This window comes from Muntiacus reevesi, chromosome 19 (assembly GCF_963930625.1).
Source record: "Muntiacus reevesi chromosome 19, mMunRee1.1, whole genome shotgun sequence".
Lineage (NCBI taxonomy): Eukaryota > Metazoa > Chordata > Mammalia > Artiodactyla > Cervidae > Muntiacus > Muntiacus reevesi.
In genome coordinates this window covers 29,238,613-29,382,791 of record NC_089267.1, presented here as the reverse complement: position 1 = coordinate 29,382,791, position 144,179 = coordinate 29,238,613, and positions in this window count along the sequence as shown.

Genomic DNA, 144,179 nt, shown 5'->3' with positions numbered 1-144,179 from the left:
TGACATTTCTGTTTGTTTGTTTGTTTGTTTGTTTGTTTTGCAATGGACTCTAATCATGTGGGACCTGCTGGCCAGCATCCTTTTTAAGATAAGACTTAATTCCCCTTGAGTCCCTTAGACTCCTTCAGAGGTATTTTTGCAAAGACATGTTTTGCTGATTGACTTTACTATTTAGCCTATAATCTGGGAATTTCAGACACATTTTTTTCACAACTAATAGAGGACATTTTAAGCATTTAATCTGGAAAAGACAATGCCACCAACAGCAGCAGCAGTAGCATCAACATATCTAACAGTTATTGAATGTATTCTATATGAGAGCACCATATTGAGTGCTTTACATTCATTATCTTTTTCTCCTGTTCACAATAATCTTATTAGATGAAGCAAGTAGAGTTCAGAGAAATCATGACATTTGTTTAAGGTGACATAGCCATCAAGTGTTGGTATCCTGTCAGTCCCACCCTCTGAGGATTGCTTGCTTCTCTGGGTCTATTACTACAGAAATCTTCCAAATTCATGATAATTTTCAAACAATTATCTGTGTCTCCATCTGACTGCCCTGGTTCTCACTTGATCTGCAGCAACAGTTCTGATTGCAAATGTGTGTGCCACTGAGGTATTTCATGATGGTCATTGCATTTTTCTACATAGATATTTCCATGCCATTTGGTAGACTATAATTTCTTCATAGAGAATTTTGTCTTAGAATTATAGAGGGAAAATATGATTACATTCATCTTGGCAATGATTCACCTTGAAGAAAGACAGCATTCCTTACACAAAATGACAGTTGTAACAGAATAACCTATTGGGTCTCTGGAATCTTCAAGAAATTCTTTTTTAAAAAATCCTCATTGGTTTTCTTACTGTAAGATTTTGGGTTTGAGTATAAAGCTTATCTTCTTCCTTTTTTTTTCTGTGATGTTGGCAATTTGTATAGTACCTTACTCGACATGGTTTCGTAAAACTGGACTTTAGGGTCTATACTTACAGGAGAAAAAAGGAAGGAAGAAAGCAACAGGTCTTACAGATAAACATTATTCTAACTTTCCAACAAAGAAGCAAGGGTATTCAAATTGAATCTGAAACATATCTAAATCCATTAGGGGGTCTCTGCTTTAAGTCTTAAGAGACACTCAAGGATTTCTGAAGCAGAGCAGCGACTTTGTAAATCTGATGTTTCTATTAGTTGTAATTTTCTTTAAATAATTGCCCATTTAATTTTCTGTCTGCTGCATGGGCAGTAATTTAGCAACAACTTTTTCAAACCACGCAGGTATATTTAGGCACACTGAGGAATAAAGCTGTTTTTGATTTACACTGTAGGTTTCTGTCCAGTGTTGAGATCTGATTTCAGAATTTTCTTTTTCATTAATAAGTTCTTTCACACCAGGACAATTATGCAGGGGGTTTGTACAGAAGTGTTTTTTTTTTTTTTTTTTTCTTGCAAGAAAAAACTAAGTCTTGAACAGTTATGGAGGATTAGATAAATGGAGTGAATCTAGTAGCTACATGAGACGTTTGGTAAAATAAATGAACACAGTGGGAGGTCTGACTTTTTAATGGATTCAAAACTTGTTTGAACATTTTTTTTTATACATCAACATTTTATCAAATATATTTTTCAGTGTTGCTCTCTGTTCACAATACAAAGCTCATTTACTAAATTGTTTATTTTCCCTCTTTGTGTCATGCACACTGACTCAGGAGAAGGCCGGAGAGCACAAAGGCAAAGGCATAATGATAGAGAGTCTTCTAGTCGAAGTTAGGCACAGAATAAGGATAAAATTAGAACGTCTAGGGCTGAGAATCAGGATATCCATGTTTTCTCCTGCTTTCCGTCATCCATTTATTCATTCTTTCATTTTATCAGACATTGAATGAGTCAGTCTGCATGTGTTTATTTAGCTGGGGCCTATGATGCGTCAAGAACTCTTTAGGGTACAAAGGATGCAGAGATTAAAGAGGCAGAACTGGTCACTGCCCCTGAGAAGCTTGAAGTTTGCCTTCAGTGCTAACTGATTGGCTGCCTTTGAAAGAAATAATCAGTTAAATGATCTGTTTTCTGTGATTCCAAGTCTTGATTGGATATTACACCCTGGTTTGACCAACTCAAAACTGAAATCTGATTTTTTTTAAAAAAAGATAAGCTTCTCCCATCCAAGTACTAACCAGGCCCTGACCCTGCTTAGCTTCTGAGATCAGATGAGATTGGGGCATGTTCAGGGTGGTTCGGCTGTAGACTAAAAAAAAAATAGCCTTTCTTCCTGCAACAATCCGTCACTCACAGTCCTTGCATTTTCAAAAAGAATTTGACTTCTGTTAATGATGTATTCAGGCTTTACAATAGGGATATTGTTCACATATTTAAATTCCATACATTTTCTATGTTATTTACTTTGATTTCTTTAGAGGTTGGTCGTGATTATTTAAGGTTTAAGCACAGGAGTAGCCTTAACTTTCTTATGAAAAGAAGTGATGTCCCTGAAACACATAGTAAAAATAGCTAACATTTCTTGAGCACTTACTCTGTGCCATGCCTGAGGCCTGGCATCTATAATCAGTTTGTCGTTTGATCCCAGGGACAAAGTAATTTACCCATGTCATTTAATGAACAAAGGATGAAGTCAATATTCAAATAGAGAATATTTCCTCTAAATCCAAAACCTATGCTTTTAACCACAGTTGTATAATCAGGTGGAGAAGATACCCAGAGGAGATAATATTTTGGGAGTGAGTGACCATTCATTTTCATTTGCCCAGGGCTGCCCCTGTATTGGCATTGGCAGTCTTATGTTCTGGAATATCACTCAGTTCTGGATAAATTCGGAAAAAAAAACTCTTAGTTATTTAGAGTGATAATGACTGAGTAGATTGAAGTGGGTCTGTCTTTTGTGGCTGAGAAAGTATTTAATGACCACTATAAAATTTCTGCATTGGGGTATCTTGACATAAAATTGTTTTAGAAGTAAAGAAATATGTCATTCATCTTTTAAGTAAAAGACATACATCATGGAACAGCAGAATTTTAGGAGTTAATAAAATGATAAAATCAACAAAACTGTCCTGCGCTGACCCTCCATTTCAGTCTTTAAAAAGAACTATTACATTCTTAAAGAAAAAATTTTCACAGAATATAATGATAAAGGAACCCTGGAGGAGCCTAATTAAAAAATGTTTTAAAAATACAAATTTATTCAAAAGAAATTGAATAAAAAAGGTACATTAAGAAAGAGAAAATGAGTTTCAGAGGGAGATTTTTGAATTACGGCTTTGTGATGCTGAACATCTGGATAGTATTTGAGAAATTCTGTCAAATATTTTAATGAATAATTAGCATCATAAAGTTATGCCTATGATATTGATAATTGCTTTGAAGCTATCGGTTTTATAGTAATGTTTGGTATTTTTAAGTTTTAGCTTTTGATTTAGAAAATTGTTTTTAATATTAATAATTGGTTGCTGAGGACATTATTGATCTCCTGGTGACTAAATTGGCGCTTGTCTTACTGGACTTAGAGCAGTATTTTTCATGGTTGATCACTCCCTCCATGTTGAAACATAGCCTTCTCAGAGATCCCAGGACACCTAGATTTTCTAGTTATCCTTTTACCTCAAAGCTACACCTTTCCTTCCTTTTAGCTTCCTCTTTTCTTAGTTCAATTCAGTCTCTCAGTCATGTCCAACTCTTTGCAACCCCATGGACTGCAGCACGCCAGGCCTCCCTGTCCATCACCAACTCCTAGAGTTTGCTCAGACTCATGTCCATCGAGTCAGTGATGCCATCCAACCATCTCATCCTCTGTCATCCCCTTCTCCTCTGCCTTTGATCTTTCCCAGCATCAGGGTCTTTTCCAATGAGTCAGTTCTTTACCTCAGGTGGCCAAAGTATTAGAGTTTCAGCTTCAGCATCAGTCCTTCCAATGAATATTAAGGACTGATTTCCTTTAGGATTGACTGGTTTGATTTCCTCACAGTTCAAGGGACTCTTTTCTTATCTACACAATTCTAAGCACTGAATGCCCCATGGCTTGTCCCTCTGGATTTCTTTTCTATTTACACTCACTGTCTTGTTCTCCTCTAGTTTCTTGGCTTTAAGAAACATCCCTGTACTGAAGACCCCCACATTTCTTCTTCCAGTCTAAACTTCCCTGACACCAGTTTTGTGTGTCTAATTCCTTAGTCAACATCTCCACTTGCATGTCCAAAAAAAATGTCCTTAAATCTTATATGTACACAACTGAGCCCAGATTTCCATCCTTAATCTTCCAGCAGGGTTGTCCCTTGCAGTCCTGGGAGTGGCAGCTCCATCCTTCTAGTTCTTGTGGCCAAATTCCTTGAAGTTACCTTGACTCCTTTCTGCTTCATGCATTCAGATCACCTCTGTCAGCAAATCCTCTCTGCTTATCTTTGCTATCTAACAATTTACCTCTACCTCTTCCACTATCACACTAGTCCAAACTATTTGTCCACACTCTCCAAATATTGAGGTCTTTAGTGGCTCAGATGGTAAAGCGTCTGTCTGCAATGTTGGAGACCCGGGTTCGATCCCTGGGTTGGGATGATCCCCTGGAGAAGGGGATGGCAACCACTCCAGTACTCTTGTCTGGAACATCCCATGGACAGAGGAGCCTGGTGGGCTGCAGTCCACGGGGTCACAAAGAGTCGGAGATGACTGAGCGACTTCACTACTTACTACTATCCAAATATTTCTCACTTGAATTATGGTGATAACCTCATAGCTGGCCTCCCTGTTTGCTCCTGAGAACAGCAACCAGAGTAATTCTTTATGGATATGTGAGATTATATCACTCCCTTGTTCAAAATCCTCATCATACTCAGAGTAAAAACCAAGGGTATCATAGTAGCCTCTGTGTACACACAATCTGAATTTTCACCATATTCGCTCCTGCAACTCTTCCCCTAGCTCTGCCCTTGAACCACCTAAGTCAAGTTGATGCCTCAGGGATTTTACATTTCTTATTGTCTGTACCTGAAATGGTCCTCTCCCAGACAGCTTCACATCTCCCTCTCCTACTTTATTTAGGTTTCCACTTTAAAGCCATATTCTCAATTAGGCCTTTCTTGAACTCTATTTAAATATACTCACATACTTTGTCACCACCAGCACTGGCAATATGCTTTCCCTGATTTTTCTCATAGCATTGTAATCATAGTTAGTCCAAACATTTAAAAAATTAATTTTTATTGGAGTGTAGTTGCTTTGCTGTTAGTCCAAACCTGCCCATCAATATAAATATTATAATTTTACCAACAAGGTCAGAATTCTACTATCAGGCAGTATGGTAGATGTAACCTGAAAAACAAGAGTCAAAGATACAGGCACATTACCAGAGTCCTAGTCTGTCTCTGGCTATTAGTCCACTCCATCATCATGTCATAAAACCAAACTATCTCCCAGGATAAGGCCACTAAGGTTTGTAGGTTTCTATTGATCTTGCCAGGTTCTGAAAGCAGGACTGGACTCTGGAACATTTTTAGCATATAACTGAGCTAAGAGACTTATGTCTATCGCTTGTTGTATGACTCTTTGTTACATTGGATTGCCCTATTGCATCATTCATTCATTCATTCTTCAAGTACTATCCCTCCTTCTTTCAATTTAAAACAAAATTTTCCCCTTTGGAAAGAATAATAGTCTTGGCCATCCTGGTGTAGATTAGCGACATCAATGATAGTCTAGCAAGTGCCTTTCCCTCTATTCATTTCCATTCATATCAGGTAGGATTAGTCAGGTAGAGAACTTGTGGACTATCTCAACCATTAGGCTTATAGCTGCATTCACTGGCAACCCTCATTTTTCCAGATGGGGAAAAGGCATCATTGAGCCTATCAGGACCTTAGGAATTCAATACAAAACTTTAAGTATAGTTCAAACTGTACTTTTACAGTCACAGTTTCTTGCTTTTATCAAGGATTGTCCTTGCTTCTGATACCTGCAGTTGAAGTCCTAGTCTTGTCACCACTGCATCAGATGTGTGCATAGGTGACAAAGTGGAGATGATATGAAGAAAAAAAAATAATTTGGGAATAATTGTAGTGTTATACCAGAATCCTCCTCAATCCCTTCTCCTCTCAATTCATCAGAAAAGCAAGTTTTCTTTTCTGAAAAAGTAACAGTAGAGGAATCTATCTAACGGGGAGACTCCCTTGTCCCTGAATATGCTGAGTTTAAGCACACACTTGTTATGGTGTGTAAGCTAGCCCCCATGCTGATACAGTGCCCTGTTTTAGGCAACCCATGTTTCAGTGTCCTATTTCAATTCTATAAAACCATTACTCTGTGTATATTACATCTCTGCCCATTGTCAGACATTATGGGCTATAAAACAGTTCTTGGTCTGAAGAAATGTGACTCTGTTTTCTAAATTGGTATAGTATCTTCTGTGCTAGTTCTTTTATGATACTCTGAGTATTTACATCGACCACAGGGTTCAGTCTAGAGTAAAAATCTGTTCCTCTTAATGCTCTTTTGTAGCCTCTTGGGACTAATGGCATCAGTTCAACTTGCCAGTTATTTGCAAGTTTGCCTTACCTCCAGGAAATCGTCCCCACTGCCATCTGCAGTTTCCTTTCTCATAACTGGCCAGGACAGTTATGGCCAGCATTTTATGCCTCAGGGTATAAGAGGAATGTGTCTAGCTCTGCATTGCTGTAGTATCCCATGTCCACCTTTTTCATGAACCCAGGTAGCTACCTCAGTTGAGTATATCAGAAGATCTGCTCATCAATTCTGATCACCTTCTAATCCTGAAAGGGGATTCTTCTGATGGACATCAACACATCCTACTTTTTAATGCATTCCTCGGATTCTCATAAGAGATTTCCATGGGGCCATGCAGCAAGTTGGTGTTCCCTAACAGGCTAATATTTCATTGTGCTTTTGCATGACCATGTGGCAAAAGCATTGACTATTGCCCATTAGTGGTAAAAAAAAAAAAAAAAAAAAACCACAGACACTGACAAAAAGCATGCAGTTCACTCCATTGATCTGTTTTGATCTACCTTTTTCAGACTGGTGGCCTTCAGAACATGAGGCTATCCATTTCCATCAGGACTGCTATTCATAAACCAAACGGCTCTTTTTTAGTCTATCAAGAGCAGTTTATGGGCATTACCCAAGCAGCAATAGGGTCAGGCATTTCCAAAGTTGACTCTAGGAGAAGAGAGGTTTCCTGCTCATTAATATCTTTACATTCCCCTGGTAGCATGTTCTTGTAAAAACCATTTCAGTTTTCTTTTGGAACTCTTCTGGGCATTGCCTTCCTATTAGAGCATCTGTCAGACATCACTCAAGATATTAGAGGTATTTCAGTTTTCAAGATTATTTTATGTCTTTCAGCCATAGGGACAGTCTCAATAAAAACCCAATATCTAGCTAACTGTTTCTCAAAAGGAAATTTTCTGGTCTGAAATCCCAGTATTTATTGCTGGATGATTTTCACAGGCTTTGTAATAAGACCCCATCTTTGTTCAGCAAAGACAATTACACAGATAATTTGTTCACACCAGCACTCCGGTTCTACTCTGTTTCAAATTAATAATTCGCATGGGTTTGGGCTATCTTATTGGTTGCCTTTCAATGTATCTAATGAATATTGCCTGAAGGGTAGATTTATATTCTCCGTAGGAGAAATGTTCCCCAGTTAGACACAATCTAATACGTTCATCTCATTTCTATAATGCATTCAGGGAGGTGCTACTGTTTCACATAAAGTTTGTTCAGATATTACAGTTTTCATCCAAATTTTCACCTTAATCTCTCCTAAATTTCTGTATTTTTTCAGTTTAACTGTCATCCCTGTTTGGGTTTCATCAATGGGTTTTGATACCAAAATGCATAGGGCTCCTTTACCAAAATGTAAAGGAGTCCTGGAAATGTCTTCACCACTCCTTGATCCTTTTACCCATTAATGTATTTGAGTCTCCAGTAGATGAGTCAACCATCATAATGATTAGATTGCTTGTGGAATCACTGCCCAAACTAGGGTGAGTAAAGCAGATTTATTGAGGGTCCCTTAATGTTGGGGGACCACTAAGGACCCCACTGGTACACCCACCCTCTTAGAGTGCTGCTTTAAGATCTTTGTTTTGACCCCGTCAATGTCTGCTTTGTTTGTCCTATTTTTACATAACTGCTTTCTCTTCTGTTGGAATGAGTCTCTTGGTTTCCCTCTTTCTCTTTCCCCTTTGTTCTACCATATTGATGCTTATGTATTCACTACATTTCTTAATAAGCATTTAAAAACTTCCACTCTGCTGGGATGAATCCATTGACTTTTCTCTTTGCTTCTTCCTATTGTCTTGGCAACCGGTCTAGCCTATGCTGTCCTTCTTTCAGTATAACTTTTCTCTTTAACAGTGGCTCTCATGCTAGTAGTTCAACCTCAGGCTATCAAGAATCTAAACTGGACCTGGTGTTGGCTTCTACTCCAGTATATTCCTTTGGTAGGGTGCCTGAGATACAGGCTGTCATGTGTACCAGAGTCTGAACTTCATCTGTCTCTTACTTTCATTTTAACTATTATAATAGTGAAGAATAATAACAATCAGGAAATTGCATATTTTAATTTTTTTGTTACTTTGTATTTTCTTATGCACCTAGTAAGCCAAGTCCCCAGGAGTTAGATCCATCATTTCTAAATTCCATCAGTAAATTTACCTCCAGTAACTAACATGATATCATGGAATGGGTATCCCCTTGACTACTCAGCCCCTACCTGACAAGAGCATAGCCTTTCACCCTCCCTCATCCTGCCAGAGTCACTGAATTTGCCTGTTCTGAAGAAGGAGAGCTCTGCACTCCTTTGCCAGTGTTATTATTGTGGTGATCACTGTCGAAAACCACACTGGAAATGACATTCTTATTGTATAACATATATGTTAAATATTTTTTAAAACGAAATACTTAGTTTATTCTGAAAAAGGAAATGTGGTTCCTAGAAATATTTATAATTTCAGCCCATACTTTAATGTAAATATTTTGCTCATTTTACTCCGAGTATCCAAAAATTCTCATAAACTCTAAAGTTTCAAGTAATCTTGATTTGTCTATAATCTAAGAACAAATCTCTTTGACAAAAATAAAATAATCAATTATTGAACACTAATCTTGTATCCTGGTATCAACAGTATATCAATCATCATTCCAGTTTGAAGAATTTCAGTCTTGTTCTTGGATTATGTAATTCTTTCATATCTACCAAGTCTAACAGTAAAATTCAATTACTGTTTAGCACTTATATTACTTCACATATTTTTCTAATTTTTACATAAAAAAATTATAATTCCTAAGTCTTGGATTGAGACTATGAGAGAGCACAGCCTTGGAAAACAGTCCATAGTAAAAAGATAAAGAAAACATCGAACTTATTTTATTGATGCAAAAAAATGAACTCTGGTGATTTTATTTTATTTCATTGGATGAATTTTTCAGTTATTTAGATGCACATAAGGCTTCCCTGTTGGCCTAGGGAATCCACCTTCCAATGCAGGATATGCAGGTTCTATCCCTGGTCAGGAAGATCCCCTGGAGAAGGAAGTGGCAACTCACTCCAGTATTCTTGCCTGGGAAACCCATGGATAGAGGAACCTGGTGGGCTACTGTTCATGATGTCACACAGAGTCAGAGAGGACTTAGTGACTATAATGGCAGCAGCAGCAAACATTTAGAGGAAACAGTAAGTGTAAAAACCACTCATACTAGAAATGAAAATAAAAAGTAAAAAATCTCCATACTTAAAGTGCAAAAGTAGCCATTTGTTTTTTTTCCCACAATTTCACAGATTTTATGGCACACATTCTCAAAGTTTTTCAGATAGGGATGAATGTTTAAAAATGTTTCAAAATGTCTCAGATAAGGATGAGCAGAAAGGCAAACTCTCAGGCCCACCCCAAACCCACTGAATCAAAAACTTCCTGTGGCCCAGTGATCAGTGCTGTAATAACCTCTGGGTGATTCTGAGGAGTATTGAAGTTGGCAAGCCATGCTTCAAAGTGATCCTCTTACAGGATGCTCATAGAGACAACTTGTGCTTTTTTCCTTGGAGTACTTCACCAGGAGGTCCACTCTTCCTTGTCAGTTTTAAAGCATTCCCTACAGAGAGGGTATAGATCCTGTTCCTTCATTAAATAGTTCCTGTCAATGTGTTTTATAAAGTCACATTCTGACAACCTGGATGGTGAGTGCGGGGACACTGGGTATGCACAGATTGAGTCACATATGGGAAATATCCAAAGGACTTGCAGAAAATCCTCTGTGAATGGACAGTGCAGACAGTGTAAACACAGCGACTGCTGGGGAAGTATGTACTGTGCCGTGGGAGCTCAGCCCCATAGTAATAAGACGCCAAGGCCAGCAGTGGGCTGCCGTCTATGGGGTCGCACAGAGTTGGACACGACTGAAGCGACTTAGCAGCAGCAGCAAGGCCAGCATGGTGAGCCCAGTTAATGAAGGAAGTACTAGCAGCCCAGACAAACTTCACATTAGTTCTGTGAAAGCTGGGATGTCTGTCTTGAACTTTGTAGCCCCACTGCCTAGTACAGTGGCTGGTATATAGTATCCAGTATATAGTACAGTATATAGCTAAGTAAACACTTATGAACTCAAAGGAAAAAGACAGGCATGGGGTTAAAAAAAATGCAGAAAAAAGAATTTAAGTACACACAGCAAGGAAAGAATGTAATACATGTCTCAGAACTAGGAATGTAATAACTAGACATGGTTGATGCTGTTCAATCACTAAGTCGGGTTTGACTCTTTGAGACCCCACAGACTGTAGAAAGCCAGTCTCTTTTGTCCTCCACTATCTTCTGGGGTTTGCTGGATTCATGTCTATTGGGTCAATAATGCTATCTGTCTCCTCCTTTGTTAACTCCTGCTCCCTTTGCCTTCGGTCTTTCCCAGCATCCGGGTCTTTTCCAATGAGTCAGCTCTTTGCATCAGGTAGCCAAAATACTGGAGCTCTGGCTTCAGCATCAGTCCTTCCAATGAATATTCAGGATTGATTTCCTTTAGGATTAACTGGTTTGATCTCCTTGGAGTCGAAGGGACACTCAAGAGTCTTCTTCAGCACCATAATTCGAAAACATCAATTCTTCAGCACTCAGCCTTTTTTAATGATCCAATTCTCACATCTGTACATGACTACTGGAAAAACCATAGCTTTGACTATATGGACCTTTGTCAGCAAAGTGACGTCTCTGCTTTTTAATACACTGTCTAGGTTTGCCATAGCTTTTCTTCCAAGGAGCACACATCTTTTAATTTCATGGCTGCAGTTATCATCAGCAGTAGTAGAAAATAAAATCTGTCACTGTTTCCCCATCTATTTGCCATGAAGTGATGGGACCAGATGCCATGATCTAAGATTTTTTAATGTTGAGTTTCAAGCCAGCTTTTTCACTCTCCTCTTTCACCTTCATCAACAGGCTCTTTAGTTCCTCTTCAGTTTCTGCCATTTGAGTGGTATCATTTGCCTAGCTGAGGTTGTTGATATTTCTCCCAGCAATCTGGATTCCAATGCGTGCTTCATCCAACCTGGCATTTGCATGATGTACTCTGCATATAAGTTAAACAAGAAGAGTGACAATATGTGACCTTGTCATACTTACTTCCCAATTTTGAACCAGTCCATTGTTTCATGTCCGGTCCTCATGGGTGCTTCTTGACATGTCTACAGATTTCTCAGGAGACAGATAAGGTGGTCTGGTATGCCCATCTCTTTTTTCCAGTTTGTTGTGATCTACACAGTTAAAGGCTTTACTGCAGTCAGTGAAGAAAAAGTAAATGTTTTTCTGGAATTCCTTGTTTTATCCATAAATCCAATGAATGTTGTCTATTTGATCTCTAACTCCTCTGCCTTTTATAAACCCAGGATATACATCTGGAAATTCTTGGCTCATGTACTACTGAAGCTTAGTTTGAAAGATTTTGAACATAACCTTGTTAGCATGTGAAATGAACATAATTGCATAGTAATTTGAACATTCTTTGGCATTGTCATTCTTTGGGATCGGAATGAAAACTGACCTTTTCTAGTCCTGTGGCCACTGCTGAGTTTTCCAAATTTGCTAACATATTGAGTGCAGCACTTTAACAGCATCATCTTCTATGATTTTAATAGTTCAGCTGGAATTCTATCACCTCCTCTAGCTTTGTTCGTAGTAATGCTTCCTAAAGCTCGCTTGACTTTACAGGATGTCTGGCTTTAGGAGAGTGACCACATTATCATGGTTGTCTGGGTCATTAAGACATTTTTAGTATAGTTCTTCTGTGTATTCTTGCCACCTCTTCTAAATATCTTCTGCTTCTGTTAAGTCCTTACCATTTCTGTCCTTTATTGTGCGTACCCTTGCATGAAATTTTCCCTTGATAACTCTAATTTTCTTGAGGACATCTCTGATCTTTCTCATTCTATTGTTTTCCTCTATTTCTTAAAAAGGCCCTCTTGTCTCACCTTGCTATTTTTTATAACTCTGCATTTAGTTGGGTATATCTTTCCCTTTCCTCCTTGCCTATCACAGCTCTTCTTTCTTCAGCTATTTGGAAAGCCTCCTCAGACAACCACTTTGTCTTCTTGCATTTCTTTTTCTCTGGGATGATTTTGGTCATTGACTCCTGTACAGTGTTGCAAACCTCCATCCATACCTCTTCAGGCACTCTCTCTACCAGATCTAATCCCTTGAATCTGTTCATCACCTCCACACTATAATCATAAGGGATTTGTTTTAGGTCATACCTGAATGGCCTAGTGGTTTCCCCTACTTTCTTCGATTTAAGACTGAATTTTACAATAAGAAGCTCATGCATAATCTTAGCCACAATCCTCTCCAGGTCTTGTTTCTGCTGACTGTGTAGAACTTCTCCATTTTCTGCTATGAAGAATATAATCAATATGATTTTGGTACTGACCATTTGGTGAAGACCATGCCATCTCTTGGGTTGTTGGAAAAGAGTGTTTGCTATGACCAGTATGTTCTCTTGACAAAACTCTTTTAGCATTTACCTTACTTCTTTTTGTATTCCAAGGTCAAACTTCCTTGTTATTCTGGGTATCTCTTGGCTTCCTGGGCTTCCCAGGTGGCACAGTGGTGAAGAATCCACCTTGCAATGTAGAAGTCACAGGAGAGGCAGATTCGATGCCTGGGTCTGGAAGATCCCCTGAATTAGGAAATGGCAACCCACTCCAGAATTCTTCCCTGGAAAATTCCATGGACAGAGCCTAGTGGACTGCAGCCCATGGAGTCACAGAGAGTCAAACATGACTGCAGCACAGCTGAGCATGCATGACTTTCTGCTTTTGCATTCTAATCCCCTGTGATGAAAAGGACATCTTTTCTGGTGTTAGTTCTAGAAGGTGTTGTAGGTCTTCATAGAATGCGTCAACTTCAGCTTCTTAGGCGTCAGTGATTGGTGTATAAACTTGGATTACACTGATATTGAATGGTTGGCCTTGGAAATGAACCGAGATAATTCTGTTGTTCTTGAGATTGCACTACCCAAGTAGTGTATTTCGGATTCTTGTGTTGACTATGAGGGCTACACTATGTCTTCTAAGAGATTCTTGGCCATGTTAGTAGATATAATGGTCATCTGAATTAAATTCATCCATTCCTGTCCATTTTAGTTCACAGTTCCTAAGATGTTCTTGTTCAACCTTGCTGTCTCCTGCTTGACCATGTCCACAATTTACCTTCCTTCATGGACCTAACATTCCAGGTTCCTATGCAGTATTGTTCTTCATGGCATCAGACTTTACTTTCACTACCAGACACATCCACAGCTGAGCATCATTTCTGCTTTGCCCCAGTCATTTTATTCATTCTGGAAAGTGAAAAGTGAAAGTGAAGTTGTTCAGTCATGTCTGACTCTTTGAGACCTCATGGACTGTAGCCTACTAGGCTCCTCCGTCCATGGGATTTTCCAGGCAAGAGTACTGGAGTGGGCTGCCATTTCCTTCTGGAGCTCTTAGTAATTACCCTCTGCTCTTCTTCAGTAGCATATTGGACACCTTCTGACTTATGGGGCTCATCTTCCAGTGTCATATCTTTTTGCCTTTTCATACCGTTAATAGGGTTCATAGCAAGAATACTGGAGTGGGTTGCCATTTCCTCCTCCAGGGAGCCACATTTTGTCAGAACTCTTCACTACCACCCATCCATCTTGGGTGACTCTACACAGGATGGCTCATAGATTCATTGAGTTATGCAAGCCCCTTTGCCATGACAAGGCTGTGATCCATGAAGGGAATTAAGACATTAAAGAATGTTAAAATTCTATTATTTGTAATACATGGATGGGAAATTAAATAGCACCAATCAAGCTTATAGCATTGAGACTTTGAGCCATAGATCTCTATCCAGACAATATTTGCCCATTCGCTGTATAGGGAAAATATGTCTTGAGGGTTAAATGAAAATTGTACCCTGTATTAACATTAAGTTGTAATATTTGTTTAGATATTAAGTTTAGTGCAAGGTTGGATATCTCCAACCTTGGATATCTCCATGTTTAAGTGGATTTCAAGCAAATCCTTTTTGCTTTGTTTCAAGCCTAGATTAGGAAGATATTAAGTACATAGGATATCAGGAAATTTTACTGGCTAGGGTGAATTTTTTTCTCTCACTGTATATACTGGGTCGAACCACATGAAATTGCTGTTTTTGTAGTTCCAAAATGATCAATTCCTGGCAATTTCATACAGTTTCACTTAATAAAATGAGGTTTTAGTAACTGCTGGTTTTTAACAATTGTTTCAAAAAATAGAGAAAGTAATGTAACTATGTAATATTATTGTATACACCACACATATTTTGCTAGTGTTCCTTCATGTAAGTAATAAGGACCATGGAGCATACAGCTCTGGGCTTGGGTGGGAGGGTAGGGGGTGGCTACCATCCATCAGTTCAGTTCAGTTCAGTTCAATCACAGTCATGTCTGACTCTTTGCGACCCCATGGACTGCAGCACTCCAGGCCTCCCTGTCCGTCACCAACTCCTGGAGTTTACTCAAACTCATGTCCATTGAGTCGGTGATACCATCCAACCATCTCAACTTCTGTCGGCCCCTTCTCCTCCCACCTTCAATCTTTCTGGTACCATCCATATACACACCTTATGTGGTGGTGCTCCCTGGAGTAAGCACTAGACAGAGTTATACTTACAATGTTCTCAACACTTGGTTCTTTTTTTTTTTTTTTTTTTTTTTTTTTTTTTTTTTTTTAATATTATTTTATTAGTTGGAGGCCAATCACTTTACAACATTTCAGTGGGTTTTGTCATACATTGACATGAATCAGCCATATAGTTACATGTATTCACCATCCCGATCCCCCCTCCCACCTCCCTCCCCACCCGACTCCCCAGGGTCCTCCCAGTGCACCAGGCCCGAGCACCTGACTCATGTATCCCACCTGGGCTGGTGGTCCGCTTCACCATAGATAATATACATGCTGTTCTTTCAAAACATCCCACCCTCACGTTCTCCCCCAGAGTTCAAAAGTCTGTTCTGTATTTCTGTGTCTCTTTTTCTGTTTTGCATATAGGGTTATCGCCACCATCTATCTAAATTCCGTATATATGTGTTAGTATACTGTAATGTTCTTTATCTTTCTGACTTACTTCACTCTGTATAATGGGCTCCAGTTTCATCCATCTCATTAGAACTGATTCAAATGAATTCTTTTTAACGGCTGAGTAATATTCCATGGTGTATATGTACCACAGCTTCCTTATCCATTCATCTGCTGATGGGCATCTAGGTTGCTTCCATGTCCTGGCTATTATAAACAGTGCTGCGATGAACATTGGGGTGCACGTGTCTCTTTCAGATCTGGATTCCTCAGTGTGTATGCCCAGAAGTGGTATTGTTGGGTCATATGGCAGTTCTATTTCCAGTTTTTTAAGAAATCTCCACACTGTTTTCCATAGTGGCTGTACTAGTTTGCATTCCCACCAACAGTGTAAGAGGGTTCCCTTTTCTCCACACCCTCTCCAGCATTTATTGCTTGTAGACTTTTGGATAGCAGCCATCCTGACTGGCGTGTAATGGTACCTCATTGTGGTTTTGATTTGCATTTCTCTGATGATGAGTGATGTTGAGCATCTTTTCATGTGTTTGTTAGCCATCTGTATGTCTTCTTTGGAGAAATGTCTGTTTAGTTCTTTGGCCCATTTTTTGATTGGGTCGTTTATTTTTCTGGAATTGAGCTTCAGGAGTTGCTTGTATATTTTTGAGATTAATCCTTTGTCTGTTTCCTCATTTGTTATTATTTTCTCCCAATCTGAGGGCTGTCTTTTCACCTTACTTATAGTTTCCTTTGTTGTGCAAAAGCTTTTAATTTTCATTAAGTCCCATTTGTTTATTTTTGCTTTTATTTCCAATATTCTGGGAGGTGGGTCATAGAAGATCTTGCTGTGATTTATGTCGGAGAGTGTTTTGCCTATGTTCTCCTCTAGGAGTTTTATAGTTTCTGGTCTTACATTTAGATCTTTAATCCATTTTGAGTTTATTTTTGTGTATGGTGTTAGGAAGTGTTCTAGTTTCATTCTTTTACAAGTGGTTAACCAGTTTTCCCAGCACCACTTGTTAAAGAGATTGTCTTTTTTCCATTGTATATCCTTGCCTCCTTTGTCAAAGATAAGCTGTCCATAGGTTCGTGGATTTATCTCTGGGCTTTCTATTCTGTTCCATTGATCTATATTTCTGTCTTTGTGCCAGTACCATACTGTCTTGATGACTGTGGCTTTGTAGTAGAGTCTGAAGTCAGGCAGGTTGATTCCTCCAGTTCCATTCTTCTTTCTCAAGATTACTTTGGCTATTCGAGGTTTTTTGTATTTCCATACAAATTGTGAAATTATTTGTTCTAATTCTGTGAAAAATACCGTTGGTAGCTTGATAGGGATTGCATTGAATCTATAGATTGCTTTGGGTAGAATAGCCATTTTGACAATATTGATTCTTCCAATCCATGAACACGGTATGTTTCTCCAACTGTTTGTGTCCTCTTTGATTTCTTTCATCAGTGTTTTATAGTTTTCTATGTATAGGTCTTTTGTTTCTTTAGGTAGATATACTCCTAAGTATTTTATTCTTTTTGTTGCAATGGTGAATGGTATTGTTTCCTTAATTTCTCTTTCTGTTTTTTCATTGTTAGTGTATAGGAATGCAAGGGATTTCTGTGTGTTAATTTTATATCCTGCAACTTTACTATATTCATTAATTAGCTCTAGTAATTTTCTGGTAGAGTCTTTAGGGTTTTCTATGTAGAGGATCATGTCATCTGCAAACAGCGAGAGTTTCACTTCTTCTTTTCCTATCTGGATTCCTTTTATGTCTTTTTCTGCTCTGATTGCTGTGGCCAAAACTTCCAACACTATGTTGAATAGTAGTGGTGAGAGTGGGCATCCTTGTCTTGTTCCTGATTTCAGAGGAAATGCTTTCAATTTTTCACCATTGAGGGTGATGCTTGCTGTGGGTTTGTCATATATAGCTTTTATTATGTTGAGGTATGTTCCTTCTATTCCTGCTTTCTGGAGAGTTTTAATCATAAATGAGTGTTGAATTTTGTCAAAGGCTTTCTCTGCATCTATTGAGATAATCATATGTTTTTTATCTTTCAATTTGTTAATGTGGTGTATTACGTTGATCGATTGGCTGAATGGATACAAAAACAAGACCCCTATATATGCTGTCTACAAGAGACCCACCTCAAAACAAGGGACACATACAGACTCAAAGTGAAGGGCTGGAAAAAAATATTTCACGCAAACGGAGACCAAAAGAAAGCAGGAGTCGCAATACTCATATCAGATAAAATAGACTTTCAAATAAAGGATGTGAAAAGAGACAAAGAAGGTCACTACATAATGATCAAAGGATCAATCCAAGAAGAAGATATAACAATTATAAATATATATGCACCCAACATAGGAGCACCGCAATATGTACGGCAAACACTAACGAGTATGAAAGAGGAAATTAATAGTAACACAATAATAGTGGGAGACTTTAATACCCCACTCACAACCATGGATAGATCAACTAAACAGAAAATCAACAAGGAAACACAAACCTTAAATGATACAATGGACCAGCTAGACCTAATTGATATCTATAGGACATTTCACCCCAAAACAATCAACTTCACCTTTTTCTCAAGTGCACACGGAACCTTCTCCAGAATAGATCACATCCTGGGCCATAAATCTGGTCTTGGAAAATTCAAAAAAATTGAAATCATTCCAGTCATCTTTTCTGACCACAGTGCAGTAAGATTAGATCTCAATTACAGGAAAAAAATTGTTAAAAATTCCAACATATGGAGGCTAAATAACACGCTTCTGAATAACCAACAAATCATAGAAGAAATCAAAAAAGAAATCAAAGTATGTATAGAAATAAATGAAAATGAAAACACAACAACCCAAAACCTATGGGACACTGTAAAAGCAGTGCTAAGGGGAAGGTTCATAGCATTACAGGCACACATCAAGAAACAAGAAAAAAGCCAAATAAATAACCTAACTCTACACCTAAAACAATTAGAGAAGGAAGAAATGAAGAACCCCAGGGTTAGCAGAAGGAAAGAAATCTTAAAAATTAGGGCAGAAATAAATGCAAAAGAAACTAAAGAGACCATAGCAAAAATCAACAAAGCTAAAAGCTGGTTTTTTGAAAAAATAAACAAAATTGACAAACCATTAGCGAGACTCATTAAGAAACAAAGAGAGAAGAACCAAATTAACAAAATAAGAAATGAAAAGGGTGAGATCACAACAGACAACACTGAAATACAAAGGATCATAAGAGACTACTACCAGCAGCTCTATGCCAATAAAATGGACAACTTGGATGAAATGGACAAATTCTTAGAAAAGTATAACTTTCCAAAACTGAACCAGGAAGAAATAGAAGATCTTAACAGAATCATCACAAGCAAGGAAATCGAAACTGTAATCAGAAATCTTCCAGCAAACAAAAGCCCAGGACCAGATGGCTTCACAGCTGAATTCTACCAAAAATTTAGAGAAGAGCTAACACCTATCTTACTCAAACTCTTCCAGAAAATTGCAGAAGAAGGTAAACTTCCAAACTCATTCTATGAGGCCACCATCACCCTAATTCCAAAACCAGACAAAGATGCCACAAAAAAAGAAAACTACAGGCCAATATCACTGATGAACATAGATGCAAAAATCCTTAACAAAATTCTAGCAAACAGAATCCAACAACATATTAAAAAAATCATACACCATGACCAAGTGGGCTTTATCCCAGGAATGCAAGGATTCTTTAATATCCGCAAATCGATCAACGTAATACACCACTTGGTTCTTTTAAAAGCAATAAAACATCACAGAGTTGAAACATCTCTTACTTTTCCTAAATCCTATCCCTCCTTCTCCAAAGTGGAAAATAATTCTAAAATTGATATATATCTTCCCTGTTACTGTTTTATACCTTTTTAAAAAGACAATGTAGAGAAATAACTTGTTATTTATATTAATTATTGTTAATAACTCTAGTGTTTGTAACTCTTATTATCACGTGATCATTATTAAAACATTATGACCCACCTAAGTTAACAGAAAATTTAAGATGAAGTGTTAAGCGCAAACTTTCCCAAGTGTGATTCCTGGCACACCAGTGTGACTTGGGTACCTAATTCAAAATGTAAATTGCTATATTCCACTTCCCATCTCCCAGAAACTAAAGACCCAATGCCATAGAAGCTCTCCAGGTGATTCTCACATTCACTAAAGTTTAGGAATCCATGAGATTAAATAGGCAAGTGAATGTAAGCTATCTTCCATATTTAGGTATATTCCATACCTAAAACTTCTTTTATGGCTTGAATGTGTGATAAATATATCCACAATCATGGTTAGGATGAAACAGATGAATAATTTTAGTTTTATTTTCCTCCCAAGAGAATCTAGTATGTTGCTCATTGAAATATATGTCATCAATTTATGTACCACTTTAAAAAAGAAAAAATACCAATGAAATATTGCAAATTTTTAAAATATTTACTTTTATATTAAAATTTTTTATAGTTGTCGGAACAGCACTTCTAGACATCCTGACATAGAAAACATGTAATCCATTCTCATGATCTTTAACCCTTTAGCACTTTTACCATTAATGGAATAATTTTGACCCATGTCAGAATTTGTCAGAATTTCCTATGGGATAAGACTTCACCTTCATATTTGCATCACTTAAATCATTTGCTATCAAACATCATGTAGGTTCAGCTCAAAGTTGGAAGTCTCACAAATCAATATTTGATAATTTAATAACAGTCATATTTAATACCAGAATCACAGAACTTAGTCATTCTAAAATCTCAGGATTTTGAAATTTCTTTCATTTATTCAAGGGTTTTTCCAGGCAGCTTGTTTTTGTTTTTTTTGCACTTGTTTGTGAAAGTGGCTTGTAATACTGAGTAGGCTCCTTGTAAATTAGCCCCAATCCTCCACTACCCCCATATACACAATCCTGACTGTCTGATGTTGCGCCTCCTGCCTCCAAGAGAAAGAGTCTCCTTTCTCCCCTGTACCTGCCGTGGCCTTGGGCTAACAGAAGGTGGTGGAAGTGCCACAGATCCACCTGGGAGTCTCCCTTTCAAGAGGGTGTATGCATTTCTCCCTTTTCTCTTTGGAGAGTTGCTACTACCACGTGAACAAGCCCCACCCAGTCTGCTCAAGAAGAGGGACTCATGTGCACCAGAAGATTTCATTCCTCCAGTGACAAATATTGGCTTCACATTTATGTCCTGCTTGTTTCATTTCTGAGCATTTCTAGGTGAAAAGATGATTTCATTTTAAAGTAGAAACAGAGTGTAATTTTTTTGAAGCTATTGGAAAGGCAATTAAGTTCAATACATGAGCCATTAACAGTACACATAACTCAAAATGGTGACAACATGAACACCTATGATGAGGCTGAGAATGTTTCCAAGATACTTCAGATTTCAGAGATAGAAAAATAGATGCAAAAAGTTCACTCTAGGTAAATCTGAATATAAAGAATAAAATACTTAAAAAAAATTTGGCATCTGGTTTGAAAGTGCTGAAGACATTGGATTTTATGGAAGCTTTCCTTTCACAAGGATTGAATAGTAAGCCTGATTTTGACTAGAACATTTAAGTATAAACCATTTCAAAAAACTAAGCTGAAAAAGGATTGACAAGAAATAGACTAGATTTGGAAGCTGGGCAGAGGTACTAGCCTGAAGAAATCAAATCTTTGCTCATTTGTCATCTCCTTGGAAAGGGCATCAGTGACCTTTTAACCCAAATAGTAACCTCTATCCTCTTATTCTTCATAACGCTCACTGTCATTGAAATTTTATTATACACACAGGTTTATTTCCTTTCTTCCATTAACTTTTCTGCTGTATCCCTACAACCTTGAAAAGTGACATATAGTAGTCACTCATAAGTTTACTGAATAATTAATGATTGAGAAGCATGTCTAGTTTGAGAAGCTCTGTCTAGTTTACACTGTACACGCATTGGCCTCAAGTGGTTATAATAAAATAGTTAATGTTTGTGCCTTAAAAAACTTGCATGGGACTTTGTAACTATTGGGATCACTCACACTGAAGGAAGAAATTAGCAAGAACTTTGGGGGAGGGTCCCGTGGGCAGAGGCGGTGTGTGTGTCTTGTGTGTATGTGTGAGAGGGAGAAAAGCACATTTCCAAAGCAGATGCCACTGAAATGCATCCACATGCTGAGAGAGGCAGTAAAGACAAGAGTCTAAGTGTGCTGGCACCCTCGGCCTCAAGGAGGGGATGACATTTGAGCTGACGCTTGAAGATGAGATTGCACATTTTAGAGAAGGATTTTCATCAAGAATTATGTGCAAAAGCAAAGGAAGCACTATTAGAGAGCATCAGACATGTTCTTAATCATGGTGCATGATTCTTTAACTCTATTGTTAGATATTTGGTTGAGGATTTTTTTATTTGAATTTTGGCTGTTGCGGAATTCCAGCAGCACACAGGCTTTCTCTAGATGCAGTGTGGTTGAGGATTTTTGCATCTATGTTTATAATCACTGCAGATGGTGACTGCAGCCATGAGATTAAAAGATGCTTACTCCTTGGAAGGAAAGCTATGATCAACCTAGACAGCATATTAAAAAGCAGAGACATTACTTTGTCAACAAAGGTCCGTCTAGTCAAGGCTATTGTTTTTCCAGTGGTCATGTATGGGTGTGAGAGTTGGACTATAAAGACAGCTGAGTGCCGAAGAATTAATGCTTTTGAACTGTGATGTTGGAGAAGACTCTTGAGAGTCCCTTGGACTGCAAGGAGGTCCAACCAGTCCATCCTAAAGGAGATCAGTCCTGGGTGTTCATTGGAAGGACTGATGTTGAAGCTGAAACTCCAGTACTTTGGCCACCTGATGTGAAGAACTGACTCATTTGAAAAGACCCTGATGCTGGGAAAGATTGAGGGCAGGAGGAGAAGGGGACAACAGAGGATGAGATGATTAGAGGCATCACTGACTCAATGGACATGGGTTTGGGTGGATTCTGGGAGTTGGCGATGGACAGGGAGGCCTGGCGTGCTGCAGTTCATGGAGTTGCAAAGAGTCAGACATGACTGAGTGACTGAACTGAACTGATCTGAGATATTGGCTTTTAATTTTCTTTTCTTGTAGTGTTCTTGTATGATGGTGTTATCAAGCTAATGCTGGACATGTAAAATAAGTTTGGAAATGTTCCTTTCTCTTTTTTAGAGGAGAGTTTGAAAAGGATTAATATTGATTTTTTTAATAATTGGTAGAATGATATTCACCAGTAAAGCCATCTGTTCCTAGATTCATTTTTTGTTTTTAACATGGGAGGTTTTGATTACTGATTCAAAGTCTTTTGTTGTTGTTCAGTCACTCAGTCGTGTCCAACTCTTTGCGACCCCATGGACTGCAGCATGCCAGGCCTCCCTGTCCTTCACCATCTCCCAGAGCTTGCCCAAACTCGTGTCCAGTGAGTTGGTGATGCCATCCAACCATCTCACCTGTCATCCCCTTCTCCTCCTGCCTTCGATCTTTCCCAGCATCAGGATTTTTTCTAATGAGTCAGTACTTCACATCAGGTGGCCAGAGAATTGGAGCGTCAGCATTAGTCCTTCCAATGAATATTCAGGATTGATTTCCTTTAGGACTGACTAGTTTGATCTCCTTGCACTCCAAAGGAATCTCAAGAGTCTTCTCCAGCAACACAGTTCAGCTTTCTTTATGGTTCAACTCTCATATCCATACGTGACCACTGAAAAAACCATAGCTTTAACTATATGGACATTTGTTGGCAAAGTAATGTTTCTGTTTTTTTTTTTTAATACACTGTCTAGTTTGTGATAGCTTTTCTTCTAAGGAGCAAGTGTCTTTTAATTTCATGACTGCAGTCACCATCTACATTGATTTTGGAGTCCAAGAAAATAAAGTCTCTTGCTGTTTCCATTGTCTTTTTATCTATTTACCATGAAATGATGGGACTGGGTGCCATGATCTGTTTTTTTTGAATGCTGAGTTTTAAGCCAGCTTTTTCACTCTCCTCTTTCACACTCAAGAGGATCTTTAGTTCCTCTTCTCTTTTTGCCATAATGGTGGTGTCAGCTGCATATCTGAGGTTATTGATATTTTATCTGGCAATCTTGATTCCAGCTTGTGCTTCATCCAGTCCAGCATTTCTCATGATATATTCTGCATATAAATTAAATAAGCAGGGTGACAATATACAGCTTTGATGTACTCCTTTCCCAATTTGGAACCAGTCCGTTATTCCATGTCAGGTTCTAACTGTTGCTTCCTGATGTTCATACAGGTTATAAGGGAGGCAGATGAGGTGGTCTGCTATCCCATCTCTTGTAGAATTTTTCACAGTTTGTTGTGATCCACACAGTCAAAGGTTTTAGCATAGTCAGTGAAGCAGAAGTAGATGTTTTTCTGGAATTCTCTTGCTTTTTCTATCATCCAAAGGATGTTGGCAATTTGGTCTTTGGTTCCTCTGCCTTTTCTAAATCCAACTTGGATATCTGGAAGTTCTTGGTTCATGTACTGTTGAAGCCTGGCTTGGAGAATTTTGAGCATTACTTTACTCACATGTGAAATGAGTGCAACTGTGCAGTAGTTTAAACGTCCTTTCACTGCCTTTCTTTGGGATTGGGATGAAAACTGACCTTTTCCAGTCCTGTGGCCATTGTTGAATTTTCCAGATTTGCTGGCATATTGAGTGCAGCACTTTCAGAGCATAATCTTTTAAGGTTTGAAATAGCTCAACTGAAATTACATCACTCCCTAGTTTTGCTCACAGTGATGTTTCCTAAGGCCCACTTGACTTCACACTCCAGGATGCCTGTCTAGGTGAGTGATCACGCCATTGTGGTTATCTGGGTCATTAAGATCTTTTTTGGATAGTCCTTCTGTGTATTTTTGCCACCTCTTCTTAATATCTTCTGCTTCTCTTAGGTCCATACATTTTCTACCCTTTATTGTGCACATTGTTGCATGAAATGTTTCCTTGATATCTCTAATTTTCTTGAATAGATCTCTTGTCTTTTCCATTCTATTGTTTTCCTCTGTATCTTTGCATTGTTCAGTTAGGAAGGCTTTCTTATCTCTCTTTGCTATTCTTTGCAGTATCTGCTCTCTGCATTCAGATAGGTATATCTTTCCTTTTCTCCTTTGCCTTTAACTTCTCTTCTTTTCTCAGCTATTTATAAGGCTTCTTCTGGCAACGATTTTGCCTTTTTGCATTTCTTTTTCTGGGGATGGTTTTGATCACCACTTCCTATACAATGTTATGAACTTCCATCCACAGTTCTTCAGGCACTCTGTCAGATCTAATCCCATGCATCTGTTTCTCACTTCCACTGTATAAGTGTAAGCGAAATGATTTAGATCATACCTGAATGGCCCAGTAGTTTTCCCTACTTCTTTCGATTTAAGTCTGACTTTGGCAATAGGGATTTCATGATCTGAGCCATAGTCAGCTCCCAGTCTTGTTTTTGCTGACGTCATGGCTTCTCCATCTCCTGCTACAAAGAATACAATCAGTCTGATTTTGACATTGGCCATCTGGCGATGTCCACGTGTCGTCTTTCTTGTGTTGTTGGTAGAGGGTATCTGCTGTGACTGGTACATTCTCTTGGCAAAACCGTGTTTGTTATACTTTGCCCTGCTTCATGTTGTACTCCAAGGCTGATTTGCCTGTTACTGTTCCTTTCTCCTGAGTCCTGGTGCACAAAATATTTTATTGTGGCCTCCAAGAGTCTGTCTCTCCTGTCCTGTGTAGGTGCTGTAATCAAATCCCACCGGCTTCAAAGTCAAATTCCCTGGGGGTTCTCAGTTCCTTTCCCAAATCCCCAGATTGGGAAATCTGTGGTGTAGCCTAGAACTTTTGCAGCAGTGTGAGAACTTCTTTCATTTAATTGTTCTCCAGTTTGTGGGTTGTTTGCTGGGCTGCTCTAAGGTGTGGCTAATGGTGACCTCCTCTAAGAGGACTTACACCACACACCACACCTCCCAGTTGTTGCCGCCAGAACCCCTGTCCTCAGACTCTTTACTAGTAATTAATGTGTTCAGATTTTCTCATTGCTATGGTCTGAAATTCCAAAACCATATTAAATAACTTACAGTTTTATATCATGAAAAGGATATTATTTTTTATAATTTGTGTTTTTATTTATTGAGGTGAAATTTACTAAGATGAAATTAACCATTTCAGAGTGTAAAATTTAGTGTTATTTAGTATATTTGTAATGTTGTGCAACTAACACCTCCTATCTAGTTCCATACGTTTTCATTACCCTAAAAAAATGTACCTCTTATAGCCTCTCCTTTCCTTCCCCTGTTGAGTGCCTGGCAATTACCAACTTGCTTTCTGCCTCTATGGATTTACCTCTAAAACCTGTTTTATATAACATAATCATGAAATAATTGTCTTTTGTGTCTAGCCTTTTTTTCTTAGCCTGATGCTTTTGAGGTTCATACGTGTTATAGTATATATGTTAGTACTTCACAAACTTTTATGCTCAAAAATATTCCATTGCATAAATATATCACATTTTATTTTTCTCTTCATCCATTGATGAACATTTGACTAGTTTCCAGTTTTGGGCTACCATGAATATTTCTGCTGTGATTCTTTGTGTACAAGTGTCTTTTTGCATACCTGTTTTATACTCATATTTTAAAATCCTTTCCAACTCTAGATTCATAAGCGTATTGTCTGATAATATATTCCAGTATATTTATGGTATACAGAGTTCTTGTAATAAGTCGATTTTTCATTCAACTGAAATTATTTTTGTTCTAAATGATGGCACAGGGATTTAATTTTAATTTTTAAAGAAATTGATAGGCAGTTATCTAAACTCTGTTTTTGAATACTTGTCCTTTTCTACTGATTATTTCTCACATTCTGATATAGCGGTCTATTCTGCTCTATCATTTTTTTCAAATGCAAAACTATTATCCTTTTACTTGGGGAAATTGTGTATTTTATTTTTCTTCACTTTGAATAATTTTTCAATATTTAATGCACATGCTAAATTTTACATTTGTATCAAGATGATGGAAAATTTGACTACATTCTTTTTCAAACATATGAAGAACTGTTTGTTTCCTTAGTGTCTGTCAATCTCATTTTAAGTACTAGATTGTGATTAAAATAAATTTTCTTTTTAAAATAAATTCTTACACATCAAATTATTGGTTACAAATCTACACCAAATTCTTTTACCATCCTTCTATGATTCACTTCTTTCTCTTCTTGAAAAATATCCACAAGCTTTGCTGTTCAGAATTAATACATTTATGGTAAATTTTCTATGTCCTCTTACCTAAAAATAATGCTTTTTCTGGGTATACAATTCTACTTTAAAAGCTGTTTTCTCTTAGAATTTTAAGCTTTGGGTCTTTGTCTTCCTGTTTCCAGTGTTGTCAGTAGCAGCTTTGTGGTCCATATAATTGTAATTTTAAAAATGTAATATTTTATTTCCCCATTCTTTCTGGAAGCTTTTTAGTATTTTGTCTTCATACTTGTTCTGTTTTTAAGTGTGAGTTTTGTTTTTGTATTGTTTGTCTTTTTGCTCCTAAAATGCAGGCCCTTCTAGTTTTAAGAATTGTATTTTTCTTCACTACTAAGAAATTGTCTGCTGTTTTTATTTTTTTTCTTTTCCTGAAGGTTGTCTCTCCCATCTTCTCTCTACTTTCTTGTCCTGTAAACCTTATCAGGTAGATATTGGAACTTTTAAGGAAGACATCACAAATTAGTGACAAAGAAAATAAACACAGCTTACAGACCTAATTGGTCTAATCTGAACCGTGTTTTGAAAATAATTGATTCAGATATTTTTTAATTGGTAGATTTCACCTAAGTATACAAATCTCTTGCATTTTTGGCAATTTGGAAGATCTGACAAACTGAACTTTCATTCCTAAGATAGTAATTGCCAAGAAATAACAGCCTCCACTCTTAGAGGGGATGCACACGCTCCAGATTGTCCTTACCATTTCTGTTCCACTTTGTCCTCCTGATTTCAAGCTCAAGTATCAGCTGCTGTGCATCACCATCCTTCTGGCTTCTTTTATTTACGTGGAGAAAGAGAGAGACTCTCTATTCGTCCATCTTTAAAAGTAGGCATAAGAAATTGCAATGAGTTTCAAGAAAATGAAAGATCATTTCTTAGTAGAAGTAAAGAGATTTCCTATATATTTATAGTGTTAACAAATGTCTGTTGAACAAATACAATACAAAGTTCTATTCTATATATATGTATACATATATGTATGTATATAAACTAAGTTATGACAGACATGTGGAAGGATTCATGATGAAAAACTTGATGAACTGAAATATGGACTAAACTTTCTACAGGCTTATTTCTGAATACAAATACATAGATATAAAGCAAGTGATTTTTCCATAGTATGTTACCATGAATTAGGTTAAAAATTGCCCAAATGGCATTTTTATTGCAGCTGGTTTTTTTAAAAAGGTTTTTAAAAAGCTGTTTTTTTTTTTTTTTTTTAAAGAGTATCTGTTGAAGGCAATAGAAATTATATGTCCTGGATCGAAACAAGCATTGAAAACATAAGACAAACTGGAGATATGGCTAAAAATTACAGTCTATGTTGAAGGAAAAAAAGTTAAGTCATTTATGGATTTGTTTCTTCTAGCTTATGATATCACAACTATATATAATGTCAATTATTTAGATGTATTTATTCATCACCAGTAAAAATTTTTTGTATGATTGAATAGCATTTGGAGATGATGCCTGTGAGGGTCACAGAATTACTGTGTTGAGAAAAATTAAATGTAAATTGGTCAAATAAGCGTATATATGAATGGTGCTTGAGTGGTGGTCTGTGCTAGATTTTTAAATAAACTTAATTAAAAACACTAACATTTGCAGAGACATAGAACTTACATCTTTGGATTCCTTTATTATTCAGAAATGGTTTTGTCCAAAAAAAAAGAACTGAACATATGATATGCATAAATTCCTCTTCTTAAAAATTTTAAAAATCCTTTTTATCTCGGAATAAAAGCCAAGCTCTCACCATGGCCACAGGCTTCACAATTGGTCCAGTTCCCACACACATTAATGTCTCAGACCTCTTATCCCAGTGTTTTCCCCCTTGCTTAATCCACTGCAGGAATCCTTAGGGTCAGGTATACCTCAGCCTCAGAGCCTTTGTTACCTACTCTTCCTCCTGCCTCCAGAGTCCTCCCATAAGTAGCTATGGACTTGTTCCTCCACCTCTTTGGGCTGTTCCCCAAAGTGTGATCTCCTCTAATGTCTTCCCTCGTCAGAGTATGTAACACTCCATCTCCTACCTTTTGCCACCTGACAACACACACATATCACTTTTCTGCTTTTTCTCCATAGCAATACATTCTTATACACTATATATTTTATTTTCTGTTCCCCCACTCCAGTACACTTATACCCACATGCATGCTTAGAAAGTAATCTCCACATGGACAGGGTGTATTGTTCTTAAGCTTTTTTTGTTTGTTTGTTTCTTTCTTTGTTTTTCATTCCCAGAGGTTAGAAGAGTGTCTGGAACATAAAAGGTGCTTAATAACTATTAATTGTGTTACTAAATGAGCCAAGTAAATTGGATATTTTTTGACCTGAAACCTTAGTCAGCTCAAGATCTTGCCTAATTGACTGGACACCCAGTGTAGTCTGGAAGTTATTTGACTGAGCAAGGATATAGAGACCTAGAAATTCTTGAACTATTAGAAGAAATCAACATATTTATGTCACCCAGAGCAAAATCCCCACCTCTTTTCACCAGCAAATGTTGAATTAAGGAACTTATCTTTTCACTTGACATTAACACACATAGTTAAGTATTATTCACAATGTGATTTCTCTGCAAATGTATGCACATGTATTAACCTAAGTGTATAAATTGATTTGCTTGCCCCAAATGTATATTTGAGAAGCTCATGTGGTCCTTTTTTCTGTGTTAATGTTTATTTTCTAAGGACATGACTTTCTGAAATATTTTTCCAAAACTAGACTATTTGTGACAAAATGAGTATCTGATTTAAACCATTATGAGTAGAACTATCATCATTGAGTTTGCCTTTCTTAATTGTAACTGGCCGTTTCAATAAAGTCAAGAATAGAAGCTATTGAATTGTGATACCATGTGGTAGTGTGTACCAAATAGGACAGCATCAGAATATCAGAATTATGCAAATATTTGAGAATTAGTGATTATAAGATTATTACAAAAATTCTCTTCATGTTTTTGATACTTAGTGACATGAAAATATTGCTCTTAGGTGAGAATTTAAGCCCCATTTCTCTGTTACATGTTTATTCTCCAAGAAACAAAGCATATTTCATTTCCTTTTAGTTTTTACTCTTAACTGTTTATTTTTAAATCCATTGATTTTGGGATATTTTGTGAGATTAGATTAAACTTCATAGATTTGTTTATGCAACTCTCTGCAAACCCATGGATTATATAGCCTGCCAGGCTCCTCTGTCCATGGGATTCTCCAGGCAAGAATACTGGAATGGGTTTCCATTCCCTTCTCCAGGAGATCTTCCTGACCCAGGAATCAAATCCAGGTCTCCTGCTGTATAGACTGATTCTTTACCAACTGAACCACCAGGGAAGCCCACCTAATTTTTAAGTAACATTTAACAAGTAATGTACTATTTAACAAACTTAACATAAACTTGTGGTTGCTTTGCAAACACTGTGTTAAACTTTGTCATATACCATTATATTTGTTTCCTATTATCTTTTATTTTTTCATTGGTTCAAATGTTTATTCTTCTATAAAATATCATTGCATTTTCAAAATATGTTGAATGTATGTCAAGAATGCTTTATTATTTTACTCTTTAAGTAATCTCATAGCCATTCTCAAGCATTTATACTTTCTTATGAAATTTCAAATTACTAGATCAATTTCAGAACATCAAATTTAAGATATTGTTTGTAATTTCATTAAATTTATATATCAGCTTATGGAAAATAGTGTTATTTATCTTCCATCTTAGATCTATTGCCTTTTCTTTTTTTTCTTTCATCTCACAGTTAACATTTTATAATTCTTTTTAAGCAACTCCTAAATATTTGTGTTTAAGCCAGCCTTATTTTTGTTCCATATACATTAATTATATATACACACACATTTTTTTGAAAGTCAAAAACTGTACCAAGATATATCTATGTTTTAATTTTCACCTATTTTGTATATTATGAATTATTTTGAGCTTCATGTTTAGTTCCTTTGTTTTAAAATAATGCTGTTTCCTTTTCATAATTTTGCTTATTGGTTTAACTAAATTTATTGGTATTGTATTATCAACTTGCATCTCTATATTTAAAGAAAATTCTCTTTTTCCATATTTATTATATTTTCTTAATATTTGTATTTTTGTGTCTATTTTTCTTCCTCTGGAAAAAAATCTGGAACAACTTTTGAAGTTGGTCTCTGTATCACATATTAAAAAGTTAATTTTCTTAGTTATTTCTGCTCTTTAAATTCTTTTTACAGTAGGTTAAATTAATCTGTTCCATTTTTGTGTCCTTAAAATTATTTTATTAACTTGCTCTTTCATCTCAGCCTTCATCTGAGTTAATTGCCTTCATCTGAGCTACTTCTTTTTATGATATTTTAATGTTGGTTCATACAGGCATTTATATATGAAAATTTTAAAACATGGAGCGTGTATTTTAAAAATCCTTATATATTTTTTGTATTATCTTCAAAATATTGATTCTCTTCTGAAATAATAATGCTACTCTTTTCTTTTGCATTGGACTCTTCATATTTTCCACCTTAGTTTAATCATTCATGTATGAAAGAGGATACATTTTCTTATGTCAAGTACCTGCTAAAAATAGACTGCTTTGGTTGCTTTTAGAGCCCTTATTCATGTGACTCTCAAATCTAAAGCTGAGTTGATGCATACAGTATGTACTCTAATTTCTGGTAACTACAGGCTTGACCCTAAATTGTTTCATGCTGAAATTGTGATTTGTTTTTTCTTTGCCTAGCTTACTTCTTACTCTTTTTAAAAATGCTTTAGGAATTAATTCTTTAAATGATTGAGTGCTTGTAGGTTCTTTCCATGTTTGAGACTGAGTTAAAGCAAGAGAGCCACTTTGTCTGGGGTGCAAAATTGAAAGGGGTATCAAGAAAATCTCAGTAATCAAGATAAATGATATTTGTGCATAAATGTATTTGGACTTCCCCGGTGGCTCAGACAGGAAATAATCTGCCTGCAGTGCAGGAGACGCAGGTTCGATTCCTGGGTTGGGGTGATCCCCTGGAAAAGGGAATGGCTCCCCACTCCAGTATTCTAGCCGGGAAAATCACATGGACAAGGAGCGTGCTGGGCTGCAGCCCATGGGGTTGCAAATAGTCAGACACAACTGAGTGACTAACACTTTCACTTTCATGTATAATTTAAGTAATGCAATATTTTTAAATATTAAAAAATTCAAATTGGGAAGCAATGCCCCATGGGTGGCCTCTGTTTTTATAAACAAGGTTTTATTGGAACAGGGTTGAATCAGGATGAGGTGAGTGAGACACAGTCTTGCAAGTACAGGGTAACATCCTGGCTTTAATTTTTGATTTGTTTTTTCATCACTGATTTTTTGTATTTAAAAATATTTCAGCAAAATACTATATTGAAATGATCAATAATCAGTTATCTTGATTACTGAACTTTTTGGTGCATCCTTAAATGTTGTGCTAAAGAGTGTATCTCATATACCTTACCCTAACTTTAGCCCAGAGTTGAAGAACTTTATTCAAAATATACATGTCCTCATCCTACTTTGAACCTACTCATTTTGAATAAGGTACCTCAGAGAATGCTATCCCTCTTCCTGTTCCTGTCTCTAGCCTTGCTCCCACCCCATCCCCACTAAGAACTGCTGAATGAGATAATTTTCATCCTAGAGAATCAAAAAAGTATGAAAATCAATCAAGAGTTTTTAACAGTTTCTTCTCACAAGCTACAGATCTTTTCTACGAGTACCACCATATGCTATCCTAATTTCTATTTCTGCCTGATAGACTAAAAAGTATCTAAATGGATGATGGAAATGAGAAACTGATAGAATGGGTATGTGTGTTCGTCTTCTCTGGCTGTTGTAACTGGAAATAACAGAGACTTGGATGACTTAAATACAGGTATGTCTTTCTTATAGTTTTGGAGACTGGGAAGTCCAAGAAAAGTGTCAGGCAGCTTGGTTCCAGTGGGGTCGCTTATTGGCTTCCAGATGTCCACCAACCCAGTGTCCTCACATGGTAGAGAGTGAGAGCTCTGGTGACTTCCTCTTCCAATAAGGGCACCAATCTCATCAGAAGGGCTTCATTCTCATGGTCTTACTGAAACTTAATTGTCTTATCTCTCAAAGCCCCATTTCCAAACACCATCACAATTGAAACTTAGAGCTCCAACATACAAACTTTTGTAATTTACGTTTCACTCTGTAGCAGTATGTGACTCTAATAGCTTCAAAATGTGATTAGCTTGCATTGAGGAGTGTAGTATAGTATGGTGATGATTATGAAAGAAATTATTTATTTTTTATAAAGACAATAGACATTTAAGATATATGTAGGTAGTCCTTGTTCTTAGATGCCACCTGATTATTTCTCTGCTTTGTATTGTAGAAAACTCTACAAACCAGCTCTCTTCCTTCATCTACCATCATCAATGCTATAATTACTTAAGTTTACTTCTATAACAAAAAGGCGGCTAGTGTTCTTACTCAAAGATACTAATATAAAGTGTTTGATTTTTTTTTTTTTAAATCTTTAAAGACAAATATGTCAGAGACTGTAAATTTGTTTCCACTCTGACCTGGAAATATAATTTTTATTTAATTGCATTACTTCTTAGAACTACTCATTTGCATTCTCCCTACCTCTTTTAATGGCACACGTGGAATAGTTTGCTTCTTATATTTTGACTGTATATCTCAAATCTCAGTCTTGACTACATAATAGATTTTTTTTTGTCAATTTCCTCACCATGAAGGACTAGAGAAACTTACAATATCACTTAATTCCAATAATCCCTTACTGCTCTCCTCTTGCTATATGTTATTACAGTTGTTACTAACAATATACATCATTTCAAATTTTTATCACTTGTAAGATTGGAAAATGGTTATAATGAAAACTAAATACTTGATCTGTAATCACACTCCGCCAATTTCCAGTTGTTTCATCTTATAAAACGCATTGAATCACTTTGGCCTTCAGTTTTCATACCTGCATAGTAAGGGTGTATCCCTGCTCCATGTTCAAAATAAGTTTTGATATCTTCATAGCGAAGCAACAGGACTCTCAATTAAAAGTAGTTTTTTGGTTGCAGCTTATACTTTACCCAAAAAAGTTTCTTGAAGATACATTAAAAGAGAAAATTTCAAAGTGGCATAATCAAATGAAAAGGAAATATAATCGGTAAAAGAAAAAATAATTATGAAATAGTTTTGGACTGAGAAAATCATTACCAGGCTTGAGTTTGATCTTACTTTCTATAACAAAAAATTAGAATAAAGCTTCACACCTTGTACAGAGTCAGCCCTTTGATTCCAAGATGCAGGGGCTCTACTAAACTGGATAAAATATCATCAAGTACTCTTTGGTAGTCTGTGTAGTGTAATGCTGTTCCTTCTCTCTCATGCATCATGTTTTAATCCTAGACAGAAATTGTAACTACCAGGAAACCGTGGGCTGAAGGAAACAGCAGATTTAAAGAGGTACAATAGATTCAGGAAGCCAAGATTTCCTAAGTGAAGTGCTGTGGGCAGATGGCTAATACTTTCATAGTAATGCTTATTTAGAGTTACAGCTTAAGCATACTTATCTAATTACAGTGGGATCTACTGATTGACTGGTTAAGATTTTTATTTTAAATTTTATAAATTTACTTATTTTTAAAATAAAAATCATGTATAATTAAGAGGGACAACACAGTTGTGTATAACATAGTTTTTCATATTTTTATAGATTATACTCCAACTAAAGGTATTACAAAATAATATTTCTCTGTTCTATACAGTATGTATCCTTGTTGGTTACTTATTTTATACATAGTAGTTTGTATCTCGGAGAAGGCAATGGCACCCCACTCTAGTACTCTTGCCTGGGAAATCCCATGGACGGAGGAGCCTGGTAGGCTGCATTCCCTGGGGTCGCGAAGAGTCGGATACGACTGAGCGACTTCACTTTCACTTTTCACTTTCATGCATTGGAGAAGGAAATGGCAACCCACTCCAGTGTTCTTGCCTGGAGAATCCCAGGGACGGGGGAGCCTGGTGGGCTGACATCTATGGGGTCGCACAGAGTCGGACACGACTGAAGTGACTTAGCAGCAGCAGCAGCAGTTTGTATCTCTTAACACCATACCACTATTTTGCTTCTCTCTCCAACTCTCTTCCACTAGTAACCACTAGTTTATTCTCTTTATTTATGAGTCTATATCCTTTTTGTTATATTTTTGTTTGTTTTATTCTAGGTTCTGCATTTAAGTGATGACATACAGTATTTGTCTTCTGACTTATTCCGTTAGGCATATTACCTTCTAAGTCTATCCACATAGTTGCAAATGGCAGAACATTTTTCTCTTTAGGGCTAATAATTTCATTGTGTGTGTGTGTATATATATATATATGTGTGTATGTTTGTGTGTATGTGTATATTTATATATATGAGTGACACATTTTTATTATTCATTTATCTGTTGATGGGCATTTAGGTTGCTTCCACATCTTATAACAATAAGTTATATTACTTAGTCTCTAAGTCTTGCCTGACTCTTCTGTGACCCCATGGACTGTAGCCTGCCAGGCTCCTCAGTCCATGGGGTTTTCCAGGCAAGAGTACTGGAGTGGGTAGCCATCTCCTTCTCCAGGGGATCTTCCTGACCCAGGAATCAAACCTGCATCTTCTACATTGGCAGGTGGATTCTTTACCACTGAGCCACCAGGGAAGCCCTTACATATCTTGGTTATTGCAAATAATGCTTTTATGAGTTTTGGGGTACATTCCTCTTTTTAAAATAATGTTTTCAATTTCTTCAGATATATACCCATTAGTGGAATTGTTGGATCATATGTTTTTGAGGTTTTGTAGCACTTAGGTGGCTTCCCTGGTGGCTCAGATGGTAAAGAAACTGCCTGCAAAGCAGAAGACCTGGGTTTGATCCCTGGGTCGGGAAGATCCCCTGGAGAAGGGAAGGGCTACCCACTCCAGTATTCTAGCCTGGAGAATTCAATGGATAGATGAGCCTGGCGATTATAGTCTGTAGACAGAAAGACATGGACATGAGACTTTTACAACCTTTTTTGATCTTTGAATGAAGAATTTTTAGATGATTGGTAGTGTGTCATTATACTTACAAATATGCTTTGTCCTGGTGGATCTACTTCTAGAAATTAAAGCTAACATTTTAATAAGAATACAAATTATAGGTTAAGAATACTTGGTGCAGCATTATTAGAAATAGAAAAACCAAAGCCAAAAAACAGCCCGCAATGTTATCCTAGTTATAATATGCATGTATGCTAAGTCTCTTCACTTGTGTTTGACTCTTTGTGACCCTATGGACTGTAGCCCACCAGGCCCTTCTGTCAAGGGATTCTCCAGGCAAAAATACTGCAGTGGGTTGCTATACCCTTCTCCAGGGGATCTTCCCAACCCAGGGATCAGACCCAAGTCTCCCGCACTATTTCATTTTAAGATTATTATACTTAATATTTAATGATTGTAAAATGAAAGAGTAATCAACTATTTTAAATGTTAATTTGAACATAGCTAGCATGATAGGTAGATAAAGTTGTCACAGTGCAATTTTAATTTAGCAAGAAGATTTACAAATCTGCATATAGTCAAATTTAATTTTGTATATTCTCTAACATAAACTTATTTAGGTACACAGTAAAAAAAAAATCTTATAAAGCAAAATACCAGCAATAGAATCCTCAATACAATTTTACTTTTAATTTTTAAGTTTTTTCACATTGCATCCTGTTTTTCTATGTTGACCATATATTGTCTGTACAAAATTGTGTGAAAAAATTGCTTCAAAAAATTTAAAGCATTTTCTAAATGGTAAATTACAAGACAAATGTGAAAGAGATCATAATATTCACATGAGAAGGGTTTCCCCCAAATTTAGGATGTAAATCTAAAATTGAGCAGCAATAAGCTGTGACATTTTCAAAAGCTCAGAAATATGAGCTGGCCCCCAATAAAGGACACCATCTGGCTGTGGCTTTGTTAGAGGTTTTCTCTTCGATTACATTTTCTGTCATTTTTGCATAAAAATGCTTCTCTCAGTGCATTTCACGCACATGTTTGGAAGGTTCTATGTTGGGTTGCATTCAGCCCATTTAGCTGTATTGTGCAGGCATTTAGCTCTAAGCTTTAGGCATTTAGGCAGGTGTGTTTTCAACTTAAACACTGACAGGGAAGAGGTAATATGGAGTTAGGAGTTCAGGGACTACACTGCCAGCTTGATTATCATGACCTAAGACCTGGAACACATCCCTGAAAACAGAATGCTGTCGGACATTAGGAAATGTCTTTTTTACTGTCTTTCTTTGGCTAGCTGATTGCTTGCGTGAATGTGCAATCAGATATTTCAATTCCTTTTCTGAAAAATCTAGTTTGGCTTTTGTAAGATGGATTTAAGTTGTAATATTTTTTGCCATGAGGCTCTGAATTCATTGCCAAGCTAACAATACATAAATGTGTTTCTTTTCCTTTCAGTATTTGACATTTTTTTGCACTACTCATTAAAAGAATTGAAGTCATGTAGAAGTTGTTCATAAAGATAGGAGAAAATAATTTTGGCCAAAATTCTAGCAAGACTGTCACTCATTTTGAGTCAGGAAAGCACTTCTTTTACAGCCTCTTGAGTATATGATGAATATATGCAGGATTTTTCCACAGCAAAGTTCGTTATGTGGAAGTCGTTATTTTAAAGTTATGAAACTTTCCTCCATTTTTTGGATTGAGCAAATATGACAAGCTCCGTGGAATTCACTCTGGGGTTGTTCATGGCTTTTCTGTGTGACCATTATATGGTTTCTAATACTTTCTATAATATAATGAGGAATCTTCTCTTCACTCCCCTTTCTCACATAATCTAGTCGTAAGTACAAGAATCCATTGATCAATTGTGCAGGGAGCACAGCTTGGTGCTGTGTGTTGACCTAGAGGGGTGGGATGGAGGTCCTAGAGGGAGGGCCTTTGTGTATACAAAGGCAATGGCACCCCACTCCAGTACCCTTGCCTGGAGAATCCCATGGACGGAGGAGCCTGGTAGGACACAGTCCATGGGGTCGCGAAGAGTCGGACACCACTGAGCGACTTCACTTTCACTTTTCACTTTCATGCATTGGAGAAGGAAATGGCAACCCACTCCAGTGTTCTTGCCTGGAGCATCCCAGGGACGGCAGAGCCTGGTGGGCTGCCGTCTATGGGGTCGCACAGAGTCAGACACGACTGAAGTGACTTAGCAGCAACATAGCTGATTCACTTTGTTGTACTGCAGACATTAACACAACACTGTAAAGCAACTATACCCCAATTTAAAAAAAATTGTAGAAGTAACTTTTTACATTAGTATCCATATTAAGCTTTTATGTAGGTTTCCATTATTACTACAGTTAAGGCCAAATATTTGTTGACAGACACTATAATATTTGACTCAACTAGGTCCACAGGACATTTTATGTCAGTAATCAGTCTTCATGATTCTTTTGGGGAAGATGAGAAAAAATTGATTTGTAAGAGAAAACTAAGGGTTGCATCTAGGGTAATCTGGCAGAAATGTAAAGAAGTACAGTTTGTAAAGCAATCTTCAGGCAACGTTTTGATTCGATTCATCATTGTCAAAGAGCTTCTGTCAGTTACCTTTGAATGGAGTCAGGCATTTGGGTAGAAATGTATTAGATATTATATTTGATGATGTAGCCTTTTGTCAACCCATTACTGGCATCAAGTGGCAGGACCATGTCTATTTTAATAGAATAAGAAGGCATTTATTAGAGGTAACATTTTAACACATTTTCAGGGTATATTTGGATTAAAACAGGGTATATTTGGAATAAGAATACAAATGATCTTAATACTAATAAATTGCTACCTGTAAATCTGCCTTGTAATCAGTCATGCCATATGTGTAGGGATAGACAGAGAAAGACTTAAATTGTAGTCCATGTCAACCTTCCAGCCTATTTTGTTTCACCTAGATGTAAACTCAAAACACTCTAGGAGGCCTCCCAAATTCTGTGACTCCCACTGGACATAAACTGTGACTTCTACAGGTAGTCACCATTTAGGTTTCATTCTATTTTTATTATATTTGTTACTGAATGATTGTTGCCAGAAAGTAGGAAGAAAAAATGATAGAAAAATATAATGCCTTTGCCACCCCTGCAGTGCTTTTCTTTTTCTTCTTTTTTTAAGGAAGCACTTAAAGGTATTTTAATTAATCAATTTATTTGTTTATTTTTGACTGCGCCGGGTCTTTGCTGCCATGCAGTTTCTCTAGTTGCAGAGAACAGGGCCTATTCTTTGTCGTGGTGCACGGGCTTCTCGTGGTGGCTTCTTAGTGGGCTTCAGTAGTTGTGGCCAACGGGCTTAGTTGCCATGTTGGATATTCTCAGACCAGGTATCAAACTGGTGTCCCTTGCCTTTCAAAGCAGACTCTTAACCACTGGACCACCAGGGAAGCCCCCTTTTCTTTTCCCTGTAAGCCCAGGAAACTGCTTTGCCAGTGTTTTTGTCTCTTTCTTTGCTCAATAAGTACATCTAAAACATATCTACCTCAAAAAATCTCTCTCATTATCTCTCTTTCCCTTTCTTTAACATGATTTATTCATTTCACACTCCCCAAACACTGATGCATTTTTTAACAGTCATTTTATATTCTGTATTTCAAAATGTAGGACTGTATTTGAAGAATAAGTAAAATGGCCAGTTTTTTCTTTTGAAACACTTAAGACATTTACTACATGCTATCTTGTATTAACATAGAAGCAAACATGTTCACTACAGTGTTGGAAAGACTAGATATGCATACCCTGAAATGTTGTCGTCCTATTTTCAATTTAAATTGTTTGATCCATACAGAGAAGATGGGGATGGAAGTGGGGGAGGGGGCTAGAATGGAAGGAGGAATTGTCATATTTAACACATTTCTAATTTTTTTCTTGATGAATGCAGAACAAGTTGGCATTCTCCTCATAATTATACTTTCTATATTCAACAGTAAGTCACCTTGCAGTCGATTATTCTCTAGTTTAAATAATTCCAATTCAATTAGGTTTTCCATGTGAAGGCTATTGTTATCTATTAAATGGCCTTCCCTTTTCCCTCTTTAAAATTTATATTTTTCTCTATGACTTTAAAGGATAGGCATTATGCTATATACTATTAAGCATATGGAAATTTTGTAATACATTGTTAATTATGGATTACAGATTATATATGGGCTTTTATTGTTAATCTAAAAATGAAAAGGTAGGCCTTGGATAAGAACATGACTACTTAATTTGACTTTTCACTTTTGAATTTCCACTAGAAATAGCTAGAAGCATATAATTGAATACAAGTCTACTAGGAAGGTTATTTCACATCATTCACAGTGGAAGACATAGCTGAAAAATGACCTTGGGATTATTCATTGCATTAGGCAAATGCTCTCAATGTTTAAGCAGTCTTCTGATATCTCTTTACAGTACTGTATTATTTATTTTACTGATTGCTGCTAGATTACTTAATAAATGTCATTGCTTCTATTCACTTAATGACTTATGAAATATGCTAGTACAGATTCCAGAATTGAGACATGTAATCCAGGAGAGGAGTTTATGCATTTAGGTTTGCATGATAGATATTAGTCTCAGTTAAGATACATAATCCCCTTACATTTAGATAAAAAAGTGGCAGGGACTAAACTTGTTTCAAATAAAGAAGAAGCCATTCTGAAGTAAAATTATGGATAAATTATATCACAATTAAGAGCATAACTGCTGGCTAACTGCTCATCATAGCCAGAGAAAAGTAGATCTGATAATAACCTCTTTTTTGGGGCAAGATATGCTGTATCCCAACACAAGTAAGAAGGGAAATCCAAAATGCATCTAATTATACTTTGTGTAACTGAAGATTGGCAGACTAGCTTCATTTGGATTCTGAAATGTGATGAATAAAATACTTTCAAGAGAAGCTTGGTCACAGCCTCAGTAAGAAGCCCTGTTGCAGAATTTGAAGAAATACATGAACGAATATATATTAGATGAATAAAGGTATTTTATTCTGACCTGATTGGAATTTAAGAGATTGCTTTTTAATGAAAGAGGCAAATTGCATTGAAAATTCCTCTGTAAACTGTTGGCAATGTAAAAGCCCTCATACTACGTTCTTCTGAAAAGGTTTTGAATATGATGCCTAGGTTTAAGGATGAAAAGTATTTCAGTGCAAGGTGAAGGGGAAAGACTTCCAGGGGTAGACCCCAAAAGTTTTAGTTCTCCTAAAAAGGAGAAAAATGTTTGTGATTGTTCTGCAAATAGGCACAAGAGTTTCATTTTCTTATGTCATAATGCTAATTTGAGAAATGTAAAACACCACATTCAGCTTCCTGTCCTACATATTTTATAACTTTTATATTGGTAAACATTAAATTCTTCCCTAGAGTCATTGTGCATGCATTTTATTTAGTTTCAATATTTTCTGATTGCCTACAAATGATAGAAAGTGTAACAGGCCATTTACTAATGATAAATTTCAAGTAATTAGCTTTAATTTGACATATTTACTTAGATTCTAACTTTTACCGGCTTTGACGTAAGAGCTCCAAGAATGATATATCATACTCAGTAATGACCAAGATCCTGAAGAGACCACTAGAAAATAAAATCTGAAAGTCAAATGTATTAGGACAATGTAATGATTTTTGAGGGACTCCACTTATGGCCTGTTACACGGACAATTTTTCTCTAGAAATATTCACTTTGAAATGTGTTATTTTCATGTTTAATCCTTCAACTTGTACATCGTGATTTTCTCTTGATATGAGGAGAACATAGAATGGAATTTTAAATTTCAAAATATGATCCACATTATGTCATACCATGTTATGTAAAAAGTCCTATAAGCCTATATATTTATTTAAAATATACTTCTGAAAAGCTCTAACAGTAGTATATATAAAGAGCTTGCTTTCTTGTGTAAAAGAACTTTCTAGAGTCATGAACTTGTAATAGGGAATGGGAAGTACTAAGTAACAATTTAGCTGTTTGGCATCTTGAATTAATCTGAATTTTCACAGGTGGGTTTCATTTTCTAAATGTCTAGGTGACACCAGTGGTAAAGAACCCACCCTCCAATGCAGGAGACCTAAGAGAAGGTTAGATCCCTGCTTTGGGAAGATACCCTGGAGGAGACAATGACAACCCCTCCAGTATCGCCTGGAGAATCCCATGAACAGAGGAGCCTGGCGGGCTGTGGTCCATGGGGTCACAAAGGGTAGGCCACAACTGAAGTGACTTGGCACAGAACAGACTGCCTTTAGTTCATCAAAGCAATGGTACATAAATATGAAGTTTGAAAGAATACTTTTGTAAATTTTGTTAGAAATACTTTTTAATTTATTGTACTTGAAATTAGATAATAAAAGTTATACAATATAGTTTATACACATTATTACTGATTTTTATTGAAAAGATCAAGGTCTACCCCACTCTATCAATAAATGCATTTAGCAGTAAATACTAATTCTGGGACTGGGTCAGGAAATATACAATGAGCCTAGAGGATTTTATGGTGTCAAAAGGTAAGAAAGTGGTAAAAACAAAAATTCAGCAATTATGTGGTTTTATTAAACAGATACTCAAACCAACCAACAGCAATTTCAATGGCCAGAGCAGGAAAAATTTGATCTAATATAGGATAGGATTATAATCCAAAATATGAAATATTTATGAGTTCATATTGATGCAAATAAATGACTGAACAAGTTAAGTAAATAAATATAACATTTCCTTTGTAGATGAATTCAAAATAATTTTTTAGATACTTCATCTCAAGAAGGTGGAACCCCTCATTTCTTTTTTTTTTTTTTCCCTTCATTTCTTAAGTGCTGGTTGCACAAAGTGGATTTCTTCCATAGAGTTTAGTGTGGAAAGGGAGAAAAAAATATACAGTGGAGACATCTGACAAACCCTGCATCAGCCAAGTGACTAAGGTCAATACTAGCAAGGATAAGTCGTATTGATAGTGTGTGTAACCTCGATATTTGGGAGAAAAATGGTATTTTACTTCTGTGGTCTTTCTCACAAAACCCATAAACCCAGTTGAATCATCAGTAAAATATCAGAAAAATATCTATTGAGAGATTTTTCTTTTCTTTCTTTTCTTTTTTTTTTTTTTTTTTTTTTTTAACAAAAATCTGACTTGTAATCCTCAAAACTATCAAGGTCATCAAAAATAAAGTCAAGAGAAACTGTCACAGTCAAGAAGGCATGGTGAATGAATACCATGTGGAATTTCAATGGGATCCTGGGGGAAAAAAGGGCATGATATATATCTACCTGGTATAATTTGAGCATGATAGTATGATAGATACTAGGATCAATGAAGACACAGTACTTAGCAACGAACATTTAAATAACAAAGTGGCAAGGAACAAAAATTAAAAGCAAACAGAGATATTACAAGCCAAGAATACTGTAACAAATTTCCATCAAAAGATGAAATACTCCATATTAAGATACTAGCATGTCAAATCCAAAAATATACAAAAAAGATAATGCATTGATAGTGCATCAAGTAATGTTTATCCCTAAAATGTAATATTGGTTTAACATTCAAAATTTTAATTAACATAATTCACCTCATCAACAGAATAGAAATTGATGTAAGCATTTGAATAGATGTAGAAAAGGCATTAGACAGATTTTAAAGAACACTCATAATAAAACCTCAATAGATAATAATAAATAATAAATAAATAAAACTCATAATAAAAACTCATAATAAAAAATGACATTTTCTCAACCTGACACATTTCATATAATATAAACCTATAGTCAACATCATACTAAATACTGAAAAATGCTTTTCCTCTAAGATCAAAACTGAGACTATAGTATAGATTTTATCAGTTAGAGCCAATGTTTTACTACAAGTTCCAGCCAGTGCAGTAAGGTAATAGAAGAAAAATAAATACTAAAAAGCAGATTAGTAATAATATGCTAATCTGTATGGAGTACATGGAAGAATCTATTTAAAACTACTCATATTTATAAGTAAGTTTAGCAACATTGTACAATACATGGTCAATATATATTATATACTATGTATAAATATTTGGAAATTGAAATTAAGTATCATTTATAAAGTTATCAATAAACAGTAAACATTTACAGATAAATAAAAACAAATGTGCAATACCAGTGCAGTAAAACGTATAAAAATTGGCCATAAAAATTAAGGAAAATTTAAATAAAGTGTAGAAACATTCCATGTTTATGGATTGGAACACGTACTGTTGATACAAACTGATCTACAGATATAATGTATTTCTAATAAAAATTTTAGCAGACTATTAGAAATAGCCAAGCTTCAATGAAATAAAGTTCAGAAAAAATGCCAACATACAGATGGTAATTGAGTTTGAATAAAGTGCCATGGAGATATCATTTGGAAAAGATAGTCTTTCAAACAAATGCTGCAATACTTGGAATTCTGTGATAAAAATTTGTCATAAAAACAGTTTTCAAATTTATCTCATATGGTACAAAAGTCACCTTGAAACTAATCAGAGTTTTATTTTAGAAAAAAGTTTTTACATAGAACACAAGCATAAGCCATAAAATAAATAAATTATACTTAATCAAAAAATTTCTAAAGTCATGGTTAGAAATATGAAAATGTGATAGAGATTAGAAGAATATATTTGCATCACATTGACAAATAAGTTGATAAAAGTATGCTTAACATCATTATTTACTGAGAATGTAAATTAAACCACAATGAAATATTATATATACCCATTAGACTGTCCACAGTTTAAAGAACTACTGTGAACAGGTGTTGTTGAGATGGCAGAGCAAGTGGAAATCTCATTATATATTTTTGGTGGAAATGTGAAATGGTGTAGCCACTTTGGAACATAAATCAGCAGTTTCATATAAAATTAACCATGAACTAACTCATCGTGTGGTTATTTCACTCTTGCCACACAAAACACAGTATGTAATTTTTTAATAGTCGTTTCATCCATAATATAAAAGTCTTAAAACAACTGAAATTTTTGTCAACTGATAAATTAAAAAATGACCAACTCTCATGTCCATACAAGAATACTGGAAAAACCAGTTTTGACTATATGGACCTCTGCTGGCAAAGTGATGTCTCTGCTTTTTAATACATTGTCTAGGTTTGTCATGATGCTTCCAAAGGTCCACATGATATCACATCCAGGATGTCTGGCTCTAGGTGAGTGACCACACCATCGTGGTTATCCAGGTCTTTAAGACCTTTTTTGTATGGCTCTGTGTATTCTTGATACCCGTTCGTAATATATTCTGCTTCTGCTAGGTCCATATAATTTCTGTCCTTTATTATGTCCATCTTTGTATGACATGTTCCCTTGGTGTGTCTGATTTTCTTGAAGAGATCTCTAGTCTCTCCCCTTCTATTATTTTGCTCTATTTCTTTACATTAATCACTTAGAAAGGCTATTTTATCTCTCCTTGCTATTCTTTGGAATTCTGCATTCAAATGAGTATAGCTTGCCTTTTCTTTTTTGCCTTTGATTCCTCTTTTTTTTTTCAGCTATTTCTAAGGACTCCTCAGACAGCCATTTTCCTTTTTATGTTTCTTTTTCTTGGGGATGGTTTTATCACAACCTCCTGTACAATGTCATGAACCTCCGTCCATAGTTCATCAGGCACTCTGTCTATCAGATCTAATCCCTTGAATCTATTTCTCACTTCCACTGTATAATCGTAAGGGATTTGATTTAGCTCATACCTGAATGGTCTAGTGGTTTTCCCTACTTTCTTCAGTTTAAGTCTGAATTTGGCAATAAGGAGTTCATGATCTGAGCCACAGTCAGCTCCTGGTCTTGTTTTGGCTGACTGTAAAGAGTTTCACCATCTTTGGCTGCAAAGAATGTAATCAATCTGATTTTGGTATTGACTATCTGGTGATGTCCATGTGTAGAGTCTTCTCTTGTGTTATTGGAAGAGGGTGTTTGTTATGACCCAGTGCATTCTCTTTGCAAAACTCTATTAGCCTTTGCCCTTCTTCATTTTGTACTCCAAGGCCAAACTTGACTGTTACTCCAGGTATCTCTTCCTACTTTTGCATTCCAGTCCCCTTTGATAAAAAGGACATCTTTTTTTTTTTGGTGTTAGTTCTAGAAAGTCTTGTAGGTCTTCATAGAGCCATTCAACTTCAGCTTCTTTGGCATTAGTGGTTGGGGCATAGACTTTGGATTACTGTGATATTGAATTGTTTGCCTTGGAAACGAATTGAGATCATTCTGTCATTTTTGAGATTGCACTCAAGTTCTACATTTTGCAGCTTTTGTTGACTATAATGGCTACTCCATTGCATCTAAGGGATTCTTGCTCACAGTAGTAGATGTAATGGCCATCTGAATTAGATTAGCCCATTCCAGTCCGTTTTAGTTCACTGATTCCTAAAATGCTGATGTTCGCTTTTGCCATCTCCTGTTTGACGATTTCCAATTTACCTTGATTCATGGACCTAATATTCCAGGTTCCTAAGCAATATTGTTCTTTACAGTATTGAACTTTGTTTTCATCACTAGTCACATCAACAAATGGGCGTTGTTTTCCCTTTGGCTCTGTCTCTTTACTGTTTCTGGAGTTATTTCTCCTCTTTTCTCCAGTAGCATATTGGACACAAACCAACCTGGTGGTGGTGGTGGTTTAGTTGCTAAGTCATGTCCGACTCTTGCGACCTTGTGGACAGATGAGCCTGGCAGGCTACAGTCCATGGGATTCTCCAGGCAAGCATACTGGAGTGGGTTGCCATTTCCTTCTCCAAGGGATTTTCCCAACCCAGGAATTGAACCCAGGTCTCCTGCATTGTTGGGGTTTCTCTGGTGGCTCAGATGATAAAAGCGTCTGCCTACAATGCGGGAGACCCAGGTTCTATCCCTGGGTTGGGAAGATGCCCTGGAGAAGGAAATGGCAACCCACTCCAGTACTCTTGCCTGGAAAATCCCATGGACGGAGGAGCCTAGTAGGCTACAGTCCATGGGGTCGCAAAGAGTCGGACAAGACTGAGTGACTTCACTTTCACTCCTGCATTGTAGGCAGATTCTTTACCAACTGACCTATAAGGGAAGCCCAACCAACCTGGAAAGTTCATCTTTCAGTGTCATATCTTTTTGCCTTTTCATGCTCTACATGAGTTCTCTAGGCAAGAATACTGAAGTGGTTTGTCATTTCCTTCTCCAGTGGACCACGTTTAGTTAGAACTCTCCACCATGACCTGTCCATCTTAGGTGACCCTACATGACATGGCTCAGAGTTTCATTGTGTTAGACAAGGCTGTGATCGAGTTTGGTTAGTTTTCTGTGATTGTTTTCTTTTTTTCTGCCCTCTTATGGATAAGGATAAAAGGCTTGTAGAAGCTTCCTGATGGGAGGGACCACTGTGAGGGAGTCTGGATCTTGTTCTGATGGGCAGGGCTGTTCTCAGTAAATCTTTAATCCAATTTTCTATTGATGTGTTCCCTCCCTGTTGTTTGGCCTGAGGCCAAACTATGGTATGGTGAAAGAAACAAAAGTGAAGTCACTCAGTCCTGTCCAACTCTTTTGTGACCCCATGGACTGTAGCCTACCAGGCTCCCCTGTCCATGGAATTTTCCAGGCAAGAGTACTGGAGTGGGTTGCCATTTCCTTCTCCAGGGGATCTTCTCAATCCAGGGATTGAACCCAGTTCTCCCACATTGCAGGCAGACACTACCATCTGAGCCACCAGGGAAGCCCGTAGTATGATAGACCTCCTTCAAAAGGATTAATGCCTGCACTGTTGTATTCAGTGCCCCTGGCCCTGCAGCAGGCCATGTCAAACCACACCTCTGTTGGAGACTCCTGGACACTCACAGGCAAGTCTGGCTCAGTCTCTTGTGGGATCACTGCTCCTTTCTTTTGTAACAGTGCAAGAACTTCTTTGATATAATTATTCTCCAGTTTGTGCGTTATCTGCTCTGTGGTTCTATGGTGGGGTTAATGGTGACCTCCTCCAAGAGGACTTATGCCACATGCGGTGCTTCCCAGGTCTTCTGCAGCCAAAGCCCCGGTCCCCATGGCAGGCCACTGCTGACCGTGCCTCCTCAGGAGACACTCAACACGAAAAGGGAGGTCTTGCTCAGTCTCTTTGGGGTCTCTGGGTCCTGGTGCGCACAAAGTTTTGTTTGAGCCTTCCAAGCATCTCTGGTGGGTATGGGGTTTGATTCTAAATGTGCTTTTTTCCCCTCCTACCGTCTAGTTGGGCTTCTCCTTTGGCCTTGGATGTGGGGTATCTTTTTCTTGGTGGGATCCAACATTCTCCTGTTGGTGGTGGTTTAGCAGTGAGTTGCAGTTTTGAAGTTCTCACAGAAGATGAGGGCAGGTCCTTCTACTCCACCATCTTATATCTTACAAATGTAAGACTATATGCTAAACTATAAAACTCCTAGCAAATAGCATGTAGAAGAAAATCTAGATGACCTTGGGTTTGGGTATGATGTTTTAGATATGATATCAAAGGCAACACCTATGATAGAAATAACTGACTATTTGGAATTGACTAAAATTAAAAATTTCTGCTCTGTGAAAGATGCTGTTAAGGGAATGAGAAGACAGCCACATCTGGGAGAAAACATTTATAAAATGCATATCTGATAAAGGATTATTTTTCAAAAGATACATGAAACTCTTAAAATTGAATGACAGGACGATGAACAACCAATTAAATCAGGCCAAAGACCTTAATAGATGGCTTACCAAAGAAGCTATACAAATGACAATTAAGCATATGAAACTATGCTCAACTCATATGGTTAAACAATAATGTGATGCCTTTGTGCATCTATTGGAGTGGCAAAAATCCAAAACACTGACAATAACAAGTGCTGAAAAGGATGGGGAGACTCTGGAACTCTTGTTCATTGCTGGGAGGAATAGGTGGTGGTAGTGGTAAAGAACCCACCTGCTAATGCAGAGATATAAGAGACTCGGGTTCGATCCCTGGTTCAGAAAGATCTCCTGACAGGCATGACAGCCAACTCCAGTGTTCTTGTGTGGAAAATCCCATGGACACAGAAGCCTGGTGGGCTACAGGCTACCAGATCACAAAGAGTCAGACACAACTGAAGTGACTTAACATGCATGAATGCAGGGATGCAAAATATTACAATCACTTTAGAGAACAGTTTGGCTCTTTCTTACAAAACTAAAAATACTTGTGTCACATGATTCAGTAGTTATATTCCTTGATATTTTTCCCAAATAGCTGAAATCTTATGTCCCAACAGATACCTGCGTATTGATGTTTATGTCAGCATTATTTGTATTGCCTAAACTCTGAAGCATCCAAGATTCGTAATTTGTCAATACGTGAAAATAACTTCGTGAGTGAATGGATAAATAAACTGTGGTAAATCTGGACAGTAGAAGATGATGAAAAGAAAATAAGCTATCTAGCCATGAAAATACATGATGGAAATGGAAATGCATATTCACTGAATAAAAGGAACCAATCTGAAAAGGGACATACTGTATGGAAACTGGAGACTACAGTCCAGTCCATCATGTTACCTTCCAGAACTCAGTAATATCTGCTAAACTGTTAAATAATTTTCAAATCTAAAATAAATAAACGCTTCAGCATTAAGGATCTTTAATTTTGTGAATTTGACAGAGCTGAAGTAATAAATGACACAGTAAGTTGACCAAAAAAATAATTTTCAAAAAATCATAAGATCATTTAGAACATGAAATAGAATCATAAGGGATGCAAAAATATGGTCTTTGGTTTATTTTTACTGCCATTTTATATGATTCACTATTATATTACTGAACACCATTCTTCATTTTCCTTAATCTCAACTGGCACAGAGAAGTTTTCTGAGAAACTGGCTCTTTTGTTGTAACCTCAGAATATATACAGGCTGTAATCTGTTGGAAAACATATGAAGTCTACTTCTAAGATATGACTAAATTCACTTCAAATTTTAACATTCAGCTTCCACTTTCAGAAAATAATATGTGACAGAGATGGTTCATTATTTCTCTCTACTACTTCCTTTTTCCCTTTACTGAAACAATTCTTCAGAGACTCAGATATATACGTATACACAAATGCACATATACACACAGGAAGTTTTAGGGTTCTGTATCTTGACATTTAACTTTCCAGCTTCCTTTGCAATTTCGTGTGGCCCTTTGACTGTGACATGCAAACAGAAGTGATATATACTATTGTCAGGGGAATGAATGCTGATTTTCCTTCAGTTCCCTCTTTTGCCCTTCTAATGTAGAAAATTATAAAGACTGGATCAGTCAGTGATCTTAGGCCTTGAGAGAAAAAATAGAAAGATACCTATTAAGGATGACAGGGCCAACCTGAGTCTCTGGATATGTTTGTGGAGCATACTTGCTTACCTGCCCTGGATTACTCATTTCCTCTGAATTATTTTGTGGGATTAAAAAAAAAAGAAAAAACCTGTCTTGGTTGAGCTGTAATATTTTGGAGTCTTAACAGGTGGTTTAGGGGTAAAGAATCTACCTGCCAAGGAGGTACAATCGCTGGGTTGGGAAAAGCCCCTGGAGAAGGAAATGGCAATCCACTCCAGTATTCTTGCCTGGGAAATCCCATGGACAGGGGAGCCTAATGTGCTACAGTTTGTGGGGTTGCAAAAGAGTCAGACGCAACTTAGCAACTAAACAGTAATAACAGGCAAAGCCCCTGGAGAAGGAAATGGCGATCCACTCCAGTATTCTTGCCTGGGAAATCCCATGGACAGAGGAGCCTAATGTGCTACAGTTTGTGGGGTTGCAAAAGAGTCAGACGCAACTTAGCAACTAAACAGTAATAACAGGCTTATATATAACTAATTTGTAGACAGATGTGGAATGTGATAATACATATGAGACTTAAAATTGGTTATTTGGATAGAATCTACCAAATGGTCAAAAACTGGTAGTAGTGGATTTTGGCAACTGACAACCTATTTTACCTTTCCATCAGTTTCATTGGATCTGTATGCCTCTTGATGGCCTCTTGGGAGTCTGCAAGTGAAAATATTAGTTGCTCAGTTTTGTCCAACTCTTTGTGACCTCATGGACTATAGTCTGCCAGGCTCTTCTGTCCATGGGGTTTCCCAGACAAGAATACTGGAGTGGGTTGCCCTTTCCTTCTCTAGGGGATCTTCCTATCCCAGGGATCAAAGTCAAGTCTCATGTACTGCAGACAGATTCTTTACCATCTGAGCCACCAGGGAAATCTAACCCAGGTCAGAAATATCACACACAGATTTAATCAAATATTCTCAAAAATGAAGTTAAAGTTCAAAAGTTAAAGATTATATTTCTTTAATTATAAAACAGAAAACTGAATTAATTTCTTCAACTTTTACCCAAATCCTTGGTGGTTCAGGTTGATCACTTTTGCCTCTAAAAAAAGCTCTTGACCTCAGATCTAATTTTCCCAGACTTTCCCATTATTGTATATATGGTATATTAGTCATCGTTCTTAATATAGGGCACTCATAAAAGTGGAAAGCAAATAGGAATTCCCGAAAATAAGAAACATGCACTAATTTGACAAGGCCAGAGACAGTTGATTTTACGTACCAGCCAGGGATCATCATCTGTGGTTTCTATACAAAGTCAGTGTCCTAGCATTCCATTTTCTACCTTCTATGAGGTCTAAGAGTGAGAATTCTGCCTTTGAATTACTGCAGAATTTCTCATAATACTTCTTCAGTGAATTTTTATGAACCTGTTTGTTTATATATGGATTCTTCTTTCCCTTTCTTGTTGTTCAGTCACTCAGTCATGTCTGACTCTTTGCAACCCCATGGACTGCAGCACACCAGGCTTCCCTGTCCTTCACCATTTCCTGGAGCTTGCTCAAACTCATGTCCATCGAGTTACTGATGCCATTCAACCATCTCGTCCTCTGTCGTCCCCTTCTCCCTGCTGCTTTCAGTCTTTCCCAGCATCAGGGTCTTTTCTAATCAGTCAACTCTTTGTGTCAGGTGGTCAAAGTATTGGAACTTCAGCATCAGTCCTTCCAATGAATATTCAGGACTGATTTCCTTTAGGATTGACTGGTTTGATCTCCTTGCAGTCCAAGGGACTCTCAAGAGGCTTCTCTGGGTCATATACAAACATTAAGTCATTATGTTAGACACCTGATGGTGAATGTCAGTGAAGGGAAGTGAAAGTATTAGTCAGTCAGTCATGCCTGATTCTTTGCATCTACTTTAAGGCTTCCCTGGTGGCTCAAAAGGCAAAGAATCCACCCATGGAATGTAGTCCACTAGTCTCCACTGTCTATGGAATATTCCATACAAGAATACTGAAGTGGGTTGGTGTTTCTTTCTCCAGGGGATCTTCCCAACCCAGAAATTGAACCAAAGTCTATAGCACTGCAGGCAGATTCTTCACTGACTGAGCCACCACGGAAACCTGTTGAATGTCAATTATACCTCAATAAAAAAAAAATAGTCTTATCAGTTTAGGAGGAAATATATTCACATTAATTTCCAAAGTAGGGTCTGCTACTGCAGCTTTCAAGTCAGATCTCAGGTAAGACTTTTACAGAAAAAAAATAAAAATAGTAGAAAAAAGGAAATGAAGCTAGTGTTTCATCATTCCTGAAGTTTCTTTGACCTTTAAAGGAAGTGAATGGCACTGAGAAAAGTTGTAATGAACACTGGCTCCAGTGTTGTGACATTTCTATTACCTCATTGTTTGATGATTTCTCTCTCCCGTGCTCAAATGATGTCTGTAGTTTGCTTTTTCCATTTTTCACTGTGTGATTTATCCCATGTTATTGAGGACTCAGTCTGTTTACAGTAACTGGGTTTTATTATTCTTGTCTAAGGATGACTTTATGATTATGAGTTCCCTATGAGTCTGCTCTAAATTCTTTGTTGCTAGCATTCTACAGTGTTACTTTAACTCATAATGTCTTATGGTACACTACTGAGTATATTGTTGAACAAACGCTGCGCAAATTTATTTCCTTCCCTTCTCAGATTTTAATTCAGCAATCAACTGTCTTGGGAAGTGGTTTACTTAGTACAGCATGTGAAAGGGGTATAACCAAATATGGCTGGTGAGAAAATTCCACAGAAACAGAAATATTATACATTCACAGCTTTTCTGTACTAGTAAACTCCTGGAATTTTCATTTATTTTGTAAATGTAAAGATAAACCCAAAGCTATCTTAAAATATATTGCACCATGGACACCTTAATGGGATGTGAAGGTGGAACTGTCAAGTTATGCTTACAAATAATGTTATTTTCAAGACAATTTTATTTTAGGGATTTGAGCACATTTTTTTTCCTGAGCAAATATGTGGATTAAGCCAAGATATGTCAATAAAAGTGCTGGGGAAATGTCTTATGGATATGAACACATTATCTGATAAAAATTCATATGCAGCTGTTTGCTCACAGCTGAAGATATAGGTAGGGCAAAGATCATCGAAGAGGAAATAAATCCTATGCATTTGGATTCCTCACTATAGTGAGCACATACCTAATACAACAAAATAGCACAGTATAGATTTTTTAAAAATCTATAATTATTTATGATCAGTGAGAACTGTGCTCACATATAAATAATTTTGACCTTAAAAGAACTATGGTGCACATCTACTTGCCGTTGTGGTGCTGCCTGGAAAAATGTCCATTCACCTCTTCTTGCCTTACAAATATTTATAGATTGGGATGTTTAGAGAACTATTCCAAATCAGAGTATGCTGACCTAGAATATTCCTGACGACCTTCCTTAACTCTATGCTTTGATAGGAGGCTGCCCAGGACAGTGTTGAAAAGCATATCCTCTGAGGTCAGACAGCTGAGGGTTTAAATATTGGTTCTGTCAAACACCCAGTTATGTATGACCTTGGGAACTTTTTCAGAAGAGAATGGGGATAAAAATGAAATCTGTCTCATAGATGTTGTGTAAAGCATTTAGCTCATGTTAGAGGAGGCATAAAAGTGCCTGGAAAATGGTTGCAATGATGTTCCTTATCTAGGAAAGAAAGACATTGCTGCTTCCCTATACCCTAGCATACATCCATATTTGTTGAAATACCACTGACAGAATAGTATTATTTTCTTTTTACATTTGGGTATATTTGCTGTACATATAGCCAGTGTGGACTCCCTCTAATGGTTGGTCAAGAGACTGGTGGCCCACTGTTTACAAACCTCATGGCCTGTATACCTTTCAGATTTGTTAACAATAGGCATTAATTATAGATTGACAAAAAAACTTTATTTCATAGACTTTAGACAAGGAAAAAAGTCATTTACTTAGTACCCAGGAGGAGAAGCATGATTAAAAATAATGAATAGTATAATCTCATACAACTAGCTTGAAAAATGAATATTTCAAATTGTAATTGTGAATCAAAGCAGAATGTACATAATGCAAATAAATTATTAGAAAATACTGTAAAAAAAAGTCATTTACAGCAACATGGATGGACAGAGATTATAATACAAAGTGAAGTAAGTTAGACAAAGACAAATATATATGATATCACTTACATGTGGTATCTAAAAAAAGTGACAAAAATGTATTTATTTACAAACAGAAACAGACTCACAGACTTTGAAAAAAATCTTATGGTTACCAAATGAGAAAGATAGGGGGGCAGGTAACCTAGGAGTTTAGGATCAACAGACGCACACTGCTGTATATAAAATAGGTAATCAATAACAATCTAGTGTATAACACAGGAAACTCTACTCAGTACTCTGTAATAACTCATATGGGAAAAGAATTTAAAAAATGGAGATACATATATAGCAATCACTTTTCTGTACATGTGAAACTAATACAGCATTGTTAAACCAACTAATAAGATAAAAATTAAATTAAAAAAGGAAATACTATAATGAGAAAACAAGCAATATGTAACAAACATTTACATTTCCTTTTTCATTTATTTTTAAATCTTGTTTATATTTTTTAAAAGGTATAGAGCTTCTAAAGCAGACACAAAATCCACCTCAGCAAAGATGATATTAACCTAATAAATATCGTTTCATTTTTCAACTCAGGCTCCAAGTTTTCAAATTAATCTATGAAGAGTTGAAACTGTGATTTTATAACTATCAGAAGAAATGGATAAAGTTACTTGTGAGAGTGTCTAATGGAATTAGTAGTTGAGATGTTGGAGAGACTCAGATTAATAATGTATACTAAGTGGTCAATACTTAATTAGTGAACAAAATGATGTTTCAAGTTGCTCTTAACTCATGAGAAAATCTCTTTAACTAAACATAGTGGTAGTAATGCTTTTCATTGTTAAAGATACAGAAAGTATTATTCACTTTTAACAAAAAATTGGATAATACATCCACAGTGTACAAAATGTAAAATTCTACCCAAAGTAATACAGGTAATGCAAGTCTCTTCATAACCTCGTATACCCATTTACTCCCCAAAACACCCTGGTTCCAGCTTTGCTTCACCTAGTTGGGTGGATGGATACACTTGAGCTCTTCCCCTAGTGAAATACTGAGCTTGGGGTCCAATATTTATAATTTCAGCTATGTGATATTTGATATTGGAATCAGGATTTTTCATATCAGCATTTGTTTTTAGGGAAGTAGAGACTGTCTCCTTGCCTTTTAGGTGTGGGGTAAGACTTGGAGTTCACCAGAACAGATTGCCTTAGTAAGTGAGCAATAGCCAATTGGTCGGGGGGGGGGGGTGGGCAGCCTGCAAGGTATATATCTTGAATTGATTAACTCTTATCTCTCAGAGTCTTTGCTTTGATATTATTTTCTATTGTGATATTTCCTCTTCATTTTCCTATTTAGTAAATTGTCAATAATCACTCTGGGCCTGAACTAAAATACCATGAACTTTGTTTCCTGTGAAACTCAGTAGTAAGAAACACTCAAATATATAATTATAGTACATTATAGATTATATTGATCATGTTACCTGCCACTTACACAGAATATACCTATTTATACTCTACCACTGTATTGATACATTTATATATACTCCCTTCATAGTCTCATCCATCCTCTTGGTTTTAAATTCTAGTTATATTCTATTGCCTCCCAAATGTATATCTCTAGCCCAGTACTGTTCTTTGAAACCCAGACCTGTATATCTAATGGTGTACTTGATTTATCCAGTTTAAAATCAGAAGTACCTTTCTGAATCTGAAACTGACTTATTTATTCTGGCTTTTATCAACAGAGAGGCTTGTTGCGCCCCCAAAGAAACTCTAGACATCACTGAGTTTTGACAAGTCTACTGAGGACTTAGAGTTATTAATTTAGTCTTAACTCTTTTTGAATGAAATTATTTTTCTGGATACTGCTCATTTGTTAGTTCAATATGTCTTTATATTATGTGTAAATTACTAGATTGAGTTACAAATTTGTCCCTTTCTACTAACATTAGACATACATAGTTTATGTTGATTTTAGTCATGCCATTCAAGAATTCATGGATTTTAGTAACACCTAAACCAATATTTGTTTTCCAAATGCAAAAGTTCAGATATTTTCATTCTCTTATCATAAGATGAAACTACTATTTTCAGTTCTCATTCCTATTTCTGGAAGTCTTTATTAATGTTTTAATGAACTATTTCCATCTCAGATTGTAGTTAAAAATTATTTCCCAGATTGAGATGTTTTTAAAGTAAAGGAATAAGAATACATGATATATTCTCCTTTGGTTCATCTTGGTTTTTTTTTAAATTTATTTATTTTTAATTGAAGGATAATTGCTTTAAAACATTGTGTTCAGTCACTCAGTCGTGTCTGACTCAGTCATTGCAACCCCATGGACTGCAGCACACTAGGTTTCCCTGTTCACACCAACTCTTGGAGCTTGCTCAAACTCATGTCCATCGAGTCAGTGATGCCATCCAACCATCTCATCCTCTCCCATCCCTTTCTTTATTTCTGCTGTACATCAACGTGAATCGGCCATAGGCATACACATGTTCCCTTCCTCTTGAAACTCTCTCCCGCTTCCCACCAAATCCCACCCCTCTAGGTTGTCACAGAGCGCCAGGTTTGTGCTCCCTGCATCGTAACAGCAAACTCCCACTAGCTGGTTCATGTTGTTTTAATGATATCTAACTGTTTGTATTTTTACTGGTCTCAGCTCATTCCAGGAGAAATATAACACAGAAACATCTGTAGCTGAGTTTCCTCAGTAGTGCCTCCTGGCTCACTCTTAAAAAAATCTGAATAGAATAGCTTTATTGAGATGTAATTCACGTATATCTATAATTAACCCACTTAAAGTGTACAGTTCTATAGCTTTTACTATATTCACAGAGCTATGTAAATACTAGCATCATTTTCACCACCACTACAAAAATAAATCTTGGCAACCTTTAGAAGTCTTTTCCCATTTTCTCCTAAAGCCCCCTTCCCTAAGATCTAGACATCCATTAATCTATTTGTATCTCTATTTCCCTAGTCTGAAAAGTTCATCTAAATGGAAGAGTGCATTTTATGGCTCTCTCTGACTGGCTTCTTTCATTAACTTTCAAGGTTCATTCCTGTTTTAGTCTGTAGCAGTACTTTAGATTTGTTATAGCTAAATAATACTCTGTCATGTGAATACATCACATTTCATTTATTCATTCTTGGATTTTGTATTGTTTCCACAGTTCAGATATTACCAATAATGCTTCTATACACATTGCTATACAGATTTTTGCATGGACATATATCTTAATTTATTTACTGTAATGTCCCTAAGAGTAAAATTGCTTCATCATGCATTAACTTCATGTCAAACTTTGGAAAAAGGTCAGACTGTTTTCTAAAGTGGCTGTATCATTTCATATTCCACAGAAAAGTACCAGGGTTCCAATTACTTCACATTTCTTTCCAGTACATTTCATTGTCTCTGTTTTTGATGATATCCATCCTAGTGAGTATGAAGTGGTATCTCATTGGAGTGTTGATTTGCCTTTCCCTGATGGCCAGTAATTTTGAGCATATTCTCATGTGCTTTTTGGCCATTTGTGTATCTTTTGTGGGGAAGTGTCTATTTAAATACTTTCCCCATTTTTAAATTGGACTATTTATCTTTTTTCACTGAATTTAAGATTTATTAAATCTAGATGAAAATCCCTTATTAGATAAATAAATCATTTTTTTCACTTTTTTGATGGTATTGTTTGAAACACAGAAGTTTTAATTTTAAAAAGTCTCATTTGTATACTTTTTCATTTGTTACTTTTGGTTTTGGTGTCATAATAGGAGTGTTTTGATTAATTCAAGGCCATGAAGATGTACTTTTATAATTCTTTTAAGATTTCATAAATATTTTAAGTTTGAGTGTGTTGTGAAGAATAAGTCCAATTTCATCCTTTTACATGTTGATATCCAGTTGTGCCAGCACCATGTATTGGAAGGACCCACTTTCCTCTTTCCTATTTATTAGATCTTTCTCATAGTTTATCTGTGACTACAAATAAGAGTTGTAACCATTCATATTTTATTTTAGGTTTTTATACTCAGATAGTTATTCTAATAACTCTTTTATAATTAAAACACATATTAATGAAATTTAGTTTAATTACATCTTTCAGAGTCATATATCAATGATCTTTAATAAAAAATAATTATTGTATAAGTGATTTATCCACATCATATCATTTATGGTAACAAAAACACTTTTAGGTGTATGTTGTCTTTATCATTGTATCAATGAGTAAAATACCAGTCTTTATAAGATAACACTATATTTGTACTTGCTTCTAATTAAAACCCAGTTTCCCCCTCAGTCACTGTCTCCCATCAGGAAGCTTCCATAAGCCTCTTATCCTTCTCCATCAGAGGGCAGACAGACTGAAAACCACAGACACAGAAAACTAACCAATCTGATCATATGGACCATGGCCTTGTCTAACTCAATGAAACTATGAGCAATGTTGTGTGTGGCCACCCAAGACATGGTGGAGACAGGGTCATGGTGGAGAGTTCTGACTAAATGTGGTCCACTAGGGAATGGAATGGCAAACCACTTCAGTATTCCTGCCTGGAGAACCCCATGAACAGTATGAACAGACAAAAAGATAGGACACTGAAAGATGAACTCCCCAGGTCAGTAGGTGCCTAATACGCTACTGGAGATCAGTAGGAAAATAACTTCAGAAAGAATGAAGAGACAGAGCCAAAGCAAAAACAGCACCCAGTTGTGGATGTGACTGGTGATGGAAGCAAGGTCCAATGCTGTAAAGAGCAATATTGCATAGGAACCTGGAATGTTAGGTCCATGAATCAAGGCAAATTGGAAGTGGTCAAACAGGAGATGGCAAGAGTGAACATTGACATTTTAGGAATCGGTGAACTAAAATAGACAAGAATGGGTGAATTTATCTCAGATGACCAGTATATCTACTACTGTGGGCAAGAAACCCTTAGAAGAAATGGAGTAGCCATCATAGTCAACAAATGAGTCCAAAATGCAGTACTTGCTTGCAATCTCAAAAACGACAGAATGATCTCTGTTCATTTCCAAGGCAAACCATTCAGTATCACAGTAATCCAAGTCTATGCTCTGACCAGTAATGCTGAAGAAGCTGAAGTTGAATGGTTCTATGAAGACCTACCAGACCTTCTAGAACTAACACCTAAAAAATATGTCCTTTCATTATAAGGGACTAAAATGCAAAAGTAGGAAGTCAAGAAACACCTGGAGTAACAGGCAAATTTTGCTTTGGAGTACAGAATAAAGCAGGGCAAAGGCTAATAGAGTTTTGCCAAGAGAACACACTGGTCATAGCAAACACCCTCTTCCAACAACACAAGAGAAGACTCTACACATGGACATCACCAGATGGTCAACACTGAAATCAGATTGAATATATTCTTTGCAAACAAAGATGGAAAAGCTATAAAGCAAAAAAAGATCAAGAGCTGACTGTGGCTCAGATCATGAACTCCTTATTGCCAAATTCAGACTTAAATTGAAGAAAGTAGGGAAAACCACTAGACCATTCAGGTATGACCTAAATCAAATCCCTTACAATTATACAGTAGAAATAGATTCAAAGGGTTAGATGTGACAGACAGAATTCCTGAAGAACTATGGATGGAGGTTCGTGACATTGTACAGGAGGCAGTGATCAAGACCATCCCCAAGAAAAAGAAATGCAAGAAAGCAAAAATGGCTGTTTGAGGAGGTCTTACAAATAGCTCTGAAAAGAAGAGAAGCAAAAGGCAAAGGTAAAAAGGAAAGATCTACTCATTTGAATGCAGAGTTCCAAAGAATAGCAAGGAGAGATAAGAAAGCCTTCCTTAGTGATCAATGCAAAGAAATAGAGGAATATAATAGAATGGGAAAGACTAGAGATCTATTCAAGAACATTTCATGCAAAGTTGCCAAAATAAAGGACAGAAATGGTATGGACCTTACAGAAGCAGAAGGTATTAAAAAGAGGTGGCAAGAATACACAGAAGAACTATAAAAAAAGATCTTCATGACCCAGATAATCGCGATGGTATGATCACTCACCTAGAGCCAGACATCCTAGAATGCGAAGTCAAGTGGGTCTTAGGAAGCATCACTGTGAGCAAAGCTAGTGGAGGTGATGGAATTCCAGTTGAGCTATTTCAAATCCTAAAAGATTATGCTGTGAAAGTGCTGCATTCAATATGCCAGCAAATTTGGAAAATTCAGTTGTGGCCACAGGACTGGAAAAGGTCAGTTTTCATTCCAATCCTGAAGAAATGCTCAAAGAATGCTTAAACTCTCACACAGTTTCATGCATCTCACATGTTAGAAAAATAATGCTCAAAATTCTCCAAGCCAGGCTTCAGCAGTCTGTGATCCATGAGCTTCCAGGTGTTCAAGCTGGATTTAGAAAAGGCAGAGGAACCAGAGATAAAATTACCAACATCTGTTGGATCATCGAAAAAGCTAGAGAGTTCCAGAAACCTACTTCTGCTTCATTGACTATGCCAAAGCATAGTTGACTGTGCTTCATTGACTGTGTGGAACGCAACAAACTGGAGAATTCTTCAAGAGATGGGAATACCAGACCACCTGACCTGCCTCTTGAGAAATCTGTATGCAGGTCAGGAAGCAACAGTTAGAACTGGACATGGAACAACAGACTGGTTCCAAATAGGAAAAGGAGTACATCAAGACTGTATATTGTCACTCTGCTTATTTAACTTATATGCAGAGTACATCATGAGAAACACTGGGCTGGAAGAAGCACAAACTGGAATCAAGATTGCCAGGAGAAATATCGATAACCACAGATATGCAGATAACAGCACCCTTATGGCAGAAAGTGAAGAACTAAAGAGCCTCTTGATGAAAGTGAAAGAGGAGAGTGAAAAAGATGGCTTAAAGCTCAGCATTCAGTAAACTAAGATCATGGCATCTGTTCCCTCACTTCATGTCAAATAGAAGGGAAACAATGGAATCAGTGACTGACTATTTTTTGGGGAGCTCCAAAATCCCTGCAGATGGTGACTGCAGCCATGAAATTAAAAGACGCTTACTCCTTGGAAGAAAAGTTATGACCAACTAGATAGCATATTAAAAAGCAGATACGTTACTTTACCAGCAAAGGTCCATCTAGTCAAAGTTATGGATTTTCCCTTAGTCATTTATGGATGTGAGAGTTGGACTATAAAGAAAGCTGAGCACTGAAGAGTTGTTGCTTTTGAACTGTTGTGTTGGAGAAGACTCTTGAGAGTCCTTAAGACTGCAAGGAATCCAACCAGTCCATCCTAAAGGAAATTGGTCCTTAATATTCATTGAAAGGACTAATATTGAAGCTGAAACTCCAATACTTTGACCACCTGATGCGAAGAACTGACTTATTTGAAAAGACCCTCATGCTGGGAAAGATTGAAGGCAGGAGGAGAAGGGCCCAGTAGAGAATGGTTGGATGGCATCACCGACTCAATGAACATGAGTTTGAGTAAATCCCAGGAGTTGGTGATGGACAGGGAGGCCTGGTGTGCTGCATTCCATGGGGTCACAAAGAATTGGACATGACTGAGCAACTGAACTGAACTGAATGCTACTTATATACAGTATAGGTAGTATTTACTAGGATCCATTGATTCCCTTTTGGTTCTAAACAAGACAAGAAAAGCAAATATGTTAATCATGTATTCCCTATTTGTCCTATTACCCATTGTTTTCTCTCATCTTTTACCTCAAGACTTTTCTGTTTCATTTGTCATTTATAATTGCCTTAGGCATCTTGAAATATATAGAATAAACCATGTTTTCTTATAAACATTATGAGTTTGCTTCAGTTTTTTTGGGTGGAGTTAATCTTCCTTTCTTGAACATATCTGCTTTGACTGTTAATGTATAACATGGACTACGTTGACAGTGATTAGATTTTCCCACTGAACAAGTAACAAGTATCATCATTGATATTGCTTCAGGGCAAGTAGTAGATATAAATTTATGACATTAATGTGAGATAAAGCAAAGCGCAAATATACATGAATTCTGCAAGACTGGCTATGGGTATTAATTACTCAATGTTTTCAGATAAATATAGGAAAGACTATTACTTACTCTGAAGACTGTTAATGGTTACAATTAGATTTTTCAATAGATGAGTGAAGGAAAGAGATATTATTATTTTGTGTGAGTCTGTGTTAGCATTGTGAATTTTTAAGCAGAAAAATACATTACTGTCGTTCTCTGAAGAGAAAGAAATGCTCCCTAGATGAGTAAAAGTATGTTATTGTATCACCCATATTGATTAAACAAGGGTCCACTAATACCTAGAAAATAATGTTTAGAAAGCTCAAAGATCTCTTCAAAGGATTTCAGGCATAATAGGGACCAAATTCAGGGTAAAAGTAATGATGATGTTAAATTTCTTGGAAAAAATATGCTCTTTATACTCAAAAATTTTGGTTTCAGTCAAACAGTTTTAATATTAGAAGCAAATAATTGAGTTTTTAATACTGACTTGCTATATAAATTTGGAATTCATCCACAAGAAGTTGCTCTGCATGACAGATTTTATCTTAATATATAACTGCTTTAAGGGTCCATGTGCTCTGCTGCGTCGCTTCAGTCACATGCAACTCTTTGCAATCCCATGGGCTGTAACCTGCCAGGTTTCTGTCCACGGGATTCCCTAGGCGAGAATACTGGAGTGGGTTGCCATTTCCTTCTCCCACGATCTTCCAGACCCAGGGATAGGACCCACATCTCTTATGTCTCTTGCATTGGCAGGCGGGTTCTCTATCACTAGCTCCACTTAAATGGTACACGGTTAGTCTTAACTTTTCAACCATTAGTAATAAATTAACAGTGACAAAGCACTATTCTTTTCAATATGTGTAGTTACTTTAGTAGCAGTCTATGTATTCTTAAAGCTTCCCCTCAATTAATAAGTTTGAATTTGGTGAGAACAAAAAACAACAGTGGCCATGAGTTTTATCACCCTGTATGCTTTGGGTGAAAACATGGTGCTATGGCTGCCATCAATGGTAATCTCAAGGCAGAGGACAGGGTATGCAATAAAAGGTTGAGCATTGTGATAGACGATGAGAGTGAGCATCTCAAACATCTTCAGGTAGCAGGGGCACTGTATTCACAAAGAGAATTTCTATTACATTTCTCTTCTTTACCTGTTCTGTAAGATTTAGCTCAAGTTCCCCCTTTTCCTGGAAAACTGTCTTGAGTCCTACCTGGAATACTTGTTCTTCGTCTTCTCTTATAGCACCTTGGGTTTATAATGATCTTAGCATTTAACCTACTGTAACTCGCCATTTCCTTGTTTTGTCTGTTTGACTAAACTGTTAACTTCCTAAGGGCACAGGACTATGTTGGATCGATTTTAAATCTCCAAAACCTAGAATGGTGTCTAGCCTCTATGAGACATTTAAAAGTATTTTTGGGTGAATAAACAAATGGATGAACCGAATCTCTAAAACCTTCTGTGTTATCCAGACTAATAAGTGTAACTATATTTTTTAATAAAAAAGTCAATTAGAAGTTATTTTCAAAACCAATAAGATTGTTTCTTTTTTCCCCCCCAAATTTAAGCTTTTTATTTTGTATTGGGATATAGCCAATTAACAATGTTGTGGTTTCAGATGAACAGCAAAGGGACTTAGCCATAAATATACTTGTATCCATTCTTCCCCAAACCCCCTCCTATTCAAGCTGCCACATAGCACTGAGTAGAGTTCCATATATTATCAGAGCGATTAAGTCAACTTGGAAGCCAAAATGTTTTTAGATAATAGACATGCAATTTTGGAGGAAGAGATGTATGAAGAAAGACTTGTCCCTGATACATTGATAGGCATTTTAGATCTGTGATATGACACAATATATGTTGAAGATATTAGTTTACTAATGAAAAGAACTGCGGTGTTGGAGAAGACTCTTGAGAGTCCCTTAGACTTCAAGGAGATCAAATCAGTCAATCCTAAAGGAAATCAATCCTAAATATTCATTGGAAGGACTGATTGCTGAAGCTGAAACTCCAATACTTTGGTCACTGATATGAAGAACCAACTCATTGGAAAAGACCCTGATGCTGGGAAAGGTTGAAGGCAGGCGGAGAAGGGGATGACAGAGGATGAGATGATTGGATGGCATCACCAACTCGATGGACATGAATTTGAGCAAGATCCGGGAGTTGGTGATGGACAGGGGAAGCCTGGTGTGCTGCAGTCTATGGGGTCACAAAGAGTCGGACAGGACTGAGTGAGTGAACTGGATGAAAAGAAACTTCCCCATGTATCTAATAAGTGTTAAATTCCTGGGAACATGTGCAGGTAGACTTCAGCCAATATTTGTTTTTCAGATATTCTGCTCTGACTGTGAAGTGAGACATGCCTTAGGGCAACTGAAATTCAGGGAAAAGAAAAGGCTGTTTGCTAGATTTTATACCACATTAGTTGTCACTCAGCTGTTGTTACCATTCACTTATGACTTAAATACCTTTAATTACATCTCCATTTCACCACATGAGCATAAAGGGTAAAACCATTTTTAGTGCACACAATTTCCTGATTAGCCTCTAAAGGCTTAGTTGGGTGCTTTCTCACATTGTGAGGCCTAAAAAGCCTTCCAGATTATGTGTTCCTGAGGCATTTTGCCTGCATCTTCTGAATTGAAATGAAAGAGCATCTGCAGAAACCAGTACTTGAGAAACCAAGCGCTGCACTTGGAGAACTCAGGTTTATTACGCTGGGCAGGCCCAGAGGAGTTAACACTCCAAACTCGGAGCCTCCAACAAAGGGTTACAGAGTTTTTATACATGGACTGGCATGATTAAGTGGGCTTGCAGGGGCTGGGCAATTGCAAAGAGCAAGACAAGAGTGAGTGAGATAAACTCCAGTTCCTAGTATTGTGAGTCCCCACTTTCTGAGACTACATGACCTACATGATCCAGACTTTGCAAGGAGCAAGCTGAGTTACAGAGACAGAAGGAGCAGGAGGGTATGTAAAAATGTAACTTTTCCTCTTCACTCCACCTTCTTGATGATTCTATCACTCATTGTAGAAAGCATCGTCCCATGTTTTGGTAGGATAGTCAGAGCTCCCCGTGATTTAGGGGCTATATTGAGCTATTACCATTCACAAGTTTATGGATTCAATTTGAGAGGTTATGAACTGGGTAATAGCATTGAGAATACAAGGACCAAACAAGAGCACTGCGAAGAACTTTAAGAGAAGACCAGTTAAAGGGAGAAGCCACAATGCCCAGATCCAGATATTGTTCCAGTTACCCCAGGAATTTGCTAGTTCCTCTCTCCTTTTTATGATTTGTTCCCTTAGCTATTGAGCCTTGTCCCTGACTCCTCCTGATTGGTTTACATAAAAGCAACATTCTTTGTTCAAGAAGAGGCAGAGTCTTCCCTTTCAGCTGCCAGTAGGTCTAGCCCTTTCCTATTCTGTAAAATCCCCTCAACCAGGGAATTTAGTTGGTCCTGTAAGGCCACTAAAGATTTGACTACCCTCTCAATGTTGTCTGTGATGTCCTTGGATAGTATATGAAGGTGGTTGATGAAGCAATTCCTCCTATTCCCATATGTATCCCAGCCATAATTCCCAGACCAAATAGTAGGGGAATAAATTGGATGGCTCTTTTTGACCATGTGTGTGCTGCCAGAGGTACAGTGAGAGTCTGGTTGTTAGGGACAATATTCATTTGGGGAGTGAGGAAAGCTAAGGTGCAGATAACCATCCAGTTGACTGGTAGACATAAGTAAGCATTTGTCCCACAAAGAAAGAAAAGGCCTTGATGGGGGTGGCACCATATTGTGTTTGTGGGAGGATGAGTGGGCCACTCACCTTTTAGTGTTTGAATACATTCGTCCCTGGTTAAATCGCCTGTAAGTTCAGTTCTTCCATCATTTGTAAAGCATTTTGGAGCCTTTTGAGTTAACTCAATTGTCCTTAAGACTGGCCCTTGTAAGGGTGATCTGTAGGAGTTCCCATGGCTGTTGCATTATTCAATGATACCAGCATAATTAAGTACCATGGAGCTCCTAAGGATAAGCAAAGCCAGCAATCCCTGGCCAGCTGGGGGTTGGTGTCATTAAGAAGGTGATGAGTTGCACTGAGAACCTGGTACAATGAGGGCTTAAGGGGGAATTAACCCTGTAACCTGGGTCATACTGCCAGTAGGCAGAGCCTGATTTTTTAGGGTAGAGTTGGTCCATGATTTTGTTTGTCTGCATTATTGTCACTGGCTAGTAGGTTTTTCCACTTATTTGGCAGACAGACACCTGTTCTGGGTTGTAACATCTGCATGGCATTTAGGGGTAGACGGAGGCACAGGGGCATGATGGCAATGTAATGGTGTCGGGATACCGCCTGGGGTTTAGATCCTCTGGTGGGGAAAGGTCGCGGCAGTGGTGGGCATAACTTGAAAACATCGTTGGCACCCAGGCTCTTGGATGTACATCGCATGGTTATGAAGGCAGTAGGTGATTGGCCTATAGGACTGGCTGTCTATCCATTGTTCTAGATTATGGTTAAGTAAGCGATTTTCCAAGAGTTGGCTGTAATGTTGACAGGTACATGATGGATAAGGAACGTCACCATTGGTAACAGCAAGGGACACCCAAAGCCTGCAAAGCAGCCTGCACATAACAGATAACTGAACACTAGCAAAAGGTTTTCCCCCCATCTTTGGGCTGTCATGCCTATATGAACTGAGCCTATCATGAAGGGGGTTCAGCTATACTGTGAGCGATTTTGTTAGTAGGGAGAATCTATCATAAGAGACATCTAATAAGAATGAGGTTTCCCACTATGGTGAGATAACAACTAACTGCAGCTTCTGACTCAAATCCCAGTCCTGGGGTGCGACTGAAGCTAGTCCTATAGCGAAGAGCATAGCAATAATACAAATCAGGGTTGATAGTAAAAACCAACTGATATTTTGACAGCCAGATCCTCAAAGTTCTGCTGTGCATTGAGCAGCCAGCTGCCGGAGTGGTGGCTGGAGGAAAGTTGAAGAATCGTCAAGCTTCTGCTGTGCGTTGACTAGTCAGCTTCTGGAGTGACTAGAGCAGGGCTCAGCATCCTTCGTGGGGGAGGGCCATTGTTTTTGGAACCAGACCGTAGGGGGTTTTTTGGGTCCCAAACTGTTTTCCAAGTGTCCTCATCACAGAAAGCTGTTGCCTTCTTGACGCTGGTGTGGTGGACCCAAGGGATGACGCCTGTAACTTTAACAGCAGTAGGGGTTGCCAGGACGACCGCCTGAGGGCCTGTCCAAACTGGCTAAAGTGGTTCCTTTTTCTAGTCTTTAACCCATACCTCATCTCCTGGCTGATAGGGATAAACCCAACTGCCCAAAGGAATGAGTGTCCTTTCTAAGGTTTCTCGGGCGATATGGTGGAAGACTTTTCCCAGGGCCTGGAGGTGTCAGGACATCTCCAGGTCAGCTAGTTATAGGAGGTCTCCCTTGAATTTTCCTGTCACTGGGGGTGTTCTCCCATGTAAGAGCTCAAAGGGAGAATAGCCTGAGGACTTCGGGTGCATCGAACTCAGAGTAAGACTAGGGGTAGCATGTTGACCCAAGATAACTGGGTCTACTGACAGAGTTTAGCTAGTGAAGTCTTGAGGGTCTGATTCATGCGTTCAACTTTCTCTGAGCTCTGTGACCTGTAAGCAGTGTGAAGCTTCCATTTGATTCCCAGTGTCCTGAATAAAGTTTGGATTATCTCAGACACAAACGCTGGCCCAGTGTCAGCCCCTATGGAGAGAGGAAACCCGTATCTCAGGCAGCCTGTGTCTCTTAGTAGGGCCTTGGTCACTTCTTGTGCCCGTTCAGTGTGCATGGGGTACGCTTCAGTCCATCCCGAGTAGGTGCAGACTACCGCAAGTAAATACTTACAGCCCCTCTAGGGCTTGGCTTCAGTAAAGGACACTTCTAGATCTTCAGAGGGCAGTGTCCCAACTGTCTGCACCCCTGGGTTGGGTCTTGGCCCCTGGCTGGCGTTGTTTTGTGCACCAGTCACACGTCTAGCACTGATCTGGGCACACAGGCTTGGGGGCTTGGGAATGAAACTGTGGCAGCTCAGTAAGCTCTCCAGCGCAGTTTCTCCTAAATGAGCTGTCTTGTGATGTTTTACCAGCTGGACTGCTATATTGCTGGGGACAAAGAGTCTTTGGTCTGGGAGCTTCCACCAGCCCTCCTTTTCTTTTATTCCTCCCTCATTTATTAGCCCATTGATCTTCTTCCTTGGTATATCTCGGGGATGGAGGCAACTCTGGCGCCAAGACAACCTTAAAGATTGACTCAAGGCCCACCCACTGTGGGGCTCTGTTGGGTCACCGCCTCCTTGGCTGCCTGGTCATCCAGCTGATTTCCTGTGCTGATTGGATCAATTCCTCGCTGATGGCCTTTACAATGGATGACTGCCACTTGGGAAGGCTTCCAGACTGCTTCTAACAGCTGAAGGATTTTTTGTTTTTAATCTCCTTTCCCCTTCTGTCAATAGTCCCCTTTCTTTATAAATGGCTCCATGAACATGTTAAGTAGCAAAGACATACCTTGAACCAACATGGATGTTGACTCGTTTCCCTTTGGCATGCCTTAGCGCCTGGGTGAGTGCCCATAGCTCAGCCCGTTATGCTGACCACGCTTGTGAAGGCAAGGTCTCAGCCTTCACTATCTTGTCAGCTGTTGTTATGGCAGAGCCTGCTTTGCGCTGCCCATCTTGGATAAAACTGCTTCTGTCAGTGAACAGTTCCAGTTCTGGGTTCTGGAGGGGAATGCCCATCAGGTCTGGCCTGCTTGAGTAAATTTTATCTATGACCTCCTCACAGTTATGATCGGAGGTTATGAAGCGGGAGTTCCCGCTTCTGTAGGTAAAAAGATGATGGGGTTCAGCCTCCGCACAGTCTCAACTTGGACCTGTGGGTTTTTGCAAAGCAGTCCTTGATAGTGAATCATCCTGGAGTTGGTCAGCCACTTATGCCTCCGGCTGTTCATCAGAGCGTAACAGCATGGGGAACCTTTACATTTATATTTTGTCCTAGAGTAAGCTTATCTGCTTCTCTGACCAAAACCACAGTGGCAGCTAATGCCAGAGGCATGGTGGCCATCCTGTGGCCACTGGATCCAGTTGTTTGGACAGGTATGTGACCGGGCACTGCCATGGCCCAGTTGTTTGTGTGAGGACCCCAGTGCAGTGTGATTTCTCTCATGTACAAAGAGGTTAAAGTCCCGTGTCACATCTGGTCAAGAGTCTCTTCATTTCCTTGAAGGCCTTTTCCCATTCAGGTCCCCACTCCAGGGGGTCCTTACCAGACCCTGCTGTGGCTTTAAACAAAGGCTTGGCAATTTCACAGAAACCCAGGTATCCAGATCCGGCAGCTTCCAGCAGCCCTGAGGAACACACAGACTTCTTTCTTGGTGTTCGACCAAGGTATTGAACAGATGGCTTGCTTCCTCTCATGTCCGAGTGCCCGATGCCCTTTTGAGATGACAAAACCGAGGTACTCGACCTCCTGCCTGCAGGAGCCTTTTTCCACGACACCTTGTACCCTGTGGTGGAGAGGAGGGCCAACAGGGCTGTGGTGCCTCTCCAGCAGTCCCCTTGGGTGGGACTGGCTGGCAACAGGTCACCCATGTACTGGAGTGGGTGCAGTTGAAAGTTTCTCCAGGAAACGCAGCAAGGTGTGCAGCCAGGGCTTCACCAAACAGGGTAGATGAGTTTTTGAAGCCTTGTGGCAGTCTGGTCCAAGTCAGCTGTGTCTTTCTCCCGGTGTGTGGGTCTTTGCACTCAAAGGCAAACTAGGGCTGGCTGGCTGGTGACAGCTGGAGGCAGAAGAATGCGTCCTTGAGATCGAGGCAGATGAACCAGTTTGCCTGAGTGGGTAAGAGACTCAGGAGGGTGTAGGGATTTGGGATCACTGGATGGATGGTGATCACTGCACTGTTGATGGCGTGGAGGTAGTGAATGGGGTGGTAGTCATTCCCTCCAGGCTTTTTGACTGGTGAGAGCAGAGTGTTCCAGGGAGACTGACATTAGATTAAGATCTCATAGGCACTGGATGTGGCCCCAAATTCCCAGATGTACCTCTCATGGTACTGGATATTGTTTCTGTCTAATAGGACTAGCTCCTGGCCTCAGGTCCACTACAATGGAGACATGGTTTTTGGCCAAACCTGGGGGCCCCTTTTCTGCCCAGACATTAGGGAATACTTTTCGCAGTCTGGGGGGATTTATTTATTCCCTCCTTGAGGAATAGAGATGCCATTCATCTTCCCTGGGCATGGTCATGACCATCATCAGAGCCGATTGGCTTCCCAGGGTGAGGCTCACAGGTTTTCTGGGGGCAAAGGTGGTTTGTGCCCCCAGATTTGCCAGTAAGTCTCTACCCAGCAGGGGAATGGGGCATTCCAGTAAGTAGAGAAATGCATGAGTCACCAGATGGCCCCCTAGCTGGCGTGAACGGACCTGGCAAAATGAGCGGCCTGCCATGTTCCCTGTAGCCCCAATAGTTGCTGTTCGGCCTGTGAGGGGAGTCACAGGTGTGGTTACCACGGAGTGTTCGGCTGCGGTATCCACTATAAAAGCCATTGATTGGCCCTCTGCTTTCATTGTGAGTGTCAGATCCCGGGGGCTCAGGATCAGGGAGCCCGGTCTTCCCTGGTCTGTTTCTGCTCCTGTCAGGCTGATAAGGTTTTGGAGAGCCAGCTCACACTGGTATCTTTCTTTACTGGGTCGACTGAACTTCTTCGACCCTTTGGATGTCCTTCTGTGATGGGGGCACTCATTCCTCCAGTGTCCAGTCTCTCTGCAGTAGACACTGGTCCTAGAGGTGGTCTCTTCTCAATGTCCCCTTTCCACGAGGGAGCAGTCTGTTTCACTGGATCTGAGCTCCTCAGTGCCGCTGCTGGCAGGGTTGCTTTCTGTTTCATTTTTTTAAATCTGTTTCTTGTTGGGCTTCATGGTCTCGGTTCACAAAGACTTTATTTGCTACCTCCAGCAGCTATGTGGCATTCATCCCAGTGAAGCCTTCCAGCTTTTGGAGGTTTCACTGGATGTCTGCACGGGGCAGACACAAAGTCACAAAGGCAGCCTTGATCATCCATTGATTCTTGGGTGTCTCAGGGTTGAATGGGGTATATGTCTGGGACACTTCACACACTCTATCACAGAAATTGGTGGGAGTCTCATCCGGTTTTTGGATTATCATTGTAATCTTGGACATATTGGTGGGCTTTTTGGCTCCCACTCATAGTCCATGTGGAGAAGGAAATGGCAACCCACTCCAGTGTTCTTGCCTGGAGAATCCCAGGGACAGAGGAGCCTAGTGGGCTGCTGTCTATGGGGTCACACAGAGTCGGACACGACTGAAGTGACTTAGCAGCAGCAGCAGCAGCAAAGTCCATGTAGAAGGGCATCGCGGTAGTGACCCAGGGTTTCTTATCCTTCTCTGGTATTGAAATCCCAGTTAGGTCTCGTCTCTGGCATCGCTTCTTGTGCCCATCCTTCTACAACCAAGGCCTCTGTGGGGGCCTGTCCTCGGAGCCATTTTTGAGCTTCTGTCAAGATGCGTCACCTTTCTTCAGTGGTGAAGAGAGACATAAGGAGCTGGTGGCAGTCGTCCCATGTGGGCTGATGGGTGTGGAAAATGGACTCCAGGAGGTCAATCATAGCCTGTGAGCCATCAGAGTATGCAGGGTTATGGTGTTTCCAGTTTAGCAGATCAGTAGTGCTGAGGGGCTGGTAATAGAGGATAGAGTAATCAGGCTGGACTGAGCCGTCCTCATGCACTTGTTGAGGACCTTGAGGTTTTCCAGTGGCATGTGACAGGCTGCGGCCAGCTGGTTAGATTGTTTGGCTGAGCAGAGCCACTTCCCTACTGGCTCAGGGCTGGAGTCTTGCTTATGAGTTGGTGTGGGGGACATGAAGGGAGGTGGACTGTCTGGCAATGTGTCTGGCACAGGCTGTGCTGGGGCTTGTGAAGACAGGGGCATATGTGGCAGGGGCAGGAGAGGTCTTCCACCAGATCTCCCTGGAATATAGGTTTTTCTCTCTTCTTTCTTTTTTCTGAGTGGTTGGGCCACAAATACCCTACTCTGTCCCTGTCCGTTCATGCAAAATCTTTCCCATGGGGGCAGGGTCTGTGCTATTAGAAGCCAGGAGTCTATGTGTGGAAACTGATTTGGATGTCCTGGAGGCCTAGTGACGACCTGGTGCACTTTTTGGACAGTGGGCATGTCGAGAATGCCCTCTGGGAGCCATCCAACATCAAAGGATGGTCAATCAAGCTCACAGAAGTTATGAAGCTTCCTGGGGGTTATCTTGACTCCATAATCTTCTAAAAAGCCCTCCTTAAAGTTCTTTATCATGCAATCTAAAACTGTTGGCTTAGAGGAACTTCCACCCATGTTGACAAATGTAATCTACCTGGCAGGGTTTTGAGGAAAACCTCATCTCTTAGATATCGGCTCAAGGAGTCAGTCGACAGAAGAATAACCAGTAACCAATAATTTCTCCCTCCCTGTGTATCCTGCCCTGAGTCAATGGCATAAAGACAAACAAGTGTGGGTGCCCCCTCAAAAGAGGAGACCATCCAGCTGCCTGCTTGGTCACGTCCCTGGGGGTGTGTGGGGGGGGGGAATTTAGGTGCCTCTTAGCACTGGCAGATCAGTATAAACCCCCGATCCGGATTTGTCTTGTAGAGAGGGACTGGGTCCCCCAGAGGCAGGCACCGCCTTGAGCCATATGAGGTCACCATGGAACCGCAAGTTAGGGCCCACTTGGACTCCATAGTCATGAAGACTGTGAAGCCATGCAATCGAGCCTGAAGCACTAGTGAATCAGGCCACACACTCATTCACATTTATTTTTTATCTGCCTGGCCACTCTCCCAAGGGAGATTTAAGATGCCTCTTAGTATTGGCAGGTCGGTATAAACCCCCAACCCAGACCAAACTTGCAGGGAGGGATCAAATCCCCCAGAAACTGGCACCACCTTTCAGCCTTACGAGGTCGTTGCAGGTTTTGGACCCTCTCAGGCTCTATAGTCCGAGGACTGTGGAGCTCACTTTCACTTCCTTCAATAAACAATCATGCATACACAATTACTCAGAGGTTATCACAATACCTCCCTTTTCCCAAGTCCCCTGGTCCTATCTCATGCTCCCTTCCTGGGAGCAAGGAGGTGATCAGTCTCCTCTTCTACCTGTTGGGGTAGGATCTGACTGGGGACTGGCCCCAGGGCCTTACCTGATCCCGTGGCCATTCCTGGTGAGTTGGTCCGTCCCGCCACTGAGTCTGGTCAGGGCTCAGCCATCCAGAGTCAGAACGCCAGTCCGAAAGAGAACCTGGAATGCTGTGAGGTGGCACGCCTCCTCATTCATCCGAGGGCTCCTCAGCTCCGACCCAGCTGAACCACCAGTCCGGTGACTGAAGGGGCTGGCATGGTTGGAATCTCGCTGGGGCCTCCAGAAATGTTGCAGCAACCAGTACTCGAGAAACCAAGCCCCACACTTGGAGAGTTGGAGAGCTCAGTTTATTATGCTGGTGGGCCCAGAAGAGTTAACACTCTCAAGTTCTGAGCCATGAGCAAAGGCTTACAGAGTTTTATGCGCTGACAGGCATGATTAAGTGGGTTTGCAGGGGTTGGGCGATTGCAAAGAGCAGGACAAGGGCGAGTGAGATAAACTCCAGTTCCTAGTATTGTGAGTCCCCACTTTCTGAGACTACGTGGCCTACATGATCCAGACTTTGCAAGGAACAAGCTGAGTTACAGAGACAGAAGGAGCAGGAGGTTTTGTAGATTTTAACTTTTCCTCTTCAATGGATGCTAAAACAGAGTCTTTTTTTTTTTTTGCTCTTAGAATAAAGAAATAGAATGGATGTTAGAAGAATCATAGCAGAGAAACTAAATTTTAAAACTTCATTTTCTAGAAATACAAATGTTGTATAGACATTCTTCAACTACATAAAAATGGCCAGTGAACACATGAAAAAATGGTCTACTTTATTAGTTATTAGAGAAATCCAAGTCAGATTCACAGTGAGGTACCATTTCATACCCACTAAAATTTAGGGTATATAGTTAAAAACACACATACAACAAAAGAACAGCAACAATAACAACAACAAGAAAGGAAAACAACAAATGCTGGTGGAAATGTGGAGGAATTAGAATCCTTATATATAGCTGTTGGGAAGGGTTCAGCCTACATGTAAAAGAGACTGGTGAGTCCTCAAAAAGTTCAATATAGGATTACCGTATAACCCTACTATTCCACTCCTAGGTATATACTAAAAAGAATTTTGTTAACAGACATTCAAATAGGCACATATAGGTGGAAACAGCCCAAATGTCAATCAACAGATGAATGGATGAATGAATTATGGTGTATATATATATTTGTATATATAATAGAAGTTATTCTGATATAAAAGTGGATGAAGTACTGATGTATGCTACAATGCAGAAAATGAGATGAAAAAACTCTGAGATGAAATAACTTGACACGAAAGATCCTATCCTTTTTTTTTTTCTTTTTTGAAAGATCCTATCTTGTATGACTCCATTTATATAAAATATCCAGAAAAGATGAGTCCGTAGAGACAGAATATAGATTTGTGGTTGCCTGAGGAAGAGGGCAATGGGGAGAAACTTGCCTGATGGATAGTGGATTTTACTTGGGAATGATGAGATGCTGTGAAACTAGATAAAGGTGGTAGTTACACAACATTATAAATGTACTAAATGCCACTGAGTTACTTTAAAGGGAGTAATTTTGTGTTATGTGACTTTCACTACCATGTTATTTAAAAAATATAAATGTGGCAAATATTTATGTATGAATGCAAATGAATTTAAGGAGAGGGATGTTGGCAGACACAGTTTGGATTTGAGATCTTAAACTTATTTATAAGACTAAGTTGGTTTATTTTTTCAACCAGTTACTGAGTCTTAGGAACTGTGATTGTAGGATTTGAAAATGGGTTAAGCCAATCTAAATATAAGGAACAATGCCAAAGGCATTTAATTTGAATTATAATAACAATAAAAGTAATAAACATCTGGAGAATACATCATCAAGAGTCCAATTCCATTAACAATGACCAAAACAAAAAGTTTGTTCCTGTTTTCTATACGTCTCCTCAAAACTGCTTTGGAAAGGGCTTCTGGTTCTAAATTTTCTCTTAATAAACAACTGCTAAATTGCTAAAGTCAAAATGATGTTTCTTTATAAAAGAAATCATTTTCTTGCTACTTTTTTCTAAATTTACTTTTTATACAAGCCCAGAAACAACATATTTTATCCTAATCTGCCAGCTTCCTCTCTATTATAAGGCTATCATGATAATAACCCTCAAGGAATGATTTAACTTCATAATTATAAGAACTCAAAGAATGATTAGAACAATGTTTTCCTTCTCTCTCATTTCCTCTTGTTATTTCTCTAGCTGCAATTCGCCCAGCTCTTCCTTTAATGTTCACTGTTGGGCCAATAATGCCCCCTGGTAGAAGCAGGATGAGGAGTTTATTCACTCCTGAGTGATGAATGTCTCCGCACAGCAGTGGGATTCACAAGCATATTGAATTGATTGCTGGCTTGCTTTCCCCATTTCCTTTTCAAATTTGTTGTTTAAAGACCTGTAGTAACAAATATTAGCTTTGACTATTTGGAAAATATCAACAGTTATTTTTAGAGTTGTCCTATAGACCAATAGTGACAACATATTTTATGTTTAGATAACTTGAATTTATGTAATTGGGTATAAATGCACATTCTAGTTTTAGGCCATGTAAACTCCTTGACATTTTATCACTGGGACTGAATTGGAAATAACAGATTGTGTAGTGTCTGTTGTCCTTTCTTTACCACAAGTGCTACTTAATTTTAGACAAATGTTTTCTTATAGCTTGGCTAATAAAATAAGACACAAATAAGAAAACAACGAAGAAGGAAATGTAAGTACATTATTAAGATGGAGTCAAAGCAAGCTAAAGAGAAATGAGATTTTGAAGGGATTATAATAGAAGACAAAACATAAACTATTAAATGCTTTTGGAAAAGCTAGCTATCTCTTTGTATCAAAAAATAATGTTATACCTCTGGATAATACTATATTAGAAGTTGAAGATGTTCAAATAACTTAAATGTGGTAAAAGTGTCCACATACTAGATTTGAACATTGAAAATTGTTTCATAATTAGTGACAAGATAGTCTTTCTACTTCAGTAGAATAAGTCAGTAAGTATCTGGAACAAATGTTCCAACTCATTGAAAAATCAGTTAAAGGCAAAATAATTCACATCTATGAATATTATTTATTGCATATCATGTTAAAAAAAGGATTGATGATATCTAGTAATAAATATAGTGGTAATATATATTTTCATACATTTCTGAAAGAAATATAAACTAAACTTTTTTAAGGTCTATTTATGAATAACTATTAAAATTTTAAATGCACATACCTTGGACTAGAAACCCTTGTAGAAACATTCAAACTGCAGAAATGTTTGTGTATGTGCTCAGCTCCTTCTGTTTAAGAATATCCAGAGTAATATTTTAAGAGGAATTTTAAAAAGCAACATATACAAGCATCTCTACGACCTCCACAGTTTCCATCCTCAAGGCCATGAGGAAGGGGAGGGCCTTAGGGAGCCCTGCCTTGTCGTGTACCATCAATAAAAGTACCCTATACCACTCCCCCCCCCAAAAAAATTAGTACATCTGTAGTATAGAATACTCTGCTCCCTTTAAGAAAGAATGAGGTAGTGTGATAACTACCTTGTGATAACGTGAAACCATATTCATGATTTTTTGCTCCATGAGGGAATTTTTAATTTGTAGAAATAATCTGTAGTATATATGATCTCATTTTTATTTAAAAAATCCATACTGCTATTGTATAAATGTGTGTACAACTGCATAGGAAAAAGACCCAGATGGTTATTCAAATATTATCTCTGAGAAACAGAAAAGAATGTATTGGGGACTGGTAAAACAAGACATGTAAGCGTTACCTAATATACCCATGCATTGTTTGACAATTTTATAAGTGAATGATACTTTTAATTAGTTTAAATGTACTAAAGAGTGGAGAAAAACAATAGAGACATTTATTTTACCTTTTGCATGAATTTTAAAATGAGATTTCTTATAAATTAGTTGTTTAAGAAAAACTCTCCAAAGTACTGGTTGGTCTAATATCTAAAGCAATTAAAATGAATTCATTATTTAAATTCACCTTTTGATGACATTACAGATTGAAATAAGATGGGTATATTCTAACAGGGCTTTAGGCATTTTCTCTGCATGTATATTTCTATGAAACAGCTAAAAAGTGTGAGGTGTCTGAATCAGAATGTCCATGAGGGAATATGAACCCTCACATCCTCTGAAGTGTTAGAGAAATTTCAAAACCCAACAGAAATTATTCACCTTGTGAAAAAGTAATCTTCAAGTGTTACAGATTTCCTTGAATCTGGAAAATAACTTTGTTGCCTTTTCACCTTGCCTGAACTTGTAGCTCACAACTTGCACTTCTTTGTTTCTGACTACACAAACTACTCCCTAATGTAGTTTAATATTATTTCCTTTAAATACTATTTAATAATAAAGCCAATAATATGTTTGCTTTAAATATGCTAATACATATATAGTATTTAAAATATAGTATATATATACTATATATATAGTATTAAAATATTAAAACTAATAATAAAGTAAATACTATTTGCTTTAAATATTAAAGCAGATATTAATATTAAATATTAAAGCAAAGCTTTGATATTTGTACTTGATTTTCATATATATGTTTATGGTACAATGTACACTGTTACAAAGGAATTGTTTAGTCACCCTTTGTACATTTTCTAGCATATTATAGCACATACTCAAAGTAACTTTTAAAAAAATTGTTATATACTGAATTAGAGAATATACTTTCCTAACATTATGTGAAGAGCAACTTTAAATCCTTTTTATAGTTTACAATTACTGTTTTCGGATGTGTTTTTTAAGAAGTATGTTTGTTTTAATGTATCCCTTTTATTTTCTTTATGTTAGTTGATCACTATTTTGTAAAAATAATCTCAATTATTGTGAATGTCATAGTAGTAACATAACAATCTTGGAAACTTATTGGCTACACATTATGTGACTTGACAAGATATAAATATACTTGGACATTCTTTATTAGAGAATAGAAATCTCTAAGGGATTTTCAATTAAAGGGGCCACTTGGATAATGTACTTTTGTGTGCTGGTTTATCCACAGGTTTATCTCCATGAATTTGAGAAAATTAAGAATAAAAGATTCATTGCTTACAGAAAATCATCCCAAGATGATGCTCCCTTTTGACCAGTACAAAAGAGAGGTAGGAATGATACTTTTTAAAAATTATTTACTTGGGCATGTTGTCATGGTGTTGTGTTTTAAGGATGCAGAAGTTTGTTGAAACATGGAAATTATAGTGAGAGATATCCTCTTTTTTATTCTTCTCACTTTGCACTCTTTTTGTTTTCTCCTATTCCTTAGAATTCTTTCCTCTCATTCAAGAAATGTAGTTGTTTATTCTAATTTAGTTTCTGTTACTAAGAAATTTCCCTGGGTCTAAAGTATATGTATATTTTTGCACGTAAGAGTTATAGAATAGTCTGTTTTTGGCAGAATTACAGGTATTCAATATCCCATTAATCTCTGTGAAACCTTGTGGAAATGTGAATGGAACAACATTGCAGATAACATTCTATATCAATCAACTACAGAAGTTGTTCTTTAGCATATCGCATTTAGTTTATAGTAGTTGTACTCTTGTCCTTATCAGCTTGCTTTCTGGTTTTCAGGGTGCTATTGTAAGTCTGTCCCTGTACTGTTGCAGGTGTCTTCTTGAACTACTAAAATATTAGTGAGTTGAACTTGGTGTAAAGTAATTTACTGGGAATGCATGTTGCCATCATTTGGGATTAAATAATATCCACTGTTGCCAATGTATGGAACACTTAAATGATGCAGTTGTGATCTGAATTAAGGAGTAAGTGAAAGTGGTTATAGAGTTGTTTTGTAAATAAGAGGCAGGAGATTGGCAAGGTGTATATTCTGACCTACATTCAATTTCTTTCAGTAAACTTGTAGCCACGGTGCAGGCATACCAACATGAAACTTGTCAGTTTAGTTTTCTTACCAAATATGCCTCACAAGTTCATTTTTATGGTTAATATATTTACTAATGGGCTTCACTGTAGTTCAGATGGTAAAGAATCTGCCTATGGTGCGGGAGATCCAGGTTTAATCCTTGTGTTGGGAAGATCCCTTGGAGAAAGGAATGGCTACCCACTCCAGAATTCTTGCCTGGAGAATCCCATGGACAGAGGGGCTGGCGAGCTACAGTCCATGGGATCACAGAGTTGAGCATGACTGAGTGACTACCATTTTCACTTTTCACTAATATTTCAGAAAAAACTTTATGAACAAAAAAAACAACAAACCAGAAAACCTACATTGTGTCTTTTAATAAGTATTTAAAATAAGAAATAATACATATTTTGCATTTTATGTGACTAGGAACAGTTCCATTAGGGCTTTTAAAACTTTAAGGAAAAAAGCCTTTGCTTTTCAAAATCTGTTTTTATGTTACTCTACATAAGTCTGTTTAAACATTTTTGTCATTTTATGTATATTATGGTCTCTAAAGTATTTACCAAAATAGCTGCTTTTTTTCTTTAAGAAAAATATATTCACTCAAAAAAATTTCAGGTAGATTCTTTGTTGTAGATTGTTTTAGAAAAAGATATGATCAATATTGAGGATAAATTTTAAGATATATCAGGACTTTGTCAGATTATTGCATAATGATTTTATATTATAAAAAGATAAATTATCAATTGCAATTAGGTAAACTAAACTTTGGGAATATAAAAAAATTAAAATTTCTAGTCTAAGCTCTTTAAAGATTCTTGCAATTTTTTTGTCTTTACTCCTAAGTAGATTATCATTTGTTTCTAATGACTGAGGCTTTGAAACAATTACATCCATATTAATATTCTAAGTGTCTTATTCAAGTAACCAGGGAAGAAGAAAACATGTTTAGGTGGTGAATCTATCATGTCTTCTCTATTAAATTCCAATTCCACACATGCATGGTTAATATCATTTAATGCTGTTTTTATTACTCAGCCACAAATTATTGGTCATTATTTTCCAATCTCAAATTACCATAGCTTATGGCACTCTTTTTCCATACACATATATATACATACACATATATATATATTTGTATATCATGCAAAATGGTTTCACTCTTCTATGAAAATAAAAAATACTCTGCTCCACTTGTACATCCCTTCTGAACCCCTAATCATTGGAAATCTCTTATATTTTTAGTGCTTGCATAGTTTTACCATTTTTACAACATTATGTAGTTGAAATCATACAGGATGTAGCCTTTCCAGATTGACTATTTTCACTTAGTAATATGCATTTAATTTTCTTAATATCCTTTCATGGCTTGATAGCTCATTTCTTTTTAGTCCTAAACACTATTCCTTTGTCTGGATGAACCACTGTTTATTTTCCATTTGTGTACTGAAGAATATTGTAGTTGCTTCCAAGTTTTCGTGATTAATAATAAAGCTGCTATAAACTTCTGTGTATGTATTTTTCTGTAGTCATAAGGTTTCAACTCCTTTGGGTAAATACCAAGGAGCACAGTTAGTGGATTGTATGGCAAGAGAAATGCTTAGTTTTGTTGAAAGAGCCAAACTACCTTCCAAAGTGGCTTCCACTTTGTGTTCCCATCAGCAATCAACAAGAGTTTCTGTTGCTTCCCAGTCTCACCAGCATTTGGTGTTGCCGGTGGATTTTGATCATTCCAAGTGTGCAGTAGTATTTCTTTGCTTTAATTTGCATTTTTCCTGATGACATGTGACAAGGAATTTCTTTTCATATGATTATTTGCTATTAATATATTTTCTTTGTGAAGTGTCTCTTAAGGTCTTTGGTACATTTTTTAATTGGGTTGTTTTCTTATTGTTAAGACTGAAGAGTTTTTGTTTTAGTTTTTCATATATTTGGATAACAGGCATTGATAAGATTTGTCTTTTGCAAATGTTTTCTCCCTCCCTGTAACTTGTCTTTTTACTCTACTGACAGTGCTTTCACAGGGCAGAAGTTTTTAATTTTAATGAAGTCCAGCTAACCAATTCTTTATTACATGAATCATGTCTTTGAAATACTCAATGTTGTCAAGATGTCAGTCATCCCAACCTAATATATAAATTCAAGAAAATCCCATGTCTTTATTGTTGTATCTAAAAAGTCATCACCAAACCCAAGTTCTAGATTTTCTCCTGTGTCATATTCTGAGAATACTAGAGTTTTGAATCTCACATTTTGGTCAAAGTTCCATTTTGGGTTAATTTTTGTGAAGGGTGTAAAATCTGTTTATAGATTAATTTTTTTGCACGTGAATGTCCAGTTTTTCCACCACCATTTGATTTTTTGTACTGCTTTTGCTTCTTTGTCAAAGAGAGCAGTTTGCTATATTCACATGGGTCTATTTCTGGGGTCTCTTTTGCTTTATTGATCTGTTTGTTTATTCTTTTGCCAGTACCTCACTGTCTTAATTATTGTATCTTTCTAGTGAGTCTTAAAGTCAAGTAGTATTAGTTCTATTTTTTTCTTCTCCTTCAATATTATGTTGATTATCCTGGGTCTTTTGACTCTTTCTATAAATTCTAGAATCATTTGATTGACATTAGTAAAATAACTTGCTGGATTTTCAACTGGGATTTTATTGAATCTACATATTAGGTTGAGATGACTGACATCTTGACAACATTGAGTATTTCTAACTCTGAATATGATGTTCCTCAGACACTGAAGAGACTGCCTGCTATGTGGGAGACTTCGGTTCCAGCCCTGGGTTGGGAAAATCCCCTGGAGAAGGGAATGGCCACCCACTCCAGAATTCTTGCCTGGAGAATTCCAAGGACAGAGGAGCCTGGTGGGTTACAGTCCATGGGGTATCAAAGAGTTGGACACAACTGAGTGATTAACTTTCACTTCACTTCACTTTCAACCCTGAATATGGAATATCTTTCCATTTATTTAAGTTTTATTTGACTTCTTTCCTCAAGAATTTTATCATTTTCATCATATAGATCAAGCACATATTTTATTGTAATTCTATCTTAATATTGTATATTTTGGATACTAATATAAATCATATTGTACCTTTAATTTCAAATTCCACTTGTTCATTATTGGTATATAGAAAAGTGATTGACTTTTGTATATTAACTATATATCCTGCAACCTTATTATAATTGTTTTTCAGTTCCAGGAATCCTTTGTCATGGTTTTCTTTCAGATTTCAAACATAGATTAACATGTCATCTGTGAATAAAGACAGTTTTCTTTCTTTCTTCTCAATCAGTATACCTTTTTTGTTTGTTTTATTGAATTAGCTAGGATGTCCACTATGAAGTTGAAAAATAGTGATAAAAGGAAATATCCTTGTTTTTTTTCCTTGATTTTAGTGGGGAAGCTTTTAGTTTTTCTGATAACTATATTAGTTGTAAGTTATTTGCAGATAGTCTTTAACAAACTGAAAATTTCTCCCCTATGCCTAGTTTACTGAGAGTTTTTGTGATGAATGTGTGTGTGGAGTTTGTCAAACAGCTTTTTGGTTTTCATTGACATGGTCTGTGGCTTTTCTTCTTTAACCTGTTGATGTGGTAGATTACATTAATTGATTTCACAGTCTTCTTTTAAAGCACTAATTTACATTTTCCTGTGGTTTAAGGGGGAGTATATGCCTTTCCATTTTTAGGTGTAGGGCACATAGGTAAGGCTCAATTAATAATTCTATACTTTTTTGGAATTTTAAATATATATATATTATTGAAGTGTAGTTGACTTACAATGTTTCAAGTGCACAGCAAGGTGATTCAGTTACCCAAATACACATATATTATTTTTGAAATTATTTTCCATCATAAGTTAATGCAAGATATTAACTATTGTTCCCTGTGCTATACAGTAAACCTTTGTTGCTTGTTGCATATCTATTTTTAAAATTAGAAATCTCGCATTCTATTCATACTAAGTCAAACAAGTGAAATCAAAATGTCATAATTTTTTAGTTTGGCAAAAATTCATAAGTTTTCATACACACACACACACACACAAACACAAAGTGAAGTGAAAGTCACTCAGTCTTGTCCGACCCTTTGCAACCCCATGGACTCTACAGTCCATGGAATTCTCCAGGCCAGAATACAGGAGTGGATAGCCTTTCCCTTCTCCACGGAATCTTCCCAACCCAGGGATCAGACCCAGATCTCCCGCATTGCAGGTGGATTCTTTACCAGCTGAGCCACAAGTGAAGCCCTATATATATATTTCTCAAGCCTTTATCAAGTGTTTTTTCTATTACACTTGATAAAGGCTTAAGAAAGAACTTCAAAAAAAATGCAGAGATGGAGAAATTGAAGACCATAACTAAATGAATTGGGAGCAGTGAATATGAAATAGAAAAAGTGAAACAAAGTAGATCAAAGCAAAAGATCATCATATAGTCCAGTTGTTTTTAAACATGACTGCTCATTAGAAACATATCTGGAACTCTGGAAAAGAAAAGCAATACCTGAGAAATTGTATTTTTAAAAAGTCACAATAATTCTGATATGCGTCTGGATTTTAAAAAGTGGTCACAGATTTTTCTGTTAGATCCTAGTTTTGGTGTTACAGAATTCTATTTTTCTGTTGACCAATCATGATACCATGGTATTAAGTGAGTAATAGTTACATAATCTCAATAGTAAAAGATGTTTATCAGTTTTCACAATCAACAGCCAGACAAAAAATAAAAGATAATTACAATTTCAAGCCATAAAGGAAACATGATTAACTTAACAATATAATATAATTACATACAATTTGGGGAAGGGGTGAAGCCGAGTGATACGATTTAAGTGGAAATGCATACATACACATGTTTTCATCTACCAGCCAGTCTATGTCTTTTGGTTGGTGCATTTAATCCATTTACATTTAAGGTAATTATTTATATGTATGATCCGGGAGTTGGTGATGGACAGGGAGGCCTGGCGTGCTGCGATTCATGGGGTCTCAAAGAGTCGGACACGACTGAGCGACTGAACTGAACTGAACTGATGATCCTGTGACCATTTTCTTAATTATTTTGGGTTTATTTTCTATAGGTCTTTTCCTTCTCTTGTGTTTCCTGCCTAGAGAAGTTCCTTTAGCATTTGTTGTAAAGTGGGTTTGGTGGTGCTCAATTCTCTTAACTTCTGCTTGTCTGGAAAGCTTTTGATTTCTCCATCACATTTGAAGGGGAATCTTGCTGAGTGGAGTATTCTTGGTTGCAGGGTCTTCCCTTTCAATCACTTTAAATGTGTCATGGCTTCACTTTTGGCTTGTAGAGTTTCTGTTAAAAAATTAGCTGATAGCATGATGCGAGTTCCTGTGTATATTATTTGTTGTTTTTCCCTTGTTGCTTTTAATATTTTAAGTCTGTCTTTTAATTTTTGTCTGTTTGATTAGTCTGTGTCTTGCTTTGTTCCTCCTTGGGTTTATCCTTCCTGGGACTCTCTGTGCCTCCTGGACTTGGTTGATCATTTCCTTTCCCATGTTCAGGAATTTTTCAGCTATTATTTCTTCAAATATTTTCTCAGGTTCTTCCTCTCTCTTCTCTTTCTGGGACCCCTATAATGAAAATGTTGGTGCATTTAATATTGTCCTAGAGATCTCTTAGGTTGTCTTCATTTCTTTTCATCCTTTTTTCTGTATTCTGTTCTGTGGCAGTGATTTCCATCAGTCTGTCCTCCAGGTCATTTATCTGTTCTGCCTCAGTTATTTTGCTATTGATTCCTTTTAGTGTATCATTCATCTCTGTTTGTTTGTTATTCAGTTCTTCTGGGTCTTTGATAAACATTTCTTGCATCTTCCCAATCTTTACCTCCATTCTTTTCCCAAGATCCTGGATCATCTTCACTATCATTATTCTGAATTCTTTTTCTGGAAGGTTGCCTCTTGCTACTTCATTTAGTTTTTTTTCTGGGATTTTATCTTGTCTCTTCATCTGGGACGTAACTTTCTGCTTTTTCATCATGATTAACTTCCTGTAATATGGTTTGTGTTTCAGCCACTGTGAGATAGTGCTTCTGGCTTCTTCTGTCTGCCCTCTGATGGATAAGGCTAAGAGGCTTGTGTAAGCTTCTTGATCCGTGCCCCCGTCCCTGTGGTGAGCCCCTGCCGACCCACACCTCCACAGGAGCCCCTCCGACACTAGCAGGCAGTTTTGGTTCAGTCTCCTGTGGGGTCACTGCTCCTCTCCTCTGGATCTTTGTGAATGCAAACGTTTTTTGTGTCTCCAAGACTGGAGTCTGTTTCCCTCTCCTCTGGAAGACCTATAATCAAATTCTGCTGGCCCTCAAGGCCAGATTCCCTGGGATTTCCAGTCCTTTTGTCAGATCCCCAGGCTGGGAAGACTGATGTGAGGTTCAGAACCTTCACAATGTGCAAGAACTTCTTTGGTATTATTATTCTCCAGTCTGTGGGTCACCCACCAGGTGGGGATGGGATTTGATTTTATCATGATTATGCCCCTCCTACCTTATTACTGTGGCTTCTTCTTTGTCTTTGGATGAAGAGTATCTTTTTTTTGTGGGTTCCAACATCCTCCTGTTGAAGGTTGTTCAACAGCTAGTTGCAATTTTGGTGCTCTTGCAGAAGGAGATGAGCACACATCCTTCTCCTCAGCCATCTTAAACCAGAACTCGCAACAATTATTGATTTAATTAATTGACAAAGCAAATACTCATGTACAATTTAAATCAATCATTCAAATACTTGCTGCTAAAGTCTATATGTGTTATAAATTGCTTTTTCACTTCTCCATTACTGCAAATCAGAATGTATGGAATTTTCCCTATGTCTGGAATTTATTAGTGTATTTTGGTTGAAAGAATTTAAAATACAAATCATTATCTTTCTGTTTTCTGTAGCCCCAAAATTCATATAGTTTTTTTGTTGTTGCTGAAGAATGATAAACTTCCAGTTAACGATTCATATTATTGTTATCCATTTATATAAGATTTACAGGAATATCTCTAGAACGAATATATACTAGTTCATTGATATCACAGACTGGATGCTACCTTGGGTTATCCTTATATTATTTTTCCCACTTAAAAGGCAGTCCAGTCAGGATCCTGGTACATTAGTTTATCCACAAAACTGACATGCACATAAACCTCATGTAGTGTTGATTGTACATATAATTCTTTCATTTTGGCATACTCATCTGAAATTAGCTTATGACTTTTTCTTGTATCTGGTATTCATTAAAATTTTCTTTGAGGATCTAGTAAATGCCAGGTGTTATTCTAGGCACAAGGAATATAACAACAAACATACTTTCCCTGCCCTAAAGGACATTACATTTTAGGAGGAATGGGTTGGGAGACAAAGGAAAAATATTTGGCATGTAATACAATGGATGGTGAAAAGCAATAGAGTCTATTAAGCAGGATGAGTGGATGAAGAATGAAAGTGGGATGTTCATTTAAGGTAGTCTGCAGAAGTCTCTGTGATATGGTGTTACTTAAAGGAAGGATCTAAAGAAAGTGAAGATGCTTCTATGGATATCTGAGATTAAATCATCACCTGCAGAGGGAATTACAGTAGCAGTTCAGTGTATTAAAAGAACAGCAGGGAATCTAATGTAGTTGGAGTAAAATGAGCAAAAGAGAAAGAAGTGCGAGATGAGATCAGAAAAAAATCAAGGTCCTAGGTCCCACAGATTTTGCTAAATCATCAAAAAGACTGTGTTTTCATCACACACTGTTGGAGAACTTTGAGAAGAATTTTACTTCATGACTGTGACTCTATTTTGAGGATGAAGAGTAGGGAAAACATAGAAGCATAACTATGATCCAGGTTAAACCTAGTGCTGTCTTGGACCGCAGTAGCCATGGTTAAAATGATACTAAATTGTTACATCTTTAATATGTTTGGAAAGTGCATTGTCAAGATTTGTTTGTGAATTGTACTTACAGTCTGAAAGGGAGGAGTCAACATGATGTTTAAATTTTTGTTTTCAGTCAATGGAAATTTGGTGTTTCCATTTATTTAGATGAAGGAGACTAAGGGAAGAAGCTGAAGAGAAAAATAATTTGATTTTGGACATGTTAAATAGCAAGCTTTAATTTGTTAAACATGTTAGGTATGAAATATAGTGAGAACTGTCAGCTTAAAATGTAAATTTCAAACTCATCAGCATAGATGTAGTATCTTAAAACTTTGTAGGAGTGGATAGTAGAATGTGAGTGACTGAACATGCATGGAATAGAATGTGGAGAGTGAGTGATCCTAAATGTGAAAATATGTCTAAGGACTAAATCCTTGAACAGTACAACCAAGGAAACTAAGCAAGTTAGCAACTGGTAGTAAAGGACAACCAGTTGTTATACTGGGAATCAAGTGAATATAATGTTTCAGAGAGTGAGTTCTCTCCTGGGTCAAAAGATGAAGATACATCAAGCACTGCTTATAGCTTGGATAGGATATTACTTTTGAAAGCTTTTTAATTTTTTTTTTTTAATTTTGTAAGCTTACTGCAAGAGAGAAGCCAATGCTATATTCTGGGCTAGCTGGATTTTTTGTCTGGATTCACTTAACTTAAATTTTGATACAGCCAATCAAAATAATACAGCATTTTTCATCTCTCCTGTCCCCTGATCCTGCTACCACAGGGACAGCTTGCTTCCTATAAACATCTATTTTCTGGGTGATTTCATGTTTACTCCTGATTTATGGGTCCAAGGAAGTTTTGCCAGTAGTTTTGAGTACCCCGTCCAATTGTTGGCAAATCAGAATTTTTCCCTCCGTGTATGGGAAAATGAACCTTTCTGGCTCATTCCCAAATATGCAGCCACAGGAGTCTTGTCTGCTTCATCCAGTTCTCTGGATGCAGATCAATCTCCATGCTTGACATAGGGCAGATTTTGAGTTCTCATTTTGAGTTCAGCTTTATTTCATTGCAAAATGATGTTGGAAGGTACATTGTACTTTTTCCTGATGATCTATAGAGGAAAACTTTATTATTGGTGACAAAAGACGTCAACGTTAAGAAATTTATACCATGTTTTTGTATTTTATTTTGATAAAAAGGAAGAAAATAGCTGTAAAATAATGAAACTCAAAATTTTTATGTAATAAATTATTTGAAAAAACTTTATCTTACTTGAGATAGCAAGATTATTAAATTTTAAAGTAAGGGCAATTTATGGATAAACTGATTACTTCATATGACTGCTAACCTCTGGTTCCATCATAATTCAACACAATGAATCATTATATGATGTAGCATCTTTATTTATGGGAAAGTTCTGTCTCCAAAGGCTGTCTATGACTCAGAGAACATTTGAGATCCCTTTTGGTAGTTTTGGTAGTTGTGTGGTAGGCACATCAAAATGATTGTGAAACATCTTGCTTTTGTCAGTCATTGCAAAATTTGTGAATAATGGTCACAGAAGGGGATGGATACACTTGGGAGTATTGCAGATTAGACTTTTTCAGTGTTCAAAATGGATCTTAAAATTATGAAACTGTAGCACTATATCAAGATTAAGGAAACAAATTGTTTATTGAAGAATCAGGAAAACCCACTTATTTGAATGGAACAGAGGACATTGTGTAATTTTTTTCCATTTCATCTTTTCCTACTTCTGTTTTACATGATGTCTACTGGCTTATTTTAGCTTGGCTTCATAATGAATATTGAAGAACATTGAAGAAAGTGAACACTGAAGAAAGTGTGATTTACTTCATCTTTTCCAGTGTTGCACTGCCAAAACACAGACAGAAAAGGCACTCCTTGCTCCAGTTTCAAAAGTAGATTATACACTCACACACGCTGCATGCTTGCTAAGTCGCTTAAATTGTCTCTGAATCTCTGTGACCCCATGGACTACAGTCTGCCAGGCTCCTTTGTCCATGGGATTCCCCAGGCAAGAGTACTGGAGTGAGTGGCCTTGCTCTCCTCCAGGGGATCTTCCTGACCCAGGGATTGAACTTGCATCTGATAGGTTTACCCTCGTAGGTTTTAGTAATAATATTTAAATGCTTATTTAAAGTTTACACAATTCTATAAGGAACTCAGTCCTTCCTAACTAGAATCTCATGAATTATCACATTTTACAGATGAGAAAATTAAGAATTGTAGAGGAGGCATAAGTTTTCCATGTTTTGAAGCTATTATTGTAATTGCAACTATAAATTTATGTTTCTGATTTCACAAAGGAAATTGTATGAAATATGTACAACCACCTCATCCTCTACTACATAAATTCAGAAATTTGTTTCTTTTTTTTCCTTTTTATGCAGTGTTTATTTTTTGAGGTATAGATGTATAATAGTTTCAAATGTACACCATAATGATTCAGTATTTGTACATATTATGAAGTGATCACCACAAGAAATCTAGTTAACATCCATTACCATACATAATTCTTTATGTTCCAAAAAGGTACTGGACACTATGTGCTGTGACATTCTCAAGTAGAGAAATATTCCACATAGATCCCAGTTTCAAACCAGAGTGACATACGTTGATGATTTTAGAGCAAGGTGGAACAATCAGTGCTAATCACAATCACATGTAGGAAAGGTGCTTACACAGGCCCATGGGCTCAGGTGAAGCCTTCTGGGGACAGTGACGCGTGTGCTGACTTTTGAAGGATGTGAAGACGGTGACATGAAGAATCCATCTTAGAGTGCCAGGGTGGAAGCTGTCATCCAGTGGTGGTATAGTTTGCTTTTCCTCCTAATCTCTTTATGATGAGGGCAACAATAGGTAATCATATGAATACTGATAGATCTTGCTGAGTCTGGTTTTTGTTTTAAATTGACCAGAAGGGAAAGACAATCAAATGGCACATAGTTAAGTGTTTTTTGGTTTGTTTTTGGTATTTTGTTTGTTTTGTTCTTCCCAGATCGAACCTTGTCAGTCTGTCTCAATTCAAAGCTTAGTCTAAGAGTTCTAATTATTGTTGAAGAGGCAGCCATTCTTCCCTATATGTCCTTTAAAAGGTGAACTTGTTAATATTTTCTATATTTAATTTTTTTCCTAAATGTAACTAGGAACCTTCTTGTTATCGTCACTTTACATACAGTTTAGTAACTCTGATACATATCTTTGACTCTTCACAGGCCCTATTTTACCTGAGGACTGACAGTTCTGATCTGGATAATTCAGCCATTTGAAAAATCTGTTTTTTGTAAAATGCAAAATGAATTAGAAACAGTATTAAGGCATTACACTTGCATTGAAAGCTAGTGGATGGTTGATTATTTTTAGTTCAAATTGTAAAGTCAGAATTACTGTGGTTAGAGTTTGTTTTGGCTCAAATGAGCTGATTTACTTTATATTTTCGAAACTGGTTGAATTTCACCTAGATTGAAGCTTGGTAAAAGATTAATTCTACTTTGGATCCTTCTTCCATCAAAGAAAACATCTAACAATTTATCTTTCAGTTATAAGAAGTAGGAAAATGATGGGTACTGCTCTTATAGAATGATCATTTTATGACCTCCAAATTGAAAGAGCTCATTTAAGCTAGAAGCAGTGATAGCACATTTTCATTTATCTGTTTTCCTCTGCCAGAAATCTCACAGCTAACATTCTCTGGTGGCTGCCTTTACTAACGTGCAAAGATAGTTCAGATTCATGATTAAATCGTACTGGCCTAAGGATAAAAAGAACCCTTGGCCTTTTACTGAACCATATTTGCCTATTTATCCATCTCTACTCACACTTTTTTTTTTTTTTTTAGCAACCCATAGGATATTTGGTAAGCTAAACACCATGCTCATAAGCTGGAACCTCTACTTTAGCTTATTTTCTGAATTCTTATCTGAATAATTGAGTATTATCATCTGAGCTATGCATATAAAGTCATGCCCAGTGAATCTAAAGAGGGAAATATGCATGGCTGACATGTATTAATAGCAACCTCAAATCAAAATAATTTACTGAGGTAGCAGGCTTTGACTTTTTCCAGTGATACACACATTTTATTTTTAGGTATATAATCCCAAGTTGCCTTCCAGAAAGGAAGCTTTAGTTCACATTCTCACCAGTGGTATGCTTTTGTGCTGGCTTCCCCAGATTCTCTTCAACAGTGGGTATTCTTAGACTTTTAAAGCTTTCAAATCTGATTCATGAACATTTAAGTGTATTATTCTTTTGATATATTTTAAAAACAGTTACTGTGAATGAGATTGTATGTTTCCCATTTTGTTTATTTGTTAACATTTCTTTTTTGTGGAGGTACAGTTGTCATATAACATTATATTAGTTTCAGGTATGTAATATAACAATTTGATATCTGTATAGATTATGAAATGATCATAAGTCTAATTAACATCCTTCACCATACATAGTTACAATTTTTTCCTTATGTGTTAATCATATTTCTTATACAGATGGTCCTTGACTTATGATGGTTCAACTTAACAAATTTTCAACTTTATGGAAATAACAAAAGCAGCACGCATTCAGTACAAACTGTAACTTCAAATTTTTGATCTTTTACTGGGCTAGTGGAAGTGACATGTTACTCTGGTGATACTGGGCAACAGCAGTGTTTTGAAACTCCCAGTCAGCCATGTGATCATGAGAAGAAATAACTGACACACAGCCCTGGAGTAGGAAATGAACCCACTCCAATATTCTTGCCTGGAAAATTCCATGGAGAGAGGAGCCTGGAGGGATATAGCCATGGGGTCACAGAGTCAGGCATGATTGAGCGCGTGCGCACACACACACACACACACACACACACACACTTACAACCATCCTGTACCAACACAACTATTGTGTTTTTCACTTTCAGTTCAGTTCAGTCTCTCAGTTGTGTCCGACTCTTTGTGACCCCATGAACAGCAGAATGCCAGGCCTCCCTGTTCATCACCAACTGCCGGAGTCTACCCAAACCCATGTCCACTGAGTCAGTGATGCCATCCAACCATCTCATCCTCTGTCGTCCCCTTCTCCTCCTGCCCTCAATCTTTCCCAGCATCAGAGTCTTTTCAAACGAGTCAGCTCTTTGCATCAGGTGGCCAAAGTATTGGAGTTTCAGCTTCATTTTCACTTTCAGTACAGTATTTAATAACTTACATGGGATATATTCCACATTTTATTGTAAAAACTTTGTGTTTGATGATTTTGCCCAACTGTATGCTAATGTAAGTGTTCTGAGCATGTTTAAGATAGACTAGCTTAAGCTGTGATGTTTGGTAGGTTAGGTGTTATAATGCATTTTTGACTTAGGTATTTTCAACTTACAATAAATTTATTGGGACTTAACCCCATTGTAAATCAAGGAAGATCTGCACTGTGGTTTACTTACTCATACTTCTCACTTTTCTTTTTAGGCATTGGTCTTTTACCTACCGTTATAACAGATGGTTTCTTAGTATTAATAGGTAATTGTGTTTGAGGGCTTATTATATGTTGAGTAGGCTTTGACATTTAAAGTAAAATATCTCCTGCTAAATATAGCACTGTTTGGTTCTTTTAGAACTGTGAACTCTTTGTAAAACTTGAGTATGAAAAATCATTTTTTCAAATTCTGGCTTGAGTTTTTCCCCCTTCTGTTCAACAAAGGAAATGGCAGCCCACTCCAGTATCCTTGCCTGGAGAATCCCATGGAAAGAGGAGCCTGTCAGGCTACAGATAATGGGGTTGCAAGAGTTGGACACAACTTACCAACTGAACCACCACTACTCAACAGAGTAATGTGTGGTTATATGATCTCTAATTGTTCAGGAGATTTAATTGCTATGAAAGAATTTTATTCTTTTAAATTATTTCTAAATTCAAGTGTACATAATTGGATGATTTATAATTCTTGGTTCATGATACATTCTCATGTGCTCATGCACTCAACTTTTATTTAGGTAGAAATTTGTTATTAGTTACTGATAGTAATATGCTAATATTCATGAACTCATTCACCTAAATGAATGGTATAACTTGACAATGATATCTGTCTAATTATATATTTTCACTGAGTACATCATGAGAAAAGCTGAGCTGGATGAAGCACAAGCTGGAATCAAGATTGCAGGGAGAAATTTCAGTAACCTCAGATATGCAGATGACACCACCCTTATGGTAGAAAGCAAAGATGAACTAAAGAGCATCTTGATGAAAGTGAAAGAGGAGAGTGAAAAAGTTGGCTTAAAACTCAATATTCAGAAAACCAAGATCATGGCATCTGGTCCCATCATTCACGGCAAATAGGTGGGAAAACAGTAGCAACAGTGAGAGACTTTATTTTTTGGGTTCCAAAATCACTGCAGATGGTGACTGCAGCCATGAAGTTAAAAGACGCTCGCTTCTTGAAGAAAAAATATGACCAACCTAGATAGCATATTAAAAAGCAGAGACATTACTTTGCCAACAAAGGTCGATCTAGTCAAAGCTATGGTTTTCCCCTTAGTCATTTATGGATGTGAGAGTTAAAGCTGAGCACAGAAGAATTGATGCTTTTGAATTGTGGTGTTGGAGAAGACTCTTGAGAGTCCCTTGCACAGCAGGGAGATCCAACCAGTCTGTCCTAAAGGACATCAGTCCTTAGTGATCATTGGAAGGACTGATGCTGAAGTCGAAACTCCAATACTTTGGTCACCTGATGGGAAGAACTGACTAATTTGAAAAGACCCTGATGCTGGGAAAGAATGAAGGCAGAAGGAGAAGGGTATGACAGAGGATGAGATGGCTGAATGGCATCACTGACTTGATGGACATGAGTTTGAGTAACTACGGAAGTGATGGACAGGGAGGCCTGGTGCTCTGCAGTCCACGGGGTGACAAAGAGTTGGACACAACTGAGTGATTGAACTGAACTGAACTTCCCTATCAATAATTTGCCTCCAGCTACTCAAGGCTGGGTCACCCCAAGGGATAGCATGAGGTTCTGTAGAAAAGCTATCAACCTCTATGCATTATTTTACAGTAACTAGGAACATTTCATGCAAAGATGGGCTCAATAAAGGACAGAAATGGTATGGACCTAAGAGAAGCAGAAGATATCAAGAAGAGGTGGCAAGAATACACAGAAGAGCTGTAAAAAAAAGATCTTCATGACCCAGATAATCACAATGGTGTGATCACTCACCTAGAGCCAGACATCCTGGAATGTGAAGTCAAGTGGGCCTTAGGAAGCATCACTACGAACAAAGCTAGTGGAGGCAATGGGATTCCCTTTGAGCTCTTTCAAATCCTAAAAGATGATGCTGTGAAAGTACTGCACTCAATATGCCAGCAAGTTTGGAAAACTCTGCAGTGGCCACAGGACTGCAAAGATCAGTTTTCATTTCAATATCGAAGGCAATGCCAAAGAATGCTCGAACTGCTGCACGGTTACACTCATCTCACATGCTAGCAAAGTAATGCTCAAAATTCTCCAAGGAAGGCTTCAGCAATACATGAACCATGAACTTCCAGATGTTCAATCTGGATTTAGAAAAGGCAGAGGAACCAGAGATGAAATTGCCATCATTCGCTAGATCATCAAAAAAGCAAGAGAGTTCCAGAAAAACATCTATTTCTGCTTTATTGACTATGCCAAAGCCTTTGACTGTGTGGATCACAATAAACTGTGGAAAATTCTTCAAGAGATGGGAATACCAGACCACCTGACCTGCCTCTTGAGAAATCTTTATGCAGGGTAGGAAGCAACAGTTAGAACTGGACATGGAACAACTGACTGGTTCCAAATAGGGCAAGGAGTACATCAAGTCTGTATATTGTCACTCTACTTGTTTAACTTATATGCAGAGTACATCATGAGAAACACTGGGCTGGAAGAAGCACAAGCTGGAATCAAGATTGCCGGGAGAAATATCAATAACCTCAGATATGCAGATGACACCACCCTTATGGCAGAAAGTGAAGAACTAAAGAGCCTCTTGATGAAAGTGAAAGAGGAGAGTGAAAAAGTTGGCTTACAGCTCAAATTTCAGGAAACCAAGATCATGGCATCCGTTCCCATCACTTCATGGCAAATAGATGGGGAAACAGTGAGAGACTATTTTTTGGGGAACTCCAAAATCACTGCAGGTGGTGACTGCAGCCATGAAATTAAAAGACGCTTACTCCTTGGAAGGAAAGTTATGACCATCCTAGACAGCATATTAAAAAGCAGAGACATTACTTTGCCAACAAAGTTCCATCTAGTCAAAGCTGTGGTTTTTCTCTTAGTCATTTATGGATGTGAGAGTTAGACTATAAAGAAAGCTGAGCCCTGAAGAATTGATGCTTTTGAACTGTGATGTTGGATAAGACTCTTGAAAGTCCCTTGGACTGCAAGGAGATTCAACCAGTCCATCCAAAAGAGATCAGTTTTGGATGCTCGTTGGAAGGACTGATGCTGAGGCTGAAACTCTAAAACTTTGGCCACCTGATGTGAATAACTGACTCATTTGAAAAGTTCCTGATGCTGGGAAAGATTGAAGGCAGGTGGAGAAGGGGATGACAGAGAATGAGATGGCTGGATGGCATCACCTACTCAATGGACATGAGTTTGGGTGAACTCCAGGAGTTGGTGATGGACAGGGAGGCCTGGCGTGCTGCAGTTGATGAGGTCGCAGAGTCGGACACAACTGAGTGACTGAACTGAGGAACACATGAAAAGCTCCTTGTTGCAACAGTCATTCTGAAGATTGTGCCAACTTATGAAATGAGGACACTTTAGTAGTCATCCAGATCAGTTTATAAATCATTCTGGATTTATCCTGTATTCTACTCATAATTGGTTTGAAAATTGGATATTTTGATTTGTGTGATGAGTATCATGATGGTTGATCAGGACTGGCCATCCCTCCAGCTATGAATGAGATGAGACTCAAGTCCTTTGGTGACTCACTGAATAATGTAGTTTTCCTCTTCTTTGAAGATCTTGTACCTTTTCTCTCTCCAACCCTCTAAAGTAAAAACTACTTGCTCTTAGAATTTAGGTCATGCTTTTTTTTTCTCAATACTATATCACCACATTGGTCTATTTAGTGATCCCAAACTGTAATGTTGTCCTGTATTTCTACTCTTGGGTAAGCACAAATTAAAAAAAAAAAAAAAAGCCCTCCAAATACTCTGCATTCCATTTTTATTTAGACTCTTTTTTTTCTGTATGAATTACTTAAAAATTCCTTCTTTGCTCTCAGTTTGCAAAATTATAAAATATATTACCACACTATGTGTAACCTTTGGAAGAATCTGTTCTCTACTTAGTTTTATATTTCTAAGGTTCATACAGATTATATTCTGTCTCTTTGTGCAATTCTTTTTTAAAAAATAAATCTTTTATGGGGGCAAGTTTATATTGTGCTTCCAAATGTTACTCATTTTGCTACTGTGCTTAAAAAACCCAGTCATTATAATTTCAGAGATTCATCAACAGAGTATCTATCAATAAGGACTTCATTTTAATTTGGTTGTAGTGGTTCTACCTAGCTATATTTTTTCAAACTCATGATGTGGCCTTTTCTTTTTTTTGCTTGTCACTACTTCTATTCAAATAATAGAACTGCTTGAAATTGATAGATTAAAGTAAAGATTAGTGTTTCTAACCAACTCTTTCAGTTATAATACCCAGGAGTCTACTTTTATGTTCTATGTGGATTGCATTCCTATTTCATATAGACAAGGTTATGATTATTTGAGATATATTTATAATGTTAAGTTCATGTGATTAGGAATACACAAGGCATTGTTTTTTCACATTTACTTTAAGCAACTATGTTATAAGAATTTGTTAAAGTCTGACACCTATGAGCCTTTGAGCCTGTTTATTTCCTTAATCATTTCTAATTAGACAGTGTATACCAATTAGATAGATATTAATGGATTGTGGGACATTTGTGTCACAGAAGTAGGACTGAAACTGTAGCACTGATTATTTTCTCTTGACTCTTTCCCTAGATAGCCATTAACCAAGTTTTCCAATGGAAAAGAGTTTTAATAACCACATAGTCCAGTCATCCTCCATACTGCCTGCATAATAGAAACCCTGGAGACTAATTACCATGAAAGAATTTTAATTATAATAATCAGAAATTGGAACAATGCAAATGGCCATCAATTAGATAATAGATAATTCTACTATGATATAATCATAAAGTGGAATGTTACTCACCAAGGAAAGTCAGCATATTGAGTAATGGAAGCAAGACACAATGAAAAACATTTTGTATGATTTCATTCATACACGTGTCTAAGATAGGCCAAGCTATCATGGGAAAAATAAAATCATTGGTTTTTTGGAGAATCTGACCAAAAAGGAATTTATAGAGAAGATGGCAATGGTGATGTTTTTCCAAAATTTTATTAAGAATTTCAAGTATATAGAAATTTGAGTGAATTTAGAGTGAATATTCATTTATATATCCCCAACTAAGATTCTACCATTAATATTATGTTATTCTTTATTTGTTAAAAACTATCCTTTTATCCATCCACTGAGCAATCATTTTGGTGACTTTCAAAGCAAATTAAATACATCAATATACTTCCCATTAAATATTTTAGCACACATATAATTAACTAGAATTCAATCAAGCAATGCTTTAAATTTTTATGTTGAAATTTTTGTTGCCAGTATCTATGAATAGAATTGAATTTTGTGTAGCATTCTTGTATTCTGCAGCCTTTCTTATTTCAAATAATAGGCTTGGGCACTTTTTATATTCCATATATTTTAATGTATCAATAAAACATTGCTAAGTGCCAATAGAGATAATTTTACTTCTTTCTTTCAAATTTTAATAACTTTCATTTCTTTTCTGTTTTTAATTACAATGGCTAGTATCTCCAGGATGATATTGGATGCAAGTGACAAGAGGAGGCATTCTTGTCTTTTCCCTCAACTTTATGAGAAGCATTCAATATTTAACCTTTATATATGAAGCTAACTGTTGATTTTCTATAAATGCTCTTTATCAGTTTGCTGATAATTTTCATTACAAATGCATATTGATTGTATTCCAGCCATAATATCTGCATCTATTGAAATGATCATATAGGTTTTCTCTCCTTTATTCTTTGTGATATAATATTGATAGATTTTTAAGATATTATACTAATTTTGCACTTTTGGCATACATATTACTGTATCATGATAATAGATCTCTTTTAATATTTCTGATTTTGATTTGCTTGTATCTTGGTATTTTTCTTGTTTGTGTTCTATAATGACTATAATATACTTTTTATATTTTTGCCAAGTTTTGTAATAGGACTATACTAACTTTATATTGGAGAAGAAAATGGCAACCCACTCCAGTATTCTTGCCTGGAGAATCATGAGTTGAAAAGACTACACTCCTATTTTCTGAAATATTGTGTATAATATTGCTATTCCTACTTCCTCAAATATTTTATTCAGTTGACTTCACAAGTGAAACCATCTATTCCTCTTGTTTCCTTTGTGGGAGTGATACACACACATACAGACACAGACACCCACCCACCCATCCACCCGGGATATACCTTTCTTCTGGTATCACTGAGAAAACCGAAGCCATCATAACAGAACATTCTCATTACCACATATTTTATATTCAAATATCCTTCTGTACTCACACACTTGACATTCTCTTTGGCTACCATACTTAAATTAGTCATGTTTCTACCTAATACCTAATCCCATTTTTTTGAGGAACATCTTCAGTGTTTGTTATTCTACTTCACTTCCCAGCAAATATTTAATATAAATTGTGTTCTCTTGCTTGGCTATGATCTTTATCCATACTGTAAAGCATTTTTAAGTGAGCAAATGTTTATTTATAATCACAATACAGAAAAGTCAAGCTATATCTTGTGAATGCAGAATCATACTGTGGTCCATCCTTACAATGGACTACAACTCAGATAAAAAGAATAAAATGTGATACCATCAAAAATATGGATGAATCTCAAATACATAAAAGTAAATTTAAAAAATCAGACTTAAGATGCTAAAATTTATATGAGTTCGTTTATTTGGCATTTTCAAAAAGGCAACTTAATTGGGAAACACAACAGGATTAGTAGTTTCCAAGGGTGGTAGAACTAGAAAGAAGCCGAAAAATGGAGCTATTCTGTATATTGATTATAATGGTAGAAACACCAGAAACAAATGAAAAAAAAATGTTGATTTTTCTGTATGTAAATAAAGTTCAATAAAACTAACATCATGTCATCCAGTCCCATCACTTCATGGCAAATAGATGGGGAAACAGTTGAAACAGTGACAGACTTTATTTTTTGGGCTCCAAAATCACTGCAGATGGTGATTGCAGCCATGAAATAAAAAGACACTTGCTTCTTGGAAGAAAAGCTATGACAAACCTAGATTATATTCTTTGCAGTTGAAGATGCAGTTGAAGCTCTATACAGTCAGCAAAATAAGACCAGAAGCTGACAGTGGCTCAGATCTTGAATTAAGTCTGCTGCTGCTGCTAAGTTGCTTCAGTCGAGTCTGACTCTGTGCGACCCCATAGACAGCAGCCCACCAGGCTCCCCCGTCCCTGGGATTTTCCAGGCAAGAACACTGGAGTAGGTTGCCATTTCCTTCTCCAATGCATGAAAGTGAAAAGTGAAAGTGAAGTTACTCAGTCATGTCCGACTCAGTGACCCCATGACTGCAGCCTACCAGGCTCCTCCATCCATGGGATTTTCCAGGCAAGAGTATTGGAGTGGGGTGCCATTAAGTCTAATTATTGTCAAATTCAGACTTAAACAGAAGAAAGTAGGGAATACCACTTGACCATTCAGGTATGACCTAAAACATATCTCTTATGATTATACAGTGGAAGTAACAAATAGATTCAAGAGATTAGATCTGATAGGGTGCCTGAAAAACTGTAGACAGAGGTTCATAACATTGTACAGGAGGTGGTGATCAAAACCATACCCAAGAAAAAGAAATGCAAAATGGCAAAATGGTTGTCTGAGGAGGCCTTACCAATATCTGAGAGAAGAAGGGAGGCAAAGGAGAAAGGGAAAGATATATCCATCTGAATGCAGAGTTCCGAAGAAGAGCAAGGAGAGATAAGAAAGCTTCCCTAAGAAGACCCAGAGGGATTGGGTAGAGAGGGAGGTGGGAGGGGGGATCGGGATGGGGAACACATGTAAATCCATGACTGATTCATGTCAATGTATGACAAAACCCACTACAATATTGTAAAGTAATTAGTCTCCAACTAATACAAATAAATGAAAAAAAAAAAAAAAAAGAAAGCTTCCCTAAGTTAACAGTGCAAAAAAATAGAGGAAAACAGTAGAATGGGAAAGACTAGAGATCTCTTCAAGAAAATTAGAGATACTGAAGGAACATTTCATGTAAAGATGGGCACATAAAGGGCAGAAATGTTATGGACCCAACAGAAACAGAAGATTTTAAGAAAAAGTGGCAAGAATACACAGAAAGATAGGCAAAATATGTCTTAAGATATACAAAAAGTATTCAAAAAAGATCTTAATGACCCAGATAACCACAATGGTGTGATCACTCACCTAGAGCCAGACATCCTGGAGTGTGAAGTCAAGGGTCCTTAGGAAGCATCAGTGAACAAAGCTAGTGGAGGTGATGGAATTCCCATTGAGCTCTTTCAAATCATAAAAGATGATGCTGTGAAAGTGCTGCACTCAATATGCCAGCAAATTTGGAAAACTCAGCAGTGGTCACAGGACTGGAAAAGGTCAGTTTTCATTCCAATCCTAAAGAAAGGAAATGTCAAATTATTCAAAGTACTGCACAATTGCAGTCATCTCACATGCTAGCAAAATAATGCTGAAAATTCTCCAAGTGAGGCTTCAACAGTATGTGAAGCAAGAACTTCCAGATGTTCAAGCTGGATTTAGAAAAAACAGAGTAACCAGAGATCAAATTGCCAATATCTGCTGGATCATAGAAAAAGCAAGAGAATTCCAGAAAAGCTTCTGCTTCATTGACTATCCTAAAGCCTTTGACTGTGTGGATCACAGCAAACTTCAAAACATTCTTAAAGACTTGGTAATACCAGACCGCCTGACTTGCCTCCTGAGAACTCTATGCAGGTCAAGGAGCAACGGTTAGAACTGGACATGGAACAACAGACTGGTTCCAAATTGGGAAAGGAGTATGTCAAGGCTGCATATTGTCACCGTGCTTATTTTTTACATGCAGAGCACATCATGTGGAATGCCAAGCTGGATGAAGTGCAAGTTAGAATCAAGATTGCTGGGAGAAATATCAATGATCTCAGATATGAAGATGACAACACCCTTATGGCAGAAAGTGGAGAGGAACTAAAGAGACTCTTAATGAAAGTTAAAGAAGAGACTGAAAAAGCTGACTTGAAACTTAACATTCATAACATTAAGATCATGGCATCCAGTCTCATCACTTCATGCAAATAGATGGGGAAACAATGGCAACAGTGACAGACTTTCTTTTCTTTGACTCCAAAATCACTTCAGATGGTGACTACAGCCATGAAATTAAAAGATGCTTGCTCATTGGGGGAAAAGTTATGACAAACCTAGATAGCATATTAAAAAGCAGAGAGATTACTCTGCCTACAAAGTCCATATAGCCAAAACTTTTTTTTTTTTTTTTACAGTAGTCATGTATAGATATGAGATTTGGACTATAAAGAAAGCTGAGCATCAAGAATTGATGCTTTTGAATTGTGGTGTTGGAGAAGACTCTTGAGAGTCCCTTGGACTGCAAGGAGATCCAAACAGTAAATCCTAAAGGAAATCAGTTCTGAATATTCATTGGAAAGACAGATGCTCAAACTGAAGCTTCAAAACTTTGACCATCTGATGCAAAGAAAAGACCCTGATGCTGGGAGAGATTGAAGGCAGGAGGAGAAGGGGATGACAGAGGATGAGATGGTTGGATGGCATCATTGACTCAATGGACCTGAGTTTCAACACGTTTTGGAGTTGGTAATGGACAGGGAAGCCTGGTGTGCTGCAGTCCATGAGGTTGCAAAGAGTCGGACATGACTGAGAGACTGAACTGAACTGATATAAATAAAAATAATATAAAGTTAAAAAATAAGGTTCAGAAAATATATGTGATTTCCTGCGATTATACAAAAGGAATCAATAAGTATATATATTGGCTTTTTGTATATATGGCTGACTCTATAAGATTATGCAGCAGTATAAACATTTTTTACTGATATGTGTGGACTTCCCTTGTAACTCAGTGGTAAAGAATCTGCCTGTAATGCATAAGACACAGATTCGATCCCTGGGTCAAGAAGATCCCCTGGAGGAGGAAATGGCAATCCATTCTAGTATTCTTATCTAGGAAATCCCATGGACTGAGGAGCCTGGAGGGCTGCAGTACATCGGGTCACAAGATTTGGATAGGACTTTGGAACTAAACAAGGACAACTGATATGTGTGCATGGAACAGATGGGTTGTTATAGAACATAAACAGATAGATGACTGAAAGACAGGAAGCCTTTCCCTTCTGTGTCTTTTTATTTGTGTATTTCTTTTGTTTTTTAAGTCATGGAAACAAACACAACCTATTAAAAATATCTCTTCTAAGAATAATGAAAAGCCTGATATAATGGAATTTGTGAGTACAATATATTGCCAAAAAGGACAATTAGAATCACAAGAAAAGATGAAGTACTGCCATTCAAAGAAGAGAAATGTAGTGATAGTATTCTACTTGTCTTGGCTGTGAACACACAAAGACATATTGCCATAAATGTTCTTGTAAGTTTTAATGGAAAATAGTGACATAATACTTTGAGAAGATAGAGAAGGACAGCCGGGCTTGTTATCAGGTTACTTAATCCTCATCCATCATAGCGTGAAATAAATAAAAAAAATATGCTTTTGATCATTTTAATTAGCAATACAAATATTTTAAAATAAAGTGCTAATTAAAATAAGAATCTGAGTAAAAGTTGGTGGTTTCTGAGGAGAGGAATGGAGGGGTGGGGAAAATTGCATTTGAGAATGGGCAATTTTCAGTATAATCTTCTTGATACTATTTGACTCCTAAACCTTGTGCGTTGACAACTTCTACCTGTAATGCGGGAGACACAGGTTCGATCTCTAGCTCCGGAAGAGCCTCTGGTGTAGGAAATGGCAACCCACTCCAGTATTCTTGCCTGGGGGAATCCCATTAACAGAGGAGCCTGGCGGGCTACAGTCCCTGGGGTCACAAAAGGATCAAGCACAACTTAGTGACTGAGCGGGTGGCTGAGGAGTTTACATTTACATGACTTTAGTCTGAATATGCATTCTCCAATTTAATCTGGTCCTTGGCCTTCAGCTTATATACATTAAAGTTCCCTGCCTCATTCTAGAGAAACTTCGTTTTGTAACTGCAGGGCAATTTGCTGCTCTGAGGATGAGAGGTCAAAGAAATGCTCTTTACAGGAACAGGGAATCATGCTAAGGGAAATAATAGTTTTAAGACAGAGGGATGAATCAATTGGTGAAATGAGGCAACTAAGAAATCATAATTGTAATTACACAGTCCAAGCTAGTTTAGCCACTCTTAACTATCAGCACTAACCTCTCCTAATCTTTTGGGTGTTAGCTGATGCTATATATCAAATCCATTTGAGCTCGTTAAATATAATTACCCACACAGAGAGTCTTTACTTCAGTAATCCAAATGAGAGACAGACATATACCTGTGTTCTATAAATGGAGATTTGCTTTATCTCTGAGAGTTATGATGAAACTATGGTGCATTGTAATTAAGAACTTTTTTTTTACAATACTTACTCTCAATTTTTTGAGCTCAAATATCTCTTCAGATATATCAAACTTTCAATGAATGCTGTTGGTGAGGTTACATCTCAATATTTGCAATCTGGAATAGTAGAAATGGGTAAAAATTATTTTAAATTGACTGCAGCGGTTTTCTAATTCATCTTTCAGTTTAGTTAAGTCACTCAATTGTGTCTGACTCTTTGCGGTCCCATGAACTGCAGCACGCCAGGCTTCCTTGTCCATCACCAACTCCTGGAGCCTACTCAAACTCATGTCCATCGTGTTGGTGACGCCATCCAACCATCTCATCATCTGTCACCCGCTTCTTCTCCCACCTCAATCTTACCCAGCATCAGGGTCTTTTCCATTGAGTCAGTTCTTTGCATCAGGTGGCCAGAGTACTGGAGTTTCAGCTTCAGCATCAGTCCTTCCAGTGAATATTCAGGACTGATTTCCTTTATGATGGACTAGTTGGATCTCCTTGCAGTGCAAGGAACTCTCAAGAGTCTTCTCCGGCATTACAGTTCAAAAGCATCAATTCTTTGGTGCTCAGCTTTCTTTATTGTCTCTCACATCCATACATGACCACTGGAAAAACCATAGCTTTGATTAGATGGACATTTGTTGGTAAAGTAACGTCTGCTTTTTAATATGCTGTCTAGGTTGGTCATAGCTTTTCTTCCAAGAAGCAAGCGTCTTTTAGTTTCATGGTTGCAGTCACCATCTGCAGTGATTTTGGAGTCCAAAAAATAAAGTCTGTCACTGTTTCCATTGTTTCCCCATCTATTTGCATGAAGTGATGGGACTGGACACCATGATCTTAATTTTCTGAATATTGAGTTTTAAGCTATTTTTTCACTCTCCTCTGTCACTTTCATTAAGAAGCTCTTTAGTTCTTTGCTTTTTGCCATAAGAGTGGTGTCATCTGCGCATCTGAGGTTATATTGATATTTCTCCTGACATTCATCTTTGGAGAAGACTAATGTTTATTTTGGGGGAAATATTGCAATGATCTTTTGATTATGTAGAAGTTGAGGCAAAATTGTTTTATGAAATGACAGTGTTAAAATAAGTGAGGAGGTAAATCACTTCACATTAAAGTGTAAAATGTCTTCTTCTTCTTTGAGATTTCACTGTGCCTGAGCCTGGAGGTCAGGGAGACTGGAGAGAGAGGCCTATTCTATACATGTGCAAGTGTGATTGATCAAGTCCTGCCTATTGGGAAAGGAAGACAATAGAAATGCCAGAAAGCAATACCTTATGAAAGGCCATGGCCCATGGGTATACAGCATCTGAATTTTTTGCTTCTTTTTGTCGGTGTGACTCATTGCCACAGTGTCCAAGCCTTTAGTCCATGTGTGTGTATATATATATTTATATACACATGTATATATCTACATACATATAAGTTAATTTTACTTAAAGTAATTCAGAGAGAGACATACCTACTCTTGGTGAAAATCGTTCAAGTGTACTCTAGAAGTGGCAGAATAATGTAGACCAATGTATAAAACAGATTTTTGTTCTGAGTATAAAACACAGTTTCACTTTTCTTGTAAAGAGCTGCAGCATGATAGAATAGTGTGGAGTGGAACTGCTCCACTCTCTGCTAAGAAAGGGCTTTCTATAGGCTTCGAGTGCTTTGACTTCTGGAAGGTCATTAGGTACCTGCAGTTTCATGTTCTTATGTGGAAAAAATAACAGGGGGCTTTGAGACTGGATCCTAGCCAGATGTGTTCTCTGTGGCTAAAGATTAGTCAGACAAGATTTTGGGTGATAATAGAAGTTTCATAGAGCAATTTTCTAGAAACCTTAGGGTAATGGACAACCTGTCTTGCTTTGAATTTCTCTTTTATATAGGGGCCCAGTCCCTTCAAATGACTCACTCAACTAGATCATGTCCATCCAGGAAAATTTCTCTTCTGATCAACTCAGAGTCAGCTGATTTGTGGTCTTATAGCTTTCCAACCAATTATGTGAAGTTTATCCAGTAAATTAAGAGGGAAAAAGATGTTGACAAAGTACTTCAAACAGAATATAACTTTTTTAGTGTTTGCATTCTTCAAAAGTACAGCTATTTTACAGTGATCATGTGAGTTTTACAACAGAATATAATTATTCAGCTAATTGATTTGCTTCTTAAAAGGGGAACTTTCTACTTGAAGCTTGAATTAAATGGCAACATACATGTACACTGTCCTTGTGCCATATGAAAACTGAAATCACTGATTAAGTTAATGGTTACTAATTGATGGCTATTAGAACAAAGAGATCATGGTAAAATAATCCAAGTTTTCAAGTATAAATGTTGACTATTAGCAATTAGGGCTTCCTGGTGACTCAGACAGTAAAGAATCTGCCTATAATGCAGGAGACCCAGGTTTGATCCCTGGGTCAGGAATTCCCTGGAGAAGGAAATGGCAGCCCACTCCAGTATTCTTGCCTGGGAAATTCCATGGACAGAGGAGCCTGGTGGGCTATAGTCCATTGCATCGCAGTGAGTCAGACATGACTGAACTAACAACAACAACAACATTAGCAATTAAAAAACCTCCATTGTATATTAAATGTTTATTATGAGTTGGACCTTAAATTCAAGTAATAATAATTACCCAAGTATTTACTTGAGACTATTATAGTCCTTAAGTACTGATATGTATTTTTTCATTTAATCTCTTTGCAGTAGATATTGTTATTACTTCCAGTTTGTACATGAGAATTTATACAACTTGTCTCATACTGGATAGTTGTGGTGTGAGAGTCTAGTACTTGGTAGGCTGACTCCAGAGTCTACTCTTGTATGTCTTTCAGAATAAAAAGGAATAGACATTCCTAAATATCCATTTAGAGATATAATATTTATTTTTATAATAAATATCCAATGATCCTCACATTACTCAGAAGAGATAATCCTAGTATAGTTTAGAGTCTGAATTTTTTTCCCTGCTAAAGATAGATTTCTAGCAAGCATCCAAAGGCAAAAAAGTGATTAATTCCTTTTTTATGGGCAATTATTTTCTCAAGTATGGCAAGGATAAAACTTGATTTTTTCATATAATACATTTAATAAAGATTTAAAGAAAATATGTATTTTTCTCTTTAGTTGTATTTATTAGTAACTTATTTTTATGTTCTTTAAAGAAAGAAAAATCACTGGAATCCCTGGATTCTCTTACTTTGTCTTCTTCTTAATTCCTTTTTCCTTGTCTAATCAAACACTTTGATGTACTGCATACTCATACCCTTTGGCAAGATGATAACTGTTTTTGTTTTTTTCCCTAAAAGAATACATAGATTGGGTTGTGATATATCTAAGAATTACATTGCTCGTGGCAGGTGCATCCTGACAGAAAGTGACATTTTACATGTTGACATTAAGAGTTCTTTAGGCAAACACTGAAAATGTGACAGTAACTTTAGCATTAAATAATAAATGTAAATAACCAGGGCAGTATGAACTGGAACTCAGTGACTTGCTAAAGAAACGTGTTTAGTCACTCAGTCGTGTCCGAATCTTTGTGACTCCATGGACTATAGCTCACCAGGATCCTCTGTCCATGGGATTTACCAGGCAAGAATACTGGAGTGGGTTGCCATTCCCTTCTCCAGAGGATCCTCCCGACTTAGGGATTAAACCTCGGTCTACCTGCACTGGCAGGCAGACTTTAGCATGTGAGCCAAGGCCTTGCTAAAGAAAGCCTACATATTTAAAGCTTATTCATACATGACCCAGCCTTAGAGTGAGTCAAGGAGCTAGCAAATGGAGCTGAAGATACCACATAAAGCAGAGAAAGTAATTGCCAAACATAATATTTATCAAATAATCAGTATAAAGTTTAGGCAACTAGCAATATTCTTGAAAAACTGTCCAGACTTCAATCCCTGATCTCTGAATATCAACATATCATAGAATATGCATGTGTTGACACAAATCTTACTTTCAAATGATTATTTCTTAACATTTTTGAATAAGGCAGTGGAATCATTTAATGTCTTTGCATCTGATTTTCTCTTTAACTTTTTCCATGTCAGGTTGCTTTTGCCTTGGGTTAAAAATATCACTAAATATCATATTTCAAGATTTACAGTTTTAACTAACTTCTGTTATCAAGTTAAGAAATCTAAAGTGCACATTCATTTTTATCTCTTCTTTTGCAAAATATTTCTAGCTTTTAAAATTTACTTTCATACAATTTCCTGAGCTTTTCTGATAAAGTTTTCAAAGTAAAGTTGAACTATGAGCTACTAACTGTAAACTATCTAACAAGGACAGATTTTAATAAATTTGTAACTATTACCAAGAGCCAGACGTCCTGGAATATGAAGTCAAGTGGGCCTTAGGAAGCACCACTACAAACAAAGCTAGTGGAGGTGATGGAATTCCAGTCGAGCTATTTCAAATCCTGAAAGATGATGATGTGAAAGTGCTGCACTCAATATGCCAGCAAATATGGAAACTCAGTAGTGGCCACAGGACTGGAAAAGGTCAGTTTTCATTCCAATCCCAAAGAAAGGCAATGCCAAAGAATGCTCAAACTACTGCACAATTGCACTCATCTCACACGCTAGTAAAGTAATGCTTAAAATTCTCCAAGCCAGGCTTCAGCAATATGTGAACTGTGAATTTCCAGATGTTCAAGCTGGTTTTAGAAAAGGCAGAGGAACCAGAGATCAAATTCCCAATATCCGCTGGATCATCAAAAAAGCAAGAGAGCTCCAAAAAAGCATCTATTTCTGCTTTATTGACTATGCCAAAGCCTTTGACTGTGTGGATCACAATGAACTGTGGAAAATTCTGGAAGAGATGGAAATACCAGACTACCTGACCTGCCTCTTGAGAAACCTGTATGCAGGTCAGGAAGCAATAGTTAGAAATGGGCATGGAACAACAGACTGGTTCCAAATAGGAAAAGGAGTACGTCAAGGCTGTATATTGTCACCCCTGCATTTTGGACTCTTTTGTTGACCATGATAGCTACTCCATTTCTTCTAACGGATTCCTGCCACAGTAGTAGACATAATGGTCATCTGAGTTAAATTCACCCATTCCAGTCCATTTTAGTTCACTGATTCCTAGAATGTCAACATTCACTCTTGCCATCTCCTGTTTGACCACTTCTAATTTGATTCGTGGACCTAATTTCCAGGTTCCTATGCTCTTTACAGCATCAAACCTTGCTTCCATCACCAATCACATCCACAAGTGGGTGTTGTTTTTGCTTTGGCTCCATCCCTTCATTCTTTCTGGAGTTATTTCTCCATTGATCTCTAGTAACATGTTGGGCACATACCGACCTGGGGAGTTCTTCTTTCAGTGTCCTATCTTTTTGCCTTTTCATACTGTTCATGGGGTTCTCAAGGCAAGAATACTGAAGTGGTTTGCCATTCCCTTCTCCAGTGGACCACAGTCTGTCAGACCTCTCCACCATGACCCGTCCATCTTGGGTGGTCCCACATGGCATCCTTAGTTTCACTGAGTTAGACAAGACTGTGGTCCTGTGATCAGATTGGCTAGTTTTCTGTGATTATGGTTTTAGTGTGTCTGCCCTCTGATGCCCTCTCGCAACACCTACCATGTTACTTGGGTTTCTCTCACCTTGGACGTGGGGTATCTCTTCACGGCTGCTCCAGCAAAGCGCAGCCGCTGCTCCTTACCTTGAACAAGGAGTATCCCCTCACCACCGCCCCTCCTGACCTTGAACGTGGAGTAGCTGCTCTTAGCCCTCCTGCACCGGCACAGCCACTGCTCCTTGGGCGTGGGGTAGCTCCTCTAGGCCGCCAACCCTGATCTTGGGTGTTGGGTAGCTCCTCTCGGCCACGCTTCTGCGCGGTCCGTCGCAGCCGCCAGGATGTAAAGGAGATGGATAAACCTCAGTGACATAAAGGTTGTTGAGTCTAGCCATACCGGTTAAAATAGCTGTTACTATAGAGAATATGAAACACTGCATGAGACATATGGAGTGAGAAGTTTATCAATGAAACTGTCTGAAAACTCTCTGGCATGAGAAAAAGCTGATTCTAGATATATAAAGCTGTTTTGCAGATGTTATATTAAAATTCTACCATCCCTGTTTGAGCAGCTGCTAATTTTCCTCTGACATTATAAATGCCGTCCTTCAAAACTTACATTCAAGTTATAGGTGCTGCTGACAAGTACAATTACACACAAGTTGTTAGGATTCTTATTTTCCAAAAATGGGCATTGCCAGTGTTGCAAGTAAGCTCTACAGTCGCTCAAATCCAGACATATTCTGTTTGGTGTGCAGAATTTTTACTGAATGTTTTGCAAATCAATGTGCTAAGCATTAGTTTCCACCCTCTGGAACTTATATTTCCCTGTAACATAGAAGTATCAAGAAATTATTAATGAATGCATTGGTTAATAATAAGAAACATTACTCCAAAAATGTCAATGAGCTCACTGAGATAATTTGGGCATAGGAAACAATACTGTCCCACTCAGTACCAATTTTTTTCAAGGAAAAAAAATTTATGCTATTCGCCTATAGTCAGACTTGTCTACCTGTAGTCCTAACATATATGATGTGGTTGATGAGCATATCTTCACATCCAGGTCTGGGCTCAGGTTCTTTCCCCTGCCCCCATTTTCCATCCCATCCACCATTCCTAATCATGCTTGTCTTCAACAAATGCTCATCTAAATGAAATAAAAACTAAAAATTCTTTCTGTAGCAATGTCTTTTTTTGTTTTTTAATGAAAATGCCTGATTTAAGCTTTGATTGCCAAGTATGCATGTCAGTGACAATTATCTAGATTAAACAGAGCACCAGTCACGTGAAAGAGCTAGATCTCCTACCCCAGGCTCCTTTGTTTTAAATCTTGGGTGATTTTAGTAACTGATTATTTTGACTATCTGGGCAGCTTGGTTTTAGTTGGTTTTTGTTTTTTTCTTTTCCTGGGCTTTTAATTGCCCACTCATAAGTTTTAAATTCAACAATAAAGAGTGAGCTCCAGAAACCTTAGGCCTCCACTTTTAATCCTGTTAAAAGCACAACCCCAAAACTGCACTCATACTTTCCTCCAGCCAGCCTGCTGTGTGGACTATGGTGTGCCATATAATTTTTAGAACATGTATATAATAAGCCATTTCCTAAGTTTCCTGATGATTATTGCTGAAGGTATCTTGCAATCATAAACCACTAGGTCCATTCCAGCCGTATCATTGGTTATTGATAGGCTGAGACTTGTACGAAACAAGCAACCACACAAATTTCTTACAAACACGTGGTGGTAAAAAATAAAGGGGAGGAGAATGGGATGGTAAAGAAATGATCTGCGGAGAGCTGATTTTTGTAATGCTTACTTCATTCAGCCTGAGAGGTTAAAGGTGGTTTTTCATGGTGGTAAAATAGTAATTGTTGAGGAAAAAACACTGCCAAAATTCCAAGTTTTCTTTTATGCCAACTATAGTACTCTTTTCCTAAACACCCAGTATATTAAAAGCAAAAACAAATGAACAAACAAAAACTTATAGCCCTCTTCAGAGGTGTGTCTCCAAGGACGATACAGAGTTCAACATCTGACTTGCAAAACAGACAAAGTGAACCGCTCATATTCCCACAGCTGGTCATGAGAGGCTTTTCTGGTATTTACTATATTCAGTTTTCAGCATAATGCCTTGTACTGTAGCACCTCTGAGGAGAGCATAATTATTTTACCATCCTTTGGGAGATAGTGCCTATATAGGGTGGTAATAGGGAAAGTATAATCCAGAGATGTGAGGCCATATTCTTTTTTGCAATTACTTATTGAAGCACTTTTTTAAAGAAAAAGTTGGAATTCACCAAGAGGTCATGAATTTAGACTTTTAATATCTATTATTGATGATTCTTTAATACTGTTGGTGTTTACATGGTGTTTATGTGTATTGTCTTAGTTAAACTGATTTAAACACTTGTTAGGTCCGATTTTGGTGGGGGAAGAAGTTAACTAAGGATGTAGATCACTGAGATTATCTGTAGATGTATCACTGAGATTAACACAGTCCTTTCAAAATGCTATCATAAGTAGATATTACAGATAACAAATGCATCTTATTTTATGCTAAGTAAGCAAAAGTTTAGGTGTATGTGTGACTTATACTAAACTTCATGAGCACAGGCGCTCTCTTAGGGTTTACCGTTGAAACCAATGCTTGGAACTCAGTGTAATTTGCCATATTCTGGTTTTTTGATGCAGAGTTGGTATTCACTGATTATTAAGAAATATATTCACCATGTCAAACTCTTCTGTCCAGTCTTTCTGAGGCTCTGTCCAGCATCAGTACAGATGATTTTTTCATTGAAGCAACTAACTTGTTCTCTTAACTCTACTGTTAAGGAAAGCCGTTTCTTTGAAGAAGCTCCCTTAAGTGAATGGTACTCACTTTCCCATTTTAGATGCCATTATCACTCTGAAAATGCGTATTCTCAGGTTCTCTTATTAGAGCTCATTACATATTCATTCACATGTAAACTGTCTTTCTTTGCAGCCATGTCACCTGATTATAACTGTACCTTCTTGCAATGTTATCTAGTAGTTATCTACTATTTATCAATGGTTCATGCCTATGAGTGTAAAATGATTTAGGGGGCTTCACTATCTATGAAGTTGATTCTTCTAACGTTTATGCTTCATATCTTTGACTTTTTTTTCACTTTCATGAACTTTACCTCCACTGAATTCTGCCTCCTATACCCATATTTACACCTTGGTCTTTGACATCATGTAAGTTTTTATCAACTTTGAAATTGTAAAATACAGCATACGCAGGGATTCTTAATGTCTAGATTGCAATTTTTCAATTACTCAATTAGTTGTAAAAGCTGAAGTGAAACTTTAGTAAATAATACTAAAACCCAAAGCTAGTAGAGACAGTCAGTACCATAGATGAGAGGAGGCAGAATTTATCATAAGTGAGACCTGAATGGAGAGTATTCCGCCCACCCATACTTTTTTCTTGGCAAATCTGGCTTTTTACTCATAAAGAAAATGCCAACTATAAAGAGACATCACACCTCTTTAAATGCAAACAGATATAAATGGAAATGTGTAGGCATATATAATTTGAAGTAGGATCTATATTTTTTCCTGTTTTATTAAAGCTACAAAACAAATGTTTTGAACCACTTTCCCCTATGTTTGCTGTAATAGTTTGCTTGAAAAGTTTTGTCTTTCTATACCCTCTTGTATCCTTTGTTGTTTGTCTTTTATAATGCAGAAGTTTTCTGGGCCCCGCATTTATTCTGTTTTTCATTCTTGAGCATGCGGAAATCTAACTAAGCCTAGGTTTCTATAAAGAGAAGATGCATTTTGTAATTCCACAAGGGTACTGTAATTTCTTTTCTACTCTTAACCACCTGGAGTAGTAATTAATATATAGAGTCTCTAGCCCTATTTCTGAAATTAAAATTATTTTTATATACTATGTAAACCTCTTTATATAGTGAAACATCTCACTAACTACTCTGTGGAATAAATTGATTTTTTTTTTTGTAATAGGCTGAAATAGTCTGAATTTTCTATTTATTTCATTCAAGTTTTTTGTAATGTCCTGGAAGAAACAGTGAAAACTACAACCTTAAACTACACTGTATAACTTCTGTGACTCTTACTAGTGGACATAAAATGGCTAACAATTGCAATTTTAAATATATATATATATTAATAAAGAGAGTAGGGGTATGAACTTGCTCTAGCTATACCAGCAATCACTTTTTCAACAGTCGTTGCTCAGATAAGCAATGGCCAAGTGTGTGAAGCAGTAACATACAGTATGATGGTTAAAAATAGTCCCCCAAGTCTGATTATCAGACTGTCAATATCCTGATAGTACTGATGACTCAGTTATTTAACTGATTAATTTGTAGTAGTTCCTGAACCTCAGTAGACATCTCTATTGCCAGTTATTAATATGTGTAAAATAAAAGGCTTCATCCTGTGGAGGAAGGGTGACTGTGTATGTACTGCACTTCATAAATAAGATCAGTGGATAATTGACCCATGATGGGAGGATTATCAGAATCTTCTAGAATATTTGTCCTGGATACCAGTGACATGCCGTTTTTTTCTGCTTATGGCAAGAACTGTAACAGGAAACTTGGGAATTATGGTATAATCATATTAGATCTTCCATAATGTTGAGGAAGAAGGGAGAAAAATAGAATAATCAGATATCTAAAGAGAAGAAAAAGTGGAAGATTTAAAAAGCATCATGATGGTTTTCCACATCCTGGTTATAATCTCTCTTTCACATGGCAGATCCATTGAATTGTGAGGTAGTTCTATTTTCTTAGGATAAATTTATCCTAGTCTTATCCCAATTTTATTTTGTAAACTAGCCCCAATTTGTTTTTAACTCTTGGAAACAATCGTGCTAACTAATACATCCATCTTTTTTGTGCATTTGAATTCCAGCCAGGAAAGCCTTCTCACACCATCCTATGTTCTTGCATGCCTCTGAATTTATGGTTACAATGCAGAACAAAACAAACAGAAAAGCTATCCAGAGCCCTTTCTTTCTTTATATACCCATTAAAGTTTTATTCCTTTGTGATTTAGATTAAATGTTTCCCTCATGATATTGCTCCTGTTTCCTCAGTTGAATTAATAGTTCTTTCTATTACATATCTATGGACACAACATGTACCTGCTTTGTGGAAGTTACTCCATATTGTCTCATGTTACAGTTATTTAAAAGCTGTACCAGTTTGAGTTTCCAACTCTTTCAAGGGTAGTGTCATATTTTCTTACTCATTTATATATTCCCCATGTACTTAATATATATATTTGCACATAGTGTGTATTTAATGGAAGATAATATATGTGAACATTTATAAATGAAAGTCCATCTCACACATATAGTCATTTAATTATCCCTTTTATCACATATAGTCAATATCTGTTGAAGATTTACTGTATTCTGTGTGTGTGTCTGTGTGAATGCATGCATAACAATTTGTCACAGAAGAGGGAGTAAATAGCTGACAAATATTTGATTGGGTAATGAGAAAAGAGCAAGAAAAAGTCAAAGCAGCAAGTTTTATTGTAACAACTGTAAGCCTTATTCCAGGAACATAAAGCATAAAATTTGATGAGAGTGATCCTGATAAAGAGGGCAAGATAGCCAAGAGCTGAGTGAAAGGGGACCTTTTATAATGCAGTGAAGAGATAACAAATTTGCCAAATTTATGGAATGTAAATTAAGTCATTTGGAAATATATTTACTTTTCAGGTCACTGGAAGAACATTGAATAGATGTGGCTGTAATTTTAAAGAGAATGCATTACTGGCCTGAAAGACTAATTCGGTCTTCTGTGGCATCTAGATAAGGTGATCTACTTTTAGTAGCACAGACTGATTCGAAATTAAAGAGACTGTTAAAGACTCTGAATTAATTGCTTTCAACTTTTGTATTTGAATATAGATTTGAATTTCACTATTGAAATTCAGTCTCTGCTCATTATCCCCTGGGCAGGAAATTGAAGTGCAAAGGTAATAAACTGGGCAGAGATAGCTATTGTCCATATAATGCATAATTAATGATAAATTATGTAAGTGTATATGTTCCTAAAAGATTAGTAAGTTTCAAAATAAGATCAGATTTTGTACTGGCAAGTTTGTTACACTTATTTCAAACTCACACTGGCAAGTTTGTTTCATTTAATAAAGGAAAAAATACAGAGCAAATGGCTGCTGCTGCTTTCTCCTTAAAGTTCTATTAAAAGCACACTTTTAGTCATTAGGAATGCTGATGTGATTTGCTTTCTCCTTTGGATAATGAATACAGATCTTAAAGGCGACTGGATAGTGTAAAATAAGAATCACTTGGCATAACAAAGCTTTGTAACTTTATACTTCTAGACCTACCTTTGGTAACAAGACAGTATAACTGAAACAGTGACTTTGCATTAGTACTAAAGTATATGGACTCATGCCTGAAAAAATCAGAATAGTCTATTATGTATGAATTTTTTCTTGTTAATCTCCCAGAAAATTTTGTAACATCAAATGATTTGTCAAATATGTGTATTTTACGATCAGTACATTTAACACATTTATGATAATATATCAATTACTGAACCTGATAGTTGATCTCTAAAGTATGGCTCAGGGATTGACTAAAAGCATAATATATAATAGAATTTATAAATATATGCAAATATAATGCTGTTTGTAAATATAATGTTTATATATAAATGATATTAATATAAACATTTATATATATACTGTGAAAATATACTAATTTATGTAAATTTATATATACATTTGTAATATAACAGTTCTATGTATACATGTCCTTAGCAGAAACCCATAAAAATTCTGAGATTTCCATACTGACGAGTCATCAACATCATGATGTCTTATGGAATTTTTCTACCTTTTATATCATGAGAATATTTTTTCTAATAGCAGTATTTCTCATTTTTGACAGATTTTAGAGTAAAGGGTAAGTATCAATTATTTATAGAACATGTTAAAAATTCATTTATTTTCAGCCTTACTCCTATGCTTATTGAACTACATAGCTTCTTGCCAGAAGTCTTGCTCATGTGTCTAGGTGTATGTGTATTTGCTTTTACTGGAGCTTTTGTTTGCAAGTGATAGTAACCTGACTCAAAATAACTCAGGGAGAAATGAGATTGCATGGGCACATATAACCAAATGAGCAAGGACAGGGGTGCCACTGTGGTGCAGGGATGTCTGGATCCAGAGATTTTAGTGCCTTAATGAAATTCTGTGGTTAGTAGTTTTGAAATCATTTTTCAGTACTACTGAGACTGTCTTTTACTCAGGTAGAAAGCATGGCCAGATACTCAAATATCTGAATGCTAACCATCTGATAGGACTGTGATGTCTGTGGTCTAAAATGAGGATGAATCTTGAAAGGAAATCATCCAAATTAGGTAAAGAAAGCAGAAGCTACCCTAGACAATTGGTATGGGAAGAAGTTTATGTTAGGGAAGTGGAGGTTTATCAAATCTTTGCAAGCCAGAACAAAGATTAGAAATTGACTTTCAGGAATACCAGAAGGGTCAGAATCATAAAATCTCACATATCTATGTTTTCTGCTTCCTACATCTTATAAGCAGAGTGTGTCTTCTCAGGAAATTGCCTGGAAAATGCTGGCAAAAACTTACTTATGCACTCTCCCAATACCAATGCATGTCTGAGTCATTAGAAGTCTTCTACATCATACCAAAGAAGGTCTGGTATCTCAGATTACTTTCCTATGTTGCTGGCATTTTATTAAGCAACCAGGCACACTGTTAGTACTGTTCTGTGCTCAAGCTCATACGTTAAATTGAGAATCTCTAGAAAGTATACTCAACACTAGTAAATTGGGACAAATCCAAAATTATATTCTTCCTCCTTGATCTAATATCTTTGAGTCCATCCTTTCAAATACTCCAAATGTTTCTGCCAATATATATTGGAAGAAGTTTTCAATTTGTCTGGTGTTCATGTACCTTCTGCTGGGATAGACTTTAATTTGTCTCCCTGGGTTGCTAATTATAGATCTATAAGTATGGAGAGTAAGTGGCTTGGATGGATCCTGAGAGGAATCAGCTTACAAGCCACCTCACTCAAGTGGGATCAATATAGGGTCTTCAGAAAGTGAAGGCAGTGGCAGAAAGTAGGCTTATTATGGCCAGATAGGCTCGGTGGAATCTTGGACAGCAAGGTGGTTGCATTATTAAGAATATAAACAAGTATCACTATTTCAGTTCTCAGGGAACTGTTCTCTAATCAATGTCTTTACATTAATGATAGACATCTGATAAAACTGTGAATTCACCCTACCTTGCAATTCAGTAACCCAGAGGATCAGTTTTTTTTTTTTTTTTCTTCTGATTATTAGTAAAACGGGTCTAAATCTATGTGGAAAACATTATTTGAGGGCAGTCATAGGAGTTCTCTGGTTGTTAGTTACTATACCTTTACCTGAAAATTCACAACCTGTATGTACACTTTCCTCTAAGCTCTTCATTACAATATGACTTAGCCATCCTATGTTCATAGTCTTTATACTCATTTCCATAATTATGTTTTAGTGCAACTATGATATGGTCATCCAAGTCCTGTTTTTATGACCACATTCAAATAGTAACGATGTAAATTTGTAAGTCTATTTTTTTTTTTTTTTGGACCACATACTAATATCTTTACGTATACTAGTAATGAGATCATTAGTGTTTTCAAATCTAACTAGATTAGAAAATCAATTCCAGATTCTCCTATCTGAGATTCTTTCTTTAGAATCACTGAAGGTAATGAATGTTGATTTGGTAAGGATTCGTTTGGAAACTGAAGTCACTCTAGGTATTTAAATTGAAATGACATTTAGTACAGACTGTTAGAAGCTTACACAACACTTTAAAACCTGGGGATCAAACATCAGCAAGGCCATTTATAAAAGCAATCTGGTTGTGTTGAAATGATAGAAAAATTGTCATCAGTAATCCAAGCTTCTATCAGCAATGAAATGATTACTTCACAAGAGAATACCCAAAATCTTGTTTTAAAAAAATCCCATGTTCATAGCTATCGAGTTTTATTTTTCTTTCATCTTTCAGTGCCTCTCATGGTGAAAGTTATCTGGGAATCTATTCACAGACGAGTCTGGGAAATGTAGCCTTCTTTGATTCTTTAGGAGTTGGGGATAATCTGAGAAAGATACTTTCTTCAGCACCAAGTCCCTCTTCTGACATCCAGGTGGCTCAGTAGTAAAGAATCCACCCGCCCATGTGGGAAACACAGTAGACCTGGGTTCGATCCCTGGGTCAGGAAGATCCCCTGGAGGAGGAAATGGCAACCCACTGCAGTATTCTTGCCTGGAAAATCCCATGGACAGAGGAGCGTGGCAGGCTGCAGTCCATGGGGTCACAAAGAGCTGGACATGACTGAGCATGTACTCAGTGAAGGATAGTTCTGAATAACAACATGTGACGTCTGGAGTATCGCATATGTCTGTAAAAACAACATCAGAAATCATTAATGATGATAAAATATTGAAAGTCTATGATTTTAATTCAACAACAACACAAGGATTCCCACTATCACCACTCCTACTCAACAATTTACTAAAGTGCTAGCTGCTACTGCTAAGTCGCTTCAGTCGTGTCCGACTCTGTGCGACCCCATAGACGGCAGCCCACCAGGCACCCCCGTCCCTGGGATTCTCCAGGCAAGAACACTGGAGTGGGTTGCCATTTCCTTCTCCAATGCATGAAAGTGAAAAGTGAAAGTGAAGTCACTCAGTCATGTCTGACTCTTCACGACCCCATGGACTGCAGCCTACCAGGCTCCTCCATCCATGGGATTCTCCAGGCAAGAGTACTGGAGTGGGGTGCCATTGCCAAATAAAATACCACAAAATGAAGGAAGAAACAAGAGTATGCTGTTACATACTAATACACTCTAATATTGTCTATGTAAATAATCCTAAAGAAGCTATAGTTAAATTTTTAGAATTATTTTTGAGTCCTTAGCAAGGTAGAAGACAAAATAGAAATATACAAAGATTTATTGGAGTTCTTTATGCTCATAAAAAGGTAGTTTGCAGATATAATTTAAAGATAATATTCACAAGACTATCAAAATACAAAGTAGATAGGAGAAAATCCAACAAATATTCACAATATTTATGAAACATTTATAAATTTATTGAAATATATTTTAAAAACCTCTAAATCAATTTAAAATGACTCAAATATGGTATTCATAGATTGTTAAAGGTATCAATTCTTTCCAAATCCTAAGGAAAATATTTTGGAGTTTTAGTTAAATCTAAGATTCAATAGAAAATAAAAGGCTCTAAAATAGCTAAGACCATTCTGAATAAGATAAGTTTAGGTGACTTTCTGACCTGATATCAAGAATTATTATAAAGCTGTAGTAATTCAGATGGTGTAGTGAAGAGTAATTCCACCATGCAGTTGAATAGAGAATCCCGAAAAATACCCGGACACTATGGAGACTTGATTTATGAGAGGTCTGGCAGTGCAGACTAGCGAGAAATAAAAGGAGAAGAATGAGGCTGGATCAGTTGGCTCTCCAAAAGGATAAAAGTTAGATTAGACTGCAGAATTCTAAGATGCCTCTCTAAGATTCGCACTGTTTGGTGCACAAACTCTGTAGAGTTTCCTTTTGTTAAGTGTAGGCTGAACCTGTGAATACAGTGGGATATCAGTCCCAAATTAGTATTACGCCATCTGCCAAAAGGACTTTTGTATATGTAACAAATGTCCCCAGTCAACTGACTTTGAGCTCATCCTGAGACAGATTACCTCGAATGGGCGTAGCCTGTTCAGGTGATTTCTGAAAGAAACAAGAAAGAGTAGCAGACACTCTCCCGCTGCCTTGATGTAGAGACGTGCTGAGGGCAGTTCCTAACCAACAACTAGCAAAAAAACCTTGAACCCCAGTCACACAGCCTGCAGGCAATGAATTTTGCCAATAACCAGTGAGTTTGGAAAAGATACTGAGCTTCAAATGATAGCATAGCTGAACTAACATCTTGAAATCACCTAGTGGGACCCTGAGCAGATAACTCAGCTGTGCTACATCTGCACTTTTGACATAGAAACTATGAGATGGTTAATGAAGATTGCTTTAAGCAATTAGCTGTATGGCAAGTCATTATACAGCAATAGTAAGTTAATACTGATCCTACTTTCATTGTACAGAACATCAATTCTAGTTGGCTTAAAGACACACACATGAAAGGAAAAAGCATAAAACTTTTATAAAAATGCATGGTTAAAAAAGTTTTTATGACACCAAAGTAGAGGAGTATTTCTTTAAAATATGCAGAAAGCACAAACATTAATAAATTTATATTGAGTACATTAAAATAAATATTTTTAACCTAAAGATACAATAAACAGAATGTAAAACAGACCAACAGAACTGAGTTTTATAAATACCTAAAACTGACAAAGGATTAGTATCCAGAAGTTATAATAAATTGTTATAAATCAAGAAGAAAAATACAAACAGTTCAACAGGGAAAGAGGTGAATAAACCATAAATAAATAATATCCAGATGGCTAATAACCACAGGAGAAGATGCATAAATTCATTAACAACAAGAAATATACAAACAAAAATAAAAATAAACTACCAAAACACAAACCAGATTCAGGGATGAAGGGAGGAAAAGCTCTGCCAGAAATAAGGGTTGGCAAAGATGCAGAGCAAGTTGAACACAAATACAGTTGGGTGGAGTGTAAATCGATAAAGCCCCCTTGGGAACAAAATGAAGCCAAATGTGATTTTTCCTTGAGATGAAAAGGCTACATGCCATATGACCAATGGTTCCATTTCAATTTAAATACCATAGAGAAGTTCTCACACTGTGCATGACAATAAAACATTGAGATTGTGTTGTGATGTTTTAATTTCCTATATAAATTTTATAAATGCTATTTTGTATCTACTCAGTATATCATAAAATTATTCTTAAAAGTTCTTGGAGATTTTTGTTGTTGTTGTTATGTTTTCTTCTAGACCAATCACAGTGGTCAGAAAGAAAGATGACTTCTATTTGAAATTAGAAAGACTATTTTCAAAACTAGTGGGTATTGTTTGTTCTTTAAAATCTAGGATCAAGGCAGAAAAAAAAGAAAACTACCTTTGCTTTATAACAAAATGCTAAATATTAAAAGTGAAAGTTAAAGAAAAACAATTGTAAGAATCTAAAATCCTCTAGAAATCAGAAAAATTAATATGCATATGATAGTGATACTACATACATCAAGTTAGTCTAATTAAATATTATGTGTGCTCAGTCACATCCAACTCTTTGTGACCCTCATGGACTGTAGCCCACCAGGCTCCTCTGTCCATGGGATTCTCCAGGCAAGAATGCTGGAGTGGGTTGCCATTTCTTTCTCCAATTAAATGGTATGCCTGACTGAAACTCTTGGTTGAAGGTGAGGCCATATAGTTTTTCAACAGGAAAATTACTGTGAGCAGTTCTTAGCATAAACTATGGAGGTAGTTAGGATAGAATGGTGGTAAAAGTGCTTCATATATTTGTCAGTATCTTTATTTATGAACTTGCTTAAGGGAATCCGAAAGTTTTACTGAAAGCATTCTACCAGCAAATGATAAAGTGAAAGTATACATAACTGCACAATTCAGTATTCTTAAAAATAAACCAATTACTCAGAAGAAATACAACACTTCTTAGATAACCATTCTCCTGAAATCCTCATAGATATGTACAATGTGGTATATTGCACTGTTGCCATTTAAAAAGCAGATGTAACGGGGGGTTGCACAGGATTATGCCTTATATGGATACTCAAGCAAATCAATAGAAGTGATTTTTGCCATCAAATGATACCAGAGGTGCAGGTGCCATCTCTCTGTTGATTATAGTTTAGTCAGGAATAAAATTAGATTAGATGAAAGAAAAACAGGTGTACTTCAAATAATTTTCTCCAATTTTTTTTTATCATTTCATTATTTTATGGATTTGAAATGTGTTTTATGAGCACTGACAATTTATTTGAGAGATATTTGAAAGAGTGTGGGGATTAAGTTAATATTTTCTTGTGAGGGTTGAAGAGTCCCTGGTCTTTTACCATCAGTTCAGTTCAGTTCTACTCAGTCGAGTCCGACTCTTTGCGACCCCATGAACCTCAGCACGCCAGGCCTCCTTGTCCATTACCAACTCTTGGAGTTTACCCAAACTTATGTCCATTGAGTTGGTGATATTTTACCATACCGAAGAAATAAAGTGATGGCACAAATGTAGTTGGGAAAAAGCTATTCCTAAACGTTGCTAATGCATTAATGTGTGCATGGAGGGCCCAGAATTCTAATTCACAGAGGATTAGACACTGATTTTTTTTTCCCTTAAAATGCACATTTCATGACTGTAAGCAATGCCAATTCACTATATAACCATAGATACTGTTCAAGAAAGTCACTGAGAACCCAGAGACCTTCTTGGGTCCTCCTTTGTCCATCCAGTTTTTTTTTTGCCTCTGTCCTAAGAAGATCCTTCACTTCCAGAAACATGTGCACTGCAGGAAGAAGAATGGGATTCAAGGCAAAAGTCAGGTAGTACCTGTAAGACCTTTTCCTGTTTATCAGTAAGTTCCCATGGCTTTCGTAGGAGCCCCATTTAGTGAACTTCTGCTTACTTTTTTGTTATCATGAATGGACTTTATTTTTTGGAAGAGTTTTAATAGCTATACAGAAAAAAAGAGCAAACAGTACAGAGTTTGTATCTATTCCTTCACACATAGCTTCCCTTTATTGTTAACATTTTATGGTATGTTCATTAAGTTAATGATTTGATATTGATACATTATTACTAACTAAAGTCAATAGTTTATTTAAATTTCCTTAGTTTAGTTGTAATGTCCTTTTTTTTCTGTTCCAGAATCCCACCTATGATACCACAATGGATTTAGCAGTTATGTTTTTCTTGTCTGTGACAATTTATTTTTAGTGACCTTAGGAATTTTCAATATTATTGGTTCATATGTATTACAAAATTGGAACTTGTTTGATGTTTTCCGTCACTGTTAGACGGTGGGGTTATAGGCTATTGGAGTTACATAGTTAAGGTGCCATTTTCATCTCATGCTTTATGATTATTGATGTTTACCTTAATCACCTGGCTAAGTTGTATTTATCAGGTTACTCTGCAATGAAATCACTGCCATTCTCCCTCTTTCTGTACTATGCTCTGGAAGGAAAACACTACACTTAGCCCATACTTAAGAAGTAGTGACTTATTAATTTTTGTGTGTGTGTGACTTATTAATTTATTTAGTCATTTAGTCATATTGGCACAGCCTTATGAACAATTATTTTATACATGTATAATTATATTTATACTTTATATATTATCCAGGTTGTTTTATAATCCAATGGTATTTTATTTATTTTGTTGCTCAGATCATTCCAGCCTGGGCCACAGGGAGCTCTTTCAGTTGGCTTTTCAGTTGGCCTCTGTATCCTTTCGACAAGCTCTTGTCTGATTTTTAGCACTTTCTATTTTCTGTTGTCACATGATGCTCCAGGCTCATATTGTATATTTCTTGACCCTGTCTTGGGATCAGTCATTTCTCCAAAGAGTCTTGTTCCCTTTTATTGGAGAACAATATTAGAAACTGAGATCTGAGTGCTAGGTGTTCTTGTTGACATTGAGGTTTTATTTCTTTTAGGTCCATTCATCTGCCTGAGTAAGATAATATGTGTCCATATTAATATTTGTGTATACATGTGTCTATATGTATATATTTTATATGTAATCAGTTGCATCTGTATTAAGCAAAACATGAGCTCTTGCTGGTGTCTGCAACTTTAATTCATTACCAAATGAATCATTCTAGTCTCTTCCATGTGCTGACCTGCATATTTCCACCCAACAGTGAGAACCTGGCTTTTACTATCTGCCATCTATTTACTTAATTATTTAATTACACCACATATGTATAGTAGCTCCAGAATTGTTAAACCATGCCCCAGGGCTTCCCTAGTGGCTCAGTGGTAAAGAATCCACCTGCAGTTCAGGAGCTACAAGAGATACATGTTCAATTCCTTGGTTAGGAAGATCCCCTGGAGGAAGGCATGACCACCCACTCCAGTATTCTTGCCTGGAGAATCCCATGGACAGAGGAGCCTGGAAGGATACAGTCCATAGGGATGCAAAGAGTCCGACACGACTGAAGTGACTTAGCATTCTAGCACACAGGCACCCCACAGTAAACACCGTTATCAGTTAGAATATAGTGCTTATGTGCAAATTCCTTTTATCTTTAGTCTACAGTTTCTATTCATTTTAAAAGTTACTTAAGTATTATCTTATTCTCTGTCACCTTCAGTAAGGTTTTCCCAAACATTTGTAATTTAGATAGATTATTCTGCCATAGTCTGCATTCTTTCCTTTGAGTCTGACACCTCCTAAGTGATCTTTGAAAATGTGCATTCTTGAAAGTTCACCTTTTCTGTTGTAAACTCTACAGGTTTTGACAAATGTTATGTATCTACCATTTCAGTATCATACAGAATACTTTTTTTTTTCATACAGAATACTTTAACTGCCATGTTTTCATTCCTCCTGTCATCCTGAAACCTTGGCAAATAATGATATTTTGTGGTTTCTCAAGACTTGTGTTTTTCATGATGTCATATAATTGCCATCAGACAGTGTGTAGCCTTTTCAGACTGAATTTCTTTCACTTAGCAGTATGCATTTAAAGTTCCCCCGTGTCTTTCTGTGGCTTGATAGCTCCTTTTATTTTTAATTCCTAAAAAATTTCACCAAAAGAATTCCACTGTACAAATGTACCACAGCTTGTTTATACAACTGCCTATTGCAGAATACCATACCTACTTTTAGGTTTTGATGGCTATAAATAAAGCTTCTATAAATAATTTTGTGGATATATTGTTTCAGCTAAACTTGGTAAGTACCTAGCAGTATGATTATTGGTTCATTTGGGAAGATTATGTTTAGCTTATGCCAACTATCTTCCAAAGTGTACCATTTTGTATACCTACCAGCAGTAACTGAAACTTACTGTAGTTGCATTCTCATCATATAGGAATGCAGTTCTGATGCTTGCTTTGTTTCCTTAGATTGTGTTTTGTCTTGCCTTTTAGCAACGCTTTGTCATTTTGTGTTGAGAGAGGATCATGATGTGTTATGCCCTGGCAAGGGAGGTAAATAGGCATTTAATGCGAGCTTTATGCTAATCTGGCGAGGTGCTATCTGTGTTGTTTCCCCAAATATCCATTTTTGTTTAATTGTTCATTTTTGTTTTTTTGAACTGAGATGTCTTTGGTCTTCCCTCACTTCTTAAATAGAGCCTGCGACTTGCATCTCATTTAGTTGTTATTCACTGTTACCCTGGAGCTCTGTTGATATAGTGGCAAGGTGTGAAAGGAGGAATCATTCTATATTATGATTAAATCTGTCTTTTAGTGGGCCTTAGTCCTTGGGGTCTGACTTTAGAAGTGTTTCTTAAGTGCTCCCCTTTAGTGTTAGGTAAGATAGGGTAACTAGAAGAACTGGAATTTGGCTAATTGCACTTTCTTCAGATGGCTTCTCTGGTGGCTCAGATGGTAAAGAATCCATCTGCAAAGCAGGAGATGCAGGTTTGATCCCTGGGTTGGAAAGATCCCCTGAAGAAGGGAATAACTACCCCCTCCAGTATTCTTGCCTGGAGAATTCCATGGACAGAATAGTCTGGCAGGCTAGCAGGCTACAGTCCATGGTGGTCACAAAGAGTTGGACACGACTGAGCGACTAACATTTTCAAGTTGGAAAAAGGCTCTGGTGGACTTGCTTCTTTTAGAAAAAGTGAAAGTGTTAGTTACTCAGTTGTGTCCAACTCCTTGTGACCCCATGGACTGTGGCCCACCAGGCTCCTTCTGCCTATGGAATTCTCCAGGCAAGAATACTGAAGTGGGTTGCCATTTCCTTCTTCAGTTTCTTGTAGAGAGCAGGTTTTTATTATGGGGAATTTTCAAAATTGTTACTTCTCTTCCTGCTAGAAACAGAAGGGGATTTTACTCAAATCTTTATCAAGACAACCTGGTGGGTTTCCCGGAGTTAAAACACATGAATGTGTGGGGTTCTTGTTCAGATGGGGTCCCCAGGAGTTTCTCACCAAGTTTGCCTGCTCAACATTCAGCAGTTCTCTAAAATTACTATTTAAGTGTTCTTTCCAATTTATGTGTTTAGTGGCTTTTACTTCAAGTAAGCTGATCTCAGCTGCAGTTTTCTCTATTTGCCTAGTCTTCTGATTTGGGGGGCTGACAATTTTCCATGTGATCCCAGTTCTTTGATGAATTTAAGAAAAGTCAGTGATTGATTGTTCACATTTTTTTGTTTTTGTTGTAAAAATTGGGGATAATAATTTCCAATCTCTTTAGATGTTGGAACTGAAGCCAGAAATCTTCTGCTTGCTTTTCTTTCGTAGAATCGTGTCTTTATTGCTACTTTGTCCTACATTGCTCCTCCTGGTGGTACGTATTGTCCAATTAGAGGTCTGTTAGTAAAGGATGAAGGAAGAGTGAACGTTGGGTAGGCACTAGTAGCAGTACTTTCATACCAAGAGTAAAATAACTTCAGAAAGAAAGGTTTTATTCCATTAAATTATGCTGTCTTCTAAAATTAAAAAAATCTTTAAAGCTGGTTCATAATTTAAAATATTTGAGTTTAATTCACTTTTATAAAATTAGATATTCCCTAGTGGTTCAAATCTTATTTTTGGCATTTTCAAATCCATGTAAATATTATTTGAAGTTTCTGATAAGTTTGCTGAAAAAAGAATCTGATGATATTTATCATTATATCTGATATATTTATCACTGCAGACAGAATGATTATATATATAATATTAATAAGAATGATGGATAGTTGGCAAAACATCAGTGAATTTCATATCCTACTTTATTTATTAGTATGCATTTTCAAATCTATACTGTCAGTGAATCATCCACACCTGGTTAGCCTCACATCCATTGCCTTTTAATCCTGTGAGGTTTCAATTTATTTGCTTTATCTAACTACTTTATTGACCTTGCTGTATCTTTTTTTTTTCCTATATACCAGAGGAAACTACAGATAAGCAGAATCAAATACTAGGCTAAAGCTTAAGGTTAGCAGCTGCATGCTTTTCAAAACAATATATTTATTCATCTCTTTTACTCAGAAAGTAGAAAGCTAAGTCTAGAGTTATTGCTAAAAATCATTCTAAAAATTTTTCAGCTTGTAATGGAAGAAGTTCAACAGATTTTAATTCTCTTTCTGCATTGTATCCTGGGTGTTCACATGTATTAACATTATCTATTAGTATACAAACTACATGGAACAGACACTGCTGTTTAAAAATGAGGGAAGAAAAATCATACATAACTTCCCTATGTTTCTATAACCACTAGGTGACAAGATTCATTTTTTTTTTTTTACTTCTAGAATCACTTTTCAATTTTGTACTCATAACTTTAATCTGCAGATATGTTTAAATCTTTAAAGAAATATTTTTGAATTTTTATTGAATTTTTAGCATGTATCAAAGATGATCATATAAATTTTACTTTTATTCTATTCCTTTACTTTGTTAAAGGCAAAATCCAAGAATCATAAGTTTTGAAAAGATCTGTTGGGCTTCTGTTCAGTGATTCATGAATTGGACATCATCCAATCTAGCAGATAGAAAGGAGCTCCAAAGAGTTGTACCAGAAAAAAGATTTTATAGATGGAAATGAGTAGGAACAAAGAAATTATACTGGGCATTTGCTGACTGACGTGGATTACTTTCCTTTTATGGAACAAAAGGAGGTGTTATACCCAGGCTAGGTAACTTGTGTTGAGCAGGCAAGCACTGATTGGCCTAGGGTTTCCTTTTCTTGGAAAACTGAGCATGCAAACTTAGTTAAGTTTTGATTTGCTAACATGGGGCTTAGCATAAGAGACAATCTCAGGTCTGATCTGGACATTTCAGCAGCTTAAAAATGCTACATACCGTCAAAGTATAAAGGTATTAGGTACTGGTAAGTCACCTTTGTGTGAGAGAGTGGGGTCCTGTTTTCATGAGTAAACAATGAAATAGGGATTCACATTAATCTCATAAATATATAACATTATACAAAGTAAAATAAAATTGTGTACAAAGTCAAATAAAATTGTTATAAATGGAAGAATCACATGGTGATGTGAAAATTGTCCAGTTCATTGAAGATGTGCATGGATGTAGAAGTCATGGGAGACTTTTTAAAAAACTAACATTAGAACTGAAACTTAACATTGTAATAGGACTTCACCAGATGAATAATGAGTGGAAGACAATTCGATCCACAGGGAAAAATATCCACAGAGGACCTTGTCCAGGAATTAACAGATGGCAGGCTACAGGTATGCTAGTGTTGTAGGAAGAGTCTTGTGTGCTTAGGAGTGCTTTTAACACCACCGTGCTTGTGAAATCTTCACAATCACTTATCCAATAGTGCACCATAAGTATTAGCTAATATAATCAAACAAAAGAAATAAATAATGAGAAGTATAAGAATTAGAAAGGAAGAAGCAAAACACTATTTTCATAAATTGTTAGTAAACCTAAACTGCTTAGAGAATCATTGATAAAATTAACTCCAATGAGAATTCACTAAGGGTAGAAAATATCAACTTAATAGGAAGAATCAATAGCCTTTATACACATGATTAATAACCAGTTAGTAGGAAATACAATGTTTGAGAAGCTCTATTTACTATAGTAAAACAAAGGTAACATATTTAGGAAAAAAGTTAAAAAAAAACTTTAAAATCAACATAAGGAAATTTTACAACACTTCTGAAAGACATTAATATAGATTTGAACAATTGTAAAGACATCCCTTGTTCTCAGACAACATGCCTCAACATCATGTAGATTCCAGTTCTCTCTCAATATTAAATATTTAATGCTATTCCACAAAAATTATCCATAAGCTTCTGTGAGGTACCAGTTGATACCTCATTTCACACGGTAATACAAGTATTCAGGAGTTGTCAGTTAAAAAGAAAAGCAAAGATGGAAGGAGGGAATTGTATAAATGTAGAATTAAAACTTCATAGTACAATGATTGACAGGCAAGCAGTAGAGATGCTCTTTAACGCATATATAGTATATCATAAAAGAAGCATCTTGAATCACAAAAGCAGAGACTGAGTTTTTAATAAATATTGTCATTGGCTGACTAAATGAATAGCTATTGGGCAAAAGTAAAATTTAATCTGTTTTTTCACAAGGATTAATTCCAAATGAATCAGAGATAGGAACAGAGTAAATGAAGTGATATAAATGCTAAAAGAAAATATGAGCAAAGTATTCTTCAATCTAGATGAGGGACAAGGTTTTTTTAAGCAATGACTCAATCTGGTTGCAATCAAAGATAAGACTGACAAATTCAACTGCACACACATGTGCACACACACACACACACACACACACACACACACACACACCCATATCTGTACCAGTAGGGCAACAATAACAACAAACAGATAAAACTCTACGAGTAGTGTTCAGTCCAATGATAAACTGAAAGAAAATATATGCAACATATGTCATAGTTAAAAGGCTTAAATTCCCTATGGTATAAAAAGTATTCAAAATTGAGGAAAAATAGACCATAGCTGACTCAAAAGAAATGGGTAAAAGAAGCAAGCAATTCATTTAGTAAGATATGAAAATTGTTTTAAATATATATTGATAAAAGTGTCTACTACTCATAAGGCAGACTTTATTAAGCAGAGAGTTTAATTAACATTATTATTAATATTATTAATAGAGTTTATTAAAACTTTTGACAATACACTCCACTGATTGTATAGAGCAGACATTCTACACCATTGCTACTGGCAATACAAACTGATAATAAACAGATATAGTCATTATGTAAGTGTATTTATAACCTTAAAAACAAAAATATTTCTTAGTGTTATAAGACATATAGCCTGACAATCCCTCTTCTTGGGATTTAGCCAGAAGATACACTTTCAACAATTAAAAAAAAAAAAAACAACATACACACACAAGGTTATTCATTGATATATTATTTGCCTTTTTCAAAAGAAGGGTAAAAAAATAACAATAGATTGAGAAATAATCAAGGAATGTGATAAGAATATACAAAGGATAGTAAAAATTTGTATTATTTCAATAATGATGAAATAATGTTGTCAGAGATAGACTGTTAAGAGACTTGTGTAAATACAGACAATAATGGACCATAGACAAAGTGGACATAGACAATAAGTGAACTCTGACTCATAACCTGCAGGCAATTGCCCGATGAATCAATTCCTTTATCTACAGTAAACAACCCAGGAGGCCAGCCTGTTGTAAGTCAGACTTACAGAAAGCCAGATTGGTATCACTAGTAACAATTCAGGGAGCTAAATAATAATTTCTGTATCAATGGGCTAAAAAGGCTCAGGGCTTGATTAATAACTGATGGCTTACCTAATATTTGCCCTTGCCTTCAACTTAACACCACCAAGAAAATCACATATATACCCTATCCAATCACATAAGATGCCCCACTTGTAGTTATCTCAGTTACTGCTTCTCCAGGCTAACACCTTCCAATCAGAGCATATACAGAGTCTTCACTTTTTCCTGCTATGATGTGTCCTATACTTCTCCCTGCCTTAAAGTCTCTGGCAAAATAAATATAATGGTGGCTGACTCTCTAGAAAAAGCAAGCCCAGAATAAATAGGCTTTACTTTTCTTTTTTAATGAATCATCATTAATAATCAAAATACTAAAACTCATGTATGGCATAGTCAGTCAGTCTCTCCCATCAGGAAGCTTCCATGTGCCTCTTATGCTTCTCCATCACAGGGCAGACAGAGTGAAAACCACAGTCAGAAAACCAACCAATCTGATCACATGGACCAAAGCTTTGTCTAACTCAATGAAACTATGAGCCATGCCATGTAGGGTCGACCAAGATGGCTGGGTCATGGTGGAGAGTTCTGACAAAATGTGGTCAACTGGAACAAAATGGTAAACCACTTCTGTATTCTTGCCTTGAGAACACCATGAACAGTATGAAAAGGCAAAAAGGAAACAGAAAGATGAACTCCCCCGGTCAGTAGGTGCCCAATATGCTACTGGATATCAGTAGAGAAATAACTCCAGAAAGCATGGAGACGGAGCCAAGGCAAAAAGAGCACCCAGTTGTGGATGTGACTGGTGATAGAAGTAAAGTCCGATGCTGTAAAGAGCTATATCACATAGGAACCTGGAATGTTAGGTACATGAATCATTAGAAGTAGTCAAACAGGAGATGGCAAGAGGGAATATCAACATTTTTGGAATCAGTGAACTAAAATGGATGGGAATGGGTGAATTTAACTCAGATGACCATTATATTTATTACTGTGGGCAAGAATCCCTTAGAAGAATGGAGTAGCTATCACAGTCAACAGGAGTCCAAAATGCAGTACTTGGATGCAATCTCAAAAATGACAGAATCACCTCTGTTCATTTCCAAGGCAAACCATTCAACATCACTGTAATCCAAGTCTATGCCCTGACTAGTAATGCTGAAGAAGTTGAAGTTGAACGATTCTATGAAAACCCACAAGACCTTCTAGAACTAACACCTAAAAAAGATGTCGTTTTCATTACAGTGGACTGGAATATAAAAGTAGGAAGTCAAGAAATACCTGGAGTAATAGGCAAATTTGGCTTTGGAGTACAGAATGAAGCAGGGCAAAGTCTCACAGAGTTTTGTTTTAGAAAGCAGAGACATTTTTTTTGCCAACAGATGTCCATCTAGTCAAAGTTATGGTTTTTCCAGCGGTCATGTGTGGATGTGAGAGTTGGACTAAAAAGAAAGCTGAGCGCCAAAGAACTGATGCTTTTGAACTGTGGTGTTGGAGAAGACTCCTGAGAGTCCCTTGGACAGCAAAGGAGATCCAACCAGTCCATCCTAAAGGAAATCAGTCCCGAATGTTCTTTGGAAGGACTGATGTTGAAGCTGAAACTCCAATACTTTGGCCACCTGGTGTGAAGAACTGACTCATTGGAAAAGACCCTGATGCTGGGAAAGATTGAAGGCAATAGGAGAGGGGATGACAGAGGATGAGATGGTTGGATGGCATCACTGACTCGACGGACATGAGTTTGAGTAAACTCCGAGAGTTGGTGATGGACAGGGAGGCCTTGCATGCTGCAGTCCATAGGCTCTCAAAGAGTTAGACATGACTGAGCGACTGAACTGAACTGGTGACATAGTGGGAGCCAAATCCCCAGAAGAAGAATGTAGAATATATTACGCTAAAAACTGAGAGATTATGGTATAGAATAAAAAGTGAAAGTGTGGGGCCTCAAAATTCTTTGTTTGCATATCCCCTCAAATGCATTTTTAAAATCTAAACTTTATAGTTTTTTTTCCTGATTTGTAAAATTTGTACATGCTATATATTTAAGTAATGAAAAATGTAATAATATTATTGCATTTTCAACAGTTTGTAAAATATATTCAATGGAATGTAAATACCCACCAACATTCACTTAAAAGTTAATGAACATGGTGTAAAATCCTGAAACTTTATGTCTTTCCTTTTTTTTATTTTGAAATCATATCCCCTTGTACTTTCCTTGTAGAATTATCTTCCAGTTTACAGGAATTTTTTAAATTTGAATTTTTATTTTTGAAAGTTATTTATTGATTGTCCTATTTGTCTTTAAAAATATGTATAAAATTGACATTTATCTTGTTTTGTTTTATATGACATCAAAGATCTAAGTATTCAGATATTCATTGGATATTTTATTTCTTTTTATTAACTTTTCACTGAATATAGAACACATGTATAAATAGTTACAAATAATAAACATATATTGGAAATATTTCATAATGTAAAATTATGCTCACATACCAATACAAAGCAATCAAAAAATGACTAGCAATCAGAAAATCTCCCTCTTACTGCTTCCCCTCAAAGTGACTATTCTCTTGATTTCAAACGTGAGAGATTAGTCTTGTCTACTTTTGAACTTCATGTAAATGAATGTTTAAGTGTTTTTTGGTGGTGGTTGTGTGTGTGTATGTGTGTGTCTTCTTTCCATTAACAAGTGTTTGTGAGAAACCTTTATATCATTGCGTGTAGCTGTCAACAACAAATTGGCACTTGATGAGAGCCCTAGCAATGAGTGAACAACAAAGGCATTTGCCATCTACCTTCTAGAAGATTGAACCCTGTGCTGTTGCAGCTGTTGACCTTCAACACCCCCTGAGGGATTTCAGAGTGGAGTGAAGCACTCAGTGCTCCAGGGAATCTGGTGGGACAGGTCTTTCAGTTCAGTTCAGTCACTCAGTCATGTCCAACTCTTTGTGACCCATGCACACCAGGCCTCCCTGTCCATCACCAACTTCCATAGCATCCTCAAACTCATGTCCATCGAGTCAGTGATGCCATCCAACCATCTCATCCTCTGTCATCCCCTTCTCCTCCTGCCTTCAATCTTTCCCATCATCAGGGTCTTCTCCAATGAGTCAGTTCTTTGCATCAGGTGGTCAAAGTTTGGGAGCTTCAATTCAGCTTCAGTCCTTCCAATAAATATTCAGGACTGATTTCATTTAGGATTGACTGGTTGGATCTCCTTGCAGAGCAAGGGGACCCTCAAGAGTCTTCTCCAAGACCACCGTTCAAAAGCATCACTTCTTCTGTGCTCAACTTTCTTTATGGTCCAACTCTCACATCCACACAAGACTACTGGAAAAACCATAGCTTTGACTAGGTAGACTTTGTTGACAAAGTAATGTCTCTGCTTTTTAGTATGCTGTCTAGGTTGGTCATAACTTTTCTTCCAAGGAGCAAGTGTCTTTTAATTTCATGGCTGCACTCACCATCTGCAGTGATTTTGGAGCCCCCAAAATAGTCTCTCACCATTTTCATTGTTTCCCAATCTACTTGCTGTGAAGTGATGGGACCAGATCCTATGATCTTAGTTTTCTGAATGCCGAGTTTTAAGCCAACTTTTTCACTCTCCTCTTTCACTTTCATCAAGAGGCTCTTTAGTTTCTCTTTGCTTTCTGCCATGAGGGTGTATCATCTGCATATCTGAGGTTGTTGATATTTCTCCCGGCAATCTTGATTCCAGCTTGTGCTTCTTCCAGCCTGACATTTCACATGATGTACTCTGCATGTAAGTTAAATAAGCAGAGTGACAGTATATATGTACACCTTTCCCAATTTGGAACCAGTCTATTGTTCCATGCCGGGTTCTAACTGTTGCTTCCTGACCTGCATACAGATTTCTCAAGAGGCAGGTCAGGTGGTCTGGTAGTTCCATCACTTGAAGAATTTTCCACAGTTTATCATGATCCACACAGTCAAAGGCTTTGGCATAGTCAATAAAGCAGAAGTAGATATTCTTTCTGGAACTCTCTTGCATTTTTGATGATCCAGCAGATGTTGGCAATTTAATCTCTGGTTCCTCTGCCTTTTCTAAATCCAGCTTGATCATCTGGAAGTTCAAGGACTGTTGAAGCCTGGCTTGGAGAATTTTGAGCATTACTTTGCTAGCATGTGGAATGAATGCAATTGTACAGTAGTTTGAACAATTTTTGGCACTGCCTTTATTTGGGATTGGAATGAAAACTGACCTTTTCCAGTCTTGTGGCCACTGCTGAGTTTTCCAAATTTGGTGGTATATTGAGTGCAGCACTTTCAAAGCATCATATTTTAGGATTTGAAGTAGCTCAGCTGGAATTCCATCACCTCCACTAGCTTTGTTCCTAGTGATAATTCCTAAGGCCCTCCTGACTTCCATCTCCAGGATGTCTGGCTGTAGGTGAATGATCACACCCTCATGGTTATTTGGGCCAGTAGTCTTTTTTTGTACAGTTCGTCTGTGTATTCTTCCCGTTTCTTCTTAATATCATCTGCTTCTGTTAGGTCCATACCATTTCTATCCTTTGTTGTGCCCATCTTTGTATGAAATGTTCCCTTGGTATCTCTAATTTTTCTTGAAGAGATCTCTATTTCTTCCCGTTCTGCTGTTTTTCTCTGTTTCTTTGCACTGATCACTGAGGAAGGCTTTCTTCTCTTTCCTTGCTCTTCTTTGGAACTCTGCATTCAGATGGATATATCCTTCCTTTTCTTCTTTGTCTTTTGCTTCTCTTCTTTTCCAGTTATTTGTAAGGCCTCCTCAGACTACCATTTTGCCTGTTTACAGTAATTTTCTTGGGGATGGTCTTGTTCACTGCCTATACAATGTCGTGAGCCTCCGTCAATAGTTCTTCAGGCACTCTGTCAGATTCAATCCTTTGAATCTGTTAGTCACTTCCACTGCATAATCATAAGGGTTTTGTTAGGTCATACTTGAATGGTCAAATGGTTTTTCCTACTTTTTTCAATTTAAGTCTTAATTTGGCAATAAGGAGGTCTTTAGATACTCGGGGATCCCCTGATAGCTCAGTTGGTAAAGAATCTGTCTGGAATGCAGGAGACCCCTGTTTGATTCCTGGGTTAGGAAAATCTACTGGAGAAGGGAAAGGCTACCCATTCCAGTATTTTGGGGCTTCCCTTGTGGGTTAGCTGGTAAAGAATCTGCCTGCAATGTGGGAGACCAGGGTTCTATCCCTGGATTGGGAAGATCCCCTAGAAAAAAGAAAGGATACCCACTTCAGTATTTTGGCCTGGAGAATTCCATGGACTGTATAGTCCATGAGGTCATAGCAAGTTGGACGTGACTGACTGACTTTCACTTTCTTTTTGTAAGATATCTGATCTTTAGATACTTGGATGTTTTTAGGAACAGATTTTATGATCCTAATTCCTGCATCTTCTCATATCTAGAAAAGCACTAAATCCCTTCATGGTGCCATCAGATCCTTGTGACTAGGAGAAAACCTCTTGTAATGTAAGCGCTTGATTGCAATGTACTCCTCCTTCACCAAAAATGTACATCTTGATCTTTCCCCACCACCTCTTTGGAGCAGTCTCTTAGACCTATCTGAGATATTGTATCCCAAGCTGCAGTCCTCATTTTGCCCCAATAAAATTTCAGTTGCAGCTCTCAAGTTGTGCATCTTTTTTTAGTCAACATAGCAATGAATCATTCATTCTTACTGCTATTTAGTGTTCAACTATGTGACTATAATATGTTTTTCCTCCTCCACTTCCTCTTTGTCCCCTCTAATAAGATATAGTACTCTAGAGCTTGTAATTGAAATGATGAGGTGTTTGCCAGGGTGCCTCTCCTTGTCGGGGTCTTGAACTTGAATTTTTTCTAGCACTGAAAACTGCAGAAAATATCTGTCCACTGGGAACTTTCTGTCTAGCTTCTTATATTCTGCCATGTGCAGTTCAAGAATTCTGCAGTCTTTTAAGCTAAAAACCAGTATAACATTAGGCTTATTTTCCTGTGTCACAGTCTCATAGGAATATATCTGCTTGACCAGCTTCCCTCTCTCCCAAGTTCTGTTTTGTACTCCTAATCTTTACTTTGTTCCCTCTAGCTCCATGAAATCAACAGCATATCTGCTGGAATCTCTGACTTTTAATAGTGATAGTCCCTACATGGACTCTCTCTTGAGATGTATGCCAAGGATTATCAATTAGCCTGACAGATAAGAGCCTGCAGAGTTTGTTCAATTGTCTCTAGTTCTTTCTCTTTAGGATATTGGCTTCTTGACTATTATTTCCTCTGTGAATTCTCCACCAATTTTGTGGTGGTGGTTGCTATTTGTTTGTTTATTTGTTTTAAATTTTATCTGGATATTTCCATGCTTCTCCATGGTAGATTTGACTGTTGCAGTTATTCTATCATAGCCCTGTAGAATTGTCTACCATCATTTTAAGTGAACTCTTTTCTTAAAGCATAACATATGAATAGAAAATTGCATGAATATAAATGGATAGAATTAAGAATTTTCCAAAGTGAACATATACCTGTAACAACCACCCAGATTAAAAAAAAAAAGTAAAGTAGTAAATTATACCCTTGTGCTTGTTCAGTCACTCCCCACAGCCATCTAAGAATATCTGCTATTTTTATTTCTAGCTTCATAAGTTAGTTTTCCTTATTGTGGAACTTTATACCTAAGAAGGGCTTCCCAGGTGTTGCTAGTGGATAAAGAACCCACCTGAAGGTGATAGGAGACATAGGTTCAGTCCCTGAGTTTGGAAGATTCTGTAGAAGAGGACATGGCAACCCACTCCAGTATTCCTGTCTGGAGAATCCTATGGACAGAGGAGCTAGGCAGGCTGTGGTCCATAGAGTCACAGAGTCAGACCCAACTGAAGTGACATAGCACGCATGCATAGCTAAGAAATCAATGTGGACATGTAACACTCTTATTTTGCTTAGCATTTTGTTTTTTTAGATAATCATGTTAGTTTTTTCTTTTTTCTTTAAATCATGTTGAAGTCTATTTTTGTTAAGTGGTGAATTATTTTCAAATGTTAAACCATCTCTCAATTTCTAGAATAAAATTTGATTATAACACTTGACTACAAAATATTACCTGGATTTGATACTCTGATATTATGTAAGAATTTAAGTATCTATGTTCATAAGGGCACTTATTGCATTTATGCCTAATTATTTCATACTTTTTGGTTTATGTCTATATTTTACTATGTGTTTTCTATATTATATCTTTCTTGATCTTAACTATTTAAATTAACCTAGTATACATTGCATTTTCTTGTTATTAGCACATATAGTATAGCTATATATTATCTCTTTATTTTTTAATGACTACCATAGGATTCACATGTATCAGATTTATTACAGTTTAATAAAGTGAGCACTTTTATCTCCCTCCTAATAATTTTAATAGAGTTAAGACTTTAAAACAACCTATTCCCATATAACTAACTTTTGCTTTTTGTTTTATTGTTTTCACGCTTTTAAAAAAATGAAGTTATTTATTTATTTTGGGGGCTATATCTGCACAGCTTGTAAAATCTTATTTCCCTGACCAGGAGTCAAACCCATGTCCCTTGCAATGGAAGCACAGAGTCCTAATCACTGGACCACCAGGAGATTTCCTGTTTTCATGCATTTTAGTTTATGTATACTTGAAACTGCATAGACAATATCGGTTTGAGCTCTCTATTTTGCTTTCACACACACATACATTCCCACATGGCTACTGTTCTGTTTTTCATAACTTCCTTTTTCCCTTATTTCCATCTGAAATTACCATTCTGCATGAAGAATACTCTGATTTTCTTTAGATCAGATTTAGGTTGGTAATTATTTTTGAGCACATTCAAGATGTCTTTGTTTATGTTGGGAGTCTCCTGTCTATTTTATTCTATTGCTGCTCAGATGAAGGTAATGCATCTTTTTTCTTAGCTGCTTTCAAGATATTGTCTAAGAGTTCAGCTGTTTTACTAAATAAACTAGATTTGGCTTTCTTTGTGCTTTTTTCTCCTCAGAGTTTTCAGAGCATCTTGAATATGTATTTTGATATATTTTATCAATTCTGTCCAATTTTCTCTCTGCTTTTTATGAAACTCCATATATGTATGAAATCTTTTTATTGGATAGCATATGACTCTTGGTCTTTTTTCCTCTTTGTTTTAATTTGTATATTTTCTCCTGGCTTAACAGTTCACCAATTCTGTCTCCTACCATTGTCTAAGTTCTTACTATGCCAATTAATAATTATGTTACTGAAATTTTTCAGTTTTAGATTTCTTGTTTGACTATTTATTCAGTTAATTTTTTTGTAAAATTGTCCACCTGTAACAAATTTTTTTTCTCCATCTTGTACTATTTTATAATTTAATCATATTTTAAAGTTTTTGAGATTATACTCCAATATCTGAATCACATATAAGTCTTCTGGTTTATTGATTTTCAGTTATATTTTCCCATATCTTAGCCATTCTCACACTCATTGTTTAAATTATGGACATTGTGGATAAAACTGTAAGTGTCCACATTATATATTTTGCCTTCAAATACAGTTCATCCTTCCCTCTGTTAGGGAGATAGAATAGGCATCTTTATTTTAATTCATTCAGAAACGGCTGAGTCAAACTCTTGCACATTTGCTGTAACTTCATATACTTCTGTTACCCTTCTATTCTTAGAAAAAATATCGAATTGTGTAATTGAGAGGCCAGTCCTTTTGGGTTTACATTCCATTGGTATGTCCTGAACTGATTTTTTTCTTTTTTTCTGTTTAAAACATCAAGACATTGAAAGAGGTTTTTGTTTTGTCTTTCTTTCTCTTGTATTCATGTGACTTTCAGGTTTTCAGGACATTGAGTAAAAAATGTGTTTCATTTAAGTTCACTTCTCATTTAAGTTCACAACACAATGAAAAAATGTGTTTCATTTAAGGTCATTTTTTTTTTCTCAACAGGATTTTGATCTTCCTAGCTTTTAATTTTTTTCCTCAGCTCCTGAAAAGCTACAAAATTTCTTAAGATTTCGCTGTCCCTCAAAAGTGTTACTCTGTCTAGAAAATGCCAAAGTTCTAAACCACTTGTCCTACATTTGATAAGAGAAAAATATCAAAGGGAATATACAGCTGCCAAGTGTCAGCTCATCTCTCCACAGTTCCTACTTTTCTGGAATTTTGCTCTTTTATTTCTGGTTGCTTCATTAGTTATCTGGTAACTTTAAATAAATGTTTATTACTATTTTGGTTGTTATATAGCACCTTTCCCTAGTTAGTAGATGGAGCACTGATTTTCTGTAAGGTGTTTAATCATATTCTGCAGTGCACATCTACTTTTATTTTTCTTGGATAATTTTGATTGGTATAAATTTATATGTTTAAACTTATTTTCTTTAAGCAATTTAAAGATTTTTCAGTGTTTGCAAGTACCTATTTTTTTTTTTTGAAAATCAGCTATCATTCTAATTTTTACTTGCTAAATAATAAGGTAACTGTTCTTTGTTCTCTGCCTCCTTTCAAAGAAATTTCTCAAAAGTGGAACCCAGTAATTTCTGCTTGTATCAAATTGGTCATAACTGTGGGCACAGCCAACTAATTGGTAAAAAAGAAAAAAAAAAAATACGTGATTTAAGCTGATTTTATTACATGCCTCTTCTTATTGCACACAGTGAGAATGAAAATTTGGCATAGACATTTCTCACTCAAAATATAATCATTGTTATTGTTCAAAATGTTGTTGTTATTGTTCAGTCACTAAGTTGTGTCTGACTTTTCATGACCCCATGGGCTGCAACATGCAGGACCCCCAGATCCTTCACTATCTCCCAGAGTTTGCTCAAACTCATGTCCGTTGAGTCATCGCTGATGCTATCTAACAATCTCATCCTCTGCTACCCTATTCTCTTTTTGCCTTCAGTCTTTCCTAGCATCAAGGTCTTTACCAATGAGTTGGCTCTTTGCATCAGGTGGCCAAAGTATTGGAACTTCAGCTTCAGCATCAGTCCTTCCAATGAATATTCAGGGTTGATTTCCTTTAGGATTGACTGGTTTGATCTCCTTGCAGTCCAAGGGACTCTTAAGTCTTCTACAGCACGACAGTCCAAAGCATCAATTCTTTGGCACTCAGCCTTGTTTATGATCTAACTTTCACATCTGTACACAACTACTGGAAAAGCCATAGCTTTGATTATGCAGACCATTGTTGGCAAAGTGATGTCTCTGCTTTTTAATATGCTGCCTAGGTTTGTATAGCTTTAGTTCTAAGGAGTAAGTGTCTTTTAATTTCATGGCTGCAGTCATTATTCACAGTGATTTTGGAGGCCAAGAAAATAAAGTCTGTCACTTTTTCTTCTTATATTTGCCATGAAGTGATGGGACCAGTTGCCATGATCTTAGTTTTTTGAATGTTGAGTTTTAAGCCAGTTTTTTCACTCTCCTCTTTCACCTTCATCAATAAGCTCATTAGTTCCTCTTCACTTTCTGCCATTAGACTGGTATCATCTGCATATCTGAGGTTATTGATATTTCTCCTGGCAATCTTGATCTCAATTTGTGATTCATCCAGCCTGGCATTTTGCATGATGCACACTGCATAAGAGTTAAGTAAGCAGGGTAACAATATATAGCCTCATCGTACTTCTTTTCTAATTTTGAACAAGGCCATTGTTCCATGTCCTGTTTAACTGTTGCTTCTTGACACGCATACAGGTTTCTCAGGAGACAGGTGAGGTTGTCTGGAGTTCTCATCGCTTTAAGAATTTTTCACAGTTTGTTGTGATACATGCTTCCCTGGTGGCTCAGATGGTAAAGAATCTACCTGCCATGTGGTAGATGGGGTTTCATCCCTGGGTCAGGAAGATGCCCTGGAAAAGGGCATGGTGACCCACTCCAGTATTCTTGCCTGGAGAATTCCATAGACAGAGGAACCTGTCGGGCTACAATTCATGAGGTCACAAAGAGTCAGGCATGACTGTGTGACTAACAGACACACACAAACAGAGTCAAAGGCGTTTGTGTAGTCTGTGAAGCAGAAATAGATGTTTTTCTTCTGGAATTTCCTTGCTCTATAATCCAACAAATGTTGGCAATTTTATCTCTAATTCCTCTGCCTTTTCTTAACGCAGCTTCTACATCTGGAAGTTCTTGGTTTACCTACTGCTGAAATCTAGCTTGGAAGATTTTGAGCATAAACTTAATAGCATGTGAACTAAGTGCAGTTATCTAGTAGTTTGAACATTCTTTTACACTGCCCTTCTTTGGGATTAGAATGGAAACTGATCTTTTCCAGTCCTGTGGCCACTGCTGAGTTTTCCAAATTTGCTGGCATATTGAGTGCAGCACTTTCAAAGCATCATCTTTCAGGATTTGAAATAGTTCAGCTGGAATTCCATCACCTCCACTAGCTTTGTTCATAGTAGTGTTTCCTAAGGTTCACTTGACTTCAAGTGAACACACTCCAGGATTTCTGGCTGTAGGTAGGTGACCACACCATCATAGTTATTCAGGTCATTTCTGCTGCTGCTGCTGCTAAGTCGCTTCAGTTGTGTCCGACTCTGTGCGACCCCATAGACAGTAGCCCACCAGGCTCCTCTGTCCCTGGGATTCTCCAGGCAAGAGTACTGGAGATCCAGATCATTAAGACCTTTTAAATCTAATTCTTCTGTATATTCTTGCTGCTACTTGTTAATCTCTTCTGCTATTGTTTCTATCCTTTATTGTGTCCATCCTTGCATGAAATGTTCCCTTGAACAGAAGAACTAGGGACAGAGGTTCATAACATTGTACAGAAGGCAGTGACCAAAGCCATTCCAAAGAAAAAGAAATGCAAGAAGACAAAGTGGTTGTCTGAGGAGGTTTTACAAAGAGCAGAGGAAAGGAGAGAAGTGAAAAGCAAGGGAGAAAGGGAACTATATACCCAACTGAATGCAGAGTTCCAGAGAATAGCAAGGAGAAATAAGAAGGCCTCCTTAAATGAACAATGCAAAGAAGTAGAGGAAAACAATAGAATGGGAATGACTTAAGATCTCTTCAAGGAAAACTAAATATATATTTCTAAATCTGATAGTGAACAGAAGAGAAAATTAATAGAATGGATTTAAAACATTTCAAGAAGATGGCTATATCTTAAGTTTATGTTAGGAAAGGTTTGTTAAATGAACTATTTTAAAAGTAAAATTCTACAACTGTAGCCTTTTTTTTTAACAAGAAAATAATCTTTGGTGTGTAATACATCTATAACATGTAATATATCTATAGCATCTATCTACTTACATCTAGTTATCTAGTATCTATTTGTCTGTAATCATCACCCTTATGTCTATTTAGGAGAAAACATGAAGAAGGAAAGATGGAAGACAGATAGAAGAGCTATGATAATTTTATAGTTTTTCTAAACATATGCCAATGTTTCAGCAATTGTGGAATGGTGAAGTGCAGTAGATGTGACTAAGATATAATGCAGATATGATCTATAGCAATATTTCTCAAAATATTGGTGGTAAAGGACCTTTTTGTAAAGGTCACTATCAGTTACTGACCAACATTCTGTAAAATAAAAGTAAACCTACTGAGGAATAAACTGACAAAGAAACAAACACAAAGATGTGATCCCAATTTGATTACTAGAATCAACTGTTGTAAATTATTGTGTTAAATTGCTAATTCCTAAATATTGACTCTATTTCTGTACTTATCTCATTCCAGATTGCCAGCAAATAGTATGTGGACCATGCTTTTAGTTACACTGATCTAGAGGTTGTGAAAAATGAAATAGAAAGGGATGCATTATTTTTGGTTTTTACTTTTGTATTAATGTAAATATAATTTTGTACTGGTATTTTTATAGTATTAATATTGACTTTGATAGTTTGAACAACTGAATGAATGCTTTTAAGCATATATTTGTGGTAAGAAAGCTTAACAAGAATCATTTTAACAGGCTACATGCTGAGTTTTGTGTATAATATGTTTACTTTGAAATGTCATTGAGTATTCCTGATTGATATTTCATGTGGACACTCATCCCTCCAATCTTCCCAGTATACTTAAAGATAAAATTACATGAGATTTTATTTCTTCCATTAATAGCATTTTAGTAGTACAATTTCTAAGTTATTGTATTGCTAGAAAGATTATTGTGTTTTTTTCCTGTTTGAATGTTATCTTGTATTGAAATTACATTAATA